At 37.8% G+C, this 122,814-nt stretch overlaps 9 protein-coding genes, 2 long non-coding RNA genes and 1 pseudogene across 16 annotated transcripts; 7 read left to right on the plus strand and 5 right to left on the minus strand.

The window, feature by feature from the left end:
- The first annotated feature begins 5,654 nt into the window (after positions 1-5,654).
- LOC113040782 (uncharacterized) lies at positions 5,655-7,085 on the plus strand. The gene is made up of 4 exons (XM_026199035.1): positions 5,655-5,887; positions 6,054-6,383; positions 6,689-6,988; positions 7,075-7,085. The coding sequence occupies exons 1-4, from the start codon at positions 5,839-5,841 to the stop codon at positions 7,083-7,085; spliced, it is 690 nt and encodes a 229-aa protein (XP_026054820.1). The 5' UTR covers positions 5,655-5,838.
- Positions 7,086-14,485: 7,400 nt separating this feature from the next.
- LOC113040783 (SLAM family member 9-like) lies at positions 14,486-30,316 on the plus strand. Its single transcript, XM_026199036.1, has 4 exons — positions 14,486-14,534; positions 14,720-15,049; positions 29,434-29,748; positions 30,134-30,316. The coding sequence occupies exons 1-4, from the start codon at positions 14,486-14,488 to the stop codon at positions 30,313-30,315; spliced, it is 876 nt and encodes a 291-aa protein (XP_026054821.1). The 3' UTR covers position 30,316.
- A 37-nt stretch (positions 30,317-30,353) lies between these two features.
- LOC113039512 (uncharacterized) lies at positions 30,354-31,458 on the plus strand. Its single transcript, XR_003275032.1, has 2 exons — positions 30,354-30,454; positions 31,109-31,458. It is a non-coding gene; the product is annotated as an uncharacterized LOC113039512 (long non-coding RNA).
- A 940-nt stretch (positions 31,459-32,398) lies between these two features.
- On the minus strand, positions 32,399-34,122 carry LOC113040784 (uncharacterized). The gene is made up of 3 exons (XM_026199037.1): positions 33,735-34,122; positions 33,018-33,320; positions 32,399-32,505 (listed from the first exon to the last, which is right to left on the minus strand). Exons 1-3 carry the CDS (start codon positions 34,018-34,020, stop codon positions 32,399-32,401), a joined length of 696 nt encoding a protein of 231 aa, XP_026054822.1. The 5' UTR covers positions 34,021-34,122.
- Positions 34,123-41,271: 7,149 nt separating this feature from the next.
- LOC113039513 (glutaminase liver isoform, mitochondrial-like) lies at positions 41,272-46,849 on the minus strand. Of its 2 annotated transcripts, XM_026197405.1 has the most exons (18): positions 46,624-46,849; positions 46,379-46,478; positions 45,702-45,823; positions 45,470-45,599; positions 45,314-45,393; positions 45,074-45,237; positions 44,933-44,991; positions 44,474-44,506; positions 44,059-44,117; positions 43,374-43,440; positions 43,237-43,287; positions 42,972-43,148; positions 42,570-42,701; positions 42,378-42,470; positions 42,174-42,235; positions 41,999-42,075; positions 41,837-41,900; positions 41,272-41,757 (listed from the first exon to the last, which is right to left on the minus strand). In XM_026197405.1, exons 1-18 carry the CDS (start codon positions 46,809-46,811, stop codon positions 41,601-41,603), a joined length of 1,815 nt encoding a protein of 604 aa, XP_026053190.1. In that variant the 5' UTR covers positions 46,812-46,849; the 3' UTR covers positions 41,272-41,600. The 2 variants fall into 2 exon arrangements, with proteins under 2 accessions (XP_026053190.1, XP_026053191.1); XM_026197406.1 differs by lacking the exons at positions 44,933-44,991; positions 45,074-45,237; positions 45,314-45,393; ... (2 more) ...; positions 46,379-46,478; positions 46,624-46,849 and adding an exon at positions 44,608-44,766.
- Positions 46,850-47,894: 1,045 nt separating this feature from the next.
- Positions 47,895-51,225, minus strand: LOC113039514 (retinol dehydrogenase 7-like). 2 transcript variants are annotated; one of them, XM_026197407.1, is made up of 6 exons: positions 51,074-51,225; positions 50,012-50,077; positions 49,602-49,927; positions 49,273-49,531; positions 48,999-49,162; positions 47,895-48,700 (listed from the first exon to the last, which is right to left on the minus strand). In XM_026197407.1, exons 2-6 carry the CDS (start codon positions 50,026-50,028, stop codon positions 48,480-48,482), a joined length of 987 nt encoding a protein of 328 aa, XP_026053192.1. In that variant the 5' UTR covers positions 50,029-50,077; positions 51,074-51,225; the 3' UTR covers positions 47,895-48,479. The 2 variants fall into 2 exon arrangements, with proteins under 2 accessions (XP_026053192.1, XP_026053193.1); XM_026197408.1 differs by having other exon boundaries at positions 50,012-50,050; positions 51,074-51,193.
- Positions 51,226-52,318: 1,093 nt separating this feature from the next.
- Positions 52,319-54,502, minus strand: LOC113040640 (biogenesis of lysosome-related organelles complex 1 subunit 1). The gene is made up of 4 exons (XM_026198926.1): positions 54,330-54,502; positions 53,760-53,832; positions 52,697-52,829; positions 52,319-52,603 (listed from the first exon to the last, which is right to left on the minus strand). The coding sequence occupies exons 1-4, from the start codon at positions 54,388-54,390 to the stop codon at positions 52,493-52,495; spliced, it is 378 nt and encodes a 125-aa protein (XP_026054711.1). The 5' UTR covers positions 54,391-54,502; the 3' UTR covers positions 52,319-52,492.
- Positions 54,503-55,068: 566 nt separating this feature from the next.
- On the plus strand, positions 55,069-61,978 carry LOC113039515 (TBC1 domain family member 20-like). 2 transcript variants are annotated; one of them, XM_026197409.1, is made up of 8 exons: positions 55,069-55,455; positions 56,506-56,691; positions 57,937-58,017; positions 58,091-58,277; positions 59,107-59,208; positions 59,361-59,502; positions 61,040-61,212; positions 61,281-61,978. In XM_026197409.1, the coding sequence occupies exons 1-8, from the start codon at positions 55,392-55,394 to the stop codon at positions 61,549-61,551; spliced, it is 1,206 nt and encodes a 401-aa protein (XP_026053194.1). In that variant the 5' UTR covers positions 55,069-55,391; the 3' UTR covers positions 61,552-61,978. The 2 variants fall into 2 exon arrangements, with proteins under 2 accessions (XP_026053194.1, XP_026053195.1); XM_026197410.1 differs by having other exon boundaries at positions 56,512-56,691; positions 61,281-61,551.
- Positions 61,979-63,937: 1,959 nt separating this feature from the next.
- On the minus strand, positions 63,938-75,253 carry LOC113039518 (ranBP-type and C3HC4-type zinc finger-containing protein 1-like). 3 transcript variants are annotated; one of them, XM_026197412.1, is made up of 14 exons: positions 74,983-75,252; positions 70,842-70,928; positions 70,226-70,278; positions 69,919-70,063; positions 69,725-69,821; positions 69,410-69,608; positions 69,230-69,321; positions 67,531-67,707; positions 66,655-66,815; positions 66,471-66,582; positions 66,199-66,378; positions 66,010-66,108; positions 64,672-64,815; positions 63,938-64,587 (listed from the first exon to the last, which is right to left on the minus strand). In XM_026197412.1, exons 3-14 carry the CDS (start codon positions 70,260-70,262, stop codon positions 64,507-64,509), a joined length of 1,524 nt encoding a protein of 507 aa, XP_026053197.1. In that variant the 5' UTR covers positions 70,263-70,278; positions 70,842-70,928; positions 74,983-75,252; the 3' UTR covers positions 63,938-64,506. The 3 variants fall into 3 exon arrangements, with proteins under 3 accessions (XP_026053197.1, XP_026053199.1, XP_026053196.1); XM_026197414.1 differs by lacking the exon at positions 70,842-70,928 and having other exon boundaries at positions 74,983-75,253; XM_026197411.1 differs by lacking the exon at positions 74,983-75,252 and having other exon boundaries at positions 70,842-71,048.
- Positions 71,128-74,462, plus strand: LOC113039519 (ribonuclease P protein subunit p14-like). Its single transcript, XM_026197415.1, has 6 exons — positions 71,128-71,304; positions 72,104-72,224; positions 72,328-72,412; positions 72,936-73,012; positions 73,300-73,378; positions 73,696-74,462. Exons 2-6 carry the CDS (start codon positions 72,151-72,153, stop codon positions 73,765-73,767), a joined length of 387 nt encoding a protein of 128 aa, XP_026053200.1. The 5' UTR covers positions 71,128-71,304; positions 72,104-72,150; the 3' UTR covers positions 73,768-74,462.
- Positions 75,254-75,447: 194 nt separating the features above from the next.
- Positions 75,448-97,511, plus strand: LOC113039517 (PX domain-containing protein kinase-like protein; annotated as a pseudogene).
- Positions 97,512-117,701: 20,190 nt separating this feature from the next.
- LOC113040641 (uncharacterized) lies at positions 117,702-117,982 on the plus strand. The gene is made up of 2 exons (XR_003275266.1): positions 117,702-117,824; positions 117,922-117,982. It is a non-coding gene; the product is annotated as an uncharacterized LOC113040641 (long non-coding RNA).
- Positions 117,983-122,814: the final 4,832 nt, after the last annotated feature.

The raw sequence follows: 122,814 nt of genomic DNA on the forward strand, positions 1-122,814 counted from the left end.
GGCGAGCCTCATTTCTTACAGTAAATTTGAATTGTTTTTCAGAAAGCTAACGGGACAGATGACACAATATACTCCAGGATTGTCATGAGAAACTGATCAAACTGTTGCATTTATGTTGTCTGGATTCGTCTACTAACCAGGCATTCGATTAGAGGAGAGAAAGATGAAGAACTCAAACCCCTGTGTTTTATGAAAGTCTTAAATCATTCAGGATGCAGAAGCATGAACTTGGTTTGAGGACGTCCCCTGGTGGTAGAAATATGACTAGAGTTTCTCTTGCACATCCCATGTCACATAATGCTATACATGAATATTATTTACTTAATATAATAAATAAATTATATATATGTGTGTGTGTGTGTGTGTGTGTGTGTGTGTGTGTGTGTGTGTGTGTGTGTGTGTGTGCGTGTTTGTTTTTAATTGGGGACATGCAATAACTACAAGACACTTCTGCAATTCTGAATCATCTAGCTAGTCTTCTTGAAACGTCAATTCAGCACAACAGGATCATTGTAAATACTTGCTGCAATGCCAAGCTAATATCTTGTCTGAACTTGTGTTTTCTTCATTCTGATGAAACACTGCTCAGAAACTAGGTCGATCATCTGGCTCCAGTCTGTGCTTTTTCGTATTGGCTCAAGCACTTTACTGCAACAAAAAAATCAGGATTTACATATTTACACATTTAGACCTGTTTGTCTGTTAGATTTGACTTGTTGTTTTTCTTGTCTCTATGCCCATTGTTCATTTAAATGTTACATTTTCTATAATGCTTGTTAAACGAGTTTTGTTTAGTTTTTGTCCATGGGTGTTCTCCCTTATTAATAAATGTTCATCTTTTGATTATTGCTGTTGCCTTGAGTAATTCTCTGTGTGTGTGTGTGTGTGTGTGTGTGTGTGTGTGTGTGTGTGTGTGTGAGTGTGTTACATTTCCAGCCTATTTTAAGCCATCAATATGGTAATTATGAACAATAGATGACTTAAATAAAATAACCCAGCACGTTGCATAAAAACATATAACCCAACCAGCTGGGTCAAAAAAAAACCAGCATGTGTTCTGTTCAATATTTACCCAGCGCTGGGTTGTTTTTAACCCAGCTGTTTTCAGAGTGTACCTTCGTGGAGACTGTTATCTAGCAGTAGGCTATTCACTGATACATATATTCAATTTATTGTAAAGCAATATTTCATTTATATATTTGTATTTAGATACAATATATTTAAATGCTGCTCCATGTAGCAGCTTTCAGAAGTTACATTTCCAAATATTTTGCAGCCATTTTAAATAAGTAAATGTTCGAACATTGTATTTGTTTTTTTTGTTAGTTTTTTTTTTTTTTTTTTTGAATAAATAATATTAAATATATAAATTAAAATATCGTATGCATGGACGGGGAAGACTCGTGTGGATGATGATACGTCATGATCATGTCTAGTAACTTGACGGAATCCTGATGGTGGCGGAGAGAAGGGGAGTAATCCGGATGATGACGGCGTATAGGCAGCAGGAGAGGATGGCACAGGAACTGCGGGGAATGGAGCCGAAGGTAAGTGTCCGTGGCTGAGTGAACGTGCAGAGAGTGGATGAGGTTCTGGGGAAAACACAGACATCCAACGCATACAACACTAAAGCCAGACGAACAGGGTAACCACATCAAACATGTAACAACGATCTCACAAACACAAGACGTGAGACAAGCCAATATATAGTGGATGAGTAATGAGTGGCAGCTGTTGCTGATGACAATTAACGGAGACGCCCACAAGCTAATCAGTGCAGACGCAAAACACACAGATTTCACCACAAAGTGCAAACACCCCGAGATCACGGTTTGCCAACCGTGACAGTACCCCCGCCCCCTCTAAGAACTCCTCCTGGAGTTCCCAGAAGGGCCTACCTGCTGATTGTAGTCATCAATAAGGGAGTGATCCAATATGTCCCTAGCAGGTACCCAACTCCTCTCCTCCAGTCCACCAGATACTGGAATCCTCGTCCCCTCCGTCTCGAGTCCACAATACGATTAACCGAATATGTCGGTTCCCCATCTACAAGACGCAGTGGCGGGGGAACCGGAGTAGGCGGATTAATACGTGCATAAAACACGGGTTTAATTTTGGACACATGAAAGGCGGGGTGTATCCTCTTGTACGCAGGAGGTAGTTTGAGGCGGACTGTCACCGGACTAATGATTTTGGTGATAGTGAATGGGCCGATAAATTTGGGAGCTAATTTATTCGATACGGATAGCAGAGGAATGTTAAATGGTAGAAAGCCACACTTTTTGACCCACGACGTAGACGGGAGGCTTTGACCGGTGGGGATTGGCATTGCGCTCCCTCACCCGGAGCAGAGTCTTGCGGGCTCTGGTCCAGGTGCGGTGACACCTCTGGACAAACGCGTGAGCGGAGGGGAACGCGACTTCAGATTCCAGACTGGGAAACACTGGTGGCTGGTACCCTACACTGAAATGGAGAGAGGCCCGTAGCTGACACTGGCAACGAATTGTGGCCGTACTCCACCATAGAGAGTTGTTGACTCCAGGAAGAAGGATTCTTGGAGACCAAACATCTCAACGTCCTCTCTAAATCTTGGTTGGCTCACTCAGATCGTCCGTTACTTTGGGGATGATAACCCGAAGACAAGCTAACTGACGCTCCTAACAATTTGCAAAACTCTTTCCAAAATTTGGATATAAACTGAGATCCCCTGTCCAAAACCACGTCTACCGGGAGGCCATGAAGCCGAAAGACGTGATCTAGAACAGTGACCGCTGTCTCCTTGGCTGTCGGTAATTTGGGCAAGGGAATGAAATGTGCCGCCTTCGAGAACCGGTCCACTACAGTCAAAACGACTGTCATGCCATTAGAGGGTGGGAGGGCGGTAACAAAATCTAGAGCGATGTGGGACCAGGGTCTCGAAGGGACAGACAGCGGTTGAAGAAGCCCATCAGGAGGTCAGTTAGATGACTTACCACTGGCACAAACTGAGCAAGCCAAAACAAAATTGCGGACGTCGCGAGCCATACGTGGACACCAGAATCGTTGTCTAACTAACCCATTAGTTCTACTAATCCCTGGGTGGCAAGCCACATTAGAACAATGACCCCACTGAACAACTTCGGACCTTAAATCCTCCGGCACAGATAAACGGTTCGGTGGGCAACCGGACGGAGGCGTTACCCCCGTCTAAGGCCATCTTGACCTTTGACTCGACCTCCCGTACGAGTAGTAGCCCTTTATTGTCACTAGTCACAAGTACCAGCGAAATTAGCCATCAACCTGTCCATACATACATACATACAATATGAGTGCTGAGACCACTAATTTCTCAGGCAAAATACACTCGGGAGTCACCGGACGGGCGGAGGGATCAAAAAGACGTGACAAAGAATCGGGTTTGACATTTTTGGAACCCGGGCGGTACGATAGGGTAAATTCAAAACGACCGAAAAAAAAGTGCCCACCGAGCCTGCCTGGAATTTAGTCTTTTGGCAGTTCTAATGTATTCTAAGTTCTTGTGATCGGTCCAAACAAAAAAGGGAACCCCTGAACCCTCCAACCAGTGACGCCATTCCTCTAATGCTAATTTGTCCGCCAACAACTCTCTATTGCCAATGTCATAATTACATTCGGCAGGAGATAGTCGATCTGAGAAAAACGCACTAGGATGTACCTTATCGTCCGAAGTAGCACAGTGGGACAAAACTGCTCCTACCCCCACCTCTGACACGTCGACCTCCACCACGAACTGCCATGTGGGATCAGGGGCCACAAGGATGGGAGCCGAAACCAAGCGGTTCTTGAGGTTAGTGAACGCAGCCTCAGCTACGTCCGACCACCTGAACGGAGTACTGGGAGAGGTCAAGGCTGTCAGAGGTGAGGCTAGTTGGCTGAAATTACGTATGAAAAGTCGATAGAAATTGAGGAATCCCAGAAACCGCAGTAGGGCCTTACGGGAATCTGGAGATGGCCAATCTATCACAGCCTTAACCTTATCAGGGTCCATACGTATTCCCTCGGACAAGATGATATACCCTAGGAAGGAAACAGACTGTGCATGGAATAAGCATTTCTCCGCCTTGACAAAAAGCCCATTCTCAAGTAACCTCTGGAGCTCTCGTCTGACGTGTTGAACGTGTTCCTGGAGAGATGAAGAAAAAATCAGTATTGTCATCCAGGTAAACATATATAAACGGATCTACCATATCTCTCAACACGTCATTCACGAGTGCTTGGAAAACCTCGGGCGAGTTGGAGAGCCCGAACGGCATCACAAAGTACTCAAAGTGCCCTCTAGGGATATTAAAGGCGGTTTTCCATTCATCCCCCTTCCTGATGCGGACCAGATGATAAGCATTACGTAAATCCAATTTTGTGAATATGGATGCTCCCTGCAACCTCTCGAAAGCTGAAGACATGAGTGGTAAAGGATAGGTATTCTTAATAGTGATGTTGTTCAGCTCTCTGTAATCAATGCAAGGTCGCAGAGAACCATCCTTCTTACCCACAAAAAAGAAACCCGCCCCCGCTGGAGAAGAGGAAGGACGGATGAACCCAGAGGCTAAGGAATCAGAAATGTATTTCTCCATGGCCTCCCTCTCAGGAATAGAAAGGGAGTATAACTTGCCCTTAGGCGGAGACTTACCTGACACTAAGTCTATGGCACAGTCGTAGGGACGATGCGGAGGGAGAGAAGCAGCACGGGACTTACTGAACACTTCCTTCAGGTCCAAATACTCAAAGGGCATGTTTGGCAAAACCATGTTCTCCTTCTGAAAGACAGAAACAGGGACAACAGAACAAGCAGAAACCAGACAAGACTCATGACATCTTTCACTCCACAATGTGACAGTGTTAGAACCCCATTCCACTCGTGGATTATGCTTGGATAACCAGGGGTGACCTAAAACAATGGGAGCAACAGGGGAGTCCATGAGAAAAAAGGATATGGTTTCTTGATGGTTGTGGACAAAAATGATTACATGTGTACAAGATTACTCCATATTTGTTAAACTGATAAAATAACTTCGTCAGCTAATAATATAGCCCAGATATACCATCTCTTTGTTTTGTCTTACACATCATAGGCGGTTTCCCATTTGAGTTTTCACCTGAAGTGGAGCTAGAAGAAACACTTGAATGCTAAATAACTAGTATTACTAAAGGGGAAAAAACCTAACTATATGCCCATATTTAGTTTAAAATGTAGTAGATGGCCTACTTTGGTTTAAAATATACTCAATAATAGTTTGTATGAAATGTTACATTTACTATCGTGCTGTATACTGAATCTTTAGGCTATGCTACCTGCAGCCTCGTGCATCCAACATACACTATTGTACATTTTATATTTTTAATCTTAATGTGCAACATATTCCCGTTTACTTTATTATGCTATTAAAATTTTTCGAACTAATATACTTCTGGATTCCCAATTAAAACTATGTATATTCTATTAATTGATTGCACTGTTTCTATAAATTAATCATAAGCACTTGATTATACTTGTGCCCTTTGTTTCCTATAAATCCAATAGAAAAATATTCCAACTGCCAGAACAGCTGGAATCAGTGATAAAAGAGAGAGGTTTACAGTAAACCAGTAAACAGGTTTAAAGAAAACCTGTAGATCTCAAAATCCATTCCTACGAACCACCTTCACACAACTGGATTATACCTCGCATGTAAACGCTGTTAATTCTTCTTCGTGGATTTCTTTTTTTTTTTCTTTTTTCTTTTTAATTGAAGATATAGAGCATGTTAACTTTATGAGAGCATGCAAATAACTGTTTGTAAACAGAATAGATGATTATGTCGGAGAGTACTTCATAAACGGAAGATGATTTACAACGCTACTTTATTCAGTCTGTGTGTGTTGATCATGAATGGTACGTGTTAAACATCCTTTTAGGAAAAACATTTTTCTGTATTGGGATTAATAAAACGTTTTTCCACCTTGTATTTAAAGAAAGTTTTAGTGGATCCTCCTAACATCCTGTTTGATATCTGAAACAGGTTTTATACTCTGACTGGGAACTTCTGTTTGTTTTTCAGGTGTGTTTGGTGCAGATATAGATGCAGTGAAGTCAGTATCAGTGACTGAAGGAGATTCTGTCTCTCTAAACACTGGTGTTAATGAAATACAGAGAGATGATATGATTCTGTGGATGTTTGGACCTAAAGAGACTCGCATAGCTGAAATCTATAAGCAGAACATTGATATGCTTGAATATAATAAGATATTTGAAGACAGACTCCAGGTGGACAATCAGACTGGATCTCTGACCATCAGAAACATCAGATCTGAACAGTCTGGACTTTATAAACTACAGATCATCAGGAACAGAGGAACTTCATACAAGAGATTCAATGTTACTGTCTATGGTGAGTAAATTATCCCATTATGATCCGAACTGTGATGAAACAAAAATAAAACTGTTTTCCCTGGTGATTCATAAATATTTAAAATGGTAAAAGGGACACACAAAAAGTCTTTTCTATGGCCTCTATTAAAAAAAAAAAAATGTACATGCTTTAAAGTCCTAAAGGAAATACCATTTCAGGCTTAATAACTTGCAGATGCAAATAGTTTTTAACAATATAAGTATTGAAATATAATGACTAAATGTTTAAGATTTCAATCAGTTTGTTCCCGAATTAATATCTTACTCTTATTTGATATTTTACAGCTCTTGTTCCCATTCCCATCATCACCAGAAACTCTTCTCAATGTTCTTCATCATCATCTTCAGTGTCCAGATGTTCACTGCTGTGTTCAGTTGTGAATGTGAGTGCTGTGACTCTCTCCTGGTACAAAGGAAACAGTTTATTGTCCAGCATCAGTGTGTCTGATCTCAGCATCAGTCTCTCTCTACCTCTGGAGGTGGAATATCAGGAGAACAACATCTACAGCTGTGTGATCAACAATCCCATCACAAACCAGACTCAACACAACATCAACATCACTCAACTCTGTCACATGTGTTCAGGTAATTCAACAGTAAACAGAGTTTCTGAGTTTCATCAAGTATATAGAAAGAATATTTTGGGTCTATAAATGCACTGTTGATGTGAGACCGAAGTTAACTGCTTTCTTTCCATTTTAGAGTGGTTTCTTCTAAATAAAGTCCTTGCTGCATCTGTGTCTGCTGTAGCTCTGGTTGTAGCTCTCGTGAGTGTGATGTACTTCCTCTACAGGAAACGCAGAAGAGCGGCACAAAAACGTAAGCCCTGTCTTCTGCTTTTATAGCAAGAAAAATGTATTTATGATTTTGCATCAAGTTTATATAACTAATATTAATGATTGAGAAATTGACTCTATCCTAACTTTAAAACTTCAGGAAATGGTAATACAGTGGAAACAGTCCAGACAGAAGATGAAGAGGTACAATATGCTGAAACTGGATATTTCAGACAAAATGATCAGAAAAAGGTAATTTTTTTGATGAAACGCCATCTCTCTGCATGTCCAAAACTCATAGGCCTTTCTTTATTCTGTGAAACGTCATGTTAAAGATTATCCAGGTCACTTTTTTCAGTATTACTGAGAATGGGGCTGTCGAGCTCCAAAATAATATATATATATATATATATATATATATATATATATATATATATATAGTCCAGATGATGGTGATAGCTTTGTGTGAGGAACAGAATGAAATTTAAGTTGTCTTACATGGAAAATATAAAATAACAATCACTTAAACCTGTCAAAATATAGATGTGCACGATGTTAGGTGCATTTAGACTTTACAGTCTATAATACACTAACAATTAGTATTTTTGATCAGACCTCAATGGAACATGCACAAGTCTCTTTCTTTTTGCAGTCCAAATACAACAATGACACACTTTTTGTATTTACTGTCATGGTGAAATAAATGTCTTTAACTTGTTAAGAACTTTTGTTTGGCGAGCCTCATTTCTTACAGTAAATTTGAATTGTTTTTCAGAAAGCTAACGGGACAGATGACACAATATACTCCAGGATTGTCATGAGAAACTGATCAAACTGTTGCATTTATGTTGTCTGGATTCGTCTACTAACCAGTCATTCGATTAGAGGAGAGAAAGATGAAGAACTCAAACCCCTGTGTTTTATGAAAGTCTTAAATCATTCAGGATGCAGAAGCATGAACTTGGTTTGAGGACGTCCCCTGGTGGTAGAAATATGTCTAGATTTTCTCTTGCACTGAGATCCCATGTCAAATAATGCTATACATGAATATTATTTATTCATACTTAATATAATAAACAAAAAAATAAATTATTTGTTTGTTTTCAATTGGGGACATGCAATAACTACAAGACGCTGAATCATCTAGTTCTTCTTAAAACGTCAATTCAGCACAACAGGATCATAATATCTACACTACTTCCTTTATTAATAAATGTTCATCTTTTGATTATTGCTGTTGCCCCTGAGTAATTATATGTGTGTGTGTGTGTGTGTGTGTGTGTGTGCTCTTGTTTTTGTGTCATATCAGGACACAACTCTGTATAATGACATGGGTATGACACAGGTATTACACGGAGAGGGTGTCTTATGAGGACATAATTCATGTCCCCATTTTTCAAAACGCTTATAAATCATACAGAATGAGGTTTTTTTGATAAAGTAAAAATGCACAAAGTTTCCTGTGAGGGCTAGGGTTAGGTGTAGGGTCATAGAATATACAGTTTGTACAGTATAAAAACCATTATGCCTATGGGATGAACCCACTTTTCACATCTGTATACCGCTGTTTTCACTGTCATAAAAACAGGCTGATGTCTTCCTTGTTCTATAAAGTCCCTCGTTCAGAAATACGTAACGAGTTCTGATTGTGCCAGCGGTTCCTGTGTTGTGATTCGACAGCAGCTGAGCGCACGTTACCCTCCTGGAAACGCGATTGGGCTAGTTTTGGACTACTTTTGAGAAGCAAGTGGGCAGGATTTGTTTTGGCAATCCTGATCTGAACACACGTGCTGGATTCTTCTTATCAAATTGAGTCAGCCAATACCTAATTAATACTCAAATGATCCCATATGAGCCATTTTGGATGTCGGACATTTAGAAATTTTTAGTCACATTAGCATATCATCATGAAACTCTGTACATGTCATCAGTACCATTTTTATTTATTTTTTTCTAAATGCTAATAGCTTTTGTCTATTTTAATTAAACTGGTCTTGATAGATTCCTTGGATCATGCCAATACAATTTATGCCATTTTCGGTCAAACTTGCAGTCCGCAATTTTGAACTGTTTTCATAGTCTAATTTGTTTGAACTCCTCCTATATTGTTTGTCTGATTTCACCAAATCAGCTCAGATCATCTTCAGGTGGCAAGGACTTATCAAAAGCATTTCAATAGACTCAAATAACACAACAATTAAAGTGTTGGCATAGTGCCAAACTGATTCTGATTATTTAGCATTGACGCAGTTGTGCACAAGGCCTCTTTTTTAATGCAACATGAAAAAGAGATGCTCTCTGCCTAACTAGCAGCTCAGTCTTGGAGTCAGAATGATACCTGCTGTGGTCATTGTTGTGTATTGGCTGTCCATGTGGTTTTGTGCTGTTGGTTGAATGCATCAGCAGGTGCAGGGGTGTATGTATTAACATTGTGTTGGTGTGTCTGTATGTGCCCGCAGCATGTGCGTAAAGGGCTGTGTCTGTCTTCAGAGGCTGTTTCTGAATCCCCCTACAGACACTTCACTGGAAACAAATGTCATGAGAACGCTACATAAAAGTTTGTTAATGTCCTTGAATGGGTACGAGATACAAAATTAAATTGGTGTTCAACATCCTTCTTGTTGGGTAGCTTATAAAACACATTTTACTTTACAAAAGCAACTCAAAGTTCACAGCAGTAACCAGAAGCTCACAAACTTATCAGGTTTCGCACGGACACAAACCTTCCCAAATTTCTTAGTTATCCATGACACAACTGATGATTTAGATAAAACATTCTCTTTAATCCTGCAAAAGCACTTTAAATATGTCACTGTACAGCCTCAAACTGATGAGAAAATTGTAAAGGATGTTGAGTCTTAGCTGTAACGGAAATGGTGGCCAGAACCCAAGGTATCAAAAAAACCCTCTAGACAGAAGTGCAAATGTTATGGCTTCTCGGTGGTCAATCAAAATCCAAGTATAAGAGAAGAAAACTACTTATTCATCTAAAAACTGCATAAGAACATCATAAGTTGCATGTCAAACAGCTTTAGAAATGCAAACAAATGCATGATTATCAGTGTAATTGTTCGCCGTGATTTTCTCAAGTAAGACATGTTCCTGTGTCAACAACTTTTGTGATCCTGGATCAACATTATTGTCCAAACATTCACTTAACCAAATCCCCACCCCTAAACCTAACCTTACCTATGATCTATTATAAAATCAGAGGGAAATGATAGCTTATTAACAAGGATGTAGAAGCACCTAATCCTGATTGTAAGCCTAAAACTGCCATGTCCTAAAAAGTTAATCTCAATTCTGATTGGTTAATTGGAATGTTCTTCCAGGATCGACAAGGATTTTAATCCATTAACATGTTGTACTTTGTGAAATCACGCTCACCCAGTGTAATTGTGCACAGATCTGCTGATTTATTTGTCAAATATGAAGAAAAGCATTATGCAGAAGCAGTTATAGAAGACTATATTAAACTTGGGAAACTTGTAAATTATACAAATAAAATTACTTGCAAAATAGTTAGTTAACAGCAATATTGCTGTTTAAATAGAGCATATATCACAAATAAATTATTATATAATAGTATATATTAATATATTATAAGAATTTAACTGATATCCACAGGAAATTAAAAATAAGAAATTAGAAAATGAAATCAGAAAAATAATGTAACGTGAGAAAATAAAAAGCTAATTTAATCAAATATATAGCATACTTTGATCATAAAACCTATGGTTGATTTACCCTGTGTAGGGCTGGAGGCGGAGGGAGGAACAGGAAGTGTGCATAAATTAAACCTGTAGATCTCAAAATTAATTCCTACGAACCAGGGCCGCTGCTGGCCATATGGGTGCCCTAAGCAGGATTGTATTGTTGTGCCCCCTTCCTCAAATATGATGATGGAAAAAACACCTACTATAGGGGTGAAAATAGAACTTTAATCAAATAAAAAAGTAAATGAATAAATTGTATTATTTACTAATTACAATTGGAGCTCTCGACATTTACCTATGGCTATAACTTTATTATGACTCTAATTTATTTTATAGTCTCAAGCATTCAGAAATCATGCGAAAGAAAATCAAGCAGTTTTACTATAATAAAACCATGGTTTATTTTTGTAAGTGTTGTGATATGCACGTTTTTGTTGAAGAAATTATAAAGGCTGTGTCATCTATAGCAAAAAAGTGGCCAAAAATGAAAGATTAAGTGAATATTTGAATTAAATGTTTGGTCAGAAGTCTAAACAAGGATTTTCTTGTGTTGTAAGTGTAACAGCAGCAATTACATGGCATTTGTAATAACATATACATAAATTGTTTATTTTGTATTTGCCTACATTATGTATTTTAAAAGTGTTATTATTAACCAATCAATCATCTTATATAATGCATTTTAAGTCATTTTAAAGGCTATTGATGGCTTAGGTCTGTTTTTATAGCAACAACAACAACATTTACATTACATTTACATTTAATCATGTAGTGACACTTTTATCCAAAGTGACTTACAAATGAGAACAATAGAAGCAGTCAGTTCAACAAGAGAACAACAACAGTATACAAGTGCCATGACAAGTCTCAGTTAGTCTAGTACAGAACGCATAGCTAGGTTTTTTTTATTTTTTATTTTATTTTTTATTAGTATTATTAATGAAAAGACAAGAAAAGAAGGAAAAGTGCTAGTGTTAGTTGGTTAAGTGCAGGCGAAAAAGATGAGTCTTTAGATGTTTCTTGAAAATGAGTAAAGACTCGGCTGTACGAATTGAGATTGGGAGGTCATTCCACCAGCTGGGCACAGTCCAGGAAAAGGTCCGTGAGAGTGATTTTGAACTTCTTTGGGAACAACAAAAAAATATTACAGTATATTAATACTTCTTTGTGTGGCAACCACAGGGACAAAGGGCACAACAGATGTTATAGAATTTAGTTTAGACTACGCCACCCTGGGAATTTCACCCAGGGAATAATATACCCGCACACAGGTTCCCCACTAAAGACAGAAAAACATGGAGACACAGGTATTTATACAAAATTACCAAAAGTTTATTATAATTTATAATAAAAACCATGCACAGACCAATGACAAACCACAAACGCAATGTTCACAAAAAGGAAGCTGCGGCCTCACGAGAGATGTGTACGTTCCCCTCACACACACACTGCACACTCACTCTCACAGCACAAAGAGCCCCAGTGAAATGATCGGTCACAGCACACGTTGTAGACACCACCACCAAAGATAGGAGGGAAACGATCAATTTCCTAAGCCAAAAAGGCCGCAGCTCCTAAAAAAAGAACAAACACACACTCCAAACCACACACACACAGAAAAGAAAAAGATTAATACAAAAAAAAGGTTATACAAGCTAACAGGTGGATGACAAATACTCATCCACCTAAAGGTCTTGACGTTCAACCTTAATGGGCCCAATCCAATCCAAAAAAAGCCATTAAACAAATCTTTAAAAAATAAACTTAAAAATCAACAAAACAGTTATTACGTTGTATACATAAATCAACACTTCAAATGAATAAACAATATATGAGATAAATAAATTCACAGATATTATACCAAAAATGACAATTTAAACATGAAAAATTATACAAAATAAAGAAAACCCCAAAAGAAAGAAAACCACGAGTTGCTTGAGGTTTCAACAAAAAAATATATAATTTGAGGTCTTATTATATGGGCAAAATATGCACTTAGGAAGTGTGTGTAGGCAAAGATGTACAGCAGTATGTATCAACACATTGCATTACAGCAGTATCAGATGGCCTATAAACAAAACAGCGGTGACACTGCACGAACTGTAGTTCTCCGTAGCTGCGAGGCCAGGCACCCAAAAGGACGTTCCCTCAATAGTTTAATACAGTCGTCATTCTCCCACCAAATCACGAACTAATCAAAACAAATGCAGGAAAGTTGCCACCTAACCAGTCGCTACACTTTAATAAGACAACAATAAATTAAAACCAGTCATACCCGTACCTGAAGTCCACAGATGCCCGCACAACAGTCATCCGAATGAAGCCAATTGTAATGAAACGCAAATGGGAAATTGTTGTCCGTCCGAAATGGTCACAGCAGCGCGCAGCAAACAGGTGAGGGTTCACAGAGGACACGCTGAAAATGGTCACAGCAGCGTGCAGCATAAAGCAAACAGACGAGCGTTCACAAAAGACGCGCAAGGAGCCTATATGCCAGCGCAAATTAATGACGTCACATAAACTGCGTGTGGGCTTTCAGCTCATTATGCCACATTTGTAAATTATTATTTGAAGTAAAAAAAAACATGGTTAATTTGCAGTTAGCATGGCTACAAGAACAATGATTTGTGGTGTTATTGTTAAAACCATGGCTAATTTTCGTAAGGGAACCTGAAAAAAAAAAAAAACTTTTGCAGGAATGTGCCTGAAAGTGATAAACGGGCCTTGTTTTTACCTAAATGATGTATTATTTATTTTAATATATCTTAAAAATGTATAAGGTGTGCATTGTAGCTGACATCTAAATGAACACATTACAATTGTTTTGTGACTGCAAGTCTTTCTCCTCAAATGCTATTGAGCTTCAAATTTGCATTTGAGCCCATGTGAAAAAGTTTCATAATTTACATATGATTTACAGTTTATTTTAATAAATATCAAACAGTCAATTCAATTGTGCATTATAGCTGACACCTAGATGAACAATTACAGTTGTTTTTATGACTGTAAGTCATTCTCCTAAAATGCTACTGACGTTAGAAAAGTGTATAACAATATCACATGTAACTTTAGAGACGGTCCCTAAATTTGAGACTCTCGAACGTCCAACGGCAAGCCAACTTTATGCCTGTTTTTTTCTCTCTCTCTCTCTCTCTCTCTCTCTCTCTCTCTCTCTCTCTCTCTGTCTCTCTCTCTGCGCCGGTTTGCTGATGTCCTTTACCCGGGCATAATGTCCATCCATCAATTATGAACATTCAGCCGCAAACATGAGGTGCGAGCGCGGATGGGAGAATGGCGCATGTTTTTTGTTTTTTTTTGTTTTTATGTTTTAGAGCAACTGGGATTTGTGCCCCCTCTTGGAGGTGGTGCCCTAATCTGCGTATAGGGAGTGGCGGTACTGCTATGAACCGCCTTCACACAACTGGATTATACCTCGCATGTAAACGCATGTTAATTCTTCTTTGTGGATTTCCTTTTTCTTTTTTTTCTTTTTTTTTTTTTTTGAAGATAAAGAGCATTTAAACAACATAAGAGCATGAAAATAACTATTTTTGTAAACAGAATGTTGGAGAGTATTTCATAAATGGAAGATGATTCACAACGCTACTTTATTCAGTCTGTGTTTATTGATCATGAATGGTACGTGTTAAACATCCTTTTAGTAAATATTAGGAATATTTTTATCTATTGGGATTAGTAAAATTCCCAGTAAAATGTTTTTCCATCTTGTATTTAAAGAAAGTTTTAGTGGATCCTCCTAACATCCTGTTTGATATCTGAAACAGGTTTTATACTCTGACTGGGAACTTCTGTTTGTGTTTTAGGTGTGTTTGGTGCAGATATAGATGCAGTGAAGTCAGTATCAGTGACTGAAGGAGATTCTGTCTCTCTAAACACTGGTGTTAATGAAATACAGAGAGATGATATGATTCTGTGGATGTTTGGACCTAAAGAGACTCGCATAGCTGAAATCTATAAGCAGAACATTGATATGCTTGAATATAATAAGATATTTGAAGACAGACTCCAGGTGGACAATCAGACTGGATCTCTGACCATCAGAAACATCAGATCTGAACAGTCTGGACTTTATAAACTACAGATCATCAGGAACAGAGGAACTTCATACAAGAGATTCAATGTTACTGTCTATGGTGAGTAAATTATCCCATTATGATCCGAACTGTGATGAAACAAAAATAAAACAGTTTTCCCTGGGGATTCATAAATATTTAAAATGGTAAAAGGGACACACAAAAAGTCTTTTCTATGGCCTCTATTTTAAAAAAAAATGTACATATGTACATGCTTTAAAGTCCTAAAGGAATTACCATTTCAGGCTTAATAACTTGCAGATGCAAATTAAAAACTGCTGCATAAAATAGTTTTTAACAATATAAGTATTGAAATATAATGACTAAATGTTTAAGATTTCAATCAGTTTGTTCCCGAATTAATATCTTACTCTTATTTGATATTTTACAGCTCTTGTTCCCATTCCCATCATCACCAGAAACTCTTCTCAATGTTCTTCATCATCATCTTCAGTGTCCAGATGTTCACTGCTGTGTTCAGTTGTGAATGTGAGAGATGTGACTCTCTCCTGGTACAAAGGAAACAGTTTATTGTCCAGCATCAGTGTGTCTGATCTCAGCATCAGTCTCTCTCTACCTCTGGAGGTGGAATATCAGGAGAACAACATCTACAGCTGTGTGATCAACAATCCCATCACAAACCAGACTCAACACAACATCAACATCACTCAACTCTGTCACATGTGTTCAGGTAATTCAACAGTAAACAGAGTTTCTGAGTTTCATCAAGTATATAGAAAGAATATTTTGGGTCTATAAATGCACTGTTGATGTGAGACCGAAGTTAACTGCTTTCTTTCCATTTTAGAGTGGTTTCTTCTAAATAAAGTCCTTGCTGCATCTGTGTCTGCTGTAGCTCTGGTTGTAGCTCTCGTGAGTGTGATGTACTTCCTCTACAGGAAACGCAGAAGAGCGACACAAAAACGTAAGCCCTGTCTTCTGCTTTTATAGCAAGAAAAATGTATTTATGATTTTGCATCAAGTTTATATAACTAATATTAATGATTGAGAAATTGACTCTATCCTAACTTTAAAACTTCAGGAAATGGTAATACAGTGGAAACAGTCCAGACAGAAGATGAAGAGGTACAATATGCTGAAACTGGATATTTCAGACAAAATGATCAGAAAAAGGTAATTTTTTTGATGAAACGCCATCTCTCTGCATGTCCAAAACTCATAGGCCTTTCTTTATTCTGTGAAACGTCATGTTAAAGATTATCCAGGTCACTTTTTTCAGTATTACTGAAAATGGGGCAGTCGAGCTCCAAAATGACAAAACAAATATAGTCCAGATGACTGTGTGATATTCAGAGTCTTCTGAAGTCATGTGATAGCTTTGTGTGAATAACAGAATGAAATTTAAGTCATCTTACATGGAAAATATAAAATAATGATCACTTAAACCTGTCAAAATATTCTATGCACAATGTTAGGAGCATTTAGACTTTACGGGTTTGATAATTAAACACTAACAATTAGTATTTTTGATCAGACCTCAATGGAACATGCACAAGTCTCTTTCTTTTTGCAGTCCAAACACAACAATGACACACTTTTTGTATTTACTGTCATGGTGAAATAAATGTCTTTAACTTGTTAAGAACTTTTGTTTGGCGAGCCTCATTTCTTACAGTAAATTTGAATTGTTTTTCAGAAAGCTAACGGGACAGATGACACAATATACTCCAGGATTGTCATGAGAAACTGATCAAACTGTTGCATTTATGTTGTCTGGATTCGTCTACTAACCAGGCATTCGATTAGAGGAGAGAAAGATGAAGAACTCAAACCCCTGTGTTTTATGAAAGTCTAAAATCATTCAGGAAGCAGAAGCATGAACTTGGTTTGAGGACGTCCCCTGGTGGTAGAAATATGTCTAGATTTTCTCTTGCAATGACATCCCATGTCACATAATGCTATACATGAATATTATTTACTTAATATAATAAATAAATTATATGTGTGTGTGTGTGTGTGTGTGTGTGTTTTTAATTGGGGACATCCAATAACTACAAGACACTTCTGCAATTCTGAATCATCTAGCTAGTCTTCTTGAAACGTCAATTCAGCACAACAGGATCATTGTAAATACTTGCTGCAATGCCAAGCTAATATCTTGTCTGAACTTGTGTTTTCTTCATTCTGATGAAACACTGTTCAGAAACTAGGTCGATCATCTGGCTCCAGTCTGTGCTTTTTCGTATTGGCTCAAGCACTTTACTGCAACAAAAAAAAAAAAATCAGGATTTACATATTTACACATTTAGACCTGTTTGTCTGTTAGATTTGACTTGTTGTTTTTCTTGTCTCTATGCCCATTTTTCATTTAAACGTTACATTTTCTATAATGCTTGTTAAACGAGTTTTGTTCAGTTTTTGTCCATGGGTGTTTTCCCTTATTAATAAATGTTCATCTTTTGATTATTGCTGTTGCCTTGAGTAATTCTCTCTGTGTGTGTGTGTGTGTGTGTGTGTGTGTGTGTGTGTGTGTGTGTGTGTGTGTGTGTTTTACTGTTATCTAGCAGTAGGCTATTCACTGATACATATATTCAATTTATTGTAAAGCAATATTTTATTTATATATTTGTATTTAGATACAATATATTTAAATGCTGCTCCATGTAGCAGCTTTCAGAAGTTACATTTCCAAATATTTTGCAGCCATTTTAAATAAGTAAATGTTCGAACATTGTATTTGTTTGTTTTGTTTATTTTTTATTTTTTTATTTTTTTTTAATAAATAATATAATATAGATAAATTAAAATATCGTATGCATGGACGGTGAAGACCCGTGTGGATGATGATACGTCATGATCATGTCTAGTAACTTGACGCTCGGGCGCGCGCACACGGACACGCCCAGATCGTTAATAGTTTCGGCTCAATGTTTAATTTTTTTTCCCCGTGTAGAATCTAATGTGGAGTTGGATTATTCCTGACGTTTGGGCAAACAATATGAATCTCTCATTTCTGCTGCTGTGTCAGTTGATGCAGTTTTGCTGCTCGCAGATCGTCGATGGTAAATTAGCCTAATTTTTTCAAGCTTTCACATTTTCAAGTCCTTTTTTCTTTTTCGCAATGTTTTCATTTTTCGTTTGTTTGTAATGTTTTTAGATCCCAGTGTAGTTGGAAATCGTTTATTAGCACCAGCTTGTCTCTAATATATATCATTCACGTCTGTTTCAGGTGTTTATAAAGAAGTGAAGGAGGGAGAATCTATCATTCTACCCACCGACGTTACTACAATAAAGTCAATAAAATATCACATACTGTGGAAGTTTGAATCGATACACATTGCGTCCATTTATTCTAGCATGAATGATTTAGGCCCACCTAATTATGTGAATGCTGAAATGTTCGGAGGCCGACTACAGGTGGACTTCACAACTGGATCTATGACCATCCGAAACGCAACGAGCGCAGACTCAGGACTTTATTATCTAAATATTGTCGATCCCAGCAGAATAACAAGGTCAAAGACATTTAATGTCACTGTCAGTGAGTATTTTTTATATGTTTTCTAAAATGAAATAGCCCAATGTGAGATGTTTTTTAACATTATTTTTTCGCAATGTTTTCATTTTTCGTTTGTTTGTAATGTTTTTAGATCCCAGTGTAGTTTGAAATCGTTTATTAGCACTAGCTTGTCTCTAATATATATCATTCACGTCTGTTTCAGGTGTTTATAAAGAAGTGAAGGAGGGAGAATCTATCATTCTACCCACCGACGTTACTACAATAAACAGAAAAGATCACATAATGTGGGAGTTTGAATCGATACACATTGCGGACATTTATTCTAGCATGAATGATTTAGGCCTAACTAATTATGTGAATGCTGAAATGTTCGGAGGCAGACTACAGGTGGACTTCACAACTGGATCTATGACCATCCGAAACGCAATGAGTGAAGATTCAGGACTTTATTATCTAAATATTGTCTATCCCAGCAGAAGAACAAGGTCAAAGACATTTAATGTCACTGTCAGTGAGTATTTTTTATATGTTTTCTAAAATGAAATAGCCCAATGTGAGATGTTTTTTAACATTATTTTCATTCTGTTTATAGAATTTAAGTGTAAGTGGTTTGCAGACTGTTCACAATCTGTATGTTACGGACATTAATGTAGGTGCTCATGTTTTTATATACTACTGTGTTTTCCAGGTTCCTCACTCATTCCTTTAGTGAGAGAGTACAGAAATTGCTCTCCATCATCAGAAAGATCATCAGTGACATACTTTTTATTTTTCTGTTTTTTATTTTTTCCCAATTGAGGACATGCAACAACATGCAGAATGATGGAAGAGGATCATAATAACATAACTGAACATAACTTCCAGCAACGCCAAACTTGTCTTGTCTGAACTTGTGTGTATTCTCTTCGTTGTGATCAAATATTTGGTAACCAGTATTTCCCTTCTGTCTAGTGAATACAGAGTAATCATTCTCATTCATCACTGTTGCTGCTCTTCTGTGGAGTGGTGAGGAAACACAAAGTAACCATCACCGTGATGTGTAGCCTACAGCTACAGTGATTGTGACTGTCGTTGACTCTATTATTAAAGTTATGATTTATATAGCCAGTAGTTTCTAATAACTAATAGTTGTTGTTTTTTTTCATTCATTTTTAATTATTAAATCATATAATCATAATTTTCATGTAATCATTTTTATTATGTAATCATTACATAATTATTTTACTGTTTTATACATTTCTTAATATTTTTCCTGCTTATGCATTTTCATTGTTGTTTAAACTTATGATTGTGGGGTTTCACAGACATTTTTATACATAGAAAAGGGCAGATGCTGAGACATAATGGTAAAAATTACTTAACAAATCAAACATAACATCAAATAACTCATTATTATTTTCATACCCTTACACCACACCACAGTGAGGAGTGATCCATTACATTACTTTGATGGCATAGCTTTTCAAGACCGCTTTCATATGTACAAATAAAATGCATTGAAGCTAATATCTTTGCTTGAGTCTAGACTTTCCTGTCCGTCTCTGAGAGGAAGGCTTTTAGCCAGTTCTCTCCAAGTTCTGCTCACATTGAGGTTTTTGGTATCTGGAACCTCTCATCAAGAAACTGGTGATTTTTGTGGTACCAGTGAAAAAAAAAACTGTGTGTAGAATAGTTCACAAAGTCTGCAGAGCCATTTGTGAACTGATGAGTCTTTACATAAAGTTTCCTGATGCTGCTGACCAAGCTAGCTGTAAAGTCAAGTGTCCATCAACTCCTGATGCTGAGGAGCACAGGAACCGTAAGAACCAGATTTCTATCTACGTTCAGATTGTATGCACACCTAATTTACAGTTTGCAAACAATTGTTGCACGTTTGAAAGGTTCAACTCACAATTCAAGGCTTTTTCTCAGCACTTCATTGTGTGTGCTGAGTTTCAGAGAGGACAACATAGCAGACTTCTACTTGGTGACAGTGGATATGGTCAGAGTGACTTTTTATTCACTCCATACATAAATCCCACAACAGCCCAGCAGCAAAGATACAACACAGCTCATATATGGACGAAATCATTTCATGTTCTTCCTTCAAATATTGAATTTTTTTGCTCATGAACTTCTCTGGCTAACTTTTCATGATGTCCACCTTGCTTGTATTTTTGCTGAGAGGTAGTGGCATCCGGCTAGAGCAGATGTGGAGCGCACACACTCATTGTGCTCTGGCTTTTCCAACCTGTTCAGATTTCTTTCTTCTGTGGAGGAAAAACACAGAAGCACAAATAAACTCACACTGACCTTAGAATGAAAGAAGAATAAAGACTGACAGAGCAGAATATACAATACTTACCAAAGGAAATAACATACCATTTGTGCTCAGTTGTTCATCTGAACTCTTCAAGTGATCATCATCTATTATACCATCCAGAGGTTGCTGGTGCTGTATTTTTTCCAGACAGCAAGTCACTCAATTCATCAGTTTTTTTCATCAATTGGTGGTCTACCACCAGTAGTAAGTCGCTGTCTTCTGATATCTGCATTTTGTCTTTTTAAAACCAGTTTAAGGTTCTTCCACAGAGTCTATACAAGCAAATATCATTCATTATAAATTGTGTGCTATGGTAATAATGAAGAAATCTCACCAGCTGTTGTTGTATTGTTCTTGTGGCTGCATTTTAATTTGCATTGAATTTACTGCAAATTGCATTCCTAGTTCTCCTTTTCATTTGCAGACTAGCAGTAGTGTGGATTTTACTTTCAATAATTGGCTAGATTGTCACAATTTGTTTCAGTAGTGTTTTTTCATAGTCACTTAGGTTTTTAGAACAAATAATGTTTGTCATTTCCATTGTTTTGTGTCAAGATGTACACCAATTATAATGTTTTCTAGTCTGTTGCAGGTTTTTATGAGCAAGAACAACGGCATGTGCTTATACTCAACATAATCATTTTTATACCAGTTGTTCTTATTTACTTACTTTACTCCATGATGCTGCAGTCTTAAACTAACTAAGCATGTTTTAAGCCATGTTCATAAAAGGTACTTTAATGTCCCAGTTTAACAAGTACAGATTAAGGGCTACTACTGGCTTATTCTAAGCCCTGTCTGTGGAACCGGGACTATATGTTGATATGCTCCCCAAATCGAACTGAATCGTTTTAAACGGTTCGCATCTCCAATACGCATTAATCCACAAATGACTTAAGCTGTGAACTTTTTTAATGTGGCTGACACTCTCTCTGAGTTCAAACAAACCAATATCCCGGAGTAATTCATTTACTCAAACAGTACACTGACTGAACTGATGTGAAGAGAGTGAAATTTGAAAAGGGAGAAAAAAGTTTGCCAAAAGGCAGATTTGAACCCAGGTCTATCACGTCAAAACATGTAAGACACACGTTTTACCTTCTGGACTACACGTTTGGTGGGCAAAGTTAGTGAAATAGACACTTCAATCAAAAAAGTTGATTATTTAATTATATTTTATAAATACATAAAAAAAAAAAATTCAAATGCTTTCCAGATTAATTTACATTTAACAAAAAAGTATTAAGTTTACACTGCGCTTTAATTTGATAACAACACAAATTAAATCTGTCCAATGCTCCTAACAAAATCCATAAAAATAAGAGTATGTAGTTTTATAGTAAACATTCCTGTGGGTGTTACATTTTGTATACTAATGTTTTCCAGCGCATCTGCCTGTTCCTGCCATCAACTGAAACACTTCACAATGCCCATCATCATCATCATCATCATCAGAGTCCAAATGTGTGCTGCTGTGTTCAGTGGTGAATCTGAGTCATGTGGCTCTCTCTTGGAAAGGAAACAAAACATTACTTTTATTGTGAAAAGTTCAGCTCTGAATAAATGTTGCTATTTGTCTCTGTTGCAGACCCTACATCAATATTCTCTCTTTTAGCACTGATTCCAGCTGTTCTGGTGGATGGAATATTTTTCTATTGGATTTATAGGAAACAAACACAAGGGCATAAGTATAATCAAGTGCTTATGATTAATTTATAGAAACAGTGCAATCAATAAATAGAATATACATAGTTTTAATTGGGAATTCAGAAGTATATTAAAAATGTTGAGTATATGAAAAATGTTAATAGCATAAATACTTTTTATTATTATTATTATTATTATTATTATTGGGCACATATAACCACGAGACAGTTCTGCAACTCGGGATCATCTAGTTAGTTCATTCAGCACAGCAGGACCATAATAACCACTTGCTGCAATGCCAAGCTAATATATCTAATATATAACTTATTTTCTACATTCTATTGAAATAATGTTCAGAAACTATCATTCATCTGGTTGTACACTTCTGTTTCTACACAGATTTAATTTTACATTTTACTTGTTACTCAAGCAAGCTTGCTTATGGCTTAAATGCTATATGAGCTCAGTGGCATCAGTATTTAAGCATATTTTTCTTTATATTTCAGCACTATTTATACACTTTTATCTCACAATGCAACATATTAGTTGTCACATGCACAAAACTCCCAGTTGGTGGCAGCAAAGTTTAGACTAAACGCCTTGTCTAGTTTCAATTTTAGCAATTTTCTAAAACTGTATATTCAAAAATGTTTTGTATAGACTACTAAATTTAATTTATAGAGTTGTTAAATAATTGTGAGATTGTGAGTTAATTAGCCATCTAATGAACCTGCATGTGGGATGGGACAGATGTGCTAGTTTTCTAATACTAAACTATCACTATTCACACCCAAAACAGGATTAAGCATTAGCCAACAAGGAAATAAACGGGAATATGTTGCACATTAAGATTAAAAATATCAAATTTACAATAGTGTATGTTGGATGCACGAGGCTGCAGGTAGCATAGCCTAAAGATTCAGTATACAGCACAATAGTAAATGTAACATTTCATACAAACTATTACTGAGTATATTTTAAACCAAATCTGTGCGTATAGTTAGTTAGTTTGTTTTTCCCCCTTTAGTAATACTAGTTATTTAGCATCAAGTGTTTCTTGCTCCACTTCGCAGGTGAAAACACAAATGGGAAACCACCTATGATGTGTAAGACAAAACAAAGAGTATATCTGGGCTATAATATTAGCTGACCAAGTTATTTTATCAGTTTAACGAATGTGGAGTAATCAATCATTTTTGTGTTTGGGAAAATGTATTAATTGAGTAATAAGTTAAAAGTTTGTTTAAACGAACTGTATTTCACCCTGCTGAAGTTATGTTTTGTGGAGTTTTTTCAAAGGGATTTCTGTTCGTCTTTCTCATCACTAGAAAGTAATTGCATTTAACGACCAGAAGGTGTCAGAAACGATTAAACGTGAGCATCTTTTAGGTTACGTCACTGCAGGCTTCTGTTATGAGGCGCGTGGAAAAGAACGCGGGGGAGTCTGACGCCGGCGGGAAAATAAAGAGCCCTTTTTCATTGTTTCGAGATTAGGGCAGCACTTTGGTCTTCTTACTCCTCGCAAAAAAAGTAAAATCTCATTCTAAACTCTTTATTACGGAACGTGTACAAGTAAATACTGTCTATATTACGTACATTTATCTTATTATTCACCTATTTTTTATGGTTTGCCCGGGCTAATAACGCCTCAGTTGTGTTAACGGGTTGTGACTTGTGAACGTTATCTTCCTCCAATCACGAGCTTGTGTACTAGTGAAGATATCCATGAAAACATCCTCAAAATGCAACGGTTTTAGCAAAGACGCTAGTAGGTGTCAGAGCTAATAAACAATATATTACTTTGTGGCCCTTTAAGAACAGCTTTATTTGTTGCATTAATACGTATTATTTTCCATTGTTGTAGACATTTTATAGAAACTGTAGCCTATAGTTAAACTAGAATTTAGATATAACCACAATAGACCAAGTACAATTACTATACTGACTAGCTTATCTGCTCTTTTACGTTTCTTGTGAGCTAGTGGTTTTATGTTATGCGTCAGAACCCCAAGGCTCAATTTCTGCTTTCTGTAATATCAGATAAAGTAACTGCACTTGCTTTCCATGGAAATCCCCATGGAGATAAACACCGCAGAAGACTGGGAAGGAGGGGGAAGGAACACAAAGAAAAAAAGCTGATCTTTCTCTGGTGTCAGCCTTTGCTGGAAATTATTACTGTGTGTTAAACCATACTGTGTTGTTCCCAGTGTAAAAGGTTAGGCGTGTTTTCTTTGTACAGAGAACTGGTGTCAATATTTGTAGAGGAAAGGACAAGCATGGTAGACTGTAATTCATTGTCACAGGAAGCTGGGTCTTTTTAAAGAGCTCTGATGCTTCACATGGTCTGTCTCGAGACCTCTGACACAGGATGCGGTTTGGTAAGTGAAACAGTGACAGACCAAGATAAAAATACGAAACTTGTATTGACGCATGGTTACAGGTCTGCAGCTTCTCCTGCACCTCATGTTTTCCTAATTGTCTGGTTCCTTTTTGGTTCAGCAGTATAAATATTAACTCTAACGGACAGAGCCGGTGTAAAACAAGGAAGTAGACCATCTAAACGGAAAGTAGGAGGTCTTAAAATGAGGAACTGATGTATGATTTATAAGCAAAATTTGAACACCAAAGCTCTCCTCCATTACATAAACGACTGCTTATGTAATCTCATAAACCACACTGGTACTGAACATTGGAAAGATCTGGGAATCCCACTTTTTTTATGTACAAAAGTTTCCTGCAATTCAAGCCCCTCAAACTAAAGCCTACCAAATGTAAACATGTTATTCAGACCACTGGAGGCAGATCATGTTACAGTATAAACACTGGGCTCCTCCCTTAGATTGCATTAGCCAGACCAACATCCTCTGAGTGTAAAGAATCTTCTTGTTTACTGAGGACGTGTATTTTTAGAAGAAGGAAATGAGTGATTAAGCACTGGGGGTCTGTAGTCCATGTCACAAGGAATCCAAAATTCCCCGTCCTTTATCTTTTGTGCGATGCTGATATTTCACACTATATGCAACACAAGACAGTTGGTGCACATATTAGATATCATCGGCCATCTGGGAGTGGTAACTTGGCCACCGACTTGACCAGTAAGGTAGATAAAACACTGAAGCCCTTTCACTTTACTGTCTCTTTGGAGATACAAACAGGTTTGGTCAGTCTGAATCATAATTATGACCACAAAACTCGGGTTGGAAGAATACAATGGGCAAAAGATCAACTCCCAACAACAGTTGATCAGTCAATACGAGTTCAGTACATAGATTTGATATTGCTCAGCATAAATCAAATGGGTCCACCCGAAAGAGTTCTATCTCTCTGATCTACAGGAAATGGTGGCCTACCAGAACCCAACGTGTGAAAAGAGTGTGAAGTGAGGGTTTTATGAAATTAAGTTTTTGATTCGTCTGTGACAGCTATTAGCATTTCGTCTATAAAGGGATGTCCATAATTATAGAAAAGCAGTTTATTAAAAGGGAGTTTATGTCCAAACTGGTTCTAAAACACTCTGTCGGGGAAACTTGTTTATAGTACACACCTCTGCTATCTTTAAAATACGTTCTAACTGCCCAAACTGCTTTCCCTGATATCAGGGGTAGCAATGGAAACATTTCCCTCGGTTGTTTTGGAAACACAGATTTTGGATGATATTAAATTCCAACTTCAAACTGTTTCTTGTGGCACCAAAATGTCATGTCAGATGATCAAGCAGAAACTCATTGAATACAATGCTTAATTTATGTTAATTTGTGGACATTTGTAAGGTAATTTACTGATCTTTCAACTAACCATCAAACTGCACTCCGTGCTTTACTTGACGGAACTGAGCAGTTTGTTACAAGCGCTACTAAATATCTGAATGGCTTTATTTGCATTTTAATATTCTATCTACACGTCTGTTGACTTTAACACAAAGGTGATTAAGTCGTGTGAAAAAGGACAACTGCACGCACTCTGCATTTTGGTTTTGACCTTTTTGATCTTCGTTTGCATCTCAACAGGAAGTGGTCACTCTGTACGTGATGCGACTGAAGGTCTTATGACAGGCGCTTCAACCCGTGTGACCTATTTAGGTTTATGACTGTCCTGGCCTGATCATTTTTGCACACTGTTCTCTATTGTTGCAGTATTGGAATCTTCCGTGAGTTGTGCCGCTCTGAAGGGAACTGTAGGCCTGAGCTGTGAGAACTTCTGCATCTTTCTTTCCTGCAAACATCACAAAGAGATCATTGAGATCTCAGATGGTTGAGTCAGATCAGAGACCTCAGTTTGCTTTGGGTTTTTGTAGAAGAGCGAAAAAGAGGAGGAAGGGGCTAAGGGTTCAGAGAAGAGCTGAAAACCACAGCGATGATTAGACTGTAACATGGTTTATCATTCAGATTATAGATGTGCATTGCACTGCATGTTCTAACTACAGATGTGTATAGTAGACTTAGCAAATGAAGTCCAATAAATTAAGCGAATGCGTCAAAGAATTGTTACTGTGTATGTGGAAATTTTAAGCACCTCAACAAATGTATTGTATTTATAAATTTAGGTCAGGGTATTGTACTTTTAAGTTGTGTACCAAAGTGTGGTTTGTACCAGTGTAATATGCAACCTGTGCACAACAATGACTTCTAGAGATGGATGTGTGGTGGTGTGTGCAGTGCATGGTGTAGGTGGATGAGGTGCTTCTGATGGCCTGATCTTAACACTGCCTCTTCTCACTTAGCAGAAGCTGTAGCAAATACTACATTCTAAAGAGTGCATCAAGCATGTGTTAGTTGTTCTACAATCATGTCGATATGTTCCCAAAAACAGCTTTTCGGCTCGTTTCTTGCTGGTCCAAGATGTTTTACAAGCTTGAATCAGCCCCCAACCAATTTTATTCCAAAACACAGTAAACATTTTCAAGGTCAGAGTGAACGGAATGCTACAAAACAGAACAGAATATAATAATAGAAATAAAAATAATAATTAAATATTATACCCTGAATAAAATATTTTATATTGGATAAAAGCGTCTGCTAAATGCAAAAATGTAAAAGGCTATTAATAGTAATATTTATGATTTGAAAACTGTGCAATTCTTCACATAAATAAAACTGCGATAGTGTTCCTCAAATACAGCAGTTTAACTCAAAATCCAGCCACAAAAAAAAACCAAAAAAAAAAAAAAAAACCTGGGCTATACACAGAAGCCTATAACGTAAACTGCTTTGACTCTGTTAATCAGGGCGGGACTAAACAGTGAGCTCGACTCAAACGCACTGCATATGTAAACTTCTTCTTTTCTTCTTCTTCTTCTTCTTTTTCATGTATAGGTTCGTCAATAAAAAATATTTCTTAATCATCTATTTGATTAAATCGTGTAAATTAATCTGAAGGATTTAGTCGTTTGACTGCGTTGGATTCTGCGTTGGATCGTGTTCCTGTCTTTTGTGCATCGGACAATTGATGGTTCTTGTATAAAACATGTGGAATTCAGTTATCTTTAAGACACGATGAGGATTACTATTTGTAAAATAGCGTTCTTATGTCTCTTCCTGTTGACTATGGATGGTAAGTGTTTTACTGTGTCACTTCGACTTCAGTCTTTTACGTTTAAAACAGAAAGATGATATTTATTCGCTTATTCTACTTTAGATAGCGCTCATCTCTATCTGCACCTCTGTCATAGACATTTAACACGTTAGAGATTGTGACCAAAACCAAAGGTTAGGATTAAATGTGAGAATTTCTGTAAGTTTAAAAACATGTGATGGATTCGGCTCGCCCACCAAACAACGGCTCCACTGCTGGATCAGCCTTTGGGAATCTGAAACCATCGGGGAACAAGGAGCGCAACACTCTTTGTCCTTTCAATGTTGCACACACATACGTATCTAAACTTTAACAGGGTCTCAAAGGGAGCACTAATCTCCACGAGGGCAATTTAAACCGACACAGTTTTACATAAAAAAATTAACACTAAAAGCAATTATAACCAATGAGCTATAACGTATAATTCCCAATAAGCAGCCACCCTTGCACGCACAGTACCTAGTATTCTGCAAAAATGTTTTGTTTATTTTTATTTGCCAGTTTATAACCATTCAAACATATACAACTTAAAAATAACTCTTATTTGGAGAACTTATTTAGAGGTGGAGACTAACTACTGTTACAACTAAGACATTTTAACAGAAAATGAAAGAGAAAAACTTGAGTGTTTTATGTTGCATTTTATGTTATTTTGTTCATTTTAAGTGTCAAGTAAGTGTAAAGTCTTTTATTTCGTGTATGTTAACATTAGACAATTTATTTACATACACAGGGAATAGTAAAACTTACAGTATCACTTTAAATTTAAATGTTATTACTAGTAAATTATGTTTATACATTTCTTCTTCTTTTTGTAAACCTACATTACAATTAACTTTGCAAAACTGTTTGTGTTTCAGGTGTGTTTGGTGATACAGATGTAGTGTCAGTGATGGAGGGAGATTCTGTCTCTCTTAACTCTAATTTTACTGAACTACAGAGCAATGAGCAGATTCTGTGGATGTTTGGACCTAAAGGGACGAGAATAGCTGAAATCTATAAGAGCATTGATATGTTTAACAGTAAAGAGATATTTGGAGACAGACTGCAGCTGGACTCTTTCACTGGATCTCTGACCATCAGAAACACCAGAAGAACAGACTCTGGACTTTATAAACGACAGATCCGCAGCGACAGAGGAAACTCAGACAAAACATTCAGTGTTACTGTCTACGGTAAGACAAATATGACTTAAAAACAGAATGTGTATGAATGGACATGAACCTTATTACTGGACTTGTGAATCAGGAATATGACAACTCTAAAAATAAAGGATTGTTGAAATGAAAATGTATTTCTCAACAACCTGTATTTTATGCTAGCAAATTATAACCCATTTAAACTCGACTCATCTTTTTTTAAACTAATGTTATACATGTATATCTGCATTTGGATCCTGCTGTCTCTAATGTTTGAGTTTTATATAATTTACATTTTTTTCAGCTCCTCTGCCTGTTCCTGTCATCACCAGTAACTCTTCAAACTGTTCTTCATCATCATCATCATCTTCAGGATCATCAGTGTCTAGATGTTCACTGCTGTGTTCAGTTGTGAATGTGGGTGCTGTGACTCTCTCCTGGTACAAAGGAAACAGTTTATTGTCCAGCATCAGTGTGTCTGATCTCAGCATCAGTCTCTCTCTACCTCTGGAGGTGGAATATCAGGAGAACAACACCTACAGCTGTGTGATCAACAATCCCATCACAAACCAGACTCAACACAACATCAACATCACTCAACTCTGTCACACGTGTAAAGGTAACGTACATCAGGAATCTGTCTTAAAATGTAACAATGTTAAATGTGATTTATAGGTATGTCCACATTTTTTTAAGCTGAGTAGCATTTTTGATAATATGTATTTTATATATAAATCTGTACTTATTTCAGACCATTTTTGACAATTAAACCATCAACCTACATTAGTGCTTCAAGGTAGTGCAAGATAAAAATGAAGTCATGACTGCATATTCATATACTGGAAGTCAAAATGAAAATTAATTTAAAGTTTATTCTGTATAATTAATGTAAATTTCAAAAACATTTGAATTTCTTTTCTGCCTTCATATTATTGCTGTTCCATAACTAGTGTTTCTATTTCTTCTTTGAAGGCACAGTGGAATGATTGTTTTTCCTCTTTCAGGTTCAGCTTCAGAAACCGGATCGTTTGTTGCAGCATTAATATCTGCGGTAGTACTGGCTATGCTAGCAATTGTGATGTGCTATCTTTACAGGAAATACAGACAATCAAGACCAAAAGGCAGGTCTTCTCTTAAGTTAATGCAACAAGCATATGTGCATTCATGTTTTTATAACTGCTATTAATGAATTTATTTATTTATTTTTATTCTTGGCTTTAGATAATTATTTTGAACCATCTGCACGTGCAACTGAAACAGTTCAGTCAGATGACAGTGAGGTAGCTTATGCCGAAACAACATTTTTACCTAATGTACAAAACAAGGTAGGACTCCCATGGGCATGTTCACTTTTACACCAGATAAAAATGATAATTTATGTTTTGCTGTGTTTAAAAAAAAAAAAACATAAGTTTGCATGTAGCATTACATTACATTTACATTTATTCATTTAGCTGACGCTTTTATCCAAAGCGACTTACAATTGCTATATATGTCAGAGGTCACACGCCTCTGGAGCAACTAGGGGTTAAGTGTCTTGCTCAGGGACACATTGGTGTCTCACAGTGGATTCGAACCCGGGTCTCCCACACCACAGACATGTGTCTTATCCACTGCGCTAACACCACCCAATAGCAATAGCAGTATACTTTAACAGGAATTGTTCTGTAACACATTAGCAGCACATTAATCAGAAGACAATGCTCTTTTTCCTTGTGACTTCGTCAGGATCTGGTATGAAGAACTGAGATTTTCAGTAGTGTGATAATCTGTAATGATCAAAGCAGAATCTTTTCCGCTATACATCTCAACAATAGCATCCATGAAATACTAGATACACGTGAACTGTCTTTTCACTTTTAAAATGTGCTTTAAAGAGTGAACTGATTGCTCTAAACAAAATTATAGAAATGCTATAAAAATGAGCCTGCTGGTTTTTGTCTTCAGACTTTTTATCTTCTGTCTGTGTTGTCCTACAGAAGCGTAATCAGACAGAAGAGACGATATACTCCACCGTCAATGGACACTGATCAAACAAGCAGCAGTCTCTCATTTCACCACAATGGCTTTGCACACCTGCATCTGTCAGCATCACAACACTTGTGCTTTCTAACATAGAAGAAAATATTTAAAAGAACTTTGGGGTCCAAGCAACAACAACATTGGGGACCACATTCACGCTTATTGTATAAAATCTGTTTAAAGAATATTGTATAAAAAAGAAATGTAAAATATCCTAATGTATCATATATATATATCATACATGATTGTGAATAAATGATGACCAGCTGATCAGATTGTGGCAGAACTAGCATGTCTAATATATAGGATGTTTTTTTTTTTTTTTTGCATATCCAAATTTCCCTCTGACAAATCTACAATTTGCATGGAGACACAGCAACAACTTACACAACAACAAAAACAACTTACTTAAAGAGAGCAATTACTTCATTATTTTACAAAAGCACAGTATTTGATGCATTGAGAAACTTCATGAATGCCATGTTTATGGTCTCTCAGCTAGTCTGATTCACACAAAAAACTGGCAGTTATTTGTGTCCTCAGCGTTCTTATGTAAAGCCACAGACTCCACCCCAACTCCTGCTGTCCTTCCTGTTATTCTGATCTTTCTTCCCTGTATCATAGAGCTGCAAGTCATTACATGCCTCATCATGCACTGTTGCTGCAAAAACCTTTTTGACAGAGCTCTGTGCCGTGTCTTGTCAAACTTTTTCTTATTTTCATTATGACCAGCATTAACAGCTGGTTGTTTTCAAGATGAATGAATGTGAATTCCTAAACGGTGGATTGAAATTGACTATGATCATCAAATTACATTGGTGTTTGTTTGTTGATTCTTGAGGTCAGTGACTTTCAAGTGTAGGCCAATTAAATCAAATCAAATAAAAAATAAAAATGGTAATGACAATTTGTAGATTAACACTTTAAAGTGGTTGTGTTTATGTTTGTAAGTTGCACAGGCTTAGGTTTAAAGGGACAGGTACAAAACTGAAACCCACTGTATGAGAACTTTTGTACCAGCAATGGGAGCTTGACATTGCATTTAAGACTGCAGTCTTGCATACAGTGTAATTGATGATTTAATGAAACAAGACATTCGATAGACTACAAAGAAGCAGGTTTGCCATATTTTATTTACATTTAGGAAGTGCACATGAATTTGATTGAACAATTATGAGTTACTGCCACCTGGTGTCTATAGGAGAGAATCGTGTCAGTGAGGTTGTGGATGGAGGCTTTAACTTTTTTCAGTCCCTTCTAGATCTGACATAACAAACCATTAGAGCAACAGCGGCCACGCCCACCACAGCATAAATCAGGGATGGAGTCACACCCACAGAACTGCCATACAAGCCTGGAGAAAGAGGAATCGAATGGTTGTTTTTATAGCTCTTATGTTCATTAAATTATGTTTGAATTAACAAAATAAAATGGATTGTTCCGACACTGGCACGGAAGAACAAGCAGAAGTGTCTGACAAATGTGTGTGTGTGTGTGTGTGTGTGTGTGTGGGCATGTTTTTGTGACATATCAGGACACAACTCTGTATAATGACATTGGTATGACACAGGTATTACAAGGAGAGGGTGACTTATGAGGACATAAGCCATGTCCCCATTTTTCAAAACGCTTATAAATCATACAGAATGAGTTTTTTTGAGAAAGTAAAAATGGACAAAGTTTCCTGTGAGGGTTAGGGTTAGGGGTAGGGTTGGTGAATGGCGATAGAATATACAGTTTCTACAGTATAAAAACCATTACGCCTATGGGATGTCCCCACTTTTCACAAAAACAAACGTGAGTGTGTGTGTGTGCGTGTGTGTGTGTGTGTTGACCAATGGAGAGCAGATCGCAGATGCACGCTACCTGCACATGTGTGACAGAGTTGAGTGATGTTGATGTTGTGTTGAGTCTGGTTTGTGATGGGATTGTTGATCACACAGCTGTAGATGTTGTTCTCCTGATATTCCACCTCCAGAGGTAGAGAGAGACTGATGCTGAGATCAGACACACTGATGCTGGACAATAAACTGTTTCCTTTGTACCAGGAGAGAGTCACAGCACTCACATTCACAACTGAACACAGCAGTGAACAATTAGACACTGATGATGATGATGAAGAAGAACAGATTGAAGAGTTACTGGTGACGACAGGAACAGGCAGAGGAGCTGAAAAACATGTAAATTAAATAAGCATATTTTAGGAATGTGGGCAATTTCAGACATTAGGGACTGCATGATCCAATGCAGATGAAACAGAACAATAATCAAAATATCCAAAATACGTAAATCAGAATTGAGCAACGCAACATTATCACCATGGATTAAGTTACCATTACAAACATAAAGACAGAAAGACAGCATACATAATAAAGGCTGCATTAAATATTAGTGTTAAAATACATTAATCAATTCAGTGTTAAGAAAGGGAAATTGCTTATAGTTTACTGGCAAAAAAAAAATCAAATGGTTGGGAAATACATTTCATTTTTAACAAACCTTAATTTTTAGAGCTGTCATACTAGCAGTCCAATAATGAGCTTCAAATCCATTTATACATATTCTAAGTCATATTTGTCTTACCGTAGACAGTAACACTGAATGTCTTGTCTGAGTTTCCTCTGTCGCTGCGGATCTGTAGTTTATAAAGTCCAGAGTCTGTTCTTCTGATGTTTCTGATGATCAGAGATCCAGTGAAAGAGTCCAGCTGCAGTCTGTCTCCAAATATCTCATTACTGTTAAACATATCAAAGCTGTTCTTATAGAGTTCAGCTATTCTCCTCTCTTTAGGTCCAAACATCCACAGAATCTGATCATCTCTCTGTACTTCAGTAACATTAGAGTTAAGAGAGACAGAGTCTCCCTCCATCACTGACACTACATCTGTATCACCAAACACACCTGAAAAGCATTCATAAGAACATCTTTGGCTGAACTGAAAGATCTTAAAAACGTAAATAAATAAATAAATACAAATATTATTCAGCATATTTATGTTTTAAACATTTAGCACATGGCAGGATGTGGTTTCTATTGTTGGTTATTGGCCCATGAATGTCAAGAATGAATGAAGGCCAATAATGTAATGATTAGATGAGTTTTATTCAGTAAAGATACAACTCTTAAACAGTATGTGTTTTGGCACATATGAGTCAAACAGGCAAATTAATACTTTTTATTAATACTCAATTTAATATATTGATTATTTGAGCTAGTGACAAGCACTGATGCTCACCCACCGACTCTTTGAAAACCTCCGAAAACATAAAAAAATCCCACCAAACATTTACAAAAACACATTTATCAAATAAGTAGCAATACTCATCTTACCTTCAACACAAATGAAGAGCAAGACTAAACGCAACATATATGTGATCATTTCAGAAGAGTGACTGGTGTGACTGTGGTTTCAGCTCACAAACAGAGCATGTGGTGACGATTCAGCCAATGACTGCTCATACCGCTATGATAAGTATCAGTCAGAGCTGACCAATAATTAAATGTAGCCTCAGGTACTGATGCTCAACATCTCTTTCCTTCATGTTGTTAAAATAACACTTCGCAGCTTAGCCTGAGTGATTAATTCATTTAAACATATTCCTTAATTGTGAATGAAATACCTAATACCTGCCATATCAGACTGCAAAAAAAAGCTTAAAACTTATTTATATTGCTGTGCACGAAAGTGTGCATGGGCATTGTGGGCAGAAGATAATTCGTGAGAAGTTTCAAAGTGCGTGCGAGGCCGAAAAGCGTCTGCAGAACTGTGGTTAGAGCTCTCTAATATAGGCCTACCTTTTGTCCACAAGACCCTCCTCCACTGCTGCATGCTAACTGTGTTAGAGATCATTGTTTGTGTTAGGTGCAATAAACAAGCATGGGCTGAATCAGTATGCGACTTTTTTAACAGGCCTCAGCGCGAACTGCACGTGAACCCACACAACAACGCCACCGCCGGATACAGGACATATATGGCACTACACCATGTTACATCTCCCCTTCTTTAAAGAATTGCCACACTTCACTAAGAACCCTTTCCCTCCATTAACAACCCCAACTCCCAACATGAACTTTAAAATTACTAGCTAAACTAGTACTTTGAAATAGTACTAACTGAACTGATTTACTGATGCCCTAGTCTGTGTAAGACACTAAGAAAGACTCAAATATCAAGTCTCTGTGGTGGCCGTGACTGATGGCCACGGCGAGTAATGATCGGGGCTCCCAGTGGTGATGGTTTGTTAGCGTAAGTCTTCGTTCCTGAATTTTCCCTGACTCACACTCTGTGATCTCTGATGTGTCGTCCTCTCTGAATGCCGTTTCACTGTAGCAAGCCACTGAGCCCTGACTGCTCTCCTTTATCCATGCTTCTTGGTGATTAAGCTAGTCGGAAAGCTCAGCCCTCCACAAATCCACATGGCTATGTCTGTATAAAGTGCCATGCACATTCACAACATAAGACTGTGGATTCACCTTTCCTAAAAACCAGCCTCTCCTCCACCGGCCCGTGTGGTCTCCTGGCAGGGGTTTCATTCTGATGTGTTCGCCGGCATTAAGCTCTGGGAGGTCTTTGGCTCTCGCGTCATAATGGATTTCATCGTACGCTATTTCCCCCTCAGTTTCTCCGAAACTTCTTCTACCACCTTGGGGAAGAGCAAACTGTTTGCCATGGGAAGTCCCATCCTAAGTCTACGGGACATGAGTCGCTGTGCGGGACTGCTTTCTAATCCTTCTGTGGGTGTGTTTAGCCAGTAGACAATTGCTAGCCATGAATCTGTCCCGTCGAGCTATGCTCTCTTACGTAGTGATTTTACGATCTTTACTGCCGATACAGACTTTTCCGTTAGATTGGGGTGCTGGGGTGAAGATGTTACACGAACAAACCCCTCATGTCCTGCGAATTTTCTTTACAGCTCACAAGCGAATTGCGGCCCATTGTCAATAATAACTTGATCCGGCTTCCCGTTACGTGAAAAACTGAACTTTACAGTGTGTGATGACTGTGTCTGCTGTCAGATCTGGCAGCGGATCAATTTCACAGTAATCCGAGTAGTGGTCCACTATTATAAGAAATTCCCTGCCATCATACGCATACAGTTCCAATTTTCCAGGGGCGGACGAGAATCTAATGGGACATCATCATTTCTCTTTGCTGCTTGAGTGCATACTCGTTACATGCAGAGCAGTTGGCCACATAATATTTTATCTCACCTCTCATATCAGGCCAGAACAGTTTCCTTTGCCTGTCTGTAACAGGCTTATCTTCCAATATGAGTGGCATGAATGTGAGTCAGCATTTCTGCTCTCAGTGCTTTCGGTATAATAACGCACTGACCTCTGAATAGCACATAATTATGAATGTTCAGTTCATCTCTGAAGGGCCAGTACTCGTGCACCAAGAGCGGCTCATCATCTTTGGGCTCTGGCCAGCCAGTTAGCAAGATCTTTGCCAGCACCTGCAAAGCCCCGTCAGCTTTTGTCTCGTTACAAATTGACGGAGACTGGCGTCAGTCACGTTGAGGTGTAGTGCTTGATCTATGCATGAGAACACAGCCTCGGAGCTTTATGATGCTCACAGCACGTTGTAGTAGTGCAGGCTCATTGGACACCTGCTTGTTAAGCGCTGCTCTGCTCAGCGTATCACTTATGTACATCACCACGCCAGGCTTTTACGCAACATTCAGGTTGTAGTTTTGCAGCTGCAACATCATGTTTTGAAGACTTTGGGAGCACTCAGGAGTGATTTCTTAAAAATCGTCATGAGGGGTTTATGGTTGGTTTCAGCTGTGATTGTCTCCCTGCCATATAGATAGTGATGAAACCTCTGACAAGCGAATACTATGCTCAAGTATTCTTTCTCAATTTGGGTATAGTTTTGTTCAGTATGAGTGTTGTTCAGTGCCCGAGAGGCAAATGCCACAGGTTGCCCCTGCTGAAGCAGACAGCAGCCCAGGCCGTTCTTGCTGTCGTCGCTTTGTATTGACACTGGCTTGTCAGTGTCGTAGTACTTCTAAACGGGCATGTCCGTAATCATGCGTTTTATTTCTTGAACCGCCTCGTCATGTTTGGGAAGCCAGCAGTCAGCGAAGTGGCTCAAACACCTCGTAGAGCCGTGGGAGAAATTTGTCCAGATATGTCACAAATCCGATGAAGCATTGAACAGCCTTCACATCCTGTGGTATCGGCATTGCCAGAACAGCTTTAATTTGTTTCTGGGTTGATCCGTAAGCCTTCTGCTGATAATATGTGTTTTTGAACTGCAGCTTTTTCTTGCTCAGAGTTTCATGGTTTTGCAGCGTTCCATTAGTGATTTTTGTCGTGATCTAACTTGGCTTCTGAGTCCGAGTCACTGCAGCCAATGACCAATATGTCATCTGCAAAGGGCTCTATGCCTTTGAATCCCATTAACAGCTTGTGTTGCTTTCATTGATAGATTTCAGGTGCCACTGAAATGTCGAAAGGAAGTTTACATCTCATCCGCCCCTTGGTGTCCGGAAAGTTGTCATAAAACTGCTCTCATTGTCCAGTCTACAGTGTGAAAAGGCATCATTAACGTCCGCCAGCCTAAACAGACATGCTTTGGAAAGTTTATACAGGATGCCCTCCAGTGTTGGCATGTGGTAATGCGATCTTTGTAATGCTTGATGATCCAGGTGTTTTGGGTCTATACATATCTTTATTTTGTCTGGCTTGGCTATGACTACCATGTTGCTGATTCATGGGGTAGGTTCAGTGGCTGATGTATCCGTCTCTCTTAAGGCTGGTTCACACGGCAGGATAATTGGGCCGATTTTAACCCCGATTCAGCCCTTCCGACAATCTTAGGATGCTCCGATTATCTTAAAATAATCTGATCAAATATTCCTGCCGTGTGTGGTGTGTTAAGACTGCTCTCCTCTGCTCGGAAGAATGTCGGGACCGCTCCGATCTCAAATCGGGGATATCCAACATGTTGGATTTATTTGGCCCGATTTCTTCTCGTGTGTGGTGTCCCCCGAGGACAAACAATCACGCAGCCTGTGGACTCTGGCGTGTAACCAATCAGAAAGCGAGGTGACGAGGCGGTGAGGAAGTACCAGGAAACAAAATCAAAACAGCCGGCGTATATAACAAATATAACAAATACAAATAAAGTCGATGGGCATAACTACATCCACAACTGCAGTCCACCAGAGTACATGGAAACGAATATATGAACGTTTATTTCAACGGTTATTAATCTGTGTAGTACGTAACAAAATTTCTATGAGATAAAACAACAACTTATCTCCATATCATGATATAGCAAGTATAGTCAATGCTCGCGTTGTCTCCACCTCTTTGACCATCGCCTTTTCTTGTTTTTCTTATGTTTTTTTTCCGTTAAAAACAAAGCACAAACTATGGCCACTGCATCCTCTTCGTCCGCCATGATTGTTTACTCTAAAGTCACGTTTGATCTCGAGGGATTTTGCGAGATTTCCCGTCTGACCTGGGAATGCTCGGGAGTCAAATCGGTTCGTGTGTGATGTGTTGATATTGCCGTGTGGCTGCACACCACACACTGAACGACCAAAACTGTAGACCCGTGATTTTTTTATCGCCGTGTGTGGGGTCTCTCAGGTTTGGAAAATCGACCGACAATTTTAAAATCGTCCCGTGTGAACCAGGCCTTATATTTATCAAGCGGATATTTTAAGGTGGGCGTACACGGTGCGATTTTTGCTGTCGTACGAGTTCGCATGCGATTTTTTTCAATCGTGTGGAAATCGCGTATTCTCGTATGGTCGCGGCTCGTATCATTTGCGATGAATTACGAGCCGAGCAGAGTGGCTTACGAGCACTTCCCGACCTCCCGATCATTTTTAAACATGTCTAAAAAGTTTGTGAGCTATCGGTTTGAATTCGTGTCATTTGTGCTGTTGAACGAGCCGATTTGTTGATTTATCTGAAGTTGACCAATCACGAACTAGGAAAACCACAGAAGAAGAAATACGAAGACGGCAGCTGAAGTCTGACAGGAACAGCGAGCGCTGTATGATGTTTCTAGCAACGTATTCCAATCAAGGGGCAAGGAACTCGACCGGAAGTTGAAGTCGGGTGGGGGCTGCCATCTTTTAGCAGAACTTCACTTGCGTTAGCATTCCCATTGACTCCCATTCATTTTGGCGTCACTTTGACAGCGAATAACTTTACATCTGAGGCGTTTAACGACTCCGTTTGTCCATTATTTATTTCTAAAGATACACGACAATGTATAAAGGGCTCCATTACCTTCTATGTTACATTATGGCCCCGTATAAACAGTTTTTGTAAAAATAGGCTAACGATTGCGTCATAACCACTCGGCTCTCTGTCGCATTACCTTACAGACAAGAGGAGAAGCTCGCAGGCAATTAACTTAATATGGCGTACTGGCGTTACATTTTAAAATGCTATACAAAATAATTAATCAGAATACTTACTCCTGCTCATTCACGCCAAAGAACTCCCCGCTCAAGCTCGCCATCTCTGCAAGATTAAAGATGGCAGTTTGCACGCACAGCTACTAGAAGATGTACATCTGTCAGACAGGTTGCTGACGTCGTCAAGCTTCGTTTGAGTCTGCGCGTCAGAAACGGAAGTGCTAAAAAACGCTAAAACTGGGCTTCATTTGTCTCAATTGAGTTCCAATGGGGTCGCTGTGTCCATTTCTTTTACTGTCTATGATTCCAATGCCTTTTTAGTTCTCTCTCCCTCTCTCGCTCACACACGCATATGTAGTTTACAGGGACTCTCCATAAACGTAACAGTATTCTATACTGTATATCCCCATACACTACCTCCATCCATCACGAAAAATGCATGTTTAAAATTTCTATTAAACACTGTATAGTATTTTTTTAAAGCCATTTGGTTTACGAGAGCACAGTAATTGTCCTCACAAACCATGTTTACATTTTAATACCCATTTCAGATATTTATAAACCATATACAAGAACACACACACAGGGTAACCAAACGTCCCGGTTTCCTATTGCTGAAAAATAACCTGTACGTGTAGGAAACAGTCACGGCTCGTATCAATATTTTATATGCAGTTATGAGAGAGGGAGAGCAGTTATATTAGGCGCGTTCCACTTGAGGCACCGCTGCACGCACAGAATGATCACCTGTATGACATCAAAGTACGGCGAGAGCGATTCGAATGCATTGGATATGTGTGGTCTCTTATCGCTCTCGCGGTAATGTCATACAGTGATCCTTCTGTGCGTGCAGCGCTGCTTCAAGTCGAACGATTCAGATCCACCTTGATGTTGTACTAAAATACAGGCTGCTCATTGACATTTGGCATCATAATATCACTACTATGCAGTTCCTAAGGCCTTCTGAATCGGGTTTCATTTATTTGGATATTTTGTGGGTGGTTGCAAGGCTGTTCTAGATTGTTGTTGGGTTATAGATTTATGTAGGGTGACCATATTTTAGTTTTTCAAAAAGAGGACAGTAGGGGGCGGGTTGCAGGCTTGAGTATTTGCTGGTGAACAGATCCAGAGCTCATTGACAAATATCTTGTTAGATGTGCTCACTTAACACTGAGTGCGTGTGATCGCGAAATCGAAAGTGAAAGGAAACAGCAGAAACGCTCATTTAAAAATATTTAAAAACACCGCATCCTGAGAGCGGCTCCCTGATGCACGAAAAATTAGATACAATATTAGAATTTTTAAAGGAGTTGACACAAGAATCGCAGGAGCAAAACTTGTTGCGGGAGCAGTGGCAATGGTCAGAGATTCAGCAAGAGGGAGATTGACCTCATACCTAATTCCCCCGGGACTTCTTAGTTTACAACAATGAGTGCAAGCTAGATTAAAGTGATTATTACGTTTTGAATATTGATTTTTTTTTTACATAAACGCATCGATTTGTTACAGGAGGCTTTTGGGTGAACTAACCCTTTCTTAAAAAACAACAACAACAACCGAGTCCTGGACATTTTTTCACGCATCGTTGTAGGTCCAAAAAGAGGACATTTCCTGGGAAAAGAGGACGTATGGTCACCCTAGATGTTTTACATATAGAAGGCCTTATTATAACCTTTTTTAAAACCTATAGTGTGGCAACATAATAAGAAAGAGAATATTATCAGCATAAGATTCTGTTTTGGCATGGTTGGATTTGTTTATTAGTCACAAATACTGTACACTCTACACTGTATAAGTCAATTCAATATAGTGCTTATACATATAGTCAAAGCACTTTACAGTATTAAATAGGAAATTAGTGTGCATTACCAAGGAAGTTTCCAAGAAGATATGTCAAACTACAATATATAACAAATTATGTACAAATATTTAATATTTACACATAAAAATATAGTTCGCTTTTTATCTCTGTCCAGAGAAATTTCCATGTTAGTGACCTTATTTTAACAATATCTAATTACATAATCTATAGTCTTAAATAGGGTAAATTCACAGCAGATTACTCTCATCCCTCCAGAGATGAACATTTGGATTGATGACTATGGTTTTCTCTGTCAGTCTGAGATGTTTGCAGACTGTAGGTTTGCTCATATTCCTCCAAGACCTTCACCACATCCTCATGACCGAACTGCATGGCATCATCCCGGGGAATATTTCCCCACCTGAATAAGAGACATGAGGTCAATTATCACCAAAAGGAAGAAGCTGAAGGTAAACATGGAAAGAAACAGGACTCTGTACCGGTCTTTCACAAAAGGGTTTACTTTGCAGGACTGCGACAGAAATAGCACAACATCCATGTGACCTAAAACAGAGAAGACATAGATTTCAAATTATGTGCATGATTAATAAATCATGTTTGGGACAGAAAGATTATTTTATGTTTGCAGAAAATGATTCTACCCTCTGCAGCAGCTATGTGAAGAGGTGTACGAGAGTCATAGTCCTTCAGCTCCATATCCATAGATGAAAGGGCAAACCTGAGGAACAATGGAGAAAGAGGGCAATGAGCCATTTATATTTCAGTAGCATTCAAAAATTTGGAGTAATAAAGACATTGTGAAGTATATAAAATGACCTTCTCAGAGCTGAGACATCTCCACTGTGGGCTGCAAACATCAGATTCACCACTGATTTATTCTAAGAAAAGAAAATACTTTTGTACATTAATTGCTGAAACTATTAATCAGTCTAAAACAAGGGCTTAATATAGGGTATCTTCTCAACGTCTGGTGTTTAAAATTGGTTGATGTGAAAGCTATTATTGTAATTTTAGATTTACCCTGTCATCACCAGACTGTCTGCGAGGGTCCTGCTTCTTCAGAAAGTGCCTCAGATTATCATAATTGTGGAAGTTGAACATAGACACCAGTTCCTTATTATGGAAGGGTTACAAAATTAGTCATTTAGACTAAATTTATGATGGAGAATTTAAAAAGGGGGTGTAAAACCAACAGGATGATAACTGAAGCACCTGACAGAAGCGAATTCCACGGACGCTGTTCCCAAATTTGTCCACAGGGGGCGACCAACACATGACACCCATCACGTTCGGCACCACCAGGAGAACAGCGCCAGACACACCAGATTTAGCAGGTAATCCAACCTGACGTGTTGGTAAATAAAGTCATATGGTTCATTACTATGACAAGTGTCAGTACGATTAAAATAATTACAATTTGTTACAAAAAGCTATCAGAAAAGTTTTTAGTATCATATTGCGTAAAAGTTTCCAATAACTAGTGGCTACACAAAATCCTAATAAATTTTCACTCTTAAATGTCCTTTCAAATAAGCTATTTTCTGAATAAAAATTATTTAAACCGGACTGAAAGTCATACAATTCAAGCCATGTAGAAACAATCCTTTTACGCACATGGAAAGCGAACTGTCCCGAGTAGTCGTACATCCCGCAGGAGTGCATGAGACTCAGCGTGTTTCGTACGGCTTCGGTGCTCAAAACTCTCTCTCCTGTGATTGGACAGATGCCTCCGTTAGCCAGTGTGGCGGCCATTACACTGCCAGACTCGCACGTGACCTCTATGGCGCACAACTTTGAGGGACAGAAAGGAAAGTCTGATGGGATTACCAGAAGTATTAAATGTTTGATTTAACAGTGAAAAAATGTCAACTGGACCTACCTGGAAATAGAAGTCCAGTGCGTCTATCATATCCGCCCCTACAGGAAAACACTGTAAAAAGGACGTCATAGCTGTGTTTGCATAGAATAAACAACACCTTTTTAGTTTGCTTAATTAAAGCATGCTAAAGTACAAACTTTCTTCTCTTTTAGGTAGTATCCTATTGCGTAGTTTCTGTCTCCTGTCTCCTTCTCGGACTGGAACCTGTTGAAATGGAAATTTGACTTAAAGGAACACTCCACTTTTTTCTCCAACTTCCCAAGAGTTAATAAATTGAGTATTACCATTATTGAATCCATTCAGCCGATCTCCGGGTCTGGGGATAGCACTTTTAGCATAGCTTAGCATACATCATTGAATCCTATTAGACCAGTAGCATTGCATTCAAAAATGACCAAAGAGTATCGATATTTTTCCTATTTAAGACTTGACTCTTCACACTTGACAGTTCCTTGATTATAACGCCGAAATTGAAGTTTAGTTCCTAACCATATCGGCCTAGAAAATCGCAACTTTTAATTTTCCACTGGTCTTAGTTCACGATATAACTACAGAAGAGTCAATCTTAAATAGGAAAAATACTGAAACGCTTTAGTCATTTTTGAGTGCGATGCTACTGGTCTAATAGGACTCAATGATGTATGCTAAGCTATGCTAAAAATGCTATCCCCAGACCCAGAGATCGGCTGAATGGATTAAAAAATTGTAAAACTCAATTTATTAAATCTGGGGGAGTTGGCGAACGATCCTATTTCCAAAAAAAGTGTTCCTTTTAAGTCAAGGTGCAAAAACTTGTGCAAAATGATAAAGTGAAAAACATACGTTGCGTTGCTGAAGCCCACATACTCCCTGCCTGTCATTTTCTTCACAAACTCCATCACCTGTGAAAGTGACTCAAGACAGTTAATTTCTCCATAGACTTGTTATAGAAAACAGTCATTTTATAGAACATACATTTTACAGATGCCTAAAAAGACTATATTTTCAAGGAATAAAATCTGTGGAAAAGAATTTCAGTCTTTACCTAAAACAAAGCTACTGTATGACTTTGTAATATAACTGAAAAGCTGTATGCACTACTTGTTTATCCTTTTGGATTTTAATAGCCTTACTTTCATTTTGATAATTGTCTACTTTTTGCAGCATTAAAGGAATAAATAATCATAGAAGTTCTCAAAAACATTAAGGTTGATTTATCTTTTTTTAAAATGGCTACTTTCCACAGGTTATAACTTACATAGTCAAACTTCTCGGCCTTGTTGACACCTGGCTGTAGAAAAACAACAGTAAAATTTCAGCAAAACTCATGAATTTTATTCTTTCTAGGCTGTCCTGAAAGCTCTGGTAACCTAGAAAGCACAAGTCACATACATCTAGTGTAAAGGGCACTTTTAATAGACTGGATTTAGTCCAGACCAGTAATACTGCTGCTCATAGCTTCACAAGGTCAGTCTGCTACACGTGCAGCAGTTGCACTGGGTCTGTCCACACAGAGCAGGATTCTGGGTCAAAGGTTTGTTAAATCAATCTCATTCTTGGCCCTGTCTGCATGCCAATACATGTGAATATATCAGTGTTTGTCTGGGAGTCGTGCAGAGCTGATAATCAGACAAACAAGAAAATACTGTTAACACAAACCTACTCAACACCAAAAAAACACACCAGAAAATATTTAAAAAAAATAAAATTTGTATACCTTAATAAGTGAACTGATGACAATTGCTCCAGCATTGACCATGGGATTATGAGGTTTATCTAAGAACAGAAAAACCACTCCACTCAATTAATGAATTAAATTATTGTTATTAATTGTAAATAAATTAATTTTCCCACCCACTTTCTTCATCTAGTGAGAGTTTGTTGAATTTGAATCCGCTGGGCTCCTTCCCTACGTAGTGGTGAATGCGCTCCGTGCCGTGCTCGTGTACAGCAATGGCGTATTCAAGCGGCTTCACGCATGACTGCAAACAGAACGGCACCTTTGTGTCTCCCACTGAGTGTCTGAAATCAAAGAGGGTATTTAAAAAAACAACAATTTCATATTTTAGAAAAACTGGCATCAGATTTATACATTCACCTTTGTCCATCCACTGTGCAGAGAGAAACACCCCAAAGATTAGGACTGAACTTGGTCAGATGTGGAATGTATTTTGCAACCTAAAAAAGAAAAATTATAGGATTGTATAGGTAGCTATACAAATAAGTGAGATAAATGGATTAAAAACATCCCTACCTGTCCATCATGTTGAAGTTTTGATGTGTAGTAAATATCATTTATTACACCCACAAATGCCTCAAATTCTGGAATGATAAACTTCCGTCTGAAAGCGAGACTCAGCAGGACTATGTTGCCACCCACACACCTGTCGCGATATTAGAAATCTTTGCAATCAGTAAATTACCAAGTATTCCTTTTCTGCAGGAAGTTTGTGAATCTGTATTGCCTGACCTCACCGAATACTCACTTTCGGAACAGCTCACGGTCCATCATGACTTCACCGGCTGATTCCTGGACAGCTTTGCGAATCTTTTCCATGCAGTCGCGCAATCTGGGGTCAGAGGTCAGAAGGCCGGTGCTTTTCACTGCCTGTAAGACGGGAAAGATACTGTTCTGTCTTTTCACAATCATTCACAAATTTACTTTGTGTAATGCCATTGTGCAATGCATTTGTCGCGCAAACATTAAACACTAATAAATGTAAACAAAACAAGACTATGAATAAACAATAATCAAACATAAACAAAATAAAAAAATCATCCTCCTGGCAAACTGAAGATTTTTATCTAATAAGAAAAAGCATCTCATTTATATTATACTGTTTATTGATTTTCATTATTAATGATTACATAACTGATGACACAAACCGGTTCCACAAAGTCTGGATAAACGTTTGTGTGTTTTGTCCCAGACTTTTCATGACCGAATCAGATTTCAGGAAACATAGGGGGTTGATGATAGTAACTGAGCACACAGCATGCCACTGAGTAAATGTAGGACCTCCCCGCTGTTGCCCATATACAGTGTTATTATAAAGTTAGCAGACTAGGAAAACTGCTAGTGCAAAGATTTTAAAATCCAGTTAAAACTTGTGTGTATATGATTATACATATGTAAATAAATAAAATTAAAATAAAAACTCACAGCAATGAAATGAGACACAGGAACTTTTTCTGCTCCTTCAGTTATAGTGTAGAAAAGCATGTCCTCTACTCCAGAGAACAGACCTTTATTGGTCACTTGTCTGTTTTAATCAAACAAAATTAGACATATGCCAACACCAGACATACTGTAGTTCAGGTATTTCAGTTTATTAGCATATTTATCAAACATTTAATTATGCATTACTGATTTTATATACTATTTGATTTATCCTATAAGTGACTCACTTTTTCGATGTAGGTAGATCCGCGGATGCACGAGCGATAAATTCTTGACTCGCGTGAATGCGCGAAGATAAACTGAACGACCTCCGCGTCACATTCTGACATGTTGAGCTGCTTTTTGCGATGTCTTTCGCCAGTAAACCAACAACTCCGACGTTAGTCAGTCGTAGGGTCCTGAAAGATATCATCATAAGACAAAATCTAAAGTTTCAAGCGTTAAAAGGGGAAATCAACCTATTCCGTGTCGCAAATAACGGTGTCCAGAGTCTCGCGCGGCTATTTGTTTTGAGGCGCATGAACAGGTGCGCGTGGAATCCGGTGAACGCCAGAGGCACTTTATCAACACCGAGGGCAAGTCCACTGTCACGGATTACTAGATAACTATAACTTTACTGTTAAAACATCGGGGGAGGAGTGACTTCATGCCATGACGTTAGACAGCATGTTTTGAAATGTTTATAAGCTTAGGCTACATTTCATTCAAATCATCATAGCACAGAACAAACAGTTTAATGAATGATTAATGTTCTCTAAGAGGGATTTTAAGTAAATAAATATGATACATTTTAAGTATATTATCTCAGGACTTTTAAAGAGTATGCTAGCTGTCCTACTGAAAACAAACAAACAACAACATCAAAAACGAAAAGTGCTTAAACCAGTCCATGTAGGTTTTATGGCGAGTTCAGCTTGAAACAGTAAACCAGCATGCTGATTTAAGCAGTTTTTCTTTCTTTCTGTGAAGAGATTTGTGCACAGAAAATGTTCTTATAACATTTATTGAATCATGTTTATACAGTTATATTAACTCAATCTCCCTGCAAAACAGTAATTCTCACAGTTTCGTACAAATATAACGCCAAAAGTCAAAGTAGGTGGCACTTTAGCAACACATCTACATTAGATGACCAACAGGCAAAACTGGTGATGCAGTTTCAAGGCACATTGTAACTATGTATAATGGTTCATAAATATACAAAATTACTGATAATGTTAAGTTACCAGATAACTTTGCATCATAAATGCACTATTAAATTCACAGTGTTTATAAACTCTAGTTACTTCTAGCACATTTCGACTGCTTGGTACGACTCGGCTTGGCATGGTTCAGTATGGCACAGCACGGCTCGGTGTGCGTTTCCACTGCAGTTTAGTACCGCTTTAGAGTGGGTGCGATTATTCTGTTTGTTTTGACGATTTGTGCTACCTTGTCAGATTTTGCTACCTTCAATTTATTGCGATAAAGCGGAAAGTGCGATAGCGAAAAGTGATATTAATAAGGTATTAATAAAATATTAACTTGTACACCTACCCCTTACAGTACCATAAATACTAATCTGATCGGTAGCATTATTTGTCAGCATTATTATTATTTGTTGAAAAAATTAGTCATTACGTGTTGTCCCATCTAGCTCTCACTCTCCCATCTCCGCTCCTCTGCTATCAATGAGAAGAACATCTGAACGTCCTCAACTGACAACGAAACAACCATTTTTGGGGTTGTTAAAAAAAAGGTTCACTCGTTCAAAACAGTTACGTTCGATCTCTTTCGCTGGCAGTGGTTCTGTTGTGTCTCTGTGACGCAGGTAGTGACGATTCTCTCCAGCCAATCAGTGATCAGTTTAAGAATCATGTTTGGTAACGGTACGTTTACTTGGAACCCCAACCGAGGTGGTACTAAAAAACTTACCAGGTGCTGTATCCAGTAGAAAACCCCCCAAAAGTGAACCATACCATGCCATAACAGGCAGTGGAAAAGCGCCATTAGTAAGACCCAAAAATAGAGTGTCTATAGTGTATCATAAGAGGGAAATGAAATATAAGAGTTAAACATATGTGGCCCAAGATTACTACCAAATCTAGACACTTTTTGCAGGCTTTGGCAACACCAGCTTCAGCGCGATATCTACAACACAAGCAGGCATGTAAGACAAGGGAATCCACAAGAGCTTGGCGTCCCAGCCTGCGCTGTAGCGTGTTCTTGGGTGGACGGCCATCAGGGCATGTTCCATGCAGTTGGTCACTTTACTGAGGTCAGAGTCGCATATGGTGTTCATGATCAGCCTCTGGATATTGATGTCTGGAGAGACAAAGAGTGTCTAAATAGACTATACTCTTAAAAATGAATGTACGTCACTATGATTCAATGTAGAACCTTTAACATACTTGGAACTTTTCAATGCATGAAGGGTTCTTATAGTGGAAAAAGTTTATTATATGTTCTTCACACTGTGGTGCTTTAAACAATTGTTCACTGAAAGATTCTTTGGGAAACCAAAAATGTTTTTTTTCTGTTGCATTATAAAATGTTTATTGTCAAGACTATTGAAAGAGAATGGAGAAATGGAGAAAAGTAGTAATTTGCGTAAATAGCATACATTTATCCAAGTATTTGTCTCCATAGCTCTCCTTCACTTCAGGGGTCAGTTGGTTCCAGAGGCGATGAAGTTCCCTCTCGATGGGCTCTAAGCTGGTCACCTGAGTCTTGAAGAAACCAGGTTCAATGATGCACACATTGACCCCAAAATTTTGGATATCCCTCCTGAAATTACATCAAAAGGTATTCTATTAATAATAAACGTAGAGGTGGTTTCAAAAGTCAAAACTGCTGGAAAAAAAGACAACAACTAAGTTTTGATTGAAGTGTGATACCTGAGACAATCAGAGAAGCTCTCCACTGCGAACTTTGAGATGCAGTATCCTCCGCCGTTAGCTGCCACTCTTCCCAACACTGACGCCACATTCACCAGTCGTCCACGGGCCTTTTTGACCAGAGGCAAGAAGTCCATGGTCATCTCGATCATGCCAGTCATGTTGACTTTAAGCGTGCTTTGGAAGTCTTCGATTTTCATCCACTCTGACGGACCCATGGGAAGGGAGCGTCCTGCGTTGTTCACCAGACCCCAAAGTCCTAGAAAGTTGCGAACAAATATGTCACACTTGTTTCTAAATCTTACTCTGAGGTCTCACCTGAAACAAACCTTTATCTCCAACTTCTTTTTTGGTCCATTCCAAAGCCTTCTGAATGCTGGCCGCGCTGGTCACGTCCAAGATGCAGGTCTTCAGGTAAGGTCCTGTCGCGCTCTTCAGATCTTCTGCACCCTTTTCCGTGAAACACCCGGCTAGGACGCGAAAACCACGTTTGTCCAGGCGCTTGCACAGTAGGTATCCGAACCCAGAGTCGCAACCGGTCACAAAAACGTGTTTCTCCGAGACCTTGGTGATCTCCAAGTTGTCCCGGTAGAACCACACCAGAACCCATAGCAGCACAAACGCACCCAAGACATATGTGCATGTGCAATTGTTACTGTAAGCACAAAATGCATACAAACTGTATGTAGTCTTTGGTTTGTTTGCTTTGTGTTTTGATTTTAATCAGACACATTCTTACCTCAAGTACTCGTACATCGTTTCTGCCGCCTGAGTGATTCTGCGAAAGATGTTTTGTAAACAGTTGCTTTTTGGTAGAATGCCAATGACGTAAAAGAAAGAAAAAACACAACAATGCAGGTGTAATTATGAAGCGTCAGGATGCAATCCCAAAATCCAACAAAAACCAGTTCAAAAAGGTACTGTGAACTACCACTAAAAAAAAAAAATTCCACAAATTGACTCAGAACTGGTAAGACCTGTATGTTGTGATGACGTCTTTGGAGGCTTATCGAACATTATTGACCCATGCACACTGCTCCTCTTGGTTCTAGATTATGCAGTCACAGGGCGCTAACATGAGTAACACTGTTGTTTTTCAGAGCACATGAGAAATCTTGAGCTAAGGCTCTTATGAAACAAAGGGAGCCTTGGTATCAGCGTAACGGTTTAGAGAATGCTGTTAAATTGAAAACCCTGTAAAACCGAAACACAAACCCTATTAGCTACAGCGACTAATTAGTAAAGAGAAAGGCTGAGGATTCATCTCTCCGCTACAATGCAACCAATAAGACAAAACCAACCATTTGAGCTTCTATATGCACATTAAGCTTTGAGGTATGTACGCTAATTAATTATTGAAACAAACAGGGCTGCATCAAATATTATTAATGTGCTTTCTGATATTAATTGCATAAATTTGTATATATACAATACTTTGCAACTAATTTCCAGATTATATGACATTGCTAAAGAATCTAAGTGGAAATAACCAAAACTTCTAAACCAATCATACCATAGTCCCGAAAAATAAGAATATGTTTTAGCAAAACAAAAGTCAATTATTTTAACAAATGTCGTAGTACATCAAATTAATACTCACATTAACCTGATTAATAATTCAAGATAATTACATTTCACATGTTTTCAAGTAAAAAATATATTTTAAAAACAATACCCTTTTTTGGTAAATAAAAACTTATTTAAAAATACACATTTAAATACATATGAATTCACTGTCATTGAGGATAAAAAACAAGAAATTCTTCTTCTATCAGATAAAGTCGTCAGTTATCAGAGTTACCTTTTCCCTTCTTGGCTCTGGAGCTGGAGGTCCTGAACGTGTTTGGTGAGTGATCTGAAGTGGGTCTGCGTCTTTATCCCTAAAGCTGATTCTATCAGCCAGAGCCACAATTTCTAATCTCCAATCCCACTGTATTGCTGTTAGGCCTTTTTTTGTGTGGCTTGTGTAAGCGTGAGCCACAAATAGCTGGGCTGGGAGGAACTTTTGAGGAGAAATATGCCAATTCGCTTTATTTTTAGGTTAATCGAATCGGTTTTTGGGAGGTTGACAGGACACTTAGGCAATGACAGGAGCATCCAGTGATGCCAGACTGGGACATTTTTGTCTACAGTAGTTTTAAATAATTTCTATTTTTGTTCAGATGATTATATGTGAAGTTTTTATGGCCTCCTAAAAATGGAGAGACTACATTAAATATGAGTACTTATTTAAAAAGAAACAATAATAGTTAGAAATTAGAATATACAATTATATATCGTAAAGATCTCTGTGCAATTGGTAAAATGGTCTCAATTTCCCAGCAGTCACTTGTATAATGAAAACTTCTGGAGAATTATGTGTCTTCCTCAGGGTCTGGTGAGAATGTTTTTCCTTCTCCGGCCCCGGTGTGAACCTTGGATCACAGAACCAGACCAAACCAAATAGGCTTTTATATTTTTACAACTAATTTAATAAATACTTCCTTGCTCTGCTCGGGACATAGTAAATTGGAACTGAATTTAGTTCCGAATTGGATTCACATCCATCTATCAAAAATGGTAAAAAATAGTCTTATAGACCTAAAACCATCTTATGCAGTCCCATGGGGCCAACATGTAAAATCTGGATTTAAACCAGCCACATTCTGTTCTTACTATCCATTTTCTTAGTTTTACATTTTACTCTGTCCCCTTATGTTAATCCTGAGGCTGAAAGCCCTTGTTGTAAATGTGGATTATGTAGCGTCACAGTGCGTGCACGGCTTAACACGGGTTCAGTAAAAATTAATTAACAAACTGTGAAATCCCACAAAAACGTATTAAATCTATTTTAGCTCACGGTTACATCTATAAAGCTAAAAAGAGGCAGGAAAATCGTGTAATCCTGGTTGCTACTATATGTTAATTTCTGAGACCGAAGGGAAAACACTTGTCAAATGTTGGTCAAAACAGTTTGTATGAAGTAAGAAGCAGGACAGTGTTTCTGTGAAGGTGAACTTTTGGAGTTAAAATGCTCCACCGCAGCAGTTATAGCACTATAGATATTTTTTATTATACAAGCATATTATGTAAAATAAAAATAAAAATGAACCAAATCAGAAATAAACAGCTGTTCCAGCAATTCTTTACTGGAATAGATGAGACACAGAAGTCTCAAGTGTCCCAAGTTTCACCAACATCTGGTGTTTCTGCTCATTTTGGAGCATCAGAGTCCATCCAGTCATGAGGATGTGGGCTGAACCGGGCCTTTGTGCACGTACTCCAGAGCTGTCGCGATCGTCCGCATGTCCATCTCGATACTTCTCGCCCAGTTCTCCACATCTCCGATTTCCTGTACAGGAATGATCTCTCATTAAATCTGCACAGTTCACCAGTTGCAACACTAAATTCACACATGAATCCACTTATAAAAGAGATTGTGTACTTTTAAAGCCTGGTTGAAGTTCTCAACCATGTTGATCCACTGGGCCGTCTGCTTGGCAAACTGACTGGCCTGAACCTGCAGCGTCTTCACCTCATGGTCCAGCTTGCGTTGGTTGACGTACGCCTGCGCCACCCTGAACAGAGATACTTATACATTACAATGGCTTAAAGGAATAGTTCACCCAAAATGAAAATCTCAAAAATGTGCTAAGATGTAGATGAGTTTGTTTCTTCATCAGGTTTGGAGAAATTTTGCATCACATCACTTGCATTCCTCTGCAGTGGATGGGTGCCATCAGAATGATTCTAAATGGCTACAGTAATCCACACTTATCCAACTCCAGTCCATCAGTTAATACCTTCTGAAAAGCTGCGTGTTTCTAAGAAACAAGACTATCATTTAGATGCTTTGACTTCAAACCGTCGCTTCTTACCAAAATACGAGTCCATAATCTATAATATTGCTTTCTCCGGTGAAAAATCTCAACTCCTGTTGTCCTCTCACATCAAAATCCACTGACATATTTGTTTAGAATGGTTTTGGACTGTTTTTATTGTGCTTGATCCATGCAGATTTCTCTCCTGATTCAGACCAGATGACTTTATCACCTGAGAAAGAAATATTTTGGCCAGAAGCAATGGTTTAAAACTAATTCTTACAAATGCATTGTTTTTCTCTTTACAAGATGTTAATTGACACACTGTTTTGGATTCTGATGGCACCCATTCACTGCAGAGGATCCACTGGTGAAGAACTGATGTGATTGCTAAATTTCCCCAGATCTGTTCTGATGTAGAAAGAAACTCAGCTACATCTTGGATGGCCCGAGGGTGAGTAGATGCTCAGCATTTTTTATTAATGGGTGAACTATTCTGTTTGCATAAAATCTGTCTGTTCCAAGAACAATTCTCCGTTGCATCCAACCATGCAACTCTAATCTGCTTTCTCAGAATTTCATCATAACGTTCAAACAAAGACTGAGATTATGACCAAAGTGATCACATGAACTGATCATATAATCCTGTTAGAGTACCTTTACAAACATATAAAACTGTCGACTCACCCTACATTGAGATGATCCACCAGGGCTTCTGTTAAACATGTTGCAGCTGCTATGGCCTCTCGTCTCCGTCTTTCTGTACCATATAGAAGCATTTTATATAAAAAGAAATTTTTATAATAATAATAATAAAGCAATAATTTAATATCAAGTGATTTTGTTTTGATTTGTTTTTTGTTTGTTTTTTTTGGGGGGGGGGGGGTGGTTGTTTTTTTTTCCATTACTTTCATTTCAAGTAATGAAATACATATATTAGGATTAATCACGATTAATCGCAGCCAAAATAAATGCTTTTGTTTACATAATATGTGTTTATACTGTATATATTTATTATGTATATATAAATATACACAAATTCATGTGTGTACACCATTTTTCAATCGTTGCTAAGAAGAATTTGCGACTCGAAAAAAAATGAATAACGAATTTTATTACTTATAACATTATATCAGCTCCATCTTTTCTTAAATACATTTGACGGACAAATATTAAAATGCATCTTTATCTTGACACTTAATCTTATATCAAAAGGCCTATCAGTGCTAGTCGGTAGAGATCCACAGAAACACAAACCTTGTAATTCTTTCCTTTCGTTTTGTTTCGCTTGGTGTTCTTTTAATAAACGAGAGAGCATCTCGGCTATTTATTGTGAACGAAAATAAAATATGTTCATTTGATAAAGTCAATTTTCTCCAAACGTTTTGGCAGTCCCTGGATTCACATGATCAGTCGTCTCGAAAACATACGGAAAGCGCGGAAGGACAGTACGTACATGATATTTTTTAAACGACATTTTCAAAATAAAAGTTTAGTTAAACGATTCAAAATATATATATATATTATATCACAGAGTGCTTACAGCTGGCCTACTGCACTTGACTGAATGATAAAACGATCTTATAAAAATTTATTTTAATCACAAAATGTTTACTATATCTCAATTAATTGCATCCAAAATAAAACATGTTGTTTGCATAATATATTTGTGTGTGTTTTGTTCAGACTTATTATGTATGTAAAAACACACGCTCATACATTATATTTTGAAAATATAAAAATGTATATATTTATATTAATGTATATTATTTCTATAAAATATATTACATATTAAATATAAAAGCATAACGTGTTTTTTATGTGTGTATTTATGCATACATAATAAATATACACAGTTAACACACAAAAACGTTTATTTTGGATGCGATTACTTGTTTAACAGCACTACGTTATATTTAATACTTTTTACGTGTTTACCGTGTTTTGAAGGGTTGCTAAGACGTCGCCTTTCTCGTGCACTAATGGAACTGCAACTCCCAGAATCCTTCACTCACACGTAAACATCAACCCAGATGATGCTACAACTGGAGCCTCTGAAGAGCTTCCCGTGAAACAACACAAAGGAGCCGCAGAGACGCCGCTTCGCTCCGGCTCGGCTTTGTTCGGTTCGGCGGTGCACACCGATGAAGAGCGCGTGTCATGAGTGACGCAGACCGGAGAGACGGACGCTGTTCCTGTGCCACGAGTGGTTTCTGCAGCTAACGCGGGCCTGAAGGAGAAGATGTGGCCTTCATCTGTCAGTCTGTTCTGCTCTCAGAGAGATCAAGCGATGTAGCAGCAGCTGGACTCAACGACACAATGAACCGGAGGAAGTCTCGGAGTCTCGGAGCTTCTTCTCCGCTCAACGGACTCGGAACACAAGGTGCGTCTCATCGACTGCGATTAAACATTACAGCTTTTACTCAAGTAGATTTAGAGTTTGATAAACAATTAATGGGATTGAAAAAGGAGTTTTGATCTGTGCTGTATGTTAATACGTATGAAACAAGAAGTTACAAGTAGCTATATAAGAACATTCAATATGTATAAATACAATAAGTAAACGTATATATACATAAATACTATAATACTTTGTTTACTGCCAGGTAGATGCATTTAAGAATATTAAATATTATATATACTCACACACACATTAATATATACATGTTTATTAATAAATATATAATGTATAGAAATTAATATCTTTATCTATCTTGCTATAAATAAGTGTGTGTCTGTGTGTTTGTGTGTGTGTGTATATATACACATATATATTCTGTGTGTAATATATGTCTACTGTATATATACATTTTATGCATATATATATATATATATATATATATATATATATATATATATATATATATATATATATATATCATTTAGTTAAACAGACAGAAATTTGGGGGATTTTAGAAATTAATAAATGTAAATAAATATAAATAATGTATATGAACATGAATATATTTCTGTATGTATAGATACTTTTTTTTGCCGGGTGTGAGAGTGATTCATTTCTGTCTCATAATCCTTTAAATATTTCTGTGGGAGTTTCCTGTGAGTAATTTTTGCATCTAAAGGTGTTGTGCTCAGCCTCATTATATCGAATCTTAAGCACTATTCAGAACAGTTTTGCAGGATTTGTTGTGCACTCATTATGTAGTGTAAATCTCTAACACAAACCGCGTCAGATGTCTGGGACGTGACTGCAGTTTGTGTGCCAGGCAAAAATAGTTCCTTTCTGAACAATATCAAGCCTTGTAAATGTGCCGTTCCTCTGGGAACATCTGTTGAGAAATCAAAAACCACTTGCACAAATAAAGAGCAGAGGTGAAAGATGTCAGTCAGCTTCTCAGTCTCCGGCGAACTCCGTGATCCGTGTAGGCCGTGATCTGTCCGTGTTCAGATGTTGAGCTGCTCCTCATGTTGACAGATGCAGAGTCCAGACGGAAGAGGAAGACGACGGAGATCTGGCAGGTGCTGAAGACGAGGCCCGTGGACGTGGCCGCTCTGAGACGCATGGCCATCAGTGAAGGAGGTCTGCTGAACGACGAGATCCGCCGGCAGGTGTGGCCCAGACTGCTCAACGTGTCCGAAGACGACATACCTGAGCAGCTCGGTGAGAGAGAGAGAGAGAGAGAGAGAGAGAGAGAGAGAGAGCACGGTCACCTTCTGGACAAGATATACATTCACTAACATGCTTTAATGTAGTCTCCTACAACCAAACACCTCATTCTCATCTCTGTAATGTGAAGAATTTTTTTTATTATTATTTAATTAGTATTAAATATAGTCATCGTATCATTTTTAAATATTATGAATTGCATTAAATATAACTAAATTTTCAAAATATTGAAACATCTTTTATTCATGTTCAAGGTAATCAATCACAACTTCAACAAAAATCTTCAACACAAAAAATCACCTCTATAATGTAAGAAAATATTTGTATTTGATTACTAAATATAATCTACTTTTAATTTATTAATTATAACTTAAGTATATTATTTTAATAATTTGTTAAAAATATTTATACATCATTTATTTATGTTCAAGATAATCAAGTGCAGTAGCCTCAAACGAAAAAGTCTAATTTTCTTCACTATAATGCGAGAAATTGAATCTATAATTTATTCATTAGAATTTAAGTATATTATTTTTATAATTTTTTCAATATTTATACATCTTTTATTCGTTCTAGATAAATAAGTGCATATTTATCACTGAAATGTGAAACTATTATTATTGTTAATATTAAATAAAATACAAATATACAAATGATTTATTAATAGAATTTCATTTTGTTATTTACTATTTATATATTTCAGTCTTTTTAACTTCACAATAATACATTTTCATCGCTGTAATGTGAAAAATATTATTTAATTAGTTTTTAAATATAATCTCCATATAATTCAATAAATTCAACAGAAAATCGCATTTTCTTCATTGTAATTTGGAAAATATAATAAGAATAATACTTATTAAAATAATTGTTAAACATTATTAAATAAAATAATGATTATTATTATTGAAATAATTATTATTCAGATATGATTAAATATAAATAATATAATTATAATATAATTTAGTTATATTAATTATTATTTGAAATGTAAAATATTTATACATACACATTTATATGCAATTACCTTAAAAAAAATCTACTTCCCATTACTGTAATGTTATACATATATTATTATTTACTAATGAATGTATATAATATTCATGTACTTTATCAAACATCCTTTAATTATATTATTTTCATTTACATATTTATTATATGCACTTTAAATTATTCTGATAAAGCGAGAGAAAAATAGCATGCCTGTAGTGTAGATGTAAATCTGGTGTTTGTTTGCAGAGCCGGTGGATCGAGACAATAACAAGGACTTCACCCAGGTGCTTCTGGATGTTCAGAGATCCCTGCGGCGCTTCCCTCCAGGTGAGCAGCGCCTCCTCCTGGGCTCTTCAGCCGCTCTCAGTCGTGTCTAAACTGCTGTGTGTTTGTGACACAGGGATGCCAGCCGAGCAGCGCGAAGGCCTTCAGGAGGAGCTGACCGATATTATCCTGCGGGTGCTGGTCAAAAACCCACAGCTGCACTATTATCAGGGATACCATGACATCGTGGTGACCTTCCTGCTGGTGCTGGGGGAACGACTCGCCACTGCCCTGGTGGAGAAACTCTCCACTCACCACCTCAGGTGCACCAGCAGCACACAGACAAGAAGAGATGCACTTACACACTCACGTTTTACTTGATTTCATTTTTAATGAGAATTTTTTTTTTTTTTTTTTTTTTTTGAGATTCAGCAAAATTCACCACAACCCCCCCCCCCCCCCCCAAACAAAAATTTGCATTATGATTACTGTAATGTAAAATATATATATATATATATATATATTTACTTTACATAATCAATATTTTTTTTATTTTTGTTATTTACATTTTTAAATATTTATACAACATTTATTTCTTCTCAATAATGAAGCGCAGTTATTTCCAAGAAAAAAAAATATTTGAATATATAATTATTATAAATATTATATTAACTTAGAATTTATTCATTATAATTCCTTTTTTATTCATTATTATTATCATTATTATTAAATATTTAACATTTTTTATATTATTTATGCACAAGATAGTCGAGCACAATTACCTTTGACAAAATCTCCTCCTTATTACTGTAATTTTAAATATATATATATATATATTATTATTATTATTTAAATATTATTCAATTTAACGTACAAACAATATATTAAATATAATTTAATTATATTAATTACATTAGATTTCCTTTTTGTTTGAAATAAGGTCATCACTGTAAAAATATATTGTTATTATTATTAAATGGTAATATAATTGCATTTTAAAATATTTATACATATTTTATTTATACATTGCTTGTATGAGCATTTATTCTGAAAATAAAAATAATTGCGTCATTTACTGTATTATAGATACAGTATATATTTTTGTTTTTAATATCTGCTTGATATTTTTTGTCCATTTCATCTACATGACAGGGACTTTATGGACCCCACTATGGACAACACCAAACACATCCTGAACTACCTGATGCCCATCATCGAGAGAGTCAACCCTGAAGTGTACGACTTCATGCAGCAGTGAGTACACCTGGTTTTATGTTTGTCTGCATGTTTTTTTATTTTATTTTTTTACCACATTCATCCTTCTGTAACTTTAACATCATCTCTTGAAAGCATGATTCTTTATTGGCTTGTATATTTTGAGATAAATGTGTATATTTCGTCTGCAGAGCCGAGGTGGGCACTATTTTCGCGCTCAGTTGGCTCATCACCTGGTTCGGACACGTGCTGTCAGATTTCCGTCATGTGGTTCGGTTGTATGACTTCTTCCTGGCCTGCCATCCGCTCATGCCCATCTACTTCGCTGCTGTGGTACGTTTCCGTTTGTCTTCTGAAGTTTTGAGTCTCTGGTTTCTGATGCTCTGTAGAAGTGGGTCAGCTATTTCAGGCATGAATCAGGCTGTGTTGTTCCGTCTGAATAAATCATTGACACAGTCTGTCATGTTGAGAACATTTGTCTTTTGTACAGTAATGTACTGTGTTCTGCCACCTGCAGTCTTCAGAAACCTGATGTTTACTAGAAGTAGGTCAGGGACTAAATACTAATAGCTTTATATAGAGTCAATTCCACCAAAATTAAAAAAAGAAGAAATTATATAACCCAGTTTAGGATCATTAAAAATTTGGTTTAATATTTTAATATAAAAAAAAAAAATCTCATTGTAACATTAGGTATTGTTTTTATCATTTTTAAAAATCTCATTGATATTACCATAGCATGAAGTGAGACATTAATATATGAAAAATAATCATTATTACTAGAACACAAAAAAAATCTCATTGTCATTACAGTAACACAAAATAGGTTGTTTTTTTTTTAAATGTCATTACCATATTGCAAAAAAACTCATTTTTTCTATAGAATAAAGTAAGATATTTTATATATATATATATATATATATATATATATATATATATCCGTAGTGAGATGCTATTTAATATTTAAAAAATCGTGTTGTCATTACCATAATGCAAAAAATATCGGCGTTATCACTGTATGTTGAATTGAGATATTAAATACTTAAAAAAATATATATTTTTATTATTATTACTATATATATAATAATATATAGTAATAATAAAATAATAATATAATTCCTCATTATGTAAGTAACATAAAATTTATATTTAAACAAAGTCATTACCGTAATGCAATTTTCATTAGATTAACTTAAAATTAAATATTTAATATTTAAAAAAACATTGTCAGTCTCATAATGCACTCAAAAAGTATTAACATAACATAAAACTAGACATTGTTTAATATATTTAAGAATAATTATCATTACCATAATGAAAAAAAATTATAATCAAAATTGTTTATTAATTAAAATATTAAATCATTGTCATTACGTAACAAAAATCAAATCATTACTGTAATGGAAAAAAAATCTTATTGCCTTTATATTAACATAACATGAGATATTATTTTCTATTAAAAAATATGATTATCTAACGTAATTAAAAAAAATCCCATTTACATTAAACAAATAAGATACTTGAATCATTAACATTTTTCATAGTAATTATCATAATGCAAAAATCTTATTCTCATTAAATATTTTCTAGTAGTAGCGTAAATTCAGATTATATTTAAATTTGTAAATACTAATTTGTTTGTAGTTACATAATAGTAGTATCTGTTTTAATACTAGTATGAAAAATCTGTTTTAAAGTGTCAAAATGTTTGAAAATGTTTAAAGTGACTTGACAGTGAGATTTTCACATTAGACTACAGATAAATAAAATTGACAGATTTTACGTAATCATCATACATTCTCTAAGATCCAGCAGAAGCTCAAGCACAGTCTGACTATTTCAAAGCAAGCGTCCTCCTGTCTGTTTTCAGATCGTGCTGCATCGAGAGGAGGAGGTGTTGGACTGTGAGTGTGACATGGCCATGATGCACCATCTCCTGTCCCGCATCCCACAGGACCTCCCGTACGAGACGCTGATCAGCCGCGCCGGAGACCTGTTCGTCCAGTTCCCTCCGTCTGAGCTGGCCAGAGAGCGCAATCAGCTGTAAGCCCGTCTCCCTCGCTCTAACTGTTTTCCTCACAACAAACCACAAACCACTGTCTTTTGTCCAGGACGGCCGTCTCCACCTTCAAAGACTTCGAGCTGGCGTCGACACAGCAGCGTCCCGACACAGTGCTCCGGCAGAGACGGAAAGAGATGCAGCAGCAGCAGAAGCGTGCTCTGGAGGCGCAGCGAGGGACCGTAGCAGTCGTGCAGCCCACGGCGCGCCGCTTCATGCGTCTGGCGGTCATGGGGTTGACCGTGGCGCTGGGGGCCGCCGCTCTAGCCGTGGTAAACTCTGCCCTGGAATGGGCTCCGAAACTAGACTTGCTCTTCCCGTGAAGGAGCCCAACCACAGCGTCTCAGTTTGAGGAGTTATTTGAGGACTGCATATTGTTATTTTGCCTTTGTACTTGTCAGACTAATGAATAAAATATCGTGCAGATAGTTACTGTAATTAAACAAGATTGTTTTCCCCCCTTTGAATGAGGTGAGGATATTGAGCAAAGTATATCACTTCCTTCAGGATACGAATGAAAATGTGTCCTGGATGTACAGTGGAGGTACGTACTCTTCACGTCTCGAATATGAAACACGATCTGAGCAAATTTATGTGAAAATAGTTTAAAAACATTATTTTTGTCTTTCTCATAAAGATTCAATTTTGCTGATTATTTACTCACCCGAAGGCCATCCGAGACTAAGATGGGTTTGTTTCTTCGTCAGGTTTGGAGAAATGTAGCATTGCATCACTTGCTCACCAACGAATCCATTGAAGTGAATGGGTGCCGTCAGAATGAGAGTCCTAACAGCTGATTAAAAACATCACAGTAATCCACACCTCTCCAGTCTTGTGAAGTAAAAAGCTGTGTTTGTAAGAAACAAATCTATTAAGATGTTTTTAACTTTTTTTACTAACTTTTAACCGTTGCTTCCAGCTACAATCTAGTCCTCTACTCAAAATATTGCTATCTCCAGTGAAAAAGTTGAATTAGGAGAGTAATATGGACTCTCAGGAATATGGAAATGAAGGATTCATATTTTGGTCAGAAGCTGTTTAAAGTTAAAAAATGCTGTGGATTATTGTGATGTTTTTATCAGCTGTATGGACTCTCATTCTGACGGCACCCATTCACTGCAGAGGATCCATTGGTGAGCAAGTGATGTGATGCTACATTTCTCCAAATCTGTTCTGATGAAGAAACAAACTCATCTACATCTTGGATGGACTGAGGGTGAGTAAAATTACAGCAAATTTTTGATTTGGGGTTACGATTTCTTTCAAAATTCATGTACATTATGTTTTTAACAGTTTATCAAACATTTAGTTGTACATTGCTCATAATACAATTTTCATCCAAACTGTCACACTATGCAACAATTTAATGTTGATAGTTGGAATTTTTCTTTTAAAATTCAAACTGAATGCAAACCATTTCATAAGAATGTTTTTTTTTTTTTTTTTTTTGTGAACTAACAGTTTCGTAGGGTTTAAAAAAAGAAAAAAAGTTTCCATAAATTGTCAAACCAAATTCAATAATAATTTGCACAAGTCTGCTTATATAAAAGTCCGTTGTAAAGCTTTTTTCCTTTATGCGACAATTTATGTTTGAAATTCACGTACAAAAACAACATTCAAACAAAAACAACCATTCAAAATAACATTCATATGGAAATCAACCATTTCACAAGAGCTTTTTTAGAAATGTATTTTAGAAAATTTTCTCAACTTGTGGTTCATGATCGAGATAGCATGTACTTAGCTAAATAAAATAAAAAAATAGATATATCGAGACCAAAATATTTTTCGAGCCCTTGTTTGTAGGATTGGAAATTGAATCTGGTTGAGGACCCCTTATAAACAGGAATATTATTTTATTAAGTGTATGTAAAGTAAGGAAAGAAACGATTTATGAAAGCATATAACGACCGTCTTATGTTCATAGTTTTCATGTTATTTGAGGTTATTTTTTCACTACATTTCAGTTTTTTCTCTCCGAATCATCTTAATTACAGTATGTATGTAATAAGTGCTGATCTTAGATCATAACGTGCAATTTTCACGAATCTCAGCTGGAATCGAAACCACTTCTGAATAACTTTAGCTGATGAACAAACTTGAGATTTCTTGATTGTTGATTGTGTAATCGCTGAACGTGAATTTGGTAGCTACACTAATTGATCTCCAGATGGGTGTTGAATCATGGCACATTGTTTTTTATTGTTTAAATGCTGATCGTTTTCATTAAACGTCATCTTCTAAGCTTAGAGTAACATTAAAGGCGATATTTTCCAGGACTCTAACACTGCTTGGTTTGAAAATATCCTTAAATCATGATTTATTGAAATAACTCGTTGCCATCCACACAGTACTACTGTTTATGCTATTATTATGCGTTAATTTTGCACTAAAGAACACGCTTCTTGCTTATTTTTTTGCACTTTAAGAGACCGTCTCTGATTCGATGAAGTTAATGCGTCACGGTTGACCATGTTGCTAAATATGTTTCAATAAAAAGACCAGATAAATCCTGCATTGGTTTTTATGTGAATTATTTACACTGAGGAGTTTAAAGGTGATTCATTTATTTTTATTTAAATTAATTTGCATTAGCTCCATTTTTGTATTCCAGCTTTATGGAATCATAAAATATTGTAAACAAAAAAATATTATCATTCACATACTGAAAAAAAAATTAATATAAGAAAATATGGAATATTTTTGTAATTACAATAATTAAGCATTCTTTAATACATCATAAAGGCACAACTGCAAACTTGATTACAAACTATTGCATTTTTCCTGCATTTAAATTAATCTTGAATATGCTGTTTTCTTCTGTTGTATCTTCATTGATAAATATTGCATATTTTGCTATGATCTTACAACAACAACAAAAAATATTTGGATTCTTAACAAAAATGTCTTAAAAGAAATCAAGATTTAAACACAATAATGCTTTGCTCTCACTATATCATTGCACAAAGTCCCAGAGCATCAGTCTGCCAGAAAGTGGTAGTGATTTAAGACCATTAAATGTCTCTTATTCACCAGTTTCTATTCTCCTGTGAAACCTCAAATATTTTACATTTCTAAACATGTTCTATATTTAGTCAGAACATATCTATTAAATACAGAGAACTGGATTAATGTGCCAGTGATATGACTTAACCAATGTATTAAAGCTATAACCGCAAACTGTGTGTAGCACATCAGCCCCACCTGGATTATTTTAAGGAGTTTTTTAACCCGTAGCGCAGGTTTTTGTTTGTTGAATCAGCATCATTCAGAACTGTTCAGTGGCAGTTCTGGCAGCGTGGATGGCAGAGAACTCCGTTGACTCGACATCTGCATCCACCTGATGTGTCTCCAGCGCCCTGAGGAACCAACACCAGGTCCAGGTTAGGCGTCAGATGTTTGTGAATCACTGAACTAATGATTTAAGTAGTTCTGTGACTGACCTGAGGTCCCCATCGGGCTTGTTTGGTCACCCAGCATATCTCGGTCTTACACATAAGACAGCAGATCCAGTCACAGCCGTCCTTCTTCTGGACGATCACCTGACATTTGGGACAGTTCATCGCCTCGCCGTTGTTCAGGAGTTGCTGGAAAGGAAAGCAGTCAATAGGTAACAAATATTGCTAGTCTATTGAAAACAAAACATAAAGCACATTCAGTGAAGTCTGATTCCCGAACCAATTAACTGTATTAATTGTTTCTTTGTAGGGAATTAGACATAAAGTGCAAAAAGTGTAGCTTGATTCCCAAACAAGGACTTTTATGAATCAAATCTTTTTAGTGAATCAGAGTCAGACACATACAGTCTGACGAATGTGGTACAAATCCCAAACAAGTGACTCTTTTGAATCGGACTGTTTTAGTGAATCAAACATATATAGTGTGACCAGTGTAGTCTGATTAGCAAAAAAATTATAATAATTATCTTATGAATTGTCTCTTTGTAGTCAATCAAACACATACAGCAAGATCAGTAGCCGGGTTTCCATCCAAAGTTGCGAATTTAACTTTTGCGCAAAATTGGAATATCGCATAAAACATTTGCGAACAAGCAATATGTCCATCCAATGAGGAAAAGAGAACAAAATTGTCACATCCTGATAAACTGGCACTAAAAATCATAAAGAAATGTATGAGAAGCTCTGAATATAATAAAAAATTATATATAATAAATTTCTCGTGCCTAAGAGTAAACAGACGAAACATGATCAATTCTGGCAATTGGTTTCGGATGTGGATGCCTGTTGTTTGGGAACGCAGGGAGGCAATTTTACGTAAATGCAGACTTTGCTTGGGCATTCAGAATGACCATAACAACAATTCACGATACCCACCCACTAGTTAGTCAGGTTTTGCCGTCCCATTATGCAAAGTTACATGACTTTGTTGATGCGCTTAGAGGAATTTATTCGCAAACGGATTTCAATCTTACATTATTCACATGAACCCCTTTTCGTCAAAAACTATCTTAAGTGAGCATAAAAAATGTTTTTGCGATTTTTAGTGAATTGAACATAGACAGCACTGCCAGTATAGTTTGATCCTCAAACAAATGACCCTTAAGAATCGGCCCTTTTTAGTCAATCAGAAACATACAGCACAACCAGTGTAGTCCAAATGACTGACTAATGCATTTCCTTTATTCGTTAGTTGAACTGTTAAAAAATTAAATATGGGTAAGGAAATTCTTTACAATTTCCATCCCTAGTCGGTGATGTTTCGCAATTGCGAAAACCTCAAATATTAGCTAAAAAAGTTTAACTAATAAAATGTTTGCTTACATCTAGCATCTCTGCAGTCTGTCGGGCTGCGTCGTCATTCTGCGCTCGAATACGGAGGTCGTCCTGGTACTCCTTGCAGTTCATTCCCTTGTGAATAGCCTTGACACGCACAAGCACAGTCCTTTAGATCACCATTACATGCACTTCCAAACTAGACGTGAACGAAACACAAACAAACTTTGTGTTCACCTTGCAGAGGATACAGTTGGTCTCGCTGCAGATGTCACATGTGAATTCGTTCACGTCATCTTCGAAGATGCACCAGCCGGCGCAGTCGGGCGTCTTGCAGTGGTAACTGTTCTCACTGCGGGACTCTGCGATGTTCAGCCTCAGTTCTAGAAACTTCTGGTGCTCGTCCTGAGATAGAAGCTGGTGGGAAACAGTAAAGTCTGGTGTGTTTTATTAAGTGAACAGGTAACTCAATAATTCAGTTTTAAATAATACTTCAGTTAAGCTCGTACTGATCTGATTTCTCTGTCTTGAAGTTTGCAGTTACAGGAATAAGCATCGTCTCTATAAGGACATGCCACTTCTGCATCCGTGCAGTTCAGAACTGTTTCCTTCAGACATTCCCTGTGGGATACACAAAGTAGTATTTCAGTGGAACTTCCTGTTTATATTAAGTGATAAACAGTCTCACAGCACCTGCAGAAGCTGTGCAGGCACTCTCTCAGCACGGCGCCCTCTCCTGGCATGATGGTGCTAAAGCAGATGGCACAATCCAGCTCTTCCACATTCTCCACCAGACTGCGGGAATCCGTTTCCAGGAGTTCTTGGAAATTCCTCTCCCGTTCATCCTTAACGGACTACAAAAATAAACGGACAGGCCACATGCGTTATAGTTCTGTTTTTTAATGCAGTATTCATAGATGAAAACAGGAAAAGACAAAAACAAAAATTCCTTCTGCAGTTTATATAATTTATATCATCCAATTTTTAAAAGATGCTAATGGAATCATCTGAAAATCTAAGCATTTAAAATACTAGGAAACAAGTTACATGATATATTCACAATATATGTATATCATTTATAAATTAAACAAAATTAAATGTTTATTATGTAACTAATAATTACTATAAAAAAACTTTCATAATTGATTTAATATATATTTTTTCATATTGGTAGATAAAAAAGGACTAACTGGGAACCAACAACAGGAGCCTTTAAAATCCACAATCCACTAAAAAAATTAAAAAGCAATCATTTGGATTTTTTATTCATGCATAAAATTAATTAAGTTTTGCTTTAATGATTAAAACACTTATTTCTGTTTACTAGTTCAGTGTACAACAAATTATGAGCTTTTTTTGCTGTAAAGTACATCCATATGAAGACTCTAAATGTTCCCCATTTTCACTTTCCATTCATCTTTTGAAACAGTAAAGCTTTCATAACGTTCGGTATTTCCACAGTTTGTTCCACAGATGTAAACCTGGAGTTTTTGGGGGGTTTTCATCTCACAGTCCAATCCAATCTAACTAGCTCATTGTAGTCCAGTGTGTGGTGTCCCCTCAGCTAACCTGCTCGTACTGCAGGCTGGCGAGTTCCTCCTGCTGGAGTCTCCTGGTTTCTGCCTCGTCCGGCTGGTATATGTCAGGAACTTTATAGTTGTCAGGTCTCGCTGTGCTGCACATCTCACATCCTGGACGTGTCGGTTTGTTTAGAAACGTGCAGCCAGGACATGACCAACCAACCGGCTATAAAACCAAATAAAATGAATTATGATAGATAGATAGAGGCACAGAATAAAACAGAATAAGAGCACAAAAGACAGAGTGACAGAATGATAGAACAACAAATAGAATGATGACATGAGTATCGACAGAATAATAGATAAAGTGAAAGATAGAGTGTCAGAACCATAGAAATTGCAACAGACAAAATAAGGGATGAAGCTACAGATAAAATGATAGCTAGAGCGACAGAAATAGAACCTACAGTAGATAGAGCAACAGATAGAAGAGCTATAGACAGAATGATAGATAAAGTGATAAACAGAGCACCAGAACCATATATAGAGCAACAGATAAAATGACAAAATGATAGATAGAGCTACAAACAGAATGACTTCAACAGAGAATGATAGATAAAGTGATAAACAGAGCACCAGAACCATATATAGAGCAACAGATAAAATGACAAAATGATAGATAGAGCTACAAACAGAATGACTTCAACAGAGAATGATAGATAAAGTGATAAACAGAGCACCAGAACCATATATAGAGCAACAGATAAAATGACAAAATGATAGATAGAGCTACAAACAGAATGAATTCAACAGAGGATGATAGATAAAGTGAAGGATGAATGAAAAGATGAAAGACAGTTACAAAATGAACGACATAAAAAAATAGAGCACCATATAGAATGATAGCTAGAGCTATAGACAGAATGAATGACAAATAAAATGATGGAGGGACAGAAAGAGCGACAGAACCACAGATAGAGCAACAGATAAAGTAAACAGAGAACGATTGATAAAGTGAAGGATGCATGAAAAGATGAAAGATAGAGTTACAGAATGAACAATATCGTGTCATACAGAATGATAGCTAGAGCGATAGACTAAATGACAGAAAAAGCAACAAATAAAATGATGGAGCAACAGATAAAGTGACGAAAAGATAGACAGAGTTATAAATAGAATGACTGCAACAGAAAACGACATATAAAGTGGCAAATGAATGAAAACATGAAAGACAGAGTTACAGAATGAACGATAGAAGAATAAAGTGTCATACAGAATGATAGCTAGAGCGATAGACAAAGAGCAACAAAAAGAATGATGGAGCAGCAGAAAGAATGATAGATAAAGTGACAGATAGAGTGCCAGGACCACAGATAGAGCAACAGATAAAACGACAAAAAGATAGATAGAGCTACAAACAGAATGACTGCAACAGAGAGCAATAGATAAAGTGAGAGAATAATAAAAAAAGATGAAAGACAGAGTTACAGAACGAACAATCAAACAATAGAGCATCATACAGAATGATAGCAAGAGCTATAGACAAAATGACAGAATGGGCAACAAATACAAAGATGGAGCGACAGAGAGAGTCTTAGATAAAGTGACAGATCAGTAGAACCACAGACAGAGCAACAGATAAAACGATGAATAGAATGTCAGATATATAGACATAGAGACAAAAATAACAATACATAGAACAACAGACTGAACGATAGAGCTACAGAATGATGGACAGAAAGACAGACCTGAGGTTTGGGAGGTAGAGGAGGGCGATTGGCTCCTCTGGCGATGAGCTCTGGTGGCCGATGAGGAGGACGATCAACGATCTCGATTATATCTTCATTAAGAAAGAAATGCATTTCAGTAAACTCCAATAAAACAAGTGGTTCTTTTTTATTTTTAAATCCGAAATATAGGCCAGGTACCATCAATCCGCTTGTCCTCTTTCTCTTTTCTCTCTTGTTCCCGGGTCAGATTGGCAGCCTGGGCAGTAAGGATGAAGAGGAAGGCAGAATCATCGTGGTTTCTGATCCCGTAATGATACAAGGTTTCCCTGTCCTGGGCCAGACGCTTCCCGATCACCCAACGCTGAAGGGCCGGGTGGAAGTCATAGTCACGATTGATCTGGAAAACAAATCAGGAATGACTACAAAGTAAATGAGAGCCCCAGTTAAACTATAAATTTGGGTTTCAATTTCAAACAAGAATTTCTTCTCAGGTCTATCAGTACCATTATTCACCTTTTCTTTCAGCTCTGAGATTGTCATGTAAACTGGTACCATCACTGTTATTGGGATGTGGGCTTCTGATGCGGCGTCCGCCACTCCTACTCTCAACCTGCGTTCATACAAAACAAAACAAGACCATCACATATAGTTATAGATCCTCAGCAACAAGTGTTTCTCACCGCAAAAGAACCAGTCTTACAGCATACCTGATGCTGTCTTTAGCGTACGCTTCGGGATTTAATTTAACACATACTGGGAGTTTCAGATCCAAAAGTCGATTCAGGTATTTGGTCGCTTCATCTTTGTCTCTAGAGTTGATGGCGTCACTCAGCATTTGAGCTGCATCCTCCGCTGAGACAGAAACAATGTGATGTTAACAAGTGTTGCTGTGTTGAAAATGGGTCTTTTATATATATATGTATATATATATATATATATATATATAAAGATAGATATATAGATAGATATATATAAATATAGATAGATAGATAGATAGATAGATAGAACACTTACCTTCTTCTATATTTCTAGAGGCATCTAAGGCAGCCATACTTTAACATTGAAACCTTGAAAAAAAAGTAAAGTTAATATAGTTTGTTTTTTAAATAAATTTATTTATTTTATACATTAAAATAAACTTTAAATATAAACATTAGCTTTATATTATATACAAATACCGTATATAATATAATGTATAAAAATTACCATGGTTAATCTAACAATTGTTTTAAATAGTTACTATATTGAAATAAATATATTGAAATATTTGATTTTATTAAATATTAAATATCATATAAATATCATATATTATAGTAAATGTCCAAAACTGTAGTAATATATATATAAAAAGTACTGTGGTCGTACCATGGTATTTTTATTTACGCTGTGGTACTGATTATCAATTCCATCCATGGTACTAGACTCAGAAACATTTAAAATACATGCAATCACCAAGGTACTTATTGTTCATGTAAGTTTAAATAAAATCATAATAGAAATTACTCAATATACATGCATAAAAGTGTAACAAGTTGTTGTTAGGTAACAACAAACGTTAACAACAAACTTATACAGCTAAACGAATATGTAACCATCGCTCGCTCAGCTCAACATGTGGAAATAAACTTACCAACCATAGGACAACAGCATCTAAACACTCTCCGTGTTCGTGTTTGTATTTAAACGATACCGTGTTGATCAAAACACGTGAGCTCTTCTGAAAATTAGGGAAGTTTGCAGAAATGAAAAGTGAAACGAAGTGTATCAGGAAGTTACAGTCAGGAAAGTCGCAAAACAGTTTTGCGCAAGCTTATGAAAAAAAAGCGGAAGACATTCTCAGATTATGCTATAATAATTATAATTATTATTATTATTATTAAAATGAAAAAAAAAAAATGCCATCTTTCATTGAATCTTTCTTGGATTTTTTTTTTATTATTATTATTGTCCGCCATCACGTTTTCAATAATTTCCCTATTGTTGTTTAATTCATTTATTGACTTTTATCGAGGTGTTCTCGCGAGATTTAGTAGAACGAGAGGACGCATGGCGCTGCGCATGCTGTGAATAAAGGACAAACAACCAGTCATTCTGTAAGTTTATCTGTTTTCTGAACTCTTAACAGTTAGCTGTTTCGTTTCATATTTAAATGCATTATGTTGTTTTACATAGCGGCTAGAGACTCTTTGACTAGTATAAGTGTTTTTAGAGTTAGAAGCTGAAACACAACTGGCACGTGAGCTGTAAGACATGGAGCTTCCATAAATGTGTGAATTACTCTAATTTTTTTTTTTCAATTTCAGTTTATTTATAAAGCACAACTACTGTTGACCATTGTACTGTACAATATAATTTACCATTAACATAATTAAAACATAAAACTTCGATAGCCGTTATGATTTTTTTTTTAATTATTATTATTAATATTTAAGAAATTTGAAATAATTTGACAATGGATTAAAAAATAAATGTGTAAAAGACACATTCTTATACTTTAGATTAAAGTATTTTTCGCAAATATTTCATAAAAATGTAATTAAACAAAGTAAACACTGTAACCAACAGGGCACTCAGTATTCTGGGAATTTTGTGTGCTCTGGGAGTCATGTTTTTCAAATAACACCAGGGTGACCCTCATTTAACATACAGCACACAGTGAAAATGACAAGAATATGACTGGACAACTGAATAAAGTGCAGCATAATATGAAATCATGAGTTTATAGTTTAAGGCATTCAATTCACATGGACTGACCATCCCGCAGAGAACACGTTGCACAAAAAAAGCACACTTCACAAGATCTCACAGCTGGATTCGACTAAGTTTGCAAGGTTTGTGAAATTAAAAGTTAATCGATATGAATTAATGCGTTTATATCTTTCTTCATTTAAGCATACTTGCAGACTTTTTGAAAAGATTTCATTGTCAAACTACAAGTTATGGAGGACCCTTCAAAATTTGAGCGATATGTGTACAAAAATGCTTCGGTTTACCATTATATGAAGATATCTCTGTAAGTGTCATGAGACAGGTCAGTTTTGATCTTGTCATTTTTAATAAAATATTTAGATGGTGCACATAAAATGGAAAAACCACTTAATTTTCTTTATTTTTAGAGTTTTGGAAGATGGAAACAAATATATTACTGATGCACAGTTCAAACAATTGATCATCTGTGGACTTAAAGACCTGTACGGAGAGGTGAGCACACAGTATGTCTCTCTTTGTTTACAATTTATGAGTGTAACAATGCAGTCATGATTATTTTCTAAATAATGCAATGCTCCATGAAATTTAAAATATTAGGATTCATATCAGATTGGTTTGCTACAAATCTTATTATTTTTATTTAATTTTTTGTAGACGCAAAATATATTTTAGATCAGCATAATACATTGAGAATCACTCAATAAATAATAAATTATGCCAAAATGTAAAATAATTATGTCATAAGTATATAAATAATTAATAAATGTCTTTTTTATTCTTTAAGCTAATCAATAAATTTTATTTTAATTTTGAATGAAATATTTTAATTATAAAGTCTTTTATATAATAAAAAATAAATAACTAGAAAAATAATAAAATACAATTATTCTATATTCTTTACAGTCTATAGACCATTTTATGTGTTAATATGTGTTAATATGAGCAGTAGTAAATAATTTTTGACTTTATCATGATTCCTGACTGTATAATGACGATTTAGTTTTTTGTATGTCAGGTTGGAGCTTCTTTTCCATTTGATTTGCTTAAGTATGATCAGAACAAACTGACCGGGATACTGAGAGTGTACAACAGGTAAGACATGCTCATAAAACAAATCTTGTACACTTAGGCCAAAGTGTTAAAACATGGTTTACTTGAGGTACAGAGCTGTCTATAAACATGGATAAATTTGGGGTGTGCCTCAGGGCTCAAGTTTAGGACCATTTTGATTGCAAAATTCTGTTGTAATTAGTGTTTGAAATGCAGAGCAGAAAGATTTTTTTCTCAGAAATTAATAAATGTATGGATTTGTCCAACCCATTTTGTCAGTCTAGTCTAATCATGTTCATTCTTAATATTCTGTTGTTTCTTTATCTTAGCGGGCTAGTGAAATTGTGGAGTGCATTAACGTTACTGGGATCATATCAGAATGAGGCTTGTGCATTCAGAGTCCTGCAGGTATGTTTTCCCCAATGTTGAAGCTGATTCAACATTTACTTTGCCCTGAGTTTGCAGTCTGTTGGCACTAGATGTCAGTAAAAAGCTTGTGACTCAATTGTAAATCTGCCAGGAATGACTAGACAATTTTAAATGACCATTGGCATTCTGTCTGCCAAACTGTCTGTACTTTGCAATTTGCGTCAGATCGCTGATAGGCAGTTACTGTGGCAGCTGTTTATCTCATTTTAGAAACTGAACCCCACTGAACTTCTAATCCATGTCACAGACGTAAGTGTTAAAAGCAACGCTAATTTTCTTTTTATTTATCATTGCAGGTGTCGCCGTTTTTACTAGCATTGTCTGGGAATAGCCGTGAGCTGCAGTTTGGAGACCAATTGACACTGTGAGGTGGGCCTACAAAAAAATACCTTGGAAAAAATGACATTTTTTCTCAGAAGAATTATATTCAGCAGGAATATATACCATTTTTTCAACTCCGCATTGACAGTTCCTGCATCCCTGACAGTAGGGCACAGGTCGCTTTACGTGGGTGAACGGGCCTCGCTAAACAAAACATTCAGTGCCAGAGATGTCGCACTTTTTGCTGAGCTGACGGGGGACACAAATCCTCTCCACCTCGACCCCGAATATGCCAAAACAACCTCTTTCGAGTCCCCCATTATTCACAGAGCGCTGATTAATGGTCTGATCTCAGCAGTTTTGGGGACCAAGCTGCCCGGCAAAGGCTGCGTGTTTCTCTACCAGGAAATACGCTTTCCGGCACCCCTCTACATCGGAGAGGAGGTTGTGGCGGAAGCGGAGGTCAAAAAAATTAAAATGTCCTTCGCTTTTATTTCTGTTTCCTGCTCTGTCAAAGACAAGGTGGTCATGGAGGGAGAGGTCATGGTCATGATGCCACAAGACGCACAACAATCATGAGGAATCTGAATGAATGCTGTTGTTCAGTTTTTTTATGTGCTCCCAGGAATTAAATGGTCTTTCTTGCTTATTTTTGTTCTCCTGAAATGTTACACTCATTCAGAGTTGAAATATTCCTTGTTTCCTGTTTTCTGAGAAGCTGTTTGAATAAAAAATAGTGTCTTACAAAAATAAACAGCTTTTTGACTTCATTGTTTGGTGTTAATAACTGGCGGTATCTAACCTCAGAAAAGAGATAATTTTCATATATTTTCAAAGAATTGATTAAAATCGTCATTTAAAAATCATAAGGTTGACATAATAGTAGATGACATGAAATGAACCAGCTGATGTCAGCTTTCAAACGAAATCAGTTGAACTTTTCCCCAGTAACTATAACTTTAACCCAAGTTTTTTTAATAACCTTTTACTTCGTTCTCGGTCATTTAACTTCTCCCATTCTTTCTCTTTGGGTTAGTGGAAAAACAAATACATACATGAATCATGATACCTACATTTATATATTAATACCATAATAATATACATGCATACATTTTTCTCAATATTTGGCTGTGCTTTATGCTTGTACATTATATGCAAACAATGATATGTATTTCTGAAAACAATAATCTAATGTTTGACTGCTTAATATGTGTGCATTATATGGAAATAATCCCACTATAAATACAGAAACGACAACTCACCGAGTGCTGTTTACATTGAGTCACGTTACTCCGACTGGTCACATGATATCCCCTTGACAACATTTAGCTTCACTGCTAGCACCTTCGCAAAGATACAACGCTTGCGTTACGAACTCCAAATGAAAATTCATAACAACAGTTGCATAAATAAAGTTGAAAATGGTCCGTTTGTTACTTTGTAAAGTTTCACTTTAATCCGAGCCCCACAAGAAATAATATGATTGAATTTAGCCCTGAGCCCTATGAGGTTTCCTGTTTGATGGTACGTTATTTACTAAAACGTGGCGTCATTTCTTTTTTTTTTTAAATCATTTTTATTGCAAGAATAACACATCACAAGCAGTATACACAAATATAAATCATATTACATAAAAGGTGTTAACATTTTAACAAAAGATATCAGTCTAAAAAAATGTGTCATTGACTTTCACTCCATAGTGCGCAACGGCTCTGGTGCGCACTACAGAGTGAACGAGCTGAAACGTCTTAACTGTTACGTCAGACTTCACTGGCAGTTTCTGATTCGTTTCTCCCACGTTGTCTCAAGCACAGACGCGCTGTGAATCGTCACATCCCTTTACCGACCGAGGCGGGCTCTCGGTAACCGAACCCTGTCGAACCCTGTCGAACCGGGGCTGTTTAGTGTTGTTTTGATCAGAGATGGCGTTCATGGAGCAGCAGCCGCAGCCGTTGTCCGGCAAGAAGCCGCCGCTGGACGACACCGTGCCGCTGATCGCCGTGATCGAGGCCAGCCAGAGTTTACAGTCACACACGGTAAACGGCACGACGGGAGCCGCGCGGACCGATCCGCCTCCTTTGAACCTTTGAGATTGATTACAAATACGCATTTAATTATCAGTAAATAAAGATTGAAAACGTTTTAAAGTCAAACCTCTGGTTGCATGTCGTATTTTTGACGATTAACCTTGTTGTTTCTCGATTATTTGTCGATTAAAATCAGATTAATCTCATTTGTTGTCAGTATAAGATGAGTTTAAGTTTAGATGTTTAATGTTAATGTCAGTAGCTAGTCAAAACTGGAACAAATCGTGTAAGTTCTCTAAAGTGTAAATAAATGTAAAATAATCCTTCGGAATGAAGAAGTTGCCAACTAACATTTTATTAGAAAAATATGCATTTTAAGATTTAGCAAACAAATGTCAAACGATCTGTTTAAATGTTGGCGTTACAGGCGGAATCGAAAATGTATCATTTGCATTTGTGCAGAAAGACATTTCCTCTTGCTGTGTAACCAAAGACACGAGAGATACGAGCGTTTCCTTTCACATTTATTCATCTGTTCATTTCTCGTATTCATTCATATGAAAGTACTCTCTAGTAAACTGCTCTCACTTCTCATGCTGTTAAAGGTTTTGTTTTCTTGTTTAAGTGTAGAGGAGATTCAGGGTAGATGACCAACTAGACCTTAATCATCAGTTACATTATTAACTATGTATATTTAAAGTTAGTTTGATTGGAAGCTGAAAGTCAATGTGTTGGTGTTTCTTAAATAATCAACCACAATAACTGATGGTATCTGAAGTAAGGTTGTGGGTGGAAACTAAGTGACTTTTGTTCTTGTTGTAGTCTATTGGAAACCTTCAGGTGACGTTTTGAAGGAGAGTCAAACATTAATGCGAATAAGAAGTGGCTGTAAGAGTCAAGGTCAGCATGAGGCTTTAGACTCTGTTACATTTGTCTTTTCACTTCCTGCTTTGGTCTTGCTTTACAATTCGGCTGTGAAAACCACAAATCTGTGACAACATGACTTTGGTCTCTTGAATGGCCAATATTGTGAAAAAGAAGAAGAAAACAAAGATGGCTTGTTAGGCCGGTTTCCACTAGTCAGGCGGAACTAGTTTGGTAATTTGGGGGTGAAGACCAGCTGAACCTGTTTTTTTTTTTTTTTTTCAGCAGGGTCTTTATTTTATTACTAGTTTTAATGTATATTTGCTCTGTTGGTTCAGTCATCGTTGTTTGTCTCTGTTAACAGGAGTACATCATTCGTGTACAGAGGGGCGTTTCCACAGACAACAGCTGGACTGTGAGTTAGATCTGTCTGTCCGATCTATTCACTGTCTATCTTTCTGTCTGTCTGTCATCTATCTGTCTGTCTGTCTGTCTGTCTGTCTGTCGGTCTGTCATCTATCTATCTGTCTGTCTGTTTGTCTGTCATCTGTCTGTCTGTCATCTATTTGTCTGTCTGTCATCTGTCTGTCTGTCTGTCGGTCTGTTATCTATCTGTCTGTCTGTCTGTCTGTCATCTATCTATCTTTCTGTCTGTCTATCTGTCTGTCTGTCATCTGTCTATATGTCTTTCTATCTATCTATCTATCTATCTATCTATCTATCTATCTATCTATCTATCTATCTATCTGTCTGTCTGTCTGTCTGTCTGTCTGTCTGTCTGCCTGTCATCTATCTATCTGTCTTTCTGTCTGTCATCTGTCTGTCTGTCATCTATCTATCTATCTGTCTGTCATCTATCTGTCTGTCTGTCTTTCATCTATCTATCTATCTATTTATCTTTCTGTCTGTCGTCTGTCTGTCATCTATCTGTCTGTCTGTCATCTATCTCTATCTATCTATCTATCTATATGTCTGTCATCTGTCTGTCTGTTGTCTGTCTGTCGTCTGTCTGTCATCTGTCTGTCTGTCTGTCATCTATCTGTCTGTCATCTATCTATCTGTCTGTCATCTATCTGTCTGTCTGTCGTCTGTCTGTCATATATCTGTCTGTCTGTCTGTCATATATCTGTCTGTCTGTCATCTATCTATCTGTCTGTCTGTCTGTCTGTCTGTCATCTATCTGTCTGTCTGTCATCTATCTATCTGTCTGTCTGTCAGTCTGTTATCTATCTGTCTGTCTGTCTGTCATCTATCTATCTTTCTGTCTGTCTATCTGTCTGTCTGTCATCTGTCTATATGTCTTTCTATCTATCTATCTATCTATCTATCTATCTGTCTGTCTGTCTGTCTGTCATCTATCTATCTGTCTTTCTGTCTGTCATCTGTCTGTCTGTCATCTATCTATCTATCTGTCTGTCATCTATCTGTCTGTCTGTCATCTATCTGTCTGTCTGTCTGTCTGTCTGTCTGTCTGTCGGTCTGTTATCTATCTGTCTGTCTGTCATCTATCTATCTTTCTGTCTGTCTATCTGTCTGTCTGTCATCTGTCTATATGTCTGTCTGTCTGTCATCTATCTATCTGTCTTTCTGTCTGTCATCTGTCTGTCTGTCATCTATCTATCTATCTGTCTGTCATCTATCTGTCTGTCTGTCTGTCATCTATCTATCTATTTATCTTTCTGTCTGTCGTCTGTCTGTCTTCTTTCTGTCTGTCTGTCATCTATCTCTATCTATCTATCTATATGTCTGTCTATCTGTCTGTCTATCTGTCTGTCTGTTGTCTGTCTGTCTGTCTGTCATCTGTCTGTCTGTCTGTCTGTCATCTATCTGTCTGTCATCTATCTGTCTGTCTGTCTGTCGTCTGTCTGTCATATATCTGTCTGTCTGTCTGTCTGTCATATATCTGTCTGTCTGTCATCTATCTATCTATCTATCTATCTATCTATCTATCTATCTGTCTGTCTGTCTGTCTGTCTGTCTGTCTGTCTGTCTGTCTGTCTGTCATCTATCTGTCTGTCTGTCATCTATCTGTCTGTCTGTCATCTATCTATCTGTCTGTCTGTCAGTCTGTTATCTATCTATCTGTCTGTCTGTCATCTATCTATCTTTCTGTCTGTCTATCTGTCTGTCTGTCATCTGGCTATATGTCTTTCTATCTATCTGTCTGTCTGTCTGTCTGTCTGTCTGTCTGTCTGTCTGTCTGTCATCTATCTATCTGTCTTTCTGTCTGTCATCTGTCTGTCTGTCATCTATCTATCTATCTATCTGTCTGTCTTCTATCTGTCTGTCTGTCATCTATCTCTGTCTATCTATATGTCTGTCATCTGTCTGTCTATCTGTCTGTCTGTCGTCTGTCTGTCTGTCATCTGTCTGTCTATCTGTCTGTCTGTCGTCTGTCTGTCTGTCATCTGTCTGTCTGTCTGTCATCTATCTGTCTGTCATCTATCTATCTGTCTGTCATCTGTCTGTCTGTCTGTCTGTCATCTGTCTGTCATATATCTGTCTGTCTGTCATATATCTGTCTGTCTGTCATCTATCTATCTATCTATCTATCTATCTATCTATCTATCTATCTATCTATCTATCTGTCATCTGTCTGTCTGTCATCTGTCTGTCTGTCGTCTGTCTGTCTGTCTGGCTGTCATCTGTCTGTCTGTCATCTATCTATCTATCTATCTATCTATCTATCTATCTATCTATCTATCTATCTATCTATCTATCTATCTTTCTGTCTATCTGTCATCTGTCTGTCTGTCATCTATCTATCCATCTGTCTGTCTGTCATCTATCTATCTATCTGTCTGTCTCTCAGAATTATTGATTTTTGTTCTGATTTTCACAGGTCATCCGCAGATACAGTGATTTTGACATGCTGAATAATAGTTTACTGGTAAGTGGACCATTAGAACAAGGCTGTGTTGGAAAAACATCAATTTCCGTGTAAGCATTTGACAGCTGCTGTTTCAAAATAAATTGAAAAGCATTGCTGGGATGTCTCAATGGCAATGATTCACTCAAAAACTCACAGTCATCAGAAAACTTTTAACATTAGCCTTACCATCAGTGAAAGAGTAACTATGAGTCAGTCTCTCTGTCTTCACAGATCTCCGGCCTCAACCTGCCACTTCCTCCAAAGAAGCTGTTAGGAAACATGGACCGAGAGTTTATAGCCGAGCGTCAGAAGGGTCTCCAGGCATATCTGAACTACATCACACGTCACCACATCCTCTCCAGCTGTGAGCTGGTCAAAAAGTTTCTCGACCCTAACAATTACTCAGTAAACTACACAGGTAATGCAACCAGTTCACGTTTTAACTAGAAAATGTGTTTTTGCATCAAAATTATTTTTTAAATCCTCCCCTTCCTTCTTTTTTCAGAAATAGCCTTACAGCAAGTGTCCATGTTCTTCAGATCCGATCCAAAATGGGAAGTTATTGAGCCATTAAAAGACATTGGTGAGTAAAGCAGTTTAGTTGCTTCCATCCAATTTCATTTCATATTATATTATACTTTTATAACATTTTTATGTTATTGATTTATTTATTTAAACTTTTTTTTATTTGGGACAGAATTTTTTTTTTTTATATTGACCGTGAATCACTACACTGTCAGCCTTGAGATACGTCACAACTAGGGGTGTAGATTAATGTAAACGTGGTGCGACGCGTATCCCCTAAACGAAACAATGATGAAATTAAGTGTAGGCAATCTTGGTGTGGGATGGGCACCAATGGTCAGAATATTATAGACAAAAGAACAATGATTGGCAGCATTTCAGAGTCAAGTATCATGTTTGCAATACAAAAGTGCCAATCCATAATCCGTCCTTTATGGGAAATGTGAATGTCTCAGTCTGAAAACTTTAGCAAGATGTAGCAGTATGTATAACATTTGTTTGAAACACATATATTTGGTACTTGCTACCTTATATCTTAACTCTTTCCTTTTATTCTTTTCATGGCTTTGAAAAACTTGTCGCGGAGGTTTCTCTGCGTCGCTTTTTACATATCTCCGGGTTGTCAACACCCAAGATTCCTTGCAATTTCTTTCTAGGAATGAAATGCTTTCTCTGATTTTTTTTGTATGTATGTCTGCGAGCGGTTGTACAAGTGCTGATATATTTGTGCCAGCTCAGCTATTCGACACTCTAGTGTATTCATGTTGCTAGTGACTATAGGATATGTTGTTCTCTTGCCTGACTTTCATTGAATGAGATACGAACCCGGGAATAAAAAAAATCACATGTCAAAGAAGGTGGAGTTTCAGAACACACCCACCGAATGAGTAGCCACCACTGACCAATGGATGCTCAAAGGTGTTTAGGAGCCAAAACTAATTTCCCCAGAAAGTTCGCTTTGGTCAGCTGTTTCGAACTGCCTGAAACAAACTCAAAACGAACTTCGTTTCGGCCTGATTTTATTCGAAATTATGTCTTATCAATTTGTTCTTCGATTTCATTTGAGAAAAATTCATTAATAAAAATGTAACATTTACCAAATATTGTAATTTTCTGACAAAATCAAAAATAGGAAATTATATTTCATTTTAACAAAATAAAGGCTATATGTAGGACTTTTTCTATTATAGTATTACTTTTTAAGAAAAATTAAGGGAATTTCCTGTAATCTGCCATTACCATAATCATCGTTATTATATTACATTATGCTTTATTTCAAAATTATTTGATTTAAAATGTACATTTGTAAAATATCGTTTTTTAAAACTGAAAAGTAACATTATTTTTGTACAGTATTATTGTAAAAAAATAATTAGATTTTTATGTTTCCAGTAATTAAATTTTAAAGTAGAAAATTAGCTTTTTTTTTTTTACCTCACAATGCAAAATTTTTAATATTTTATTATTCTAATGTTTTCATTTTCTAATATTGGTTTGAAATGGCACTTTCATAATTTATCCAATTCTAATTTCTGTCTTATCATAGGCTGGCGATTGAAAAAGAGGTACTTCCTAGTAAAAGACAAAGATCAACCCAAAGACAAACAAGTATTAAGTTGGGTAAGTTTCATTTTGACCCAAACAACACAGAACAAACATTTTCCTGGATTCTCCTGCTCTGTTGATCAAGTACTTTGACCCTCATCGTGTTTAATTCCTATTATTGTGTAACCCCGATGAAGTCGTTCCTGTTGATCGCATTCAATGCACTTTGTATGGCTGTACAAAGAACTTAACAAGATTACTAATCTCTCCTGACATTTTTGTTCATTTTCTTCTATAATTAGCTTTGCAGGACCCTTGTACCGACCATAATACATTTCTTTACCAATCATAGGTGGATTTGGGTCCAGATAAGTTCCTGTCCGACAAAGATCTCCAGTCTGCAATGAAGCTGCTTCCAACTCTGTCTGTAAGTCGTCAAAAGTTGATGAAAATCAGAGCGTTGTAATGTGGTTGCAAAAAGGTTTTATGGTGTTGATAGGAAGATTTTGCTGTTTTTTTAGGGTAAATGTACATCTCTTTAGATTGCAAATCCATTTGTTATAAATTAAAAAAGTACAAATATTATTGTAGTGTGTACATGCTACATTCGAATCCCAACTCGAGGACCTTTCCAGGTCCCGCCCCCATCTCTCTCCCACTTCGCTTCCTGTCAATTCTGATCATGTCATTATAAAAGCAAAAGAAATATACATATTATTGTAGTGTATTGATATTTTAGTAATCATTTGACAATACACATTTTAATGACAATTAGACACAGTTTCCCTGCTGTGCAAAACGAATGAGAGTATATCATTTCAATTTGACTGTGTAAAGCTGTTAATCAGAGGCGACGAGCTGTCGGGAATGAACTCCAAGAGCCTGTCTTTGTGTACAGACCTGAATGTTTGGATGTTTTGTGTGCGAACGCTGTCATGTGCTCTTGTTTTCCCTGCTTCCTCAACGTCAGCAGCCGTAGAGCGAGATTAAACGGATAACAAACACACAGTGGAAATCATGTGTAGACATCCAAATACGATCCACCCTGTTATTTATACACTATTACACACTGACAAGTTTTCTCTCCAAAATTGCTAGAAATAAATCAACTTACTTCAAATGAAACAACAAATATCACATTGAATTAAATAAAAAATACCAGTTCAGTCTTTCTTCTTCAAAATTCCTTAAGTAGATTTTTTTATTTTTTTATTTTACAGTTTACAAATAACAGAATGTACTTTTTATTAATATTTTTGTATTTGCTTTTGTTTGTATATGTTTGGTTCTCATTTAAATACGAAAATAGTGTCGTTTTTAACAATATTTTTAAATGAGCTTTTATTTCTTGTTTTCAGTTCTCATTTTAATTCAAATATACAGTGTAGTTTTTTTATTGTTCAATTCAAATTTGTTTTTAATATTTTATTTATTTATTTATTTTTCTCTTTTTGTTCTTTTAATACAAATACACAGTGTATTTTTTATTTGGCTTTAAGACATTATAAAAGTTGCAGTGCTTTTTCATAATTGTAATAGTATTAGAATTATTAAAATGGAATGGAATGTTTAAATAACTAATATTTTTACATTTAATGAAAACACACACACACACACATCCACCCATTTAATAATTTCTGTCAGTTTGGTGCTGAGGCGTAGTTTTTCATCAAACATTTCTGTATTATTTTATTTCAGCTTTATTTTGACAATAATTACGTTAAAAAAAAATGTAATTGTTTCCGATTGTTAATATTTCATGTAATATGGTGGAAAACTGTTACTTGAAGACAAATGATCAGTCAGATGGAGGATTTGTCTGACGTCTATATTCCAGATGAGCAGATTAAAGCAATCCAACCATGATGCATGTTAATCGGGAAAGCATGACAGTCGATTCTGACCACGAGGTTCATGGGAAAACATGACAGATATGTGAAGTCAACCGTATAGCAGTACCCTCATAACTCCATGTCCATGTCCTGAAAGTGTGTTTTTGGCAAGGACAGAAACACTGCAAGGTATTTGTATGTGTCTGACTGCAGCTGTCTTTGTGTTTTCCATAGCATTCAAACATCTCTCCCATCAGTTTCGCTACAACCAGTGAATCGTCTGCTCTGGTCATTCGAGTTTTCAGTGAGAAAGGCACGCTTAGAGATCACATCTGCAAGGTTCGCTTTCTTTAACTTGACTAATATTATAAATTAAAACATACTTGTATTTCTTGTAATTCTTGTCTTGAATTTTGCGGCTTCTTCAGGTGAAGCCCAGAGAGCCCTTTCTGAAGAAGTACTGCAATCCCAAAAAGATCCAGGGTTTGGAGCAGCAGCAGATCCGAACCTACGGAAGACAGATTCTGGAGGTCTGGTTAACACTTTTTGTTCATAATAACAAGTTTACAGGAATTTGTAGACTTTTTTTTTTTCCCGCCCTGTGTTTTTAAGGCAGCGCTGTAGGTATTTCTTAAACATCTGGTTTAAGCTTTGCTTTAAACCTCTTTCTGTGTTTTTTTTAAGCCTGAACGGCTTAACGTCCATCCACGGGATTCATGCTCAAGAGATTTTTAAAGAAAGGTTTAAGTTTGAACATCTCCCATTGCTGTCAGTTATTTGCATTCATTATCTGGCGATAACAGTGATGTCGTTTTAATATTTGCATACTCTCACATAGACATTGGTGTTTATTTGCATACAGAATTATATTTGATCTTTTCTTTTTGCATCTGTTTTACTCCTCCACATATGCTTTGTTCAAAAGTTTGGGGTCAGTACGATTTTTCTAGTTTTTGTGGAAAATAATACTTGCATTTAGCAAGAATGCATGATTTTGATCATAAAAGACAATAATGTTACAAAAAGTTATGTTTTAAATAAGTTCTGTTCTTTTGAACTTTCTATTCAGCAAAAAAAAAAAAAAAAAAACACAGTTTGCACAAAAATATGAAGCAACACCACTGTTTTCAACATTTATAATAGTAGAAATGTTTCTTGAGCAACAAATCAGCAGATTAGCATGATTCCTGAAGGATCATGTGACTGAAGACTGGAGAAATGATGCTAAAAATACAGCGCTGCGTCACATGAATAAATCACATTTTTAGATATATGATGACACAAAGTTATTTTAAATTATAATAATATTTCACAGTATTACTGTATTTTTGATCAAATACAATTCTTTTTATAAAAAATATATATTTTAGAAAATTTAGTTTACTCTTATTTCACCTCGTACTTTAAACAGCTCTTTTTCAGCTGTACTTCTTTCTGGAAATATAAATATGTAATTTCCTGTAATTATGTTTACATGTTATTTTCGGTTTTCTTCCAGGCACTAAAATTTCTCCATGACAAGGGTTTTCCGTATGGGCATCTTCATGCGTCTAACGTCCTGATCGAGGAGAGCACATGTAAATTGTTGGATTTAGAGAATTCTTTACTGGGACTTCCGTCATATTACCGACCCTATGTCACGCAGTTCAGGAAAATTAATGTGAGAGAACTTTATTTTTGGTTTTCTTTTAGTGGTAAATTATTTCAATATTAGTAATTCAAATATGTGATGTTTTTTGTTTTATCAGACAACAGAAAGCATAGACGTCTACTCGTTTGGGCATTTGCTTTATGAAATGACGTACGGCCGCCCGCCTGACGCTGTGCCTGTGGATCAGTATCCTACAGAGCCCTTCTCATCCGTAGGTCAGTATGTACAAAAAAAGAAAATGCATTCAAACATGCATAAATTGAGAGTAGCAGTCTCTTGTTGTAAGCTGGAAGCTTGATCAAATTAGTCAAAGTATTTTAGCTATGAGCTCGTGTCAGAGTTTACAGGCTTTTGTTAGCATGGATGCCATATGTATAATGGATTAAATAGTTAAAGTTCATTTAATAGTTGAATAGTTGAATTTGCACTTGTACAGAACATTGGCTGTTGTTCAGTTTTATACAATAGTTGAATCCATACAGCAGTGAGCTCAAAGTGTGTTGTGGGTCATATGTTTGTAGTTAATGGTTTTATGTAAATATGCAACCGTTTGTTTTCTGTTTTCCCACAGTGTCTGTACTTCAGTCCATCCTGTCCACGGAAGCTTGCAAAACGGGAATGCCAACCGTTTCTCAACTCCTACAAACACCGTGAGTTACGATATTCAGGCCTGTTTGTGCACACGAGTGACTCACTAAAATATCTTATTCCTTTTGGAACTAATTTTACAATTAGTTAAAATTTATTTTTTAAATATTATTGTTTTCACATATATTATATGTAGTCTTTTTTTTATTAGGTTTTTAATTATTATTAGGGGCCAAGCACCGAAGGTGCGTAGGCACCTATTGTAATCGTTGGTGTTATTATTATTCTTCTTCCGCCGCAAGTCTATGGCAGCCCATAGAACCGATTACGGGAAAGTTGTAAAATTTGGCACACTGATAGAGGACAGGCCCAACATTAACTATAGCAAATTTGAAGTCTCTAACTCCAACTCTCTAGCGCCACCACTTGTCCAAACTTTCATTGTTTCAATGTTAATAACTTTTGAACTGTAAGCCAGAAAATGGAAATTCTTTTTTCCTCTGAATCCTTGGCTCATGCCAAGTCGAACGAATCCCAAAATTTAAAAATCGCAAGGTTTAGTTTTTTCGCTATTTTCGATTGTTCGTAAAACCTACTTTTTCGAACTCGTCCTAGACGGTTAGTCCGATTTTCACGAAAATTGGCTCAGACCATCTTCAGACAATGCTGGCTAAAAGTTATGGAATTCAAGTTGATTCGTCTAACCGTTCTCGAATAACACGTTAACAAATTTGACAAAAAGCATGCAAATATGCATGTGAGGCTATATCTCGGCAACGGGTTGGTGTATTGAGACCAAACTTGGTGTCTGTTATAACAAGCATGACCTGAGACTACCTGCAGTGTTTCGACACAGCGCCACCTAGTGGTCAGGAGATATGAAAAATGCATATTTTGGCTTATAACTTCTGAATGGTTTGGCCAAAAATCACAAAATTGGTCTCTTTAGATTCGGTGGGTCATGTCGAGTCGAATGATATAAATTTTTTATGTGTCGGCCATTTTAGGCGTCAGCCATTTTGAATTATGTTTTAAAATGCTGTATTTTTTGAATGCAGCATCGAATCGTTACGACAATAATTACAAAAATATTCGGCTCCATGCCCTGAAGGTACTCAAAAAGTTTGGTGGCAGCGCCACCTTGTGGCCAATAGTTATAATGAAATATCACATAAATGCTAATAACTTTTGAATAAATTAGACTATTAAAATGAAAATGGTCTCACTATATTCTGTGGGTAATGCCGAGAGCATTGAAACCAATTATGTGAAAATTGGCCACACTTCCTGTCCGCCATTTTGCTTAATGTTGAAAACATACTTTTTCGAACTCCTACTAGACCGTTAGTCCGATTTTCACCAAATTTGACGTGGATCATCTTCAGACCATGCTGACAAAAAGTTATGGATTTCGTATCGATATACGAAACGGTTCTCATTTAGCGCATCAATGAGTTAGCTGGAAGGGTGCCAAAATGCATTTGAGGCTGTATCTCTGCAACGCTTTGACATATTTGCACCAAACTTTGTATGTGTCATCGTCACCTCACACTGACCATGTCACATAAATTTGGTAACAGCGCCACCTATTGGTCAAGAGTAATAAACCATTCATTAACCATGTATAATTACACTTTTAAAAATGCTAATAACTTTTTATTGCATTAGCCTATTTGAATGACAATGGGCTCAAAATATTCCCTGGCTTATGCCGATAACATAGATACCAAATATGCCAGAGTAAGCTGAACTTCCGGTCCACCATTTTGATTTATGTTGAAAATATACTTTTTTGAACTCCTCATCAACCGTATGTCCGATTTTCTCCAAATTCGAATCAGATGATCTTCAGACTATGCTGACACAAAGTGATGGATTTTGTGTTGATAGACGAAACATTTTTCGCATACCATAGCGACGAAGTTGAGGCACAATGAGAAAATGACACTTGAGGCTGTATCTCTGGAATGCTTTGGCATATTAACACCAAACTTTGTGTGTGTCATTGAAAAGTAACACAGAGTACACCAAATTGATTTTATAACAGTGCCACCTATTGGTCAAACTTGACAAGCCAAGTAATCATGCTACTAGAGGTGGTATTTATGATTTTTTTTAGCCATTTCAATTACAATAATCCAAAAATTGCTGTTATTGCTCATTAATGCATTTGGTGTGATGCTCCACGCCATACTTAGCTCCTACATTTGCCGTTGGAGTGCTTGGCCCCGTAATTGCTGCTTGCAGCTATATTATTTTATGTGTTTTTCTTTAATATAATAATTTTTTTTAGAAACAAAAATTACTTCAGAGACAAAAACAAATGGTAAAAGTGCCATGAGTTAATTCGTTTATTGTTTGATAATGAAAATAATGTCATATCACATTATTTACAAATATGCTAAATTTAATATCTCAGGGCTGCAAAAGATTAATCGCAATTACTCGCCATTCAAAATAAAAGTTTGTTAACATACTATGTGTGTGTGTGTGTGTGTATATATATATAGAAATACACATACATGTGTATATATTAAGGAAAATATGTTTAAGAGATTTAGAGATTTATATATAAAATATATATATATATATAAATTATATACAAGTATAAATATATATACATACTAATATTTTGAAACATATTTACATCATGTATATATATAATTTTCTTCATACATGTTAAAGTATTTTATTAAGGGATATATTTTAAATATATTTATTCAACTTTTATTTACATATTAAATTTATATCAAATTAAAAATGATTGAAAAATGAAATTAATGGTATAAGTGTCCTGAGTTATTGCATAATATCCTGAAAATACTTTCAGATTGCAGTGATGCAAAAAAGGGCTCCTTTTCAAAATACTATTATTTTGGGGATCGGGAAAGGTCCTCGAGCTGGGATTTGAACTCGGGACACCCTTAGCACAACGGCACTCTGTGTTGTTCTTGGACAGTTTTGAGAGATTCATCCTAAGAGTGTACAAAGCATAAGTCTTAAGTTCATGACTTAAGTTTATGTCACGTTATTGTGAATACAGAGCATGTGGTTTCCTCTTTACAGCAGTAATTGTGAATGTTGACATTGCTTAAAACTGAAGCATGAACCGATGCTGAGTTTAACTCTTGTTCTAACAGGTTATTCAGTGACGTGGTGCTGTTTAACTCAGAGAAACCCCAATTTAAGGTAAATGCACTCAAGTAAAAAAAAAAAACTAACCCAAACAGTTTTTGTTTTACTAAATAATTGGTTAAATCTTCCATCTTTCCAAAACTCCAGATCAGCTCCAAATTAAAGGAGGCTCTAAAATCGTCCAAGGAATGCTTGGAGAAGCGTCTAGTGGAGGAACAGAGGACGGTAAGCATTGCTTTATTCACTTTTGGTTTCTTGCACAACAAACATTTAGCTTGGCTTGCTTACGAAACATTGCACAACGGTGTCGCAAACACAAATTCCATCATTTCAGTCTAGAAAAGCTGACTTGATGAAACAGCTGAATAAAATGTAATACTTTGCAAAAGTTCATTTATTTCAGTAATTCAACTCAAATTGTGATCTTGTGTATTAAATAAATTCAGTGCACACAGACTGAAGTAGTTTAAGTCTTTGGTTCTTTTAATTGTGATGATTTAGGCTTACATTTAACAAAAACACACCAATTCACTCTCAACAAATTGGAATACTTCATAAGACCAATGAAAAAAAAACATTTTAAGTGAATTGTTGGCCTTCTGAAAGTATGTTTATTTGCTGTACATGTACTCAATACTTGGTAGGGGCTCGTTTTGCTTTAATTACTGCCTCAGTTCAGTGTGGCATGGAGGTGATCAGTTTGTGGCACTGCTGAGGTGGTCTGGAAGCCCAGGTTTCTTTGACAGTGTCCTTCATCTCATCTGCATTGTTTGGTCTCTTGTTTCTCATCTTCCTCTTGACAATAGCTCATAGAATCTCTGTTGGGTCCAGGTCTGGTGAGTTTGCTGGCCAGTCAAGCACACCAACACCATGGTCATTTAACCAACTTTTGGTGATTTTGGCAGTGTGGGCAGGTGACAAATCCTGCTGGAAAATGAAGTCCGCATCTTTAAATAGCTGGTCAGCAGAAGGAAGCATGAAGTGCTCCAAGATTTATTGATAAACAGGTGAAATGACTTTGGTTTCCAAAAAACACAATGGACAACACCAACAGATGACATTGCTCCCCAAATCATCACAGACTGTGGAAACTTAACACTGGACTTCAAGCAACTTGGGCTATGAGCTTCTCCACCCTTCCTCCAGACTCTAGGACCTTGGTTTCCAAATTAAATACAAAACATGCTCTCATTTGAAAAGAGGACTTTGGGTCACTGGGCATCAGTCCAGTTCTTCTTCTCCTTGGCACAGGTAAGACGCCTCTGATGTTGTCTGTGGTTCAGGAGTGGCTTAACAAGAGGAATACAACATCTGTATCCAAATTCCTTGACACGTCTGTGTGTGGTGTCTCTTGATGCCTTGACCCCAGCCTCAGTCCATTCCTTCTGAAGTTCACTCAAATTCTTGAATCGATTTCGCTTGACAGTTCCTAAAAGACAGCGGTTCTCTTGATTGGTTGTGCAACTTTTTCTTACACACTTTTTCCTTCCACTCAACTTTCTGTTTACATGCTTGGATACAGCACTCTGTGAACAGCCAGCTTCTTTGGCAGTGAATGTTTGGGGCTTACCCTCCTTGTGAAGGGTGTCAATGATTGTCTTCTGGACAACTGTCAGATCAGCAGTCTTCCCCATGATTGTGTAGCCTAATGAACCAAACTGAGAGACCATTTTGAAGGCTCAGGAAACCCTTTGCAGGTGTTTTGAGTTGAGTAGATGATTGTTATGTCACCATATTCTAATTTTGTTGAGATTTTTTTTTTTTTTATTGAATAAATTTTGAACAAACAGTTATTTAAATTGGTGGATATTTGTTAAATGTGAGCCAAATCATCAAATTTAAAAGAACCAAAGACTTAAAGTACTTCAGTCTGTGTGCATTGAAATTTTTTAATACACGAGTTTCACAATTTGAGTTGAATTACTGAAATAAATGAACTTTTTCACAACATTCTAATTAATTGAGAAGCACCTGTATATAACTGAAACCCGTGTTTGTTTTCAGATTCACCAGCACAAGAGGCTGACACGAGCGCAGTCGCACCACGGCTCAGAGGAAGAGAAGCGGAAAAGGAAGATCTTGGCCAGAAAGGTACATGGGTTTTAGGGCTTTCTGATAATTATGATTCACACTGAACAGTCACACTGTTTTATGCTTAACATAATGGTTGTTAAAGTCAAAACACCTGTCTTGGTTTCAGAAATCGAGACAGTCGACGTATGACAATGATGAGGAGCTTTCTGTCAAATACAATAACAACTCTGGTAGGTTTAATTTTATTATTAAACTTTCCTTTATTAAAGGAATAGTTCATCTACACCCTCAGGCTATCCAAGATGTAGATGAGTATGTTTCTTCATCAGATTTGGAGATATATAGCATTACTTGACCAATAGATTCATCCTCTGCAGTACAGCGTTAATTTCATCATTTTTGTCAATTTTCGTCATCAATTCTTTTGACTGACGATAATGAACTAAAACTCATTTTGAGTGACAAAAACTATTTTGAAATCTATTCACGTTTTCATTAAGAAATAAAAACGAGACAAAGATTTTAATTAAGAACGAATCTTCTGCGTGGTTAAAAGGTCAGATGTGTACATAACCGGCGGTACATAAGCTAAAACACACTTGCTGCACATCTCCTAAAACATTCAAAAATGTCGATATGTGGGACTAAGAGAAGAGCAGACATGGATAAATTTGACAATGCAAGAGAGAACTGAGTTTGGTCTGGTTTTCTGAGCGCAGACACTAAAGCATACACACACTGAAAGCATGTCTCAGTACGCGAGAACTCTTTTCCATTGCATGAATGGAAAAATACACACAAAATGATGTTGAATTGTCAGTTTTGGCGAGTATTCACATAAACACGGTCCATCATGTCTTAAGTGAATGTAACCAGTAGGGAGAACGTGTATCAGTATATTGCATCGATTGCATTCGGTTTTAAAGGGACAGCAGTCTAATTTAGTTGCTATTGAGTCATTTATGTTAATCAAGCTACAAAAAAAAGACAGAAAGTCACTCACTTCTCTTAGCTGAATCAGTCTGAATTAATCTAAATATATTTATAGAAATAAATATGTCTGCTTGAAAGAATGAAGAATATGGTAAACAAGTTGCTATTAAAAAATGCATAATTAGCCTACCGTAATTCCTCATAAAAACCCGGGCATTTTTTTTTTTTTACCTGAACTACAGAAGGTAACAGGCTTTTATTTGAAGCAGGCTTTTATTAGAGGCAGGCCTTTATTCCTAATTCCAATGTCGAAATAGCTTGCCGCTTTTTAACCTGAGTTTTCCTCTGCATACTTTTAAAACTCTTTGTTTAAATTTTAATTCAAATTTTCGTCTGGGTGCCATGCTCCTCAAGTTCGTTTTCAATAAAGTTGTTGAAAAGTCCGTCACTGGCACTAAATGAGACCCATGTTAAATCCAGTGTTGCTAACGCCGCCTTCACACTGGCAGTTGAAATACGCTCCGTAATATGCAATACTCCCCCAGTGGACGTCGTACTACACTGCTGAAAAGATTCGGAAGCGAGTAGAACAAAAATGGCGGAGAGATTAGAACGATTGATATTGTCTGTATCTGAATGTGCATGTCAGGTTAGCTAAATGTGATATAGTGGTATATATAGGGCTGCAACAGCCCTGCACTCGAGCGAGAGAGACCGAGTGTGTCCGAAAGCGGGGGGTACGATATTTATTTATTCATTTTAATTGTATTAACTGCCCTTATAATGTTAGAAAATCATGAAAATAAAAAAATGACATGACAACTTATCGTTATAAAATCATTATTTATTTTATTAAAAGTTATGAATTCAGGTTTGTTTATCAGTACCATAGCAACGCCTACTTCCGCTGGAATTGTCGGATAGGAACCGTCCGTAGGCTTTCGCAAGAGTTACATTTTTTGAACGCATCCGGATGACCAACGGACACGATTTTTTTCGCACCGCACTCGTTCGGACCCGGTTCGTAGCCATTCGCATGCGGTCTGCGAATCTCCATAGGAAATGAATGACTTCCGGCTGTTTCGTAGCCGTATCGGAGCTGATTTCAACTGCCAGTGTGAAGGCGGCGTAATGCCATCTATGGCACCTGTACAGTACGATGAACTTGACTGCACATTATATAAAAGGCACTATCAGAGGCCTGGCGTTTATTTGATTACCGGTTTTTATTTGCGCAATTACGGTATATAACCATTGGCATCTCATTGAAAAGAAGGCCATGTTCTTGTTCTTTACAAGAAGTGGTTTTATTTATTCTTAACATAAAGGCATGTTGTGTGTCACCGCAATTAAATCTTTGTCTATCATGACGAAACCTTAAAGGGGTCCTATTATGCTTTTTCACTTTTAGTCGGTGTGTAGTGTGTATGTTTGGGCATAAAAAGGAAAAAAAAAATCTACAAAGTTACAAATCTCAAAGTCCACTCCAAAGGGAGATTATAAAAAAAAATCCCTTCTCAAGAACTACAACGAATTACTCATTTAGACTACAGTGTTGTTTTCGGGGTTTTGTGATGTCACGAAGCGGCCCATTAGAATATCATTAAAATAATTCCCGCCTATGGAAATTCGAATGGTTTATTTTTTTTGTCTTCTAGCAGGTTCTGGGGCTAGTTCACCTCCAACCTGCCCGTCCTCACCCACTCCTTTACCTGGATCAGGTACGTCCCGTCTATAATGTCCCGTCCATCGTTAATCATTATATAAAATACATCAGAAGTGTTTGTTTTTCCTGGTTTTATCCAAACATTCCCTTTCCACAGCCAGTATGTCCATGTCAACAATCAGTTTAATCAGTATAATACTGTATTTGTTGCATGATGTGGTAGAATGTTTTCGATTGTAATTAACCAGCACATTAACATCTTTTTTTTTTTTTTATCCAATATAGACCTAATCTTTCTCATTTCCATAATCAATCATCAAATTCCTCATGAAATTGGTTGCAATCTCCATTTATCTTACCAGATCATAATCATCCGATGTGTCGCCTCATTCTGAAATGATCAGTAACTTGTCTGTGCCTCTCTCTCTCTCTCCTATATGCTGTCTTCAAAACTAGAGCATGCACCATTTTGAACGTGTGTGGGGTAAAGTAATTAAATAATAATAATCTGTTTCCATCGTAAAGTTGCAGCTCATCCTCCCTCAGTAGTACATTCGGATTCCCACAGCACAACTGTTGCTCATCAATATTAATGCAAATGCATGCAAATGAGTTCTGTCCAGACAGTTTCCAGCCTACTGAGAAGGGTTAATGCAACTTTAACAGTTCACAATCTGCAATTATCTATTAAGGCACAAAACTTGCTTCATTCTGGACTTTTTGAGGGCTTTTCTGAGGGTAAATTTAGTAAAAAAAAAAACAAACAAACAAAAAAACTGTTTTGTGGATTGTGATGGTTGTTTTTGTTCTTATATATGTAATATATTAGTAAATGATAATACTCGTTTTAAAGACACTATTATTACATGCTCTTTTGAATGAGGAATAGAAACAAAATAGTGGTCTTTAAGCAGTTAAGCTACAGGGAAGCATAACTAGTATGCTGACGATACTTGCATCTTGCTGATTGGTTCAGAAAGCATGAATTATTCTATCCATCACTTATGGTGCTTTCCACTGTGTGGTAAGACTGTTCGTCACGTCTCAGTATGGTACGGCGCGGCTCGACTCGGTTTGCGTTTCCACTGCAGTTTAGTACCACTTTAGAGTGGGCAGGATTATACACGTCATTATAGTTGCGCCACTTCTAGTGCTGCAACTTGTGAAAACCTTTTAATTCCACGTCGCCCCATCAAGCTCCCACTGGAACCGCTCCTCTGCTATCAACAAGAGGAATGCTGTACTTCCTCAACAGACCACGAAACAGCCATTTTTTGGTTGATAAAAAGGTGTGCTCATTCAAAACAGTTGCGTTTGATCCTTCGCTGGCTGTACTGATTTAAATCTACGACAGGTGACGCAGCTAGTGACGATACTCTCTGGCGAATCAGTGATCAACATAGTTTACGTGTCAAAAAAACATTTTGGTAATGGTATGGTTCACCTGGAACCCCAACCGAGGTGGTACTGAAAAAAGTACCAGGTACCAAGTACTGTACCTAGTCGAAAACACCCCAAAAGTGAACCGTACCATGCAGTAACATGCAATGGAAAAGCACCATTACTTCCAAGTAGGTGATTGTACTGTAAATGACAAATCAGCAGTAAGATATTTAAAGTCAACATGAAATGGTTGTGTTCTTATCAAAAACCCTTTTTAGACGAGTACGGAGCAGTCAGTGTTGCGAAGTCTACGGTTTTCGCGTAGTTTTAAGCGTTATATTTAGCCCCTAAAATGTGAATTTTAACAGGGGAATCCCTAGAAAAATTTGTATTTTACCCCACTCGAATGTGATTTTTAAATCTTTTGAAGCGTATCCCCATGAAAATGTGATTAGGCTAGTTTTGAGTAGCATTGGGTGGGTTTTGTTGTGAAAACCTGGCAACCCAAGAGCTCATGCTCGCGAAAAGACCGGTGTTACGGTTTAACTGGTGGTGACCGTATAACTGACTTCTTATTGCATCCAAATGCAATTTTGAACTACCACATTCCTATTCACGATCATTCTGGTAGCACATGAAGGTAGCATTGGAAACCGGCAGAGACAATGGTAGCTTTAGCAACGTTAGCCTTACAGTAAGCCAAGAAGATCTTTTGGAAAACAACATATGATGCGTGATGCTTACTTTGTCTGTAGTGTGATGTTTGCGCATGAAGCATTTGTATCGATCCCTCTTTCAGAAGCAATCTTTGCACAATTCTTTTTTATATTTTATTTCCTAGTATTTTTTATAATGCAGTATATTGTGCATTTATGATAAATTTAAATATAAAGATATTCAGTTAATTCATGTTGACTCTAAATGTTGCTGCTTGTGGTAAGTGTATCATTCTGAACAGCTGTTAATTTTACAGCAGCTAATTTTTCGAGTCTTGTTTACATACAGCACAGGATTCTAAGTAGTAACTGTATAATACCGTTCCGTTATATTCAATATAAATAAACAGTATGCGTTATATTTGACCGATTGTGATGGACTGTTTTCTCTGATTCCTGCAGGAGCATCTCCAGCACCTCCTCCTCCTCCACCCGCTGCTCCTCCTCCTCCACCACCTCCACCTCCTCCCAGGAACGAGCCCGTCCCTCCATCCCTCTCGCCTCCTGGGGGAACGGCGCAGGCAGGAGTGCCCTCCTCAGCTCCATACAGGGCTTCAATAAAGGCAAACTGAAAAAATCAGAGACTGTTGACTGCAGCTGCCCACGTTTGTGAAAAGAAAACAAAAAAACACTTGTCTTTTAGTGCAATTTGTCTACTCCAAGTCTTTTAGCAACTTGCGTCTACCAGTGAAAAGTGACTGTTTGTACTCGAACTGATTCAGTGTTTGTTTGTTTTATTCACAGCCGTGCATTTTTTGTTTTAAGTTGGACCAGCTGCTTTGACCAGCTGTCGTATTTAAACGATGGACTCACACATCATTCAGATGAAAAACATCTTCATTTTGAAGTCCTGACTTCTGAAGGCTAAGGCACAAGATGGTGGAGAATGCGGGCAGCACATTTACTTTGAATGGAAACATAACTGGATTTTATTGTTGGTTCATAAAACAACTGATATTTGATTCTGACATTTTAATTCGACTTTGGTTATGGTTTATTTCAGAGGGTTTGGGATGATGCTTTTTAAGAGTTTGCCACATTTACCATTGTGCCTACAAAAGCTGAGAGCGTTCTTGGTTCTCATCGTTCTTTTTTTTTTTTTCTGGTGAAATTTTGAGCTTCATAGTTCGTATTTTCTTTCAGAACAAAGTAATATTTGCATTCCTGTTCTGCAAGATCACAATCAATATGTTGCGCAAATAGCGAAATTTTTATGATGCGTTTATAATTTACGCCCCTTAATGACACAATGAACAATGGCTTTGAATTACCACTGAGATGACTGCATAATGAAAACTGTGATTTAACTTATGTCATCGAATCATATTATGGGCTGTTGCAGCCCGGTAGAAAATCTCAGCCAATCAGAGACGAGAATGTGTTTGGTAAATAGAAGTGATTTCTGGTTTTGCACACGTATAAAGATAAAGAAACTTCTATAATTCAAATTCATCGCTGGGTCCTGTTGAAAACCAGATTAATTTGTCATCTAGAATGATGTACAGAAATGCACAATAGTTCATGTTTTGCTCCTGTAACAGTAAACTCATTTGTATATACATTCATATAGACACTGAAAACATTACAGCTATATACCGTAATATGTATTCCCGGCTTTATCGTGGGGGAAGAGTTTAATAATGTTTTCACCTTTGCTGCAGCACTTTACCGCTGAATATTTCGAGTGGTCTGGAGAAGAATAAATCTTCTGAAGTTTACACAGAGATTACACGAGGACAGGAGAGGAATCAGTGTGTTCCCCTGATTTTTGCCTCTGTACAGTTGCCACAACCATTGTTCAAAGCACTGGAGTTGAACATCCTCAAAATGCTATAAAATTGTTTTTTCCTGTTCTGAAAAAACTATATTTTAAAAGAATGGTCTTGTACTTTTAGTTGTGAACGTTGAGGTAAAGACAATGGAACAGATCGTATGTGGTTTAATTCTTTCTTCAAACTAGCATAAATGAATAACTATTATGTATAGGTGTTGTGAATAAAATAAATGATATTAAATTGTATTTTGAACTAGATCTATCTTTCTATATTTTTTTATATTTATACAGGTGCTGGTCATATAATTAGAATACCATCAAAAAGTTTATTATAACTGACAACTAAGGAAAGTCCCAAATTCAGTATCTCAGAAAATTAGAATATTACTTAAGACCAATACAAAGAAAGGATTTTTTTTTAATCTTGGCCAACTGAAAAGTATGGACATAAAAAGTATGAGCATGTACATCACTCAATACTAAGTTGGGGCTCTTTTGCCTGAATTACTGCAGCAATGCGGCGTGGCACCTTCTCTAGGATGGTAGTCTGACCCATCTTTGTGAATCCTCTCACCTCCAGCTTTGCAGTTTTTTAGGCAGACTTCAGTAGGTGAAGGTGTTCTCCTTGCTTACATGCTGATTTGTGTGGGACACCTGAAAAGCATCTTAGTGGCCATCCAAAGACTGAATTCTGATCAGCTTAATGTTATCACCCATGGAGTAAGATATAAGTTAACATAAGAACAATAAAACAAAAAGAAACCTGATGAATTCATGTCAGCCAGTGCAAGTGGTACATCTGATGTTAAAAGTGGTCCCATGTAAGCATACATTTCGGTATGAATGACTCAAAAGAAATGCAGCAAGAGGTCAGTATAACTTGAGCATTAATTTAGAGGTATGCATCAATAAACAAGTCATCATGACAATAAGAATAATATTCAATCACAATTATGAAGGTATATACAATAATCACACTGTTAATTCAGGAATCTTCTATTGCAAGCCACTTAAGAGGATCTAAGGTTTTTAAGAAGTGACTTAGAACATGATTAAAACATTTTTCTACAATGAAATCCTAAATTCCTAGTAACGCGTGTGTGTGTGTGTGTGTGTGTGAATGGGTATCTGATATGCAGGCTAAGTCACAGTTGATTGTTTGGTTAAATTTAAAATGTATTAATTGATTGACAGAAATGAAGTGCAGGCACTTCACATTTAATCATTTTAAAGCTGCAGTAGGTAACTTTTGTAAAAAAAAATATTTTTTACATATTTGTTAAACCTGTCATTATGTCCTGACAGTAGAATATGAGACAGATAATCTGTGAAAAAAATCAAGCTCCTCTGGCTCCTCCCAGTGGTCCTATTTTTTTTAGCTTGTCCTGAATCACTAGGGTGCACCTATAATAAGTGTTTATATTCGGACTATTTTAGATTGCTTCGGGGATACCGCGGCGGAGTAACCCAGTACCTTTGTGATTCTTCATAGACATAAACAGAGAGAAGTAGTTCCGGCTACGATGTTCTTCCGCAAGACGCAAGCAGTTCTGTTTATTAACCGCTAGAGCGTCAAAAGTTCCCTACCGCAGCTTTAATTGTCATTAGTAATATGTTGGGAAACCAGGGGCCCTCTGGCTTGTCAACCACCCTAATAACAATCAGAAAGATTCAATATTTTAAATTGTAAAGGCTTGGCTGCCTCTGTGTTCAAAAATTTGCGCCATCGATCTGTGACTTGTGCAAATGTGTGTAACAGTGTTGTTCCATGAGTGTTTTAGACGGTTGCAGATAGTAGATATGTTGTATCTTTTGGAATGTAATTAATTCTATTGTCCTGTGTGTGTGAGGCTATGTGGTTCAGTCAGTGTGAAGATGGACAATAGATCTTTAGTGGAGCACCACGTTTGTAATCTAAGCCATCATTGTCTTCTCTTTGTAGTGTACATACTGGATAGTCTAGATCAGGTGATGCAATGGTGGAGGTGTGTGTTCTGTGCTCATGTCTGGGAGATGAATATGGAGTCTAATATAGCAATCTGTGAGACTCCACAGACTTAGAGACCCCAGTTCTGCTGGGGACATTTTCTAGATTAATTGGTGTTTTTATCACCAATGTCATCATGAATTCCAATGCACCAGTGTCCATGACTTTAGTTTGCTGTTGCTCTCATTACAGTCAGATCTGTGGGCAGAAATGTTTCGGTGTTGTCTGTTTGACAATTGTTGTTTTATGGTGTTGTTCACACATGAAGATCTTGGTGGAACATAAAGTCTTCTTGTATTCTGTTCAGATGTTTAGTATTTTACACCCCCCTCTCATTATTTTATCAAGTCAGTTTAAAAGATTAAAAGATCAAATGGAGTTTTATGGCTGCATTCGACTGTGGCTTTGTGTAAATGCTGTAACAGGTTGCTGTAACAGGTAATAGCCTCTAAATGCGAGTGTGAGGTGGGAACTGGCTCAAAAAATTTCCATAAAATGTTTTTATTTTTGCAAGATTAGTTGCAAATACAGAGTTTCCATTTCCAAATTATATTAGCCATTCTCTCTGATCAGATCAAATTTTAAGTTGGTGCTCCTCAGTGAAGGATGAATTGGTTTTGCTATCGCTTGTTCCGCACAATTCTATGCTCCTCTACGTGGTTTAACTGCAGCTATATGGAAAATAGCAGAGTGTACCACTCAGGAGACAAACAAGTTCTACAAAGATAGACACACATGCAACTTGAAGTTGCGATGCAATTCCAGTATTAAAGTTATTCTAATTTTACACAAAACATGTGGTTTAGAATGCATGTAGCATCTACAACCTTAAACCTAAGTGTTTTTTTTTTTGTTTTTTTTTAAATAAACTCAACTAAGCTATGTGTACATTTAGTATCACAAACAACTATAATGTGTGTTCTATGTGCACAATGTTTAGCACGATTATAAATTTGAAAATGTAAACAGGATTATTGGAATTTGGATGTTTCCACATAAAACTCATTGCTATTAAACTGCTAACCCACTAGCAAGGGAAGTCAGTAGCTGAAGGCCTTGCATGAACAATGTAGTCAACTCACTAAGAGTGTTACCAGAGGTAGACTTGTTACATGTAAACCCCTGATCTTTGCCTTTAGAAAGTGATATCCTACGTTTCAGAAAATAAGGTGGAGGTCTACCCCTTCCCAGTGACCAGCATTTTTCTTCTGTATGGCCTATTTTCTGACAGGAAGAACAGGAAGAACTGCTATCTTTGCCACAGGTTTGTTTGCTGTGTTCTCCTGAAGTTTGAGGATTTTCATGACTCTCTAATTCTTTCTTTACACCTTGCGCCCTGGTCCACGACTCTGCGCTATTATGGTGCTGCAACTCCTTAAGAGCTGAAATTGGCACACTTTCTTGAGCAGTGGCACAGGCTTCCTCTGAACTAAAAGTTCTAGATTCATCACAACAAGTCATGTCCTCCAAGAAGCAGACATGCTTTTCAGTCCCATTGCTTTTAGAATAATTCCCTTCTGTCATCCACTGTGCAGATGCAATAGTTTGAGGCTTTGATTTCCATCGGTTTTCTATCCTTGAACTCCAATCTACAATCACTCTGAATGTGTTTTCGGCTGAATCTGCTCCGTTTAACAATGCATTTTGGACTGGAGTGCCAGCATTGTTCTTTATGAGTTGTAACAATGGTTCATGATCACTGCTTGCATTTTCTAGACCGGAATATTCTTTGTATGTTGTCCACAGACGTTCAGCGTATGTTTCAAATGGTTCATTGCTTTCCTGCTTAATTTCTAGTATCCTGCTCCAATCTGCGCTCGTTGGACCCCTTAAATCTAGCAATGCCTGTTTTAATCGTTCATAGATACTTTCGTCAGTTTCGTTATTGTTTCGCTTGATTATGTCTCCAGATTTCATTTGAGGGGAGTTCTTCAGGAATTGTTAAGAGTGCGATTTGCCTTGTTTCCAATTTATACACTGTGCCTTGTAGCATCAGTGTTTCCCAATAGGGTTGGAATGGCCCTCATCTGGGCATCATTCCCACGATCTGTTTGTGTGTTGTACACTCTTCGCATGTTAATGGGCGGCTAATCGTGGTTATTTCATTGTTTGCATTTGTTATGGTTTTGAGTACAGCAATTTTAACTGATTTGGAGGGTTTTTCGCTGGATTTTGCTCTGGTTTTAATCGGACTTCGCTGATTTTGTTCTCTGTGTCTCAGAACGGGATCTCGGCTTCTCTGAGAATCTAATGCGGCAACATCATCATCATCACTATCGCTGTTTCTATCATAATCAAAGGTTTCATCCAGTGCTGCTTGCTTACCTGCAGCCACTGGGAAGTCTGCATTATGACAGCAGTTTTCAAGAGCTGATATATAATTATTGCCGGTTTGGAGTTTTTTTTGAAGCTCATCGATTTTTCTTGACATCATCCCACTCTGTCTTGTCCAACCTTGTCTTTCGAATGTAAATGCCTCGACCTGTGTTCTTAGTTTTTGCAATTCTTCAGAGCGCGCCTTTTCAATTTCTTTGATGCTTGTTACTGTGCGTTTGTCTACGGCTATTGTCTTGAGGTCATTTTTACGAAGCAGGTAGACGATAGCAGTCAGGATATTTTTTTTTTTTCAATGCAAATATTTTTCTAAAATTTTGTTGTTTTTCCATTTAAGATTGAATCCTTTATCGTTTAAACTAAGAAGTGTGTCTTTTACTTGTAATGCTTGAATTTCCATGATCTCCTGATCTACACCGTCACTGTATTTTCCCTATAAAAAAGCCATGTTTCCCGGTTAATTCTCCCCCAACCGGACTTCTACGGTCTCCAGTCTAACAAAGGGTGTGTCAACCTGTTCTAAAAATGTGTCTATAGTTAAAATGCAAAAAGCTTTCCCTCAACACTTCTAATAAGAAAAAGGAATGAACTTACCACAGCAGTTGTAGACAGGGAAGAAGCTCAAACCTCATATCCTCAGTGAAACTCAATCTGAAATTCGCGCTGGGAAGACGTCACTCGCATAAGTAAGGGAGATCACGTCGGGGTCACCACTTTGTAAGGTCCAGACACTCGGCCCAAGGAAGGTATCCGGTGCTGGAGTTATTCAATTTAGGTTAAACTCAAAATCCTAATGGTGGTGCATTTCTCCTGTCCACTCGGAGGGAGAGAACCGCATGTATTAGCCAGAAAGTCCTCGCAGTGCCGCGGTCGGCAAAGTACATAATTTGTTAAAAGCAATTCTGCTGATTTATCGAGTGGGGGAGAGCGAGCAAAGTGGAAATAACTCCAACGCAGCACTGTCCTCATAGTCCAGGCCCCACACATCGGCCCAAGCCTATGCCCAGTGTGGTGCCTCGGCAATTGCAGAAGCGTTACGGCAGGGTATAAAACACTGCTCGTATAATTATTGCTGAGAACAAGATGCTTTCCTACCGCACAGAAAATTTGCTTTCCTGAAGGAAATGAAATCTGAGCAAAATAACAGGCGGCACGCAGGTATACTATGCGTACAAATGCGTAAGGCGCTGCCAAGCAGTGAAAAGGGAAAAGGGAAATCATCAGACAAGGAGGAGGAAATAGGAATATGCTGAAGTTTGCTAATGAGTCTGTTAATTTCATTAACCCTTTGAAACTAACAAGAAGTGTGACATGATCCTTCTGCAAACATTTTAATGTGCTGATTTGATTGGTTATTGTCCGTTTTGGAAACATTTGTTGCACTATATTTTTTCCTGAAACCTGTGATACTTTATACAGGAATGATTGATTGAATCCTGGCAGGAATTTTCAAAATATAGAAATCTTTCCTAACAGTATGTCTTTATTGAAACTTTTTTTTTTTAATTAATTTAACATCCCTGCTGAATAAATGTATTTTTTTAACCTGACCCCAGACTTTTAAACAGAAATGCATGTTGTTACGAAACATTTCTATTTTAAATAAATGCTGTTCTTTTATTCTTCAGAAAATACTAAAATTATCTCAGAAATATTAAGCAGTGCACATGTTTCCAGCACTGATAATAAATCAGCATATTAGAATGATTTCTGAAGGATCATGTGACACTGAAGACTGGAGTAATGTTGCTGAAATTCAATATTAACCTGTTTAATACCTTTTTTCTCAGACATGAAAACATCCAAATTATATGTCATTATTAATCCTATGAAATATCAATAATTATTTTTGGAAACATATTTACTCATTCGAGGACCACATTCAACAAAACTGAATATGTGAATTCATAAATCAATACTACACAGTCTAAAGATAATGTGTACCAAAAATCTTGGTCATATCTTCATGTTAACATGCTATACTTAATTTTGGAGCTTCGATGCAGTCATCCTTTCATGCTGAAGAAATAAACTGCTTTTCACTAACCATGTGACACTGCACATATGTAATTGAGACCATTTTTTTTTTTTATATTTGCAGGAGGTGCACTAAAACATCAGTTAATTAAATGGGGATTAAATGGGTTAAAATAGGAAACCATGATTTAAAATTGTAATATTATTTCAAAATATTAGTTTTTGTCTGTTACTTTGATCAATTAAATGGAGCCTTGATGAGCATGGGAGAATTATTTCAAAAACACTAAAAATAGTAATAGTGCCCACACTTTTGATCAGTACTTCTGTGTGGATGAGCGTTTATAGTAAATGTGCATAAAAACATATATACCCACATATAAACTGCATGTGGTGTGTTTGCATTTATTAATCTGCGTGTAGGATATACTTTTATATTTAAAAAAGTTAATACAGGTTTATGCAAAACACGGTAGCCATAATTGAATTGCATTCACCTAGTTTATTTGTGACAATGCCTCAGATAGAGCATTCAAATGCTTTCTCGCACTGTTACATGGTAACAAACTTGTCCAAACTAAGCACACATTTGGAAACAAATGGAATCAGTAACAATGGCATGTATTGATTAGTATCCTAGCATTCATTTAGCGTTGTAATATATACATGCATGTGTTGCATGTCGAAATGAATCAGTTCCAAGATGTGCATAATTTGATGGGTTCGTTTAATCTTGTTCACAGCACGGCATTTATTCACATTAGACAAAACTCTACGTGTGTTCACAATACTACAAAAAACACTCTTCTGCTGCATATTCTCCGTGCCCGTCCCTGTCTTCTGTGGGCGCAGTCTCATAGAGTCTTGCAAAGAAGTACATTAGGGAGTCAGTCTCTATACTTGATGCTAATTAGTCTTGAACTGTCAATGCATGACATTTATCTCCCATTTCCTATCATTTGTTGAAGTAGACACCACTGAACACATCATGCCTGAAATATTGCCCCGCCATGGGACGGGCCCCGCATCAAGTGCTGAAAGGTTTCAACCGTAAACATACTCTATGCTCTATACACAGACCCACATATGTGCTGTTCTGACTTTATCATCATATATTAGCAACCTATGTGCCAATGTCTGCTTACTGGTACTTTATGTGTATTAAATGAAACATAATCCCATTAACTTTTTCTTCATTATGAACCTATGAACTGTGAACTGTGTTATTACTACTTTACATAACAAATATGAAATCAAATGACTTTATGTGTAATAGAGGGTGTGCCTAATGTATCATATGTCAGTGTTGTTGGTGGGTGCCTTCGTCTTAAAGGATACATTCTTTGTGGCTGGTGAGTTGCTGCTGGGCTGATGTCGTCTTCCTCATCGGATGATGTCTCCTGTCCCCCTTCTGCCACCTCATTTTCATCCTCCAGTTCATTTGCAGACTTCTCCAAATTTCTGTCCCCTTCATCACACATTTTCATGGGCAGTACATCTTCGCATTCTGGCTCTTGGTCCAATTCTCCTTCTGTTGCCCCAAATTGGCACTCATTCTCCTCAGTTCTTGGTCGGCTTTCTCTCTCTGTGCGTTGCTTTATTGGCAATGTTGTCCAGCCTCTCCAGTCATCCTCATTCTCTGAATCTCAGTATCTACTTGGTATGTGTCCTTTTTCCCCTTTGCCACTGTCACTTTCCCCCTTGATTGAATTTTACTCCTGTTCTGCTGGACATAGTCAACAGGTAGGAAGTCGCTGGACATAGTCAACAGGTAGGAAGTTGCAAGGCAGCAAAAGGTTTCGGTGTAGGACATTCGCTTCCCCTGGGCCATGTTTTGGCTTAACCTCATACACTGGGCCGTCTGCATACTTCTTCTCTGTCACAACATGCACTCGATCTTCCCAGTATGACCGGAGTTTCCCCGGACCACCTCTTTCTCCCCGATTTCTCACCAAAACTCTGTTATCCGGCTGGAAATCTGCTCCATATATCTTCTTTGTCAAAGCCTAGTTTTGCCCTCTTCTGTTCTTTCTGAACTGTCCTTGATGCCACTTAATATGCCTATTTCATGCGTTTTCTCCACTTGGCAGCATAATCACTAGGTGACTCTCCCTTGGCTTCAGGCCAAACATTACATCAATAGGCAACCTTGGGTGTCTGCCATACAGAAGGTAATACGGGCATAACCTGTCACTTCACTGCACGTACAATTATAGGCGTGGACGACCTTGTTTAGAGACCTCTTCCAATCAGCCTCGGAGCAAATTGTTGTTAAGACGGTTGGACACATCCAGGGCCTCTCTTCCTCCGGCTTCAGGAGAAGTGCATCCGTGACAGCAGATATGACTCTTGGGCTAGTCTCTTGCGAACAGGTCTGCATGTAACTTTCCATGTCCAGAGGCATCCTTTACAATCCATCAGCATCCCGGTGTACGCAGCCTGGTCTATATTTGATGGTAAAATTGTAGTCAGCCAACTCTGCAATCCATCTCTGGGTGGTGGCATTGAGCTTGGCCGTGGACAAAACATATGTCAGTGGATTGTTGTCCGTATAGACCACAAAGGAGGTTGCGTGATACAGGTATTCACGGAATCATTCACAAATGGCCCATTTCATTGCCAAGAATTCCAGTTTCCCTGACTGCAAATGGTAATTCTTCTCTGGAACTGTTAAGGTCTGTGACCCAAAGCCAATGACCACCAGTCTCCCTTTCTGCCTCTGATATAGTACTGCACCCAGTCCGTCTTGCAATACATCACAATGCAAGATGAAGGGCTGTTCAAAATCAAGGTAGTCTATGATCAGAAGATGAAGCAAGAATTCAAGTAGTTGGTTGATGGGGTCCATAGTGTATCCCCCTCTAGAGACTATTTTTCCCAGGAACTTTACCTCAGCCCTGTACAGTCCACACTTCTTGGCTGTAAGCTTCACTCCATGAGCTTGGTAGCGGCGTAGCACTTCCTTAACATCACGGAGATGCTCCTCAAATATCTGGCTATGTATGAGGTTATCATCTAAGTATGGAAGGCAGGTGTCATCCCTGAGTTCCACCAAACACTCCTCCATACTGCGCTGGAACTCGGCAGGGGCTGAGGACAGCCCAAAGGGGATCCTGACCCATTCATATAGGCCCCACGGTGTTATGAAAGCTGTGTATGGTCAACTGCCCTCCTCCACAAACCCCTGATGATACGCCTTCCCCTGATCCAGAACCGAGAACCATGTACTTCCACAAAAACTGTTTAGCATGTCTTGTACCCGTGGGATAGGGTGACGGTCTTGGATGGATTTGTGGTTGAGATCCCGGTAATCTATACAGAGACGTAGACTACTATCTTTCTTTCGGACACAGACAATTGGAGATGCATAGGAGGAGCGAGACTTCTGAATCCATCCTTTATTCAAGAGGTCTTCCACATATTCTTTCACCTCCTTGTGTAGAGGTTTTGGTACGGAGACATACGTACGCTTTACTGGTGTCGTGTCACTCAGTCTGATTCTGATGACGGGATGCACCCCACATCATTTTCATCCTTTGAAAATGCTGCACACTCCTCCCTCAGCAGCTGTTTAACTTTTCTCTGTTGCTCAGGAGTGAGATGGTCAATTGTCACTGGTGGATCCCACAGTTTTCTATTAGTATCCTGTCCAGTGTTGTCACTCTCGTTCAGATCCTTCACCTCACGGCTTATCATGTCCTTACCTTCAGCGACCACTACTCCAGCCACCACAACATCATCCCCAATGTCATTCCAGTTTGACTTCACTGTAGCGGCTTTGGCGTCTAATGGATAAATGGACCTGACTTGCTGAACTCGTCCTAGTACAGTGCGGGGAGCAAGCATGATGTCCACATTGCTGATGTTGGTAACTGGGATGTGAACTTTACTCAAGTTTCCCTTCTGTAGACTGATTACCATCTTAATTACATCAAGTCCCTCAGGCCACTGTGGAATAACTTCTGGTTCAAACAGGAGTCCCTGTCTTGAAACAAGAGGACCAGCTCTCACTCTGCATTTCACCGCTTTCGTCTGTCCGGCTGCAACTACAGTAGTAATCTGTCCAATTTTCACAATTCTTTCTTTTACTACTTGGTCGTCATCCTGCTTCATTTTAATCAATACAACAGCTTTTTGCAGTCACATGAGAAGGCTTCCTTTAACACATCTGGAATGATATCAGGGTACTGCTCAATTCCCTTTTCACTAGCTGTTGAATAACATTATAACCAATAATTGGAGGCTGCCCCACGCCTGGCTCACTGGAGAGAAGCACAGGTACCAGGAGTTCAGCCTGGGCGCCTCTTTTCGGCCCAAGTTGAAACTTCAACTCCACCCCTCCTGAGAAGGGTATATCGGTTTGGTTGGCTGCTCGGCCAATATGGGTTTCACCTTCATCCAGCAGCTTACTTATTTTGCATGTCACAATGTGGGGAAAGCAAATATTCTTCCATTCCTCATTGATGATGGTCACCTGCAACCCTGTGTCCCAGAGCGCCTGCATGGGCACGCATTCAAAGAAACAGTCAACCATACATCTAGGACCAATGAGGTTCTCCAATCTTGGATGTCGTTGAAAAGGTATGTGGTTGGTGTAGGTGGTAGCTGTAGCATGCTCTGTTTTTCTTCTTTGTTCTAACTCCGCCTCCAGCTGTTTAATCTTTTGTCGCAGGTGCTCTTGAGTTTTCTCTTGTTGGTCGCAATAACTCAGAAGGGAGGTTGAGTTGTCTGGTCTCATGGAATGAACAGATATTTTTACATCGCTTCTGCCCTCTGCTGAATTCTTTGGCGCTCTACAGCCCCAGGCAGCATGACCCACGACTCCACATCTGAAGCAGTGCTCGCATCGATCCTCTTCTCCTTTCTCCTGACAAGCTCTGCATCCCTTTCTGTAGCTGGACCTTCCCTTGACTATACGCTCAGGAGGGTTGTTTTTCCTTTACGGAGTTCCGCAACTTCCTCTCTCAAGAGTTTAGCCATATCATATAATTCTGCGTCTCTCCGCCCCTCCGGTGCTGGTGTCTCTCTGCTTCCCCGTTTGACAATATCACTTGACTGTTCCTGAACCAACATTTTAGCTGTCATTTCATCCTGCGTGCATGGATGAACCTGCATTTCTGGACACAACTTGTGTACTTTTGCCACTTTACTTCCTGTGTTGTTCTTCTGTTTATTTAGTCTTTCTGTTTCATCACCGGCAGCTTCATTCATTTTGTTTATCAACATTTCATCTGATATTTTTGAATCATCCAGGTATGGCCTCATCTGAAATTTAATATGATCGCTGATCAAACCTGTGCCAACAGAGCGTAGAAAATTCTTCTGAATGTGATCTGTACTGAAATACTCCCCACCTTCTTCACAAGTGCGCAACAGTTTTTCTTTTAGCTCAATGGCTCTAAAAAGGAAGGCTTGTGGTGATTCGTTGGTACTTTGAGTGATGTTCAACAATTTGTAGTACAGATCTGTAGAATTGTCCTCCTTGAAATGTCCCTTCAATATTGTTTTCAACTGTGAAAGAGTGAGATCTCTTTTAATTTCCAGCATATTGCGTAAACTCAATCCTGGGTTGATAGCTTTTATTACTGCTTCAATAATTTCTGCTTCACCGTGGCCTCTTCTCAGCCTTTTGTCAACCTGGTATATCAAATAAGTGAATGACAGTTTATCTTTTTGCCCACTCTCTCCAATCTCAATTCAATTCAATTCAAGTTTATTTGTATAGCGCTTTTTACAATACAAATCGTTACAAAGCAACTTTACAGAAAATTATGTTTCTACAATATTTAGTAGTAGCTAGTAGTTTGTGCACATTTGACAGGATTTTAGAAAAAATAAAAAATAAAAATAATAATACAAGACGTAGTCAGCTAGACAATGAACTATCAATATTATTAATTAATAGTTATTATATGATGCAGTCACACATGTAGCAATAATTGTTAGTTCTGTTTGTTGATTCAGGGTTAGCATCATCTGAGGTTCTCTGATGGTCAGCATCATCTCTTCTCAGGTGTTCTGGATCCAGACTGGAGCTTGTGTAAATCCTGGCAAAACATAGAAACAAAATAGAGACATCATTAGCATAGCTGCTGATCCAACAAAGTAAAATTAGTTTAACCCAAGCTAATGAATAAAAATGCACCCTTGATCAGATGCAACTACACTCACAATTTAAAAGATACATTATTCGTATGCTTGGCGAAAGAGATGTGTTTTTAATCTAGATTTAAACAGAGAGAGTGTGTCTGAACCCCGAACATTATCAGGAAGGCTATTCCAGAGTTTGGGAGCCAAATGTGAGAAAGCTCTACCTCCTTTAGTGGACTTTGCTATCCTAGGAACTACCAAAAGTCCAGCGTTTTGTGACCTTAGGGTGCGTGATGGGTTGTAGCGTGGTAGAAGGCTAGTTAGGTATGCAGGAGCTAAACCATTTAGGGCCTTATAGGTAAGTTATGATAATTTGTAACTGATACGGAACTTAATAGGTAGCCAGTGCAGAGACTGTAAAATTGGGGTAATATGATCTTATTTTCTTGACCTCGTAAGGACTCCAGCTGCTGCATTTTGGACTACCTGTAGCTTGTTTATTGACGAAGCAGGACAACCACCTAGAAGTGCATTACAATAGTCCAGTCTAGAGATCATGAATGCATGAACTAGCTTTTCTGCATCAGAAACAGATAACATGTTTCGTAGCTTGGCAATGTTTCTAAGATGGAAGAATGCAGTTTTTGTAATATTGGAAATATGATTTTCAAAAGACAAGTTGCTGTCTAATATAACACCCAGATTTCTGACTGTAGAGGAAGTAACAGTACATCTGTCTAGTTGCAGATTGTAATCTACAAGATTCTGTGTAGTGTTTTTTGGTCCAATAATTAATATCTCTGTCTTATCCGAATTTAATTGGAGAAAATTATTTGTCATCCAATCTTTTACATTTTTAACACACTCTATTAGCTTAGATAATTGGGAAGTTTCATCTGGTCTCGTTGAGATATATAGCTGAGTATCATCAGCATAACAGTGGAAGCTAATTCCATATTTTCTAATAATATTACCAAGGGGCAACATGTATATTGAAAATAGAAGGGGACCTAGGACGGATCCTTGTGGCACTCCATATTTTACTGATGATAAATGAGATGACACCCCATTTAAGTAAACAAATGGTAGCGATCGGATAGGTAGGATCTAAACCATCTTAGAGCCTGCCCTTGAATACCTGTATAGTTTTGTAATCGATCTATGAGTATGTCATGATCTATGGTGTCGAATGCAGCACTAAGATCAAGTAAGACTAGAAATGAGATTCAGCCTTGATCTGACGCAGGGAGTGCAGTTTCTGTGCTATGGTGGGGCCTAAAACCTGACTGAAATTCTTCATACAGATCATTTTTATGCAGTAAGGTGCTCAATTGAGCAGACACAACTTTTTCTAAAATTTTAGACATAAATGGAAGATTTTAAATAGGCCTATAATTTGCCAGTACACTAGTATCTAGTTTTGGTTTCTTAATAAGAGGCTTGATAACAGCCAGCTTGAATGGTTTTGGGACGTGACCTAAAGATAACGACGAGTTAATGATATTGAGAAGCGGTTCTTCGGTTACAGGTAACAGCTCTTTCAGTAATTTAGTGAGTACAGGATCTAATAAACATGTTGTTGGTTTAGATACAGTGATAAGTTTATTTAGCTCTTCCTGTCCTATATTTGTAAAGCACTGCAGTTTATCTTTGGGTGCGATGGATGAAACTGAAGTGTTAGACGCTGTAGAATCTACATTCGCTAGTGTATTTCTAATGTTATCTATTTTATCAGTGAAGAATTTCATAAAGTCATTACTATTTAACGTTGGTGGAATATTTGAATCAGGTGGCGTCTGGTAATTTGTTAACTTAGCCACTGTGCTAAATAAAAACCTTGGATTGTTTTGGTTATTTTCAATGAGTTTGTGTATATGCTCTGCCCTAGCAGTTTTTAGAGCCTGTCTATAACTGGACATACTGTTTTCCATGCAATTCTAAAAACTTCTAAGTTAGTTTTTCTCCATTTGCGTTCAAGACTACGAGTTACTTTCTTGAGAGAGTGAGTATTACTGTTATACCATGGTACAGTACGTTTTTCTCTAACCTTTTTCAATTTGATCGGGGCAACAGCTTCTAATGTATTAGAGAAAATAGTGCCCATGTTGTCAGTAATTTCTTCTAATTCATGTGTATTTTTGGGTACAAATAGCAGTTGAGATAGATCAGGCAGGTTATTTGCGAATCTTTCTTTGGTGGCTGGAACAATAGTTCTGCCCAGACGGTATCGCTGCGACATATAGTTAATATCAGTTATACGCAGCATGCACGATACAAGGAAATGGTCTGTAATATCATCACTTTGAGTGGTCATCACAATATCTATAGCATTAAGATCGATTCCATGCGATATAATTAAATCTAGTTATTTATATAGAATTGAATTGAATCTGACAGCAGACTTTGAAATCCCTTCTCACAGTGACTTCAGGGGCCATGCCAATAAATTCTTGTTGTTCTTGAGGCTGACCCATTTCATCTCTCATCTTCATATTTCCAATCTGCAATTCAGAGAGATTTTGCTGTGAATCCGCCTCATTAACCACATCCTGTTAGATTCGCAAGCTGTCTGTCTCCATCTTATTGCAACCGCCATTTTCCCCATACTCGTTTTCTCCCTGCGCCTCCATGAACGACAACATTGAACTCAAATAGTGCTTCACCACGTCTTCCTCCGCCCTCTCAATCTCGGCATCAATCGACTCAGTAATCTTTCTGATAAGTGCGCGCCTAGTAGAGACATTTGCGGTAGGAATTTTGTTACAATCGCATACCTCCTTCACTTGGTCGAGCGCCAACAGCCACAGTCTCTCTGTTACCCATTCGGCTAGAGCTTCCAGATCCATCGCACGCTCCTGATATGCAACCGCTTACTCGGCCGAGACTCTCCGCTCTCTCGCGTGCTCACAGTGATCCCTTCGGCTCGCACTTCGTCTCGCACTCCGGCTCGCACTTCTTACAAATCCCAGCGGTGCCTCTAAGTTTGTTGCATGTTGAAATGAATCAATTCCAAGACGTGCATAATTTGATGGATTCGTTTAATCTTGTTCACTGCACGGCATTTATTCACATTAGACAAAACTCTGCGTGCGTTCACAATACTACAAAAACCACTCTTCTTCTGTGTCTTCTTCGCGCCCGCCCCTGTCTTCCGTGGGCGCCCTCTCCTGTAAGATTGCTATAACAACATTCCTACTTGAGCATCACTCACTAAAAATTTATGCATTTGCACCAACCTTGATTTAAACACATTTCCTGCATTAACCCCATCATACATTTAGAGTACATATGAACTAAGTGAACAATAAAAAAAATAAAGATATTTGGGGGGGCATACTCTTTCTCTAAACATTAACATTACAGGGGATATTATTCTAAACCCTACACATGTTCTGTAAGGCTTCAGTGAAACGATATGTATTGTGGAAAGCGCTGTGAAAATAAATATGAAAATGGATATTTGTGTAGAGATACAGCCTAAGCCAGCAAGTGAAATGTCCATTAAAAACCTTGTCGGACATCTTGGCGACAAACCATGAGAAGTACGTAAGTGACACTGTTTGTCTTGCTTCAGTTTAACCAGAAATAAAACTGATGTCATCCACTGTACGAACAAATGACCACAACCCTTCCGCTAAAGAGCTAATTGCTTCCAGACTGCGAAATGCACTCTGCGCTATGTCTTGTGAACATGCAGCATCAGTTAGAGCGACCGGAAGACTACTTTTAATGTTCTTCATAAGTTTGTGCCTCAGTCACATTAAAAGTGTCATTCCAATCACCGATTATTATTATTTTTTTTTTATTTTAAATACCGCAGCTTTTGCGTTTTTGCTAGACTTAAAATGTAAATGATTGTTTCGCCCGAGCTGAGATTTAAAAATGGCGCTACCGGAAATGCTTCAGGACCACACATGCGCAGTAGTGTTCCAACGCCTTTGTGATCGTTTACGTCTTTGAAATCATAGTTATAAATAATAAAGGATATCGCTGCTGGCCAATGGAGGTCGACGTCCGACACTTTTATAATATATTTAGAGCTGTAGTCAAGTCCGGCTTTGTCGAGTCCAAGTCAAGTCCAAGTCCAGGACTAGTCGAGACCGAGTCAAGACCGAGTCCAAAGAGGTTCGAGTCCAAGTCAAGTCCAAGTCCAAAAGTTTCGAGTCCAAGTCCAAGACCGAGTCCAAATGAAAGAAAAAAGGGTCCTCTTCAAGACCACATACTTAACTACTGATAATGTTTGTGATGCGAGAGAAAGCATATCTCCTATTCTAAGAAAATAATTTTACATTATTATTTGTAATGATCAAAAAGCATGTGCAAAGTAACAACTCTGTAGGACAGGGGTCTCCAAACTACATCCTGGATGGCCAATGTCCTGAAAAGTTTAGCTCCAACTGGCCTTAAAACACCTGGAAGATTAGTGTGTCTAGTAAGAGCTTGATTAGGTTCAAGTGTGTATAATTAGGGTTAAAGCTAACAGGGGCGTTAAACAAGATCCTGGGCCCTATGCATAGGCAGTCCTGATGGGCCCCCATGGCCCCCACCCATGAAAATATCCAGGTAAAAAATATATATTTCAGATTCATACTTTTCAAGGGCCCTCTCTTCCTTTGGGGCCTTGCTAATGAGTACTGGTTTTACCCCCAGTCCGACCCTGGGAGCTAAACTTGGATAAAAGAACAAAGTTTGGAACTGTAAGGTCAAATAATTTTTATGTACTTTATTTTTTGTTGACATTATATCTGTGGTCAAAAATGTATATGACAGATGCCTTGGCACAGTGCACAGACACACGCAAAGCTCGGGATATGACAAATGCGCGCAGCAAGGCTAGAAGGGATACGTTTGGCTCTACTGGACATGCGCACATAAATACAGCGAAATTTTTGTCATACTATACTAGTGCTTGCATAGACTAGTCGAGCACTGTCGGAAACAATCGACTACTCCAGCATGCATTAACCATAATGAATACAAAGTGATTGCAAGTACCACGTGAATTTTAGAATTACAATATTGCGTGGAGCTGTTACTATATGACCTTATTTATGTTGCATGTAAAAATAAAATATGTAATGTAATAATTAGGGTTGTGCCTGAAGCCGAATACCTTATTCGGAATGGCACGGATAATGGCTTAAAAAACGAATAACGCTCAAGGAATAATTCTGCCTGAATACTCGGCTAAAGCTGACAGAGTCTGGTGTTTGCTAGATAACAGGTGAGCCAGGGCATCAGCGCCAGAAGTGAATGAATGTAAACTTTATGAGTGAAAAGAGCGCAAATCAAACACCGCATTGTTGTCACCTCTCTGTTTATCTCTCAGAAATCAGAGCGTTGCAAGAGTAATTTTACCTATAATAATACATCATAGCTACACGTTATATTATTTGTATATATTTAAAAGGCAAATATTGAAAGCTTAGGCTTCCATGATACGAATGAATGGAATAAGCACAGCGCGCTCGCCAATCAAACAGCCGCGCTGCGCATCTCAGTCTCTCAAAAACCAAATCAGTTCTCTCTCAAGAGTAGGCTAATAATCAGCTTCGATACGGATACATTGTCTACTTGTCCTACATGTTTGCATATTTACCTTTTGCTGGTTTGCGCGGAACACACACATCTGTTTAGTGAAGTTCATTAACATTAAGACTCGCTCAAAGTGTTCTGCGTAATGAGAATGTGTGCATTGAATGGATTCAGTCGTGTTCAAATGATCACTAAACGTTTGTCATGACGTCATGAAATTAATAATTATTTCAGTTTAACACGACATACTTGTTCAGTGATAACTACGAAAAAATATATAAAAAGTCATAACAGTCTTATCAAGTAACTGTACGATGTTGTATCCGAATGCAGATAGGAAAAAAATTGTGATTGTTACAGATACAAATACTGGCTGTTACATGAAAATGTAAATATGTAATGTCATATATAAAGTTTTTAAAATGTACATATGTACTAATTGTTGCATAAGGCTATACATTAATACGCGTTTATTGATAAAAAAAAGGCTATCTAGGTGTAGGTAAAACACAATCTAACAGGTAGAAAATTAAATTAGAAACATCTAAACTTTTCAGGTCGCAGTAAATGCACCACTGGTCATGCACATCCTTTCCCGGAACAATACTGAAAGCTAAGATGGAGAAACAGATGATCATAGTTGTTCAAGGATAGCCATTTTTTAAATGAATCTATTAGCAGAGCTACTGCAAGGGATGTTTAGTGCTGGAAATCAATTTATTCTTTGCTGAAACTTCTGCGTCATCATGGAGAGCGGGTCATGGTTGCCCAGCAACAGCAGACGCCACTGGAGCGCGAGCGCAGATTACAGAGTGCTTTGGAAATAAGGAGAGCGGCGCGCCTAGTGTTTTCCACACGTTTTCAGTCGCGACATCATGCAAATGTGGTTTTGTTTTGAAGGAGACATTTTTTTTTTTTTTTTTTGCTGGACTCGGTCGAGACCAACTAGAAGACTTGGCGAGTCCAATGGCCAAGTCCGAGACAAGTCCGAGTGCAAATTCAACGAGTCCGAGACAAGTCCGAGACGACAGAAAAATGTCTCGAGTCCGGACTCGAGTCCAAGACCGGACTCGAGTACTACAGCCCTAAATATATTACTATTATAATAAAATAATTAGAATTATTACATGTTTATTTTAACTTCTTCAGGATTGGGCCATTTACTAGGCTTTTCCCCTCGACACTGCACTGTGCCTACTGTACTTCAGAGATCAATGTTCCCAGCTATTTTGGCCTACCATCAAATGCCTGACCTCTTTAGAAAGCCGAGACCCTGTAGTTTCTTAGGAAATAATCAGAATAATTGTGTGAAGTACTGGCACAGAGCTATACAGGCTAGAATATATATTTTTCTTTCTGTCGGATAACAAGCATCTCAACTGACCACATTTCAGCCCTCTAGGTCACTTGATATGATTTTAGAAACACAACTGAGCCCAAGCACCAGGTCTTGTGAAACTGTGTGGAAAAGAAGATCAATATAGAATGAAATATGAGTACTGTAGACCATTCATTTGCCAAGGTATGCTCATGCGTTTTGTAAAATGCCCTATGGAAACTCCCCACATGACCTTTGGTAACCCAAAATGCATACTGACAATAAAAGCCTTACTGTGTGGCAACCTGTTGGTGTAGAAGCATAATCCTGGTCTCAAATGAAAAGTAGCACTCGGAAGTTTCTTGTATAGTATTTGGATTGTATGTTCTGATTCTGATATAGAATCACTACACAAAATATGGAATAATTACACAAAAGTCTTATAAAAGTGACATTTATTTGAAATAAAAATAGGTACAAGATTCCCCATTACAAATATACATAAAGAAATGCTGCATGTTGAAATCCCCACCCTGTAGAGAGAACTACTGTGTAAAAAAGTGACCCAAAAACATAGCTTGGGCTTATGCCCTTTGAAAAGGACAGTTTTATTGAGCTTTTGTCGCATGTCGTTGCTCTGTAAGGTAAGGTTAGTCATTTTAGCAATGTGGTGCACCCTTAGCTTAAAAAACAGGGACACAACTAATGTTAACAGCGTATGGTGGTGGCTATCTATGCCATACTGCGTTTCACAGATGTGCTCCGATGTACACGTCCTCTCGCAGTTTGCTGGGCTGTGATCGTCTGGTACTGGCTGATGCCTGACGAATGACCCTCTCTGCTGCCCTGATGATCCTCACTGTGCCTCCTGATGGAATCACCAGACCTCCATTGTGTTTTAAAGTCAGCAGGTGGTAGCTCTGGTCCTTGATAACAGATGGGGATGGAAGATCTTCTCCTGCTGCAGAGGACATATCTACAGCTGACAGGCTTGTTCAGGTATCGATGACAGCTGGTAGTGACTCTGGGTGACAAGATGGCCGCCAGGGATGACATTAGACTCCGCTGTAAGACATCTAACCTTTATGTATATCTAATTTTGAAATGGTCTATAAAAAATTGCCCTTTGATGCACAATAACAGTCTGACCCCAACTGCCGATCTGTCATGTTTCAGCTTCACTGATTGGCCGCTATCCTATACCGATTTCACAACTAGCCCTCTGATTGGTTGAAACCGCATGCATAACAGTCTAGACCCCAGACAGAGGACACAGTCAAACATGGCTTATCTGAGATCTATCCTGCGTTCAGGGAAGGTATTTGTGTGGAAATATGACACATTAGCAACATAGTACGCTCATTACAATGAGATGAGGGTTTTGAGACTGATATGGCATTGTGTTTGTCTTTCAGAATGCCGTTCCAGCGGTTTTGCGGCGGGAGTTTCACAGGACGCTGCCGGCTGCGGTGCAGGTCAGAGATGCTGCTCTCACCTTAAACAGATGCTGCATGACACTAAACACTAAAGCTTCAGAAAACACCTGTAAAATTGTGTTGAATATTAGTATGTGTTTGGGTGTGTGCTGTGGTAAAACCATAGACTGTATAAAATTCACCCCCTGAAGGGCAAAATTTGCTAAATACATTTTTTTAACCAAGCTGTAAACGTTGGGCATTTTAACATGGGGAGTCTATGGGACTGACAGCCAGCCTCAAGAACCCAGTTGATGAATCGCACTTAAGTCACAGCACACTGTAAAAAAGTAAAGTTGACTTTACTTAAAATTACAAGGTAATTTGCTGCACAGCTTTTTTGAATTTATCCCCATTTCGAATTAGTTCACTTAACTCAATTCACTGAGTAAGGTCACATGTCTCCCAACTTAAGATCTTTTGTTTAGCTGATTGAGTTTTTATAGTTAAAAAAACTTTGTTATGTAATTTCAACTTTTATTGTTATTTTCACTTGACTTAATAAAGTACGTTCAGTTTGACTAGAAATGTGTTTTTAAACAGCATCACAAGGTTAAAAAAAACTACTACATGTTTGATATTTTCAAGAGCAAGTTCAGCTTCATGACACCCTGATGAATAGTGTTGGGTATTGTTTGAATTTTATCGGTTCCGATTCTTATCGAGTCCTAGTTTCGATTCCAATAAGATAAAAATCCAATGTAAAAAAATAAGTCCAACATTTAGATGTCAAACATGTATTCTGTCTTTTTAAAAGCATCCTGTTGCAGCTGAATAACATGAGCAAAAATCAGCAGCTTACAAAACACTGCAAGAGGAATTTTACCTGTGCTTTAAAAAAAATACCATACCAAAAACAACTAGATTAATATAAATTTCAAATATTAAAGTGTTAAAGACAGGTAAAAAGCCAGTAATAACATAGGAACAAACAAATCAATTCGCAATATCATGAATAAATACAACTAAACAAAATTTCAGGTACAGAAACTGTAATTAAAAGTTTAAAAACACTGCATAGTTTTCTTTTTATGAATAAATAAAGATTAATCAATAAAAGTTATTAAATATATTCAATCAAGATCATTGAATGATTTTCTTTTGTTCTTTGATTAACATTAATGACAGGCTGTTGTCTCTTTAAGCAAAAATACTGTACATGTGTGTTTTCTTTCTCATCTGTTTACGTTCATCTGTTAAATGTCCTGGAGGGAGGGGAGAGAGGCACCAACGATCTTCTCTGCTGCTCTCACTATGCGTTGAAGGGTCTTTCGGCAGGATGCATTGCAGGCGCCATACCACACAGTGATGCAGCTCGTTAGAATGCTCTCGTTGGTGCCTCTGTAGAAGGTGTACATGATGGGGGGGCAGGGGCTCTGGATCTTCTCAGTTTGCGGAGGAAATAGAGACGCTGCTGTGATTTCTTGGCTAGTGCTGCAGTGTTGTTGGTCCAAGAGAGGTCCTCTGTGATGTGCACACCCATAAACTTGGTGCTACTCACTCTCTCCACAGTCACACCGTTGGATGGTTAGGAGTATGCTGAGTGTGTGCTCTCCTGAAGTCAACAACAATCTCCTTTGTCTTCTCCACGTTCAGAGAGAGGTTGTTGTCACTGCACCACCTGGCCAGGCGGCTCACCTCGCTACCTGAGGTCTTCCAGTCAGAAAGTCCAACAGACAGTTGCACAGCGAAGTGTTGAGCCCCAGCTGGACCAGTTTGTGAATGGGCTGTTCAGGGATGATAGTGTTGAATGCTGAACTGAATACTATGAACAGCATTCTGACGTATGAGTCCTTTTTGTCTAGATGTGTGAGTGCTGAGTGGATGGCATTTGTGATGGCATCATCGGTCGAGTGGTTGGCCCGATATGAAAACTGAAATGAGTCCAGGGAGGGCGGAGGTCAGACTTGATGTGGTGCATGACTAGCCGTTCAAAGCACTTCATGAGGATGGGAGTGTCACGCTGTCAGTCTCTGTTTCCCTGAGTGTCCACTAGTGAGCTCACTTCTCCTTAGGCACTTTCACCATAGGCACTATAATTCTGGTATTGACCCATGGCAGGTTTGACTACGATTTTGGATTATCTCTATTTAAAATACCTGCGATTGGATCTCTCATCTCCTTGTGTTTCACTGGTCGTCGAATCGTTACAGAAGGACTCCATCGAAAGAGATCCAGCGGTATATCTGCTCCCATTTCCTCCCCAGCCATCAAGCGGGAGAGGAATGGCTTTGAGGGTACTCGCCTGGTAGTGTTCCGTGTAACCAGGGGAGGTCGCTCAGGAGTGAGTAATCGAGAGGAGGTCAGGCAGCGATCTCCACTGTGGCTTCCTGTTGACCCGGGGTTCGGATGGAAGCCGGCCTTTCCCATTATGGACAGAGAGGGGAGAGGAGGCGCAAATCGGCTGAGCCAGCGCCGCTGTGCAAGATGGCTGCCAGTCCAGTGCCGCTGCACAAGATGGCCGCCAACCTGATAATATAACTGATAATATAACTGATAATATTAACACTTGAGACTGAAGTAATGGCTGGTTAATTTACATGATTAAAACAAAGCTTTTTTATTGTTCCAGTTGGGAATGCATCTATGTGTGGCAGGATAGATGGACGGAAGAAAGCTGGCTATCCGATCCGGTTTCCTTCTGTTAAATGCGGTGATAGATCCAGAGTTTAGTCAGGTTCCGGTTGACCCTCCAGAGTCAAGTCAGGTGTTCATGGACCCTCCAGAGTCAGGGTTAGTCACCGTCGACCTTTCCAGAGTCAGGGCTAGTTCCTGTCGACCTTCCAGAGTCGAGTCAAATTCCAGTTGACTGTCCAGAGTCAAGTCAGGCTCCTGTTGACCATCCAGAGTCGAGTCATATTCCTGTTGACCCTCCAGAGTTGAGTCAGGTTCCGGTTGACCCTCCAAAGTTGAGTCAGGTGCTAATGGACCCTCCAGAGTCAGGGTTAGTCACCGTCGACCTTCCAGAGTTAGGGTTAGTCACCGTTGACCTTCCAGAGTCAGGGTTAGTTCCTGTTGACCTTCCAGAGTCAAGTCAAGTCACTGGTGATCTTCAAGGACAGAATCAAGTCACTGGTGATCTTCAAGGACTGAGTCAAGTCACCGGGGATCTTCATGAACATATGCATGTCACCAATAATCTTCATGAGCAGAGTCAAGTCAGCCACCGATCCTCTGGAATCCAGTTATAAACACCATGGGATTACCAGAGTTTTGTCCTCCCGTTGGTCTGGCCGCATGGATGTGGTGGTCTTATTGCTCCGTCCTGGGGGCTTCCACCCTGACCACACGGCTGTGGTGGTCTTCTGCTCCGCCCTGGTGGGCATCACGTGATGTCCTTCATGGACTTTATGTTTTTGTGTTTTTGTTTTCTTTAGTTTTTTCTGTCTGTTTCCTCCTTTTGGACCTGGCCCTCCATCCCTCCCCCCTGATCCTCCACTGGTCCACCTCCTCCTAAGTTTCTAGTCTGTGTCTGTTGTTACGTTTCCTTCTAGGACCTGGCCCTTCCGTCCCATCCCCCCTTATCCTCCGCCAGTCCACCACCCTCCTGGACTCCTTGTTTTGTGTTGCACTTCTCTTGTCTCTGTCTCCCCATTTTACCTGGTTGTCTTGTCTCTGTTTCCCATTTTACCTGGTTGTGTTGTCTCTGTTTCCCCATTCTACCTGGGTCCTCCTGTCTCTGTGTACCAATGTTATCTGGCCCTCCGTCCCTCCCCAGTCCTCCGCTGCTCCAACTCCCTCCTAGTTCTTTGTCTGTTTGTTTTCCCTCTGTTTTGGGTGGAGCAATCTGGCAGCTGCTCCGTGGAGGAGGGGGTAATGTCACGCTGTCAGTCTCTGTTTCCCTGAGTGTCCACTAGTGAGCTCACCTCTCCTTAGGCACTTTCACCATAGGCACTATAATTCCTCTAGTCTGGTCCTGTCTTCACAGTAATTGCACTCCAGTTAATTGCACCAGGTGCAGGCAATCTATTATCATTAGTCTCCTTATGAAAACCTGTTCCCCAAGATTCCTCTTTCTCATATTCTGAGTTCCCATTCCATTTCCTTCGCTTCCTGTTCCCTTCCTTGTTTTGTTATTTTGTTTGTTTGGACTGAAGTCTGGTTTTGAACCCATGGCATGTTTGACTACAATTTTGGGATTACCTCTATTAAATATACCTGCGATTGGATCTCTCGTCTCCCTGTGTTTCACTGTCGTTGAATCGTTACAGGGAGTAAGTGCAACAGGACAGCAGTCATTGAAGCAGGCTGGAGAGGGCTTCTTCGGAACTGGAATGATGGTGGTAGCTTTGAAAGATAAGATTGAGAGAAAGACTTAGCTTGACTAAGTGAGATGTTGAAATGTCTGTGAAGACATCAGTGAGTTCTGCTGCACAGTCTCTCAGTACACGCCCAGGAATGTTGTCAGGACCCGGAGCTTTGCGTGCATTGATGCTGCTGAAGGATCTCCTCACGCTTTCTGGGTCAGCATCATCACCTGGTCGCCGGGAGGAGGTGGAAGACTTCTGTGCAGTGGTACTGTTTTTGTTTCTAAAAGCGAGCCAAGTAGTGTTCACCTCGTTCAACTGAGAGATGTTACTGTCACAGGTCCTGTGGTGGGGGCTTTGTAGTCCCGTAATGGTCTGTATCCTTGCCACAAGGCTCAGTGTCTCTGCTGTCACTGAATTGATGGGTTGTCCTCCTGGAGTACTGTCTCTTAGCCTCTCTGATGCAGCAGGAGAGGTTGGCCCTGGCTGTCCTCAGGCCCACCTAATCTCCAGCTCTTAAGGCAGCATTCTGTGCTTCAGGGGTCTGTAGACCTCCCCTGTCATCCACGGCTTCTGATTGGCCCGG

This window comes from Carassius auratus, chromosome 22, assembly GCF_003368295.1.
Source record: "Carassius auratus strain Wakin chromosome 22, ASM336829v1, whole genome shotgun sequence".
Classification (NCBI taxonomy): domain Eukaryota; kingdom Metazoa; phylum Chordata; class Actinopteri; order Cypriniformes; family Cyprinidae; genus Carassius; species Carassius auratus.

What these genes read in the sequence shown, in the direction of transcription:
- LOC113040782 (XM_026199035.1), top strand. Translation starts at nt 5,839, where the DNA reads ATGATTTACAACGCTACTTTATTCAGTCTGTGTGTGTTGATCATGAAT. An exon ending in GTGTGTGTTGATCATGAATG is followed by an intron (nt 5,888 to 6,053) that starts GTACGTGTTAAA and finishes TTTGTTTTTCAG; the next exon opens with GTGTGTTTGGTGCAGATATA. An exon ending in ATTCAATGTTACTGTCTATG is followed by an intron (nt 6,384 to 6,688) that starts GTGAGTAAATTA and finishes GATATTTTACAG; the next exon opens with CTCTTGTTCCCATTCCCATC.
- LOC113040783 (XM_026199036.1), top strand. Translation starts at nt 14,486, where the DNA reads ATGATTCACAACGCTACTTTATTCAGTCTGTGTTTATTGATCATGAAT. An exon ending in GTGTTTATTGATCATGAATG is followed by an intron (nt 14,535 to 14,719) that starts GTACGTGTTAAA and finishes TTTGTGTTTTAG; the next exon opens with GTGTGTTTGGTGCAGATATA. An exon ending in ACTCTGTCACACGTGTAAAG is followed by an intron (nt 29,749 to 30,133) that starts GTAACGTACATC and finishes TTCCTCTTTCAG; the next exon opens with GTTCAGCTTCAGAAACCGGA.
- LOC113040784 (XM_026199037.1), bottom strand. Translation starts at nt 34,020, where the DNA reads ATGGAGGGAGACTCTGTCTCTCTTAACTCTAATGTTACTGAAGTACAG. An exon ending in ATTCAGTGTTACTGTCTACG is followed by an intron (nt 33,321 to 33,734) that starts GTAAGACAAATA and finishes CATGTTTTTCAG; the next exon opens with CTCCTCTGCCTGTTCCTGTC. An exon ending in ACTCTGTCACACATGTGCAG is followed by an intron (nt 32,506 to 33,017) that starts GTAGCGTGCATC and finishes CTCTTTCTCCAG; the next exon opens with GCTTGTATGGCAGTTCTGTG.
- LOC113039513 (XM_026197405.1), bottom strand. Translation starts at nt 46,811, where the DNA reads ATGATGATATCTTTCAGGACCCTACGACTGACTAACGTCGGAGTTGTT. An exon ending in TCATCAGTTCACTTATTAAG is followed by an intron (nt 44,507 to 44,932) that starts GTATACAAATTT and finishes GTTTTTCTACAG; the next exon opens with CCAGGTGTCAACAAGGCCGA. An exon ending in AGGCCGAGAAGTTTGACTAT is followed by an intron (nt 44,118 to 44,473) that starts GTAAGTTATAAC and finishes TCACTTTCACAG; the next exon opens with GTGATGGAGTTTGTGAAGAA.
- LOC113039514 (XM_026197407.1), bottom strand. An exon ending in AAAAGAAGTTGGAGATAAAG is followed by an intron (nt 49,532 to 49,601) that starts GTTTGTTTCAGG and finishes GCAACTTTCTAG; the next exon opens with GACTTTGGGGTCTGGTGAAC. An exon ending in AGACAAATACTTGGATAAAT is followed by an intron (nt 48,701 to 48,998) that starts GTATGCTATTTA and finishes TTGTCTCTCCAG; the next exon opens with ACATCAATATCCAGAGGCTG.
- LOC113040640 (XM_026198926.1), bottom strand. Translation starts at nt 54,390, where the DNA reads ATGCTCTCTCGTTTATTAAAAGAACACCAAGCGAAACAAAACGAAAGG. An exon ending in GTGGATCATCTCAATGTAGG is followed by an intron (nt 52,830 to 53,759) that starts GTGAGTCGACAG and finishes ATCTCTGTTCAG; the next exon opens with GGTGGCGCAGGCGTACGTCA. An exon ending in ACTTCAACCAGGCTTTAAAA is followed by an intron (nt 52,604 to 52,696) that starts GTACACAATCTC and finishes ATTCCTGTACAG; the next exon opens with GAAATCGGAGATGTGGAGAA.
- LOC113039515 (XM_026197409.1), top strand. Translation starts at nt 55,392, where the DNA reads ATGAACCGGAGGAAGTCTCGGAGTCTCGGAGCTTCTTCTCCGCTCAAC. An exon ending in CAACGGACTCGGAACACAAG is followed by an intron (nt 55,456 to 56,505) that starts GTGCGTCTCATC and finishes TCATGTTGACAG; the next exon opens with ATGCAGAGTCCAGACGGAAG. An exon ending in GCCAGAGAGCGCAATCAGCT is followed by an intron (nt 61,213 to 61,280) that starts GTAAGCCCGTCT and finishes TCTTTTGTCCAG; the next exon opens with GACGGCCGTCTCCACCTTCA.
- LOC113039518 (XM_026197414.1), bottom strand. Translation starts at nt 70,262, where the DNA reads ATGGCTGCCTTAGATGCCTCTAGAAATATAGAAGAAG. An exon ending in TACGCTAAAGACAGCATCAG is followed by an intron (nt 69,822 to 69,918) that starts GTATGCTGTAAG and finishes GTATGAACGCAG; the next exon opens with GTTGAGAGTAGGAGTGGCGG. An exon ending in TCTCAGAGCTGAAAGAAAAG is followed by an intron (nt 69,609 to 69,724) that starts GTGAATAATGGT and finishes TTTGTTTTCCAG; the next exon opens with ATCAATCGTGACTATGACTT.
- LOC113039519 (XM_026197415.1), top strand. Translation starts at nt 72,151, where the DNA reads ATGGAGGACCCTTCAAAATTTGAGCGATATGTGTACAAAAATGCTTCG. An exon ending in TTAAAGACCTGTACGGAGAG is followed by an intron (nt 72,413 to 72,935) that starts GTGAGCACACAG and finishes TTTGTATGTCAG; the next exon opens with GTTGGAGCTTCTTTTCCATT. An exon ending in ATACTGAGAGTGTACAACAG is followed by an intron (nt 73,013 to 73,299) that starts GTAAGACATGCT and finishes TCTTTATCTTAG; the next exon opens with CGGGCTAGTGAAATTGTGGA.